General features: G+C 37.5%; 1 protein-coding gene across 4 annotated transcripts; it reads right to left on the bottom strand.

Moving 5' to 3' along the window:
* Positions 1-26606: 26606 nt before the first annotated feature.
* Positions 26607-96382, bottom strand: RB1CC1 (RB1 inducible coiled-coil 1). Of its 4 annotated transcripts, none has more exons than XM_065752900.1 (25): positions 96219-96382; positions 93204-93279; positions 84140-84252; positions 81919-82046; positions 80103-80229; positions 79675-79845; positions 69630-69832; positions 68182-68617; positions 64700-64870; positions 61981-62165; positions 59005-59191; positions 58845-58926; positions 58109-58170; positions 57170-57273; positions 55161-55287; positions 48383-50298; positions 45030-45189; positions 42870-42978; positions 42509-42749; positions 34717-34768; positions 33571-33618; positions 32405-32463; positions 30479-30615; positions 27812-27882; positions 26607-27277 (listed from the first exon to the last, which is right to left on the bottom strand). In XM_065752900.1, exons 4-25 carry the CDS (start codon positions 81987-81989, stop codon positions 27200-27202), a joined length of 4797 nt encoding a protein of 1598 aa, XP_065608972.1. In that variant the 5' UTR covers positions 81990-82046; positions 84140-84252; positions 93204-93279; positions 96219-96382; the 3' UTR covers positions 26607-27199. The 4 variants fall into 4 exon arrangements, with proteins under 4 accessions (XP_065608972.1, XP_065608974.1, XP_065608973.1 ...); XM_065752902.1 differs by having other exon boundaries at positions 30488-30615; XM_065752901.1 differs by lacking the exon at positions 93204-93279.
* Between the last annotated feature and the right edge of the window lie 47797 nt (positions 96383-144179).

Here is a 144179-nt window from a genome sequence, read left to right as displayed (position 1 = left end):
CAATAAATATTCAATTACATACCAGTTCACTGCATGATATTAAGTGGCTCAGCAGGAATATTCAAACCTCACTCCCATAGTTGCTGGTACATGCAAAGGTCCCCCATTACAGAGGTTCCCCAAGTGCCAGAAGACAGATGGTTTCCAAACTTATGACACAGAAAAGCACTTCTTAAATCACATGAGAGCTACCAGGCAACTTTGAAATCTACAAGTAGCATCAGCCATAGATTCCAGTAAGCTAGAAATTTAGAAATATAATTAACAGTATTAAATAATGAATAATTTAGCTCAGTAACAATTGAGTCGGGAGGGACCTTTAAAATCATCTAGTTCCAATCCCCCTACTATAGGAGGACACTTCCCACGAGACCACGACATTGGATGCTTCCATAGTGAGAGCATCCACAGCCTCTCGGGGTAATCTGTTCCAGTGTTTCATCACCCTCACAGTAAAGAGTTTCTTCCTAATATCTACACTAAATCCACCCTCTTCCAGTTTAAAGCCATTTTCCTTTGTCCTGAAACTACATGCCCTTATAGAAATCCTTCCCCAGACTAAGATATAGACCTGTCTTCATTCAAATTTTCAGAAACCAAATTCTCAGTGAAGATAAGTTTCAAATTTGCCATTAAATTGTAGCCAGTTAGTGCATCCTTTGACATGTGCCATGCCAAAGATGAACTGCTATCCACTTTTTTGGATTTTCTTTTCCCTACTTTAATTGTTGTATATTTCATACAGCCATCAGATCAGTATCGGTTAGCTGCTGTGAGTTCACTAGGAACACTGTTCAAATGGATTTCCTTTTCCTTCTTTGAATGGTTGCAATCATGGAGCAGCTGGAAAGTTGCATATAATTTAGGATGAGTCCACATGTTCCAGGAACCAAATGAACAAGTGCAAAGCATTTAATGACTGAACTTAAACCTCATTACTGCCAGCTACTCTTAGCAAACTATTTTGTGGTGCACCCATGGCTCTGGCTTCTTGATTAATTTTCCTCTACAGAATGCAACTATGCATTTTCTGTGCTTGTCTGCCCACTAAAATGCAGCAGATGACCAAAAGCATTTAAATATGTTTGCTGATATCTGACACCATACGATTTTCATAGGCTTGTCAAATATTAAAAAAAATCAAATATTTCTCATATGGAAGTCAAACTGTCCTACTGTGTTTTGGTTTATATTCTGTTGCTACATCAGGTTAATAATTGATTCTATTTTTTTATGTCTTTTGTGGGGGCCAGTACCACTGAATAAGGCTGAATAGTGCTCAACAAGAGTGCAGGTGATTTTTTTTCCATCTCTGGCATTACCCATTGATACTTGTTATTGGGCACTGCTACAGCTCAGGGCAAGGTTTTGTCTGAATGAAACCAATCCAGCTGTGTTTGACTTCAGAAGGGAGGTAATTGCTAGCTCACAAAAAAAATGAAGTAGAAGCTACTCAGGCATTCTCTGTAAATTTACAGCCAACCATTATGAGGCAGGAATTTATTCTGAGGAAAAGAAATCAACACAACTGTAATGAAAATAAAATAAAAAAAAATAATTACAAACCCTAAATTATTACTACTTCACCAGTCAAATGAAAGTCAAATGTATTTATGTGCATTAGTGAAGGTAAAATGTATGGGATTTCAAAGCACAAAATGTACTGAAAAGTTGCAGTCCTATTGCCTGCACTGAATGTACTGGTGACCTCTAGCAATCAACAAATTCTTCGGTTGAATGGAAAAAGACAAGAATTTAGATTTTAAGACTTCTTTGAGACAAAATTTAACTTAAAAAAATACAGCATTTTGTCATATTCCCCTTACATTTATCCTTATTCTAGCATTTAGGATAGGAGAGTTTTCAAAGAAACACAGCTTTAAGGATTTCATAATGATAAAAAATAAAAATCCTCCATATGGAAGGAACCATTTTTTAGATGTCAATTTAGTCAGTACAGCCATTAATTTGAAGTGTGTAATTGCTTCAGTTAACAGCCAGAGAACTCAGAAGTTTCTACCAACCAAAGCTTTGGCAGGAAATTACGTAGTTTATTATGACTTATAGGGGAGTTAAAGGAATTGAAACACTAAAAGAATGGCCTGGGAAAGGCTCTCTTTTCAAGCAAGTAAAGTGCACAGAGCTCAGTTGGAGTCACTTCTACTAAACTTCCTTTAATCATCCACATCCACACTTCATAACTTCATAAGTTCATGTTTGTTTGTTTGTTTTGCACTTGCACATAAAAACCAGCTACTATTTCTGAAGATTCACTCAAGCTGCCAGCATAGCCGTAACAATTCTGGGTCAGAGTACCATTAAATATTCTAATTTCCCTCAAAGAACAGCTTAATGTGGTTAGGAGGGGAGAAGAGCTTCCAACAGCAACAAAAAAATCCAATAAAACTGGCAAAGAGATTTTAATTCGATCAAGTATACACAGCTGAATTTTAACCTGATATATCCGCTACTACTAGAGCTGAAAAACATTGCAGTTCAAATTAATCAGGATTTAATACCAGCCTTAATATAGAAACAAGAAGTCTTAAATCACTGTCTATTCAAAGGTGAGCAACAAACCTTCAAGCTTCTGCTAAACTATATACAGTGCCCAGAAGGTAATAATTATGTTTGTTTCCTTGCTGTTCTGTTAGTCCATTTGTAAATCATAAGGCTTAAGCATCAGATCTGCACCACACGTACAGGAGAGCTTGAACTGTCCCAAAGAAAATGCTGTGTTCACAGCTAGGAAAGGATATTAAAAAGCAGTGTATACCTTGGGTCTCAAACAATTACACAATTAGTTTTCCACCTCTATCATTCACAGATGATTTCACTTTGAAAATGTAGTTAGACCTGGTGCTGTCAGATGAACAGTTTGTTTTTGTACCCTTTATATATATATATATGGATTCCAAATTGCTAGTTACTCCAGCCCCTTCATCACAGATAATTAAACTCCTGCAAACCTTCACCTCCTCAAAGTAACGAACTGAAAATGGCCTCATGGTCCATATAGAGAACATCATCTCAGTGCTTTGCCACACACGTCTAACCCACTAGTTTTTTGTAGCACTCTTTTCTTTTCATAAAAAATATAAATAATTAAGTTAAAAAAGAAGTTCGTTACTTACATATGCATTTTATATGCAACCCAAGGCAATTATTCTTCACTCAATATGGCCCAGGCAAGCTGGACAGTTGGACATCCTTTGCTCTGACTAGTTCTTTCAGTGGCCAGTAACAAAAGCACAGGGAAGGAGTTTAAGCATAAACAGTATCTATGAACATTTTCCAGCACTCCAGAGTTTAAAGATTTTCTGCTCCAGGTGTTATACTTGTTGCTTACTGTAATAACATCTGCCTTTATGTAAAGGTACAAATTATGACCGCCTTGAAGTCATAACAGGAAATATCAACAGGTGACCAAATATCACATCAGTTTGCCAGGTGTCATATCAGACTCAACCAGTTCTTACTTTTGCTGTACCTGAGCCCCTGGCTTTACACTGCAGTCTCATTTGAGAAAAGGTTTCATCCACTTCTCCAACTTTTTCATTCATTTCCCAGGTCTGCTTTATTCTTTTTCAGTCCAAAGCTGTGCTTGGCACCACAGATATTGTCCCCAAACCTCTCTCTCTCCCAGGCTAGGTTCTCCCATGGTGAGCACTGGAACTTTAGGAATAATTTCCTCATTAACTCATGGGAAAAAAATGATAAGAAAATCACAAATCAATATGTGGTTGCAGTAAGGCTGCAGGCCAGACCAGGAATCGGTAATCACTGTGGATTTTGCTCCAAAAAAATGTTCTTGGTTAATTTACTCAAATTAAAATAATCATCCTGTAATCAACTAGCAGCATGGCAAGCCTGTGGTGTGCAGTGACACAGAAATGGAACTGTCTGCATTGGAGTGAAGCAGAAATGAGTAGTTTACTGACCACCAAGTAACATCAAGTTCTTTGGTGAACAGTGAAGAAGGAGGGAGCAAGAACTGTCAACTTGCATGAGAGATCTCTCTAATCTCAAACTCCATGACACAATAAATTGGGCCCCAATATAAAAATAGTCAGATTTAGCACAACTAAGATGGATACCCTGCAATGTGTGCCGCTATTTTGCATGGACATTCAGTCTATCAGGGCTTCAGAGGAAATATACTTTTGTATGCCTATAGCATCAGCTGAAACAACACTAAAATCATTGTCAAACTGACTGTGCAAGCACACCATAGGATATCTAGAATGAAATATATAATTTTCTAATTTGCAGGGCTGTATCTCCAACCAGTAGTTCATAATCTCCCAGGAGCTGTAGCAGCCCAAGGCTTTGCCAGCTCACAAGTAAGAAAAGGTTGCTTCATTCAGTCTCCCAGTCATGATCTTTTCATTGTTTTATTCAACTGCTGCTTATGTTTTGAAGTGGATCATAAAAGCTTTTTGATAGAACTTAGTCAATACAGTTAAGCTCTGATGCAGAACAATATGTGAACTCCCCATCATTTTTCATAAAGACACTATTTAGCATTTCCTAAGTTGCAGGCCTTGAAATCAACAAAACTTCATTGCAACCTCTCAATATCACATTTAAGAACTATGGAAGGAAAGCTCATGCGATAGTTTTATAACAGGCTTTCCTGTTACTGGTGATCTATAATCATCTAACACTAGGTAAAAAAAAAATATAAAGCATTACACTGTTTATAGTGTTTATCAACTCCTGGGAAAATGGGAGTAAATTTTCCTTACAGAATTGAAAACAGGAGGAGAAATGTAAAAAATATTGTCATGGTTTTATGACTTTTGGCACTGGTATTCCACATCATAACATCATGTAGTGCATTTAGAGTTAAAGAGTTAATGCTCCAGCTCCGTGGATCATAGGTAGTTCCAGGTATACCTGTCTCAGAAGAGAAGAAGAACTCCATTCCCCAGAGGACTTTGCGATGCTTTGCGTTCTTACGAGTTTCCACTCAGAGGGAAAGATAAAAACTGTCTGCGGTCACGGGACTCTCTCTTTCCTTGGGGATCCACTGAGCAGTGGGTGCTCGCTGCCGTCCGCCTTCAGCGTTGGCATAAGGCCTTCGGTTTATCAGACACTCTCTCTTGCTCATTTTCTTTGATTTATTAGCTTCAATTCCAATTATATTGTATTATATTGTGTTATTTTGTTTTCTGATATCTTATTTAGTAAATCAGCTTCCCTCCTCAGATTATTGCCACTGTTTTGTTTCTAGGCCCACCACCCTTTTCTCTTTTCCCTTTCCCCCTTCCCCTTTCCTGGGGTGTGGGTCTGTGGGTCCCCTGCACTAATCGTCACAGAACCAGGCCGAACCTGCCCAGTAAACGGTTGACAAGTATGGAAATTTATTCATGCATCATCACTTTTTTGTTTGTTTGTTTTTTGTAAACAACATTTTAATATGGAATGGGGCCTGCAAACTCTCTTGCTTGCTCTGTCCCTCCTAGTGCCTGGCATGTCCTTTCTCCGAGGTCTTCTTGCTGCTTTTGTCAATGGTGAAATTAAAATTTCCATATAGTCTCCACTCTGATCAATACTTCATTTGCTGCTTATGATCCCAATCAAAGGCAACTCTGCTTTGGAAGTTTTCCAGATTTACAGCGTATTTCTTAACACGTTACTCCTGCCTTAGCTGGTCCTGAATGTCAGTGCCAAAGAGACATGGACAGATAGCTTCGGAGAAACACAGAATAATCTAACTTGAAAATAAAACTTGGTCATACTAAGTGAGATTGCAAAAAGTAACCTTAAAAAGAGTTAAAAAATTAATGTTGCAATGGAAGCATATAAGATGTTATGGAAATAACCAGTACTCCAGAAAACATAGAAAAGAAATTTCTGAGCTTCTTCCTTGTTAACACAGAAAACAAAGGAGACTTCAGAGCAGTTTTCAGTTCATGTGCAATTAAAGCATGGAGAAAGAATGTACTACCACAGAAAGCACTGAAGGTCAGAAAATTTGCAGTTCGTGGAAAAAATGGTCATTTCCATGGATGACAAGAACATCCACAGGATCGCAATTCGTTACAACTGATTCAGTGGGTGAGACATGTAGTCACAGTTCTCAGGATTTAAGCCAATTTCAAATGACTGCAACTCAGAATAAGCCTGCAAATATCTGTGGAGGAGCAAAGGCCATGTAATCCCATTTTCTTCTGAAGTAATCATTACTGAAGATGTGGTATGGGATTAGATGTGTTTGGAGCCTAATCCAGGATGGTATTTCCTATATGCCTGCTCAGTGCTACTTTTAGCTTTTCCATTAACCCCCTTAAGGTGCCCAGAAGAAAAGCAACTTCTGCACACTGCCTTCATCTGTCTGAGCTCGCAATTTTAGAGCAAAATTCTCACAAAGATCCCCTAGATCCAGTACATAGTATAAGGGTGAGGAAATAAATTCTTCTCTCTGAGATAGAGCATTCTATTAAAAAGCCTCCCAATTTCCCTAACTTTTAGCAATGCAATTGGAGAAGCTAACATTCAGGGAAAACACAGAACAGATGTGTCTGCTATGCTGGGTAAAATATATTTTCTCTTTAATCATTTCTCAGCTTCATCTTCTTCATGCTGGATTTGGAGGGAAAGGGCAAAGATCTCTAGACAATTTTAGAGAAGTTTAGATGCTCAGTCTGAAATACATCAGGATTTAAGAAACCTAGGGAAATCCACAACTGGGTATTTCAAGCATTAAAGTACTATGTATCAGATCACATGACAGCCTTAGAAAGATTTATGGTTTTGGTGTTGTTTTTTAAATAATTAACTTTCAAGCAATTTCTCTTCTGAATTCACAGCATTTAGTTGAGCTGCTTTTCCAAGTTCACACATACTTAAAGCTTTGAATTCCATGGTTCAAAGCTTAAAAAAAAAACAGCAAAACCAACATAAGATTAAAAAGACTGCAAGTTCTCATTTCTAGTGCCACTCTAAAACAACCAGCATACCAGTTGTATTTTCTTTTTTTCCTTTGACTCTGATCAAGCTGTGAAAAAAATGAAAATACCAGGCAAAGCCTTAATATCAAATAAAAAACTCCTATTTGATCTCCTGGAGCCAGACTTTCATCTTATGAATTGCTATAACACTGACAAAAATTATACCCAGCTACAGTCCAACTTATCCAACATCCCCTTGATAGCAAACCCGTGAGACCCAGTGTAAATCAGCGTACAGAGCTATGAAAGGAATCCTAGGAAACCCCTAAGTCATCAGCTCTGTTATAAAGTGATTAAGGAGAACAAAAGCATGAATACTATATTGTATTTTTGCTTGTGCCGTTTTTCTGTATTGTTCCAAATTAAACAATTCATATGATAACTTTTTATTTTCCTGTTTTGCACCCCGTTTGCAAGCACAAATTGCATCTTGCATCTCTTCCAATTTCCTTTCTGCCTCTGGAGCTGCTGAGGACTCATCTTTGTGCCTTTTGTATTCCTTGGCTGCTAGTATACTTCACACTTGATTTTCTACAATAACATATAACATTGCGCCAGGAAGACAACAGTCTGCCTGTTTAGGCTAAGAAGTGCAGAAACAGCAGCTAGAGACAGTTTCTGCTTTTTCTCAGTAGATGCTTCAACAACATTGATTCCCTAAATAAGATATATTTTCAGTGCATGTTTTCAGGGTTTACAAAGGACATAGAACTGCAGTGAACCTAGGCCGATTTTGCTACTCAACAAGACAGAAGGCAGCATCTCTCTCATATTAAAAAATAACTGAGAGTTTGCAAGTTATCAATTAATTTCCCTATATTAGTATTTTGTTCAAAATCAAATAATTATATAATACATCAATGTATATTAACTCCGTTAATGCAGTTTTGCTTTATTCCTTTATGCTGCAGTTTGAAGCCTTGCTGCTCACTAGTCCACTGCATTGTTAGCAACAAAATATTTCAGAACGGAGAGAGAAAAAGATTTCAGCAGACTTATAGCAACCCTATCAGAAGCACCATTCTGCTAAGAGTAACTACCCTTCATAACTATTAACTTCTCATGTATTAACAGATACTTCCCTTCTGAGATGTTAATATCATAGTAACCTAATCCACATTTTTTTCATCAGCGAAACCACAAGTTTGTCCCATGCATATTCCCAAGACCTTCTCAAGTGACATGGCCATGCTGGAAGCTGGAATAGGCTTTTGTTTTAGTCAGTGAGAAAGGGCCAGTATCCTCCCTCCAATGTTTGAAAATGAGTATCTGATACCTAACATGTCTGACCTTCTTGGAGGACTCAAAAGAGGGTATACTGCAGCAGCCTCAGCAATGCCAAGTAAATTAACCCAGAATGGGGCTTACTTAACCAGTGATGAGTGATCACTGCTGTCTCATATTTAGTTTGGTTTCTACTGTAACATCTATTTCTTTTGAGCGGAGCTGATCTTTCCTATTTTCTTCTTGTTCTCCCTTAAAAATCCTAAACATTCCTCTCATAGCTTTGGTCATTCTCAGAACATTATGTGGAACTGTCCTTGAATTCCATGGAAAAGTAAAATGAAATTCTCATTGTCCATATAGTTCCTTACTGCTATCTTTAATTAAAATTGATGGCAAAACACTGGGAAATCTATTGCTTGGAGAAAGAGAGGTGATATTTCTTATAGCAATCACCAAGTAGCATTTTCTGATATCCAGGCATTGTGGATCAGGGCTGCCCATGCAGCAGCATTCCACAATGCAGTGGTACCAAACCTGGTGCCAAGGATTCACTCTCTAACGGAGCAAAGTGTCTGCCTTCACATGGGCTCTAAGCTCAGAGCATCAAGACAGCATCAGATCTTTACTCTTCCCAGGTTGCTTTCAGCTGCTGGAAGGCATTTTTCACTCTCCTGCTCCAAATATGCCCCGGCTAATTCTTGGACTGCTAGCACATTAAACTGAAGATTTTATTACATGGCCACAAAGGCCAGTAGTCACTTAAGTAGAGGTGTTAAAATAATATAAACAATAGAAATGTAGTAAAATGTTTTTTAAGACTTCCTTAGAAGTAAAGGTCCTTTGGCTTAATTATCTTATTTTCTTAGAATTGTTTGCAACTAGAACTCTTGTACACTTGAAAAAATCTGTTTGTTCACTTGGGTTTGTTCCACAGTTATAATAAGAACTTCCTGAATGTCTGTTCTCCTTATGTGGAAAAGGTGTCACAGCACTCAACTGAAAAAATATATATTTTTTCAAATGTGGATTTTTTCCCTTTATAGAGACTTGATGATCACATTTTTTAGGTTGCAAGTCACTTCCCGTAATACATTTTGCAGGATACTCTCCTCACCCATGACTTCTCTAACTCATCCTACTGACTACATGTTTTTAAGACTATTGATTCAACTTTATTCTAACCTTGTTCTTCATTTACCATTAGCTTACTTTTTTCTGTATGTTAACTCCTACAGTTACTCCTTACAGTTAACTCCATCATCAGCTTTTTGTATTGTTTGATTGTTGTTTTTTCCCCTGTAGTTTTTACTGTTATTATTACCCATATTTGGGTAATATTTCTTCCAGTGTCATTCACCTGTCCCTTCCAACTTCAAAAAGGGATGAAACGTTTGGGAAAGAGACAAGAGAACAACTAAAATGATGCATAATTATTCTCTGTAGAAAGTAAGTTAGCTCCAAATAATCAATTCTGCTCTTTTAAATCTGTTTAGTTCATGAACTATTTACACAGTCCCTCAGAGTCAGATTATATCTATTTTGTATTCACTTATGGGGACTATCATTATTCTAGGAAATAATTTGATTTAAGGAAGGCCAAGCATTTTCACAATACAGACATTCAAAATATGTATTCCAAAAACATTTTTTTTGCCACATCCACATACTACTCACTAATTTTTAATTTAATCTATTACATTTTTTGAACAGTTCTGAATGTCACATGGCAAATGCATAAAAATTCATTATGCCATCCTCTGAAAATGCGTTCACATGCCTATAGCAGTGGAAAAGCTGCATCTTTCTCCTTAAGATGGTAACACAACAGAAAAAGAATACCACCCTCCATCTCTAACTCATACTTTTCTCAGCAGAGCCCAAGTTTTCACTCATAGTTACAGTACAGCACAGATTCCTAATGCAAAAAAGCGTTACATTATTCACTTATTTTTTGTGAATATAGGTCGTGTCTGCTCTATGATGACTTCACAGTTGTGATGCACTTGTCTCTAATGTGATAGAATTATCAAGGCTGAAAGTTTCTTGCATACAGTTTACATTTTGTGATGACATCCTCTGGAATCTTACATGCAGCAGTCTTTCTTGTCTGTGGGCTAAGAGCTCTCCTCTAGGAATGGAAACATTAGCTACTAATGAAAGTATTCATGAATTCTTTGTCATGCTATTTTTGTGGAAGGAAATTCCATCTATATCATGATCATGAACCGGCAAGTAAACTAATCTTTGCTGTTATGTATTAGTCATTTTTCCCTCGTGTCCTTTGTAGAACAAGTGGTACATTACTATTTATACAGAATTAAGTTAAATATATAAGGCCTTTATCATATCACCTTGACAGCTCCTTTGGGCTAGTTGCTATTTAGTCTAGTAGCCTGAAAAAGAATGCATATTTTTCAATTAATACAATGGTGTGTGACTCTAGTCAGCACTCAGCCTTGTAGTAGATCCTTATTTAAGAATTACTAATCCTAATTTTACACGACTTGGTAAGTAATCAACCAATGACAGAGTCTCCGTATTATCGTTCACTTTCAGTTATAGTTTTAATCAATTTCTCTACAGGTTCTTGCTTGCAAGAATTAGTCAAAGATTTCAAGACTTGATACACAGAAATATTGAGTCCTCCAGTTAGCGTGGCTGTTGGTTTTCTGTGCTCTGTTAAGCAGTTGATGGGGGAGACTGTGAACCATGGATGTGCAACTTTTAGGTTTGCCTGGGCCTCATTGAGTGAAGAGAACTTGTATCAGTGTATTGGTCATTGCTGAGTGATGGGAGCACACTCGGCCTGGGCAACCCAGTAGCAGGATCTGCCACCATGATGGTGTGGGGCAGGGGTGAGGCAGGGCCAGCACAGGTGCCTGAATGAGGCCAGGATCATTCCACACCACATGGCACCATGTAGAGGTGTATGAAGCTGCAGGGAGTTGGCTGGGGATGGCTGCTGCTCAGGGGTTGTCTGGATGTCAGTCAGAGGGTGATGAGATAGAATCCCAGAATTGTAGGGGTTGGAAGGGACCTCCAGAGATCATCGAGTCCAACCCCCCTGCCAAAGCAGCTCCCTAGCCCAGGTTGCACAGGTAGGCATTGCATTGCTCAGCAGAGCATCAATTGGCAGGCAGTTATATTGTTAGCTGGGCTTCAGGTTAAAAATAAATGTCTTGTGGATATGTATGTATATTTGTCATTGCATTTTGTTTTCATTTTCCTTTTCTACCTTAGTAAATAGTTTCTATTTCTTCTCCAGTTCTCTCCATGCTGTGGGGAGGAGTGAGTGAGTGGCTGTGGGGTGCTGGGCTGCTTAAACCACAACAGTGTAGTGCTGACACATTTAGTAGTTCCCAACACCTCAAAAAGCTGACAAAAAGCTTGAATTTGCAAAGTTTTTAATTAGTTTTGCAATATGTATTTGATTAGTGTTTCTGCTATTCTGAACTCTTGGGGGCAATTTGAGAAAAGTTTTAAAGATTTCAGAATAAGCCATCAATTTTTTTGTGTACTTGCAATACTATTTTCAGTTAACATAAATACACTACTTGTGAATTTTCGGATTAAATGTATACACCTGCAGCCAGATATTCAACTAAAAAAAAAAACAAAACAACCATGATCATGTCTCTACCAGATTTTTATAAGGCCCATCATACCAGAGAGACCAGATCTGTCACTTCACAGTCACATTTTATTCGCATCATCACTTTTTGGAAAACTCTTTTCAAGAATGTAGCACAGGAGGAGTAAAACTAAATGAATAAATCTCAAACACCTTGAGATCTCAATAAGCATTGCAACCACTGCCATCAAACCAGGCTGATGCATTAGTTTCATATAAAATGTCAAATATCCCATGAGTTTTATGGTTTCGTTGCTTACTTTTAACGTTTTAATTAAAAGAAGAAGAGAAGCTATATATGTAAGTTATATATTTTATATATCTCCTCTTCACTCAGTGAGGCCCAGGCAAACCAAAAGGCTGGACACTCACTCTTCAAAACAGGAATTTTTGCTGTACGTAGCTGCACAGCCTTCTGTAAAAGAGGAGAAGATTTTACCTAGCTTGTGTCTCCTTTACAGAACAGCCCAGCTAGTTCTATGGCCCCTCAAAAATGCAGGAGGCTGCCAGGGCTGGGAGGGGAAAAAGTCATGACCGTGCAGCTGCACTAATTACACGTTGGATGGGGCACAGAGAAGCAGCCTAGGACCTGTGCATGTGAAGCTGAAATTCCTGTCAGTTCCTGCTTACCACTGCCAATATTCATCACTCCGTAGGGACAGTCAACCCAGTTTTCAGACCACCATTAAACTGGAAGACAACTGGTTTTATCTTTCCTACCTGTAGTATTCAAAGTAGTATAATCAAAGTTTTAAAGGAAAAAGTATATAACGCCAATCTATTTCTGATCCAAGCATATATTGAAAAGCAGCCTACAATTGTGTACAGATAGATAGATAGTGGAGTGTAGGAAGGGAGGAAAAAGCTCTTACATAAGATTCAGAATCACACTGCAATATGAATTGAATTTGCCCTATGAAGCAGTGCCGGGGCGTTCAGTCATCAAAAGTGAGTTCAGCCATCTGAGGAATGCACCTGAGCAGCCGAAGTTCATGATTCTGCTCCCTGATGCCTTTCTTATGCGAGAAGATGCTCTAGCTGTTTAACTTCATCTTGTTGGAATGTGTTTTGCAAATGCTTTAATAAGTTATGACCCTACTTGTCTAAGTAATGCAGTTCCTCAGATACGTCAGCTGCACTCCTCTCAGCTGTTTAAGCTGCAAATTCCTCTACGCCTCAGATGTTTCGGAAAAGGAAGAGCTTATATGCTGCTAAATAGGGCTGTTGCTTCCTCAGTGATACATTTTCTGACTAGACTAATATCTAAGAAAATTATTAAAAAATAAAGTCTTTCTGTTTATTATCTCTCATGACTCCTTCAGGCTGTGCTGGGCATTTCCCATCTCCTACAGTGAGAGTGCCTCAGGAGAGGTAGCCTGTCTGCCAATCTCCCCATGCCAGGCAGAGGGAGCAGCTGCAGAGATGTACACTGACAAGTAACTCCTACCTCAGCTGCTCCTTCTTGGACCTGAATTTGTGTTCTGCTTAGACACAAATCCCAAGGTACAGGAAGCCCTGCTCTTTGTTTGCTTTCAAGGTGCCTCTGCCTTCTGCAGTAGGTGTCAGAAAGATGCAATTTGCACGTAAACTCTGATACTGCCAAAGTATCAAAGTACTTAGGTAACCATTTTGTTTCAATGAGCACAGAGAGATCACAGAATTGGCTTCAGACCAAACAGAGGAAAAACATATTAAAAAAAAAATAAAATAAAATTATATGTATATATAAATATATCAAACACACAAAACAGCAACCAAAAAAACCCCACCCTGTACTAACTACATCTCATTTCAAGATGAGACTATTAAATACGGATTTATAGGAGCCTGGAAAGAGAAAATCAAATCAAGTTTTGGTTTGCTGAACCAAGAAGTGCCTTTGAAGGCCTATTGCGTCTACTTGAACAGTTAAAATTAAGAAGTGATAGTTTTAATTCATTGTTACTGCCTTGTTTATCCTTCCTAAGGCCATGAGAACCTGCATGAACTGCTTTCTATATGATTTTTAAAATTAGATTGCTCTCTCTTTCAACAGGAGCGAGCTAGAACATTGTTCTCCCAAAGAAAGCCTACCTTTGGTCCTTGCAGCTTTTGAATAGCAGCAGTCAGTCCATCCAGTTAGTAGATCTTCACACTATAGGAAACAGAAGATAGATCTGTCAGAACTAGATTCTCAAGGTGATTTTGTTGCACACAAAACATCTGGCAACCTGAAAGATGCTAAGGATATACGGATAAGTTAAAATAAGTTCACAGAGGCTAACTCACGGAGTTGAATTCCCAAACACATCCAGAAGCAGAGGAAAAGCACGAAGGGTCTTGGGGAACCGGGTTTTCTTTAGGCAACACTACAGGCTGGGGAAACCTGGGATCCCTCTTAAGGACTCATCAACCAAATAGTCTTGTTTCAATGGGGCTCGGGATATCTAAAACAAACAATTGCTCACTTAAGAACTACGAGAGGAAGCACTACCTTCCCTCCATCATACAGAGGTTTTAATCAAAGACCTAGGTAACTGAAGGCACAAAGTCAACTCCTTTGGAGGGCTTAGAAGACTCCAAAACTAAAAGGGAAAGTTTAACTGTTGCTCCTGGTTGGCAGCAGTTGCATCCACTTCTACCACTATCTTTTAGAGCATGTTTTGCTGTCATGTCTATCAGGATGCCAAGGGAATTATTTCCTGGAAGCTTTGTTGAATCTCTTTGTGTACTGACACCTACAGCACTTCACTTGGATGTTAAATATTACCTTTCTCATGGAAATTACTACTGCATTTGGTGACAGATCTTGATGAAATCTTGTCCCTGGTACCAAGGTTATTTAAAAAATACAAAGCCTCCTTATTGCCTTTTATAAAGTACAGGTTTTCACATAGAAGAGGAAACAGATTAAATATCTATTCATGCTGAAACTCAAAGTCCTCAAGGGGAAATCTGTTCCACAGAGAAGTAACAAGGCTCAAATCTTGTTAGCTTGCAGTTAGCTGTTTCGCAGCTGTTTTCATAGCAGCATTTACAGTAACAAAGAACACTCAGCAGAGATCAGAAGTGCCTGATAAAAACATCAGCACTGGACTTTTTTTCCTTGTTTAACAGATTACAAATGTTGTTTCAGACCAAACAGTCATCATTAAGTAATTTCCTATATTACCCACATTACCTTATATTATCAAAACTGGGAAAAAATTATGTGCATAGGACAGGTATCATCACAGTCATCAGAGCTGTCCTTCAGTCTTCTGAAATGTGTCCCCAAGAATTAATCTCAAACAATTATTTTCTTTTTTTTTCCCAATCAGAGCAGCAACTCTGAGACACAGATACAATCACATAGGGTGAGAATATCACCCATCACTCGTATCAAATATTTTAGAAACATCCTAGCTGCAGTTATCAATATTTATGGGTACTTAATGTGCACGACAAACAGGTTTTAGTTGGTGCTTTTATGTGCATTAAGGGCTAATTTTCAACATTTTCTCCCCTTGCACTCAGCCAGTGCAAAGACATCCTACAGGCAATTTGCTAGCCATCCTCGGGTTGACAGTCTGCACTGGGATTTCTAGTCACAGAGCTGGAGGCTGTACCAACACTGAGTAGAACATGTACAGATACACACAGCAGATGAAGGAACAGGACCACATGATCTCTTGTTAGCACTGGGGAGCTTTGCCCTTGGTGGAGAACATGATTAGGGCAGTCAGCATCAGTTGGGTGGCGGGCATTCAGGAAGGTACCTCTGATCCTCCAGCTGTTCTCCAGACAGAAGAAGGACCTCACTTGATTGATCAAGAAACCTATCTATGAAGTCAATAAAAAGTAGTACTCGGCCGCACCTTGAGTACTGTGTTCAGTTTTGGGCCCCTCACTACAAGAAGGACATTGAGGCCCTGGAGCGTGTTCAGAGAAGGGCAACAAAACTGGTGAGGGGTCTGGAGCACAAGTCTTATGAGGAGCGGCTGAGGGAGCTGGGATTGTTTAGTCTGGAGAAGAGGAGGCTCAGAGGAGACCTTATTGCACTCTACCACTTCCTGAAGGGGGGTTGTGGTGAGGAGGGGGTGGGCCTCTTCTCCCTGATAAATAACGACAGGATGAGAGGGAATGGCCACAAGTTGCGCCGGGGAAGATTTAGATTAGACCTGAGGAAACATTTTTTCTCTGAAAGAGTGGTCAGGCACTGGAATGGCCTGCCTAGGGAGGTGGTTGAGGCACCATCCCTAGCGCTGTTCAAGAAGCGTTTAGATGAGGTGCTAAGGGATTTGATTTAGTAGTTGGGTAGGGATAGTGATAGGAGGATGGTTGGACTAGATGATCTTGTAGGTCCTTTCCAACCTTATGAACCTATGAACCTATGAAAAAAAGAATAAGATACAAGTAAATTCAGGAAGGGAGCATGCTTTTCTGCTTCCGACATAGCAAAGTAGACACAGAGTTATGGAAGAACTCGTACAAGATACAACTGCCACTGGACCCTGTCTAACATGCCCGGGTTGACAGACCACCAGAATGAGACCAAGGGCCAGATGCATTAGGTTTAGAAGTCAAACCCATTTTCTATTGCTTCTATTTTTAGAAAGCCATTTTAATCGCTGTAAGAAATTGCTATAGTCTGCTGAGAGTCTTGATGCTAAGATCCAGCATCACTGTGGAAAACAGGCTCGTGCCTGGTATTTCTATTTAGGCAGGTTATAGTTTTCACTTCAGTCCTAATAGAGAAATATATGACAATCCTTAGAAAGCCAAACTGACATCCAAGTGACCAAATTAGCTTTCTGACTTAAAAGTCTACAGAATTACAAAAACTATTTTAAAAAATTAAAAGAAGTGAAATATGAAAACACTCAAGAGGGCAATAGCACAAAATACCACCACCAGCATTCCAGTTAAATAGAAGAAGCAACTATACTGGTTGAATGTACAGTCATTTAAAAGCCATTTCTCAGTCTAAACAAAAAACAATTTTTTTTTTTAAATCACCTAAATTAATTATGTAAAATAAATCTACAATTATCCATAAATTAGATACTTTATCTCCATGTAAATGACTCTTAATGGAACTTCAAGATAATTAGTTTGGAATGGAGCTCTAATTCATGCATAGTTAAGGAACATACCTTTAAACTGATTTAGCTGAAGACAGCCTTTCACCTGAAATGCAATTTTATTGTAGAATACATTTTTCCTTGCAGACAGTTGTTAGCTTGTCTTACCATTTTAAAGAAATAAGCTGGTGAGAGGCTACAACAATATTTTTCTGCCACTACACTGTCATGAAACATCTCCCACTGTGCGTTTAATATTTAGAATTGATTTAATTCCTGCAGAAGACTCCATATCAGTTAACAGAATACCCTCTCCATAGCATTGCATATGTTAGAGGAGTCAAAGGTTCATCTCAGCAAGAAACTAATAAAAAACATTCTTACTAAAGATAAGACTTTGAATGAATAGTGGAAAAAAATAAATCAAAGGACATTTCATCAGTTGTCTTTTGGTTCATATTGGTCACAGATGACTTTTTGTTAATTGAGAAAAAAAATATTCAAAGCAACAGTAGGTTTTTTATTAGTTTGATAACTTCATAGGAATTTACCACAGTTACAGCTGTGATATTCAAGGATTCAAAGTTACCACTGCTTCCACTAGCAGAAGAAAAACATCTACTTCCTTTTCTCTCCAATGAAAAAACTCATCTAAAAATTCCATCATGGCCTTCTACTTACAGGAGGAAAAGAAACAAGCAAAAGCTTGCTTCCCAAAAACTGACAACACCAGTTCCAAATTACAAATCATTAAAGCTGGAGCACTAAATGAAGTTTAGTGAAATAAATGAAATAGGTGCCTTGCTGTTGCCTGGATTTGTGGGCATCTTCCCTTAAATAACAGTGCTCTGGTATTGGGAGGCACCACATTCCTTTCATCTGGTACCACAAGACTTCAGAAAGGAAAGTTACTTACCTCCACCAAGAGGTAATATCTGGCAATTTTAGTTCACTGCTCTGTGTGTCCTAAAGTCACACAGGCCTCTACTTGTCTATCCTTGAAGATAACTTCATTTTCTTAAAAGTTTATCTCATTCATAATCGACTTCTCAGAATGTACCATCTTTCTCTCTGCTCATACAGCATCATGCTTCTGACATTGTGTCAGCTGCTGGCATCTGAAACAACCACAGATTTTTTTAACCATTGTCTGTTTTGATACTTCTACCTGTCTGCAGTCCCTCTGATGTTTCTTTCCAATGCGGCTATTCTGGGTTTTCTGTTAAATGTGTCAGAAAATAGCACAGTTACTTGAGAGTACAGATCCCAGTTTCACTTTTAGTGATCACTCACTGACCTCAGACATGATCTTTCCCCCAGTGCTGTCAGAAGAGGGAAGTGAGCACATGGAATTACATCCCTAAAATCAAACTGGCACTGTATTCCTCTCTGAATCTGTGGCTCATTACAAACATCAATCAGATATTTTCAGCTGAAGCCACTGAGCCATTTCACTGTAGTACGTGTTTCAGCAAAACCTGAACAAGTAGAATATTGCAAGAATTTAAGGGTAAAGGTGAAAGGTGAGCACTTATGTTTCCCTGATGCAACTCAGCAAACCAGCCAGGCTAACTTTGGTCTGCCCTTAGCCACCACCTTGGGCTCTTTTTCTTGTCTTTGCAAATCACTGAACACTTCTTGACTGGAGTACATCTAGTCAAGGCAATATTGAAAAGGCCTTCTCAAAGGTTTGAACTGGTCAAAGACCCATACTAGAAAACTAGAGATATTGGGAAAATCAGAATCCACATGACTATTTGATTAAGCATACAGCAGCCATTATTTTCAGCAGAAGTCAAGCAGCTCAATGGAACATGAAACACAGGAGGCTGTCTCCAAACACCAGAAGCACTTCTGTGCTGTGCAGGTGATGGAGCACTGACACAGGTTGCCCAGATGCTGTAGGGTCTCCTCCTTCAGCAGCCACCTGGATATCTGTCTGCACACCCTGCTCTGTTGCCCCTGCTTGAATTGAAGTTGGGCCCAACAGACTCAGAGGAGCCCTTCCACCTCTGATGTCTATTCAATGAACTTACACCAAGCCATGGTATAGCTGTGTATGTGGTTGACAGTACTGGCACATAATTCTCATATGAGTCTCAAAGGCATATTAGCAGATACCCCTCTGATGATGTCACCCCAGCAGGACTTGTTCCCCAGGAATCCCTTGGATTTCCTGTGTCACAATCACTACTCCATTGCCACTCCTGTGGTATGCAGCCAGCAGTCTTCCACCTGCTCATCCTGTTGGCAATAGCTAGATTTTTCCTTCCCTCCTTCTAAGCTGACAGCTATTTCTATTATGAGACTGTGAACTTTCAGTATTATTCTAGAAATTGTCACATTGCTATTTTCCACCTCAGAATTGAATTACACCGTTTCCACTCAGATATTACTTACACGCACTGAAGCTTTTTCTGGTAGCTAATAACGAGTAATCAATTTCCATTCTTACTCTCTAGACAGCAAAATTTTTCTTGCCTCTTCACAGTTTTAATATCCTCCTGAAATGGAAGCAGCCATTTCCTCCTTAAAATTGCCATCAAAGAGGCACTGAGGAGGTGTGAAGCCTTCAGGTTAGGTGCAAACTATTGAAAGCTCAATTGAGAGTAGACAGATGAACTTAGCTATCTTGCATCACCCTACTCCCCTCTGTTCTTCCATAGTGTACTTTGAGAAGCAGATGATAACATCTTCTCAAGGAAAAAAAAAGAAAAAAAAAAAAACCACAAGAAAACAACAACAAAAAAATGTATATATTCTCCCACAGTAATCTGATTTCTCATTTTCGTTATCCACAAGGAAAGGAAGGAGGGGTAAGCACACAAAGAAAAATGGAAAATTCACAAATGGGAAGAAAACAAGATGTAGAACAACCATAGGTTGCAAGGCTCAGTCCATGTGAAATATGGACTTGGAGAAACATGCCGGCCAAGATCCTTCTTCCCATCTATCAAGATGTAATTCAGAGAAAGTACAGATAATCAATAATGCTAAAAATCAGTGTTACTACACCACAGTGAAATGCATTGCTTGTTCTTCAAAAAGTACCCCAAGTTATTTTCTAGCCCAATAGCCCCAACAAGGAGTTATTTAATCCATTAGCTGTAGTTCTTCTTTCCTTTATTAATTGTTCTAGAACTACATTCTCTTTTTCTAATTTTTTTTTCTTCAAAAACATAAATATGGTCTTTATTGTCCCATGCTTCCATTGTAAAATCAGGAGATATGTTCATTCACAAGTCAAAAGTAGAACTTAATGAAAAGATAGGAAATACAGGCTATTTAAAGTACATCCTTGCATGAAATCAGGTGTCTGTTTTTTTGTTTGTTTGTTTGTTTTTTCTTTTTTTTTTTTTATGTCTTACTTCATAATGTGCAACTTTTAAAAAGCCTGACTGGAGGATGCCCATCTAATGAAAAGTCTGATCTCAAATCAGACAGAAACAGGCAGCAGGAATTACCAGCTTCACATCACAGCCATTCAGAAACAGACCACGTGGAGCTACCCACACAGCAACATCATATTGCTGTTTCCATGCTATGTAACCTCTGTGGAAACACAGGTTAGAAGCAGGGCATGAACTCAACTTGGGCTTACTGCCTTAAGCACACACATTTTCTAAAGGATGAAACACAGCAGGAAGAAATCAATTAATCTCTTCCTATCTGTTAACATGTTGTTGCCTACTTCTATCATTCATCAAATAAACATCTTCAATAAGGGTTTAAGAGACAGAAAAGGAACAGTTAACTAAACTGCATACATAACAGCATCCAATTTTGTAAGAGATAACCCTTATATATTTTTTTCAACTCTGGTTTTAAAATAAAAAGGCATCTAATTCTCTTCTCATAAAAATAGATTTAAACATTACTTATGTCAAAAAAATGTATGAGACTAATACCTTGCTTTGTCTTTTTCCATTGAAATAACCCACGGATTTTACATTATAAAAAGACTCCTGGATTGCCAGGACACATTTGAAATAGTAACTTATTGAGAGTCATTCTAAGCTTTCGAAAACTTAATAATAGTCCTCTTTGCACTTGAATTTCAGTACATTATTATTTTCCATTTTCAATCCATTCTGGATGTGAACATACCTACCTAGCCAACTACTGTGGCTTTTATATTATAATCATTTGCTTGTTTTAAATGGAGCAACTATGCAGGCAGAAGTAAGTGCTACTACTGTTCTTTCATTTACTTAACAACCACGCTCCTAACAGAAATACTTCCTCAGAAAGAACCCAAAGAAGGTAATGCAACAGAGACAGACATTGTCCTATGGGAAATACTAATTCATTGAAAGAAGTTAAAAGTGAGAACACTGATTTCTGGAGGTGTATCAAAGATAGATGAATGCCACAACTGCAAGTGGTTGGGATTCTGGCAGTTGGAAGAAAAACAACATTTTTTTCTCCTCCAGGATCATGAGTCATTATTCTCTTGTATCACCACACTTTGTAGGAAAGGACGTAAGCTTCAAACGCTGTCCTGAACTTTTTTTTTGGAGAACAGGCATGTGCAACAACAACTTCATCGCATATTTACAGACTACCACCCTGAACCACTTGGTACACTCACTCAGTTACAGGATTAAACTTGAAGAACAAGTTTAAGAAACTATTACATTTGATACATCAGTCTGAGGCAGAACGGCATCATCCCAAAGGTCCCATCTGTTGATCTCATTTCAAGCATGGTCAGTGGCAGCAACAGAACTCTGCTCCCAGGACGGCCTGCTGTTCATAGCTGGTACTCAAATACTGCTCCCTCCTATGTTCCTTTAAACTGCCTCAGTCATTTCAAAGAACTGACAATGACAGGGTTGGGGTTGATAGTACAGAAACAAACCAAATTCCAGACAAAATGAAGCAGGATTCTGTAAGCTTGTCAGAGGTTTAAAGAATCACGTGGGATTTAATATTTTGATAGAAACAAATATTTAATTCAACGTAGTATTACTGGTAGCAGTAGGATAATTTCAGAATGAAGCAGGCAACTTCAGCATCAGACTAATAACCTGCTCTGAAGACCTATCGAGCAACGTATCTGTACATTTTCTTCTTATCCCTCAGTTAGATCAGCAGGTCATTGTTCAGCCATGGTGGATGGAGAGCTCTTATGCTTTAAGGTGTCCTTAAAGACCTCCCAGCTAGTCCCTAAGGACAGTTTTTCAGGGGATCTCATACAATAATTCCTGAGCTAGAAGCTCACTCTTCTGAAGTTCCAGGTCCTGACTCCACTCACTGTCGGACTGCTTCCAAACTCAACCTCTTTAATGATCTCCTCTACGCTGATGGGTACCAGGTACAACAGCAGTGCTTCATCTCTTGTTGGTTTCTTCCTGGAGCAGGAAGTTATTCGCAACACACTCCAGATGTCTCCTGAAGAACAGTTTCTGCTTAAATGTCCAGGATCTCTAACATCATCTATGTTCTTCCTTGATAGTTTTTTCTGCAGTGATTATTGAATGGATGAGCTTCTAAGTGCTAAACTCCAACAGAACAGAAATTTTCCAGTAATGGAAACACATAGATTCTACTACTGTACCCAATCATAATACAAAATATCTTGTACGGTCTTCGAAATTTTCCAGACTTCTAATACTTCCCATAAAGGTAAAGTGGACCAAAATCATAGAGTCACCAAGGCTGGAAAAGACCTACAAGATCATCCAGTCCAACCATCCATACTGCAGCTTTGGCAAGCATTTGTGAAACGTGTTTTGATTAGTTAGATCACGTGTAGAAATGTGGGGCCAGGAACAGAATTTCTTACTCTACGTGAATGTCCCGGCAAACCTCCTCCACTGACATTCCTTGGGAAACTTTACAAGTTCAGGTCAACACAGGAATTTTGTCTAAATGTTCATTTTAGTACAAGAGATAATTAAAGTGGTCCACTGGGAGAAGTCTCAAGACAAACACGTAAAAGACAAATTTAAATCCAACAAGAAAAAGACGAGAAAAGAAAAGCAAGGCTGCCACCCATGGTCAACTTCACAGAATTAAGATGAAAATACGGAGTAACTACTCAGCAGTGCAGCAATGAGCCATAAATTCAAGGTTTGAAGCATTCAATTACAACTGTGAAAAGGAATTAATATATAAAACCAAGGCACAGTGTATTTGCTCAGGGCTGCCATAGAAATAACCGTAATTCAGTTGCAATCTCCAATCTTTTAGTGAAAAAGTCCTCACAGTTCTTCCTGAGCAGGCACCTGGACAAGCTGACCTTGAGAGATTGCTTCCAACCTCCACTGTTCTGAGATTCTGAGACCACTTGAGCATGTTAACAGTGAACTGAATTCTTCACCAGTAGCTACTTGGAACACAGGACCAGACTTTCCAGTACTCCTCAGTATTATATATGGATGTTGTTAATAAAAGTGATTTAATTACAGTGAGTGCTAAAGGAAGTAACTGTTTAACATTTATAATTTATCATCATTGCTTTAGGACTGGAGAATGGCTTGTAAAGTGGTATTAAGACACAGTGACCTTAAAATGCAGCTCTGAGGCAGCTTACTGAAGTCTTAACAGTCAAATGCAGCTTGAAAAGGCAACCATCACTGAGCAATGATGCTCCATTTCTAACATTAATCATTTCACTCCAAGGAAGATGAATTTCCTGAACTACAACTTCTCAATGAAATATTGATAGGAGCAAGTAAGAATTATGAACTACTTTTCAGTTTTTACTGTTGACAGACAATGGGATTTGCAGCTAAAACTCCACCAAATAAGAAAGGGAGGAATACTGGGTCACATAGAAAATCTCATATTGCAAAACAGCACCGAATGGTTTTGCAGAGCAAAGGGTTGATTTCCCAGTCTTGCTATGCAACACATGTAATGGCAGCTATATTAAGGGAACACAAACACAAATACTTTAGCATATACTTAACCAGTCTTAACTCACAGACCATAACAAGATTTGAAGAACCACAACTGAATTCTTAACAGCACAAGCACCAGACTGAGACCTGCTGCAGCAGAGCTGTACAAAAGGCCACATACTTCTCAGAGTACTTTCAAGAGCAGTAAAAAGAGCCCTTTTAAATCATCACACCCTTTCATCCTTATTGTTTAGGTCTAAAGGATAAGGTTTGCTTTCAATCAACTCTCTCCACCACTCATGTTATTCTGCACTTCAAAATACTGTTGCTGCTGTCTGAAATAGGACTTACAGAATAAACATTGAAGCACAAAAAAAAGAAGCCTCCCTTCATTATTTTTTTTAAACAATACATTTCCAACAAAAAAGAATTAGAGAAATCTCTGATGATCTAACTTACTCCCAGCATTCCCCCAACCTTGTGAATACGCTGATCCTCCAAGTTATATAGCTATATACACAGTTTTATTATGGAGCAAGATGAAACACATAGGTGGTGCATAACAAGCATAGTTGCAAGAACCAGTAAGGCTGTGACATACAAAAAATATGTAAACTAAATTTTTTTCAATGACTGTTCAGAATCATTACTGAATATGTTAGGAGTTTGTTTGACAGAATTTCCATTTTGAATATACATAAAGATTATAAGATGAAACACATGACAAATATTCCTTAAAACCAAAGGCACAAGTACGATCTTGTGAAAGAATAACAGATATATCCTGGTATTATGTGGGATATATCAGCAGGGAAGGACTTTTTCTTCTCTTGTGGTTTGCATTATAGCACTTTATTTTAATCAAGGTGTTCAGCTGCCTCACAAGTTCATGTTCATGAACTGCTTGTGTGTTTCTGTTATATAAATGTCAGTCACATTTTTGTCTATGTTAAGACAAATCAGAAGGAAAATCAAGCCAAGTTTCAAAGCATCATACATCACTACTGCTACTGTCCATATAAAAGTTTAAATATGTACATATATTTGAATCCAGGCAACAAACAACTTTTTATTTCATATGAAAGCTTTTTTTTTTATTGCACTTCTGCACTCAGAGATGATCCCAAACCCGCAACGACCTTCTTCAAGACACAGAATAACTTCTTGAGATTAGAGTACCAGAAACACAATTGAACTTCTGTACGCCCTAAAAGGAGTTCTGCTTGTAGGTGCAAAGTTCTGTAGGGGCATAATCAAACCAGTGCTTTTCTCCAACCTAAAGCTTTACAGACACATCCTCTTCTCCATGAAGAACAAACCTGGGGAGTTAACTTTGAAGTATGATATTCAGTGATGGCAGCACGGGGTTTTAGGCTGCAGTGCAGGATTGCATACAGCTGTGCAGATCCATTGCTGCTATTCCATGAGCAACTGAAATGGAAGGACCCTGTGGTTGTTCTGGCTTATGGGTGCCTGGAAGACAAGTAATGCTCAAAGCAGAAGGGAGACTGCCTCAGGTGGAAGAAGCTTTGGCAGTGGAGCAACAGATACTTGTGCAAATGAACATGCAGCATATGAGGGAACAAAAAAGAAGAGTGCTGCATGTGACTTTCTTAAGCTCAACTGACCAAAGGAATGAGGCTACAGGCAAAATCCAAACAGAACTCAATTCTTATGAATTAGAAGGTAAAGCATTCAGTGAAAATAATGCATCACTGTTTGTTTTGTTTTGTTTTTTTGCTTTGTTTTATATATAGATGTTATTTACATAGCTGAAACTGAATCATATTCAATGGCGATATTATTCCTGAAGTACAAGATGCTTTCTGCTAAGTAACTCTATAAAGTCAATACAACAACAACTAGCAAATTTAAGAATCAGGTAAGAATATGACTTGACAAAATGACATCCTATTTTTGAGAGAACAGCTGTCTTAGTTTTATTTCAATCAGAGATGAAATACAATTCCAAGTCTATGCACTTCACAACTTAAAACATCAAAAAAATAAAAAAGCTGAAGTAAAGTATATACAGGAGTTTCTGGGTATTCAAGTTTAGTGGTTAATCTAGAGGAATATTATTTGCAACATAAGGGCAAAAGCATGAACATTTTTATTCTGATTATTTCTTTACCTTTCTGATCCTCCCCTCTATGTCTCCTGAAGAGAAATCATAGTGACATGATTCCATCCAATAAGTCCTAGACATAAGCTTACTATTTAATCTAGAATTTCACTTTTAAACTAGTTACACATTTGTAGTATATCTTTTCATAGTGTTATTAAAAACTAAAATGGAATAAATAACTATATTTTGAAAAGTGCCACCTATCAGTTTGATTTGCTGAGAAAATTAATTCGTACTTAAGTTCTTTTTGTTATTACAAGGTAATTCTTGAAATTACTGGATGCTACTGAACATGAACTCTTCCTGGAAAAAACAGTTATTTCTATATAACAAAACTTTGCTCAAGTAAGCAGAGAAAAGCTACAACAGATTAATATATAAAATAAACATCATAGAAAGTTAATATTTAAAAGGCACACAAATGCTTCAAACATACAGTTTCAAATCTTTATTGTTTTAAAATTCTACATGTCTTTTACAATTACAATAATTTGTTACTTAAATGACTCTTGTATGGTTAATGTACAATGAGTTTTTTCCTGAAACTCAACCATGAAATACAATTTCATCAATATGATTTTTCTAAATATATTAATACAAGATTTCTGGTTTGTCAGGAAGAACACGTGCTTCACTTTGAACAAACAGCACAGGTAACTTCCCTTCAGAATCTGTGTGATCAATCCACTGAAAGTGCTTTTGAAGATTGCAGATCTAACTGTAACTGATTTCCAAAATCAGTCCATCAAATTACAAGGGTTTTTTGTTGTTGGGTTTTTTTTTCTGTTTCTTTTTTTTTTAATAACATTAAAGAGCATTTTCATGTAATGAAACAAGTTGCAGTAGTTATTTTTATTCATCTACTGAGGCAAACTCATGTTGAAGAAAAATTATATGATTATCTGCATGCAATGAACACTCCTCTTTAAATAGTTGATGAATTTTACACATATAAAGAATCTGTTAAAGAGTGCAAGTACTTTGATAATGATTTCACAAAAGGACATATGCTGGTAATAATGGTAACTAACACTTAACACCTAAATACAAGCTAATGTATATTTAACAGGCGATTAACATGGCTGACAAACCATGTTGCATGTGGATGCCCTTTGAGAAAATGAACGCATTTGGTCCACACTCCTAAAGTTATCAGGGTAAAAAATTGGAACAGTTAGGGCCAGAGACTTTGATGCAACTCTTGTTTCTAAAATGTGACCTGTTAAAAAGTAAAAGCAGTACATCAGTGAAGTATCTTGTCACGTGAACTCAGTATAAAAACATGGCCTGGTATTTGGAGCGATGAATGAGCACTGAAGGACAAGTCAAAAAAGAATGGAGACAGAACGGACTGAAATTCTGTTGTATTATACTTTCTTGTTCCATGGTACTGCTTTCACTCTGTAGAATTTTGTACCCAACGGAACTTTAAATCTGTTTTGTGCCTATAAGAACAACAAAGCAAAAGAGAACAAAGCAGATTAGAAATGTAATTGGAAGACCATTCCTCTGATAAACATATTTTTAAGCAAAAATTGACCCCCGTCCCTCCCTTTCTCATACTAAATTATTTCTACATCTGAGCCTTCAGTGATGCCTCATTATTTCCCCGGATGCTTAAAGGTGCCAAATTTTTTCCAGGAATCAAAGGGAGCTTTACTAATTGCAGTCTACAAATCACTGAAATATGGTTCCAAAAGGTTATCAGAAACGTTCAGAAGGATCCAGAGAAAGGAAAGTTTTCTCACACAGACAGGTTTTCCAGAGGCAATTCTATCCAATACACTTTGTCATTTTCTCTTTTTTCTAGTTCCCCTGCTCTTGCTATAAAATGACCTGAAGAATAGAGCAGGATAGGCAGAACCTGGGACAATTTTCATTCTGAAGTACTCTCACTCATTACTCTAACATTTTTACATATAGAATCTGATTTTCTTCTCTGTTAATTTAATCAGATGTTTCTACTCCTATTTCCTTACCTTTTTCGCCTGGCAATATTCCTTTTCCATCACTTTTCCCAGCACCCAAGGTCTTCTAGATGCACCTGAAGCTAACAAGACAATATGTTTATTACTATGGATACTCAACTACAGGTTACAGAAAAGATGTAAAAACAGTTACAGGAATTTTCAAATTTAAAAAACTGCAATTTCAGTTTAGATTTCATTTGAAAAATTAAAATTTTAGAGAAAACAAAAGCAAATCAAAACTCTAACTTCACTTAAGGGCTGAAAATTACTCCAGTCAACCCAGTTTAATTTTGGGGTCTGATTGAAGATGATCATTTCTTGAAGTATTTCAAAGGATTGAAGTCTCCATACAAAACTTTCAGCTTGTATAAAGTAAGGAAATGCTTATTTCTCTTCTATTCTATAAAACGTTATCTATTTTACTTGTCTTGTTCTTTTAGAAGTATCAATGATCATGGCATGAACAAAATATCAAAAACAGACTGAAGGAACAGTTCAGATATGCTGTGCATAATCAGTTCCAAGCACGAAGAACTGCATCTAGTGAGAAGAACGTGAGTTGAGAACATGAACTTGAGTCACTCAAATCAGTATCTAAAATTTTATTCTTACTCTTAAAAACTTGGCTACTATTCATAATTGTCTTTGTTTCAGCAGGTACAGAACTGTTCTCTTCAGAGTGCCTGGTATGATGCTATGATTTGGTTCCAGGAGAAAAACAGTATTGAAAACACATTGATGTTTACAGTTATTGTTAAGCAGTGCTGTACAGTGCCAAGGCTGTTCAGTTTCTCAGCTCACACTAAGTGCTGGAAAGAGACAGAATCAGAACAGCTGACTTAAACTGGCCAAAGGGATATTCCCTACCATATGACATCACAAGGTAGGAGAATCTTGAAGTGGGTGAGTTCATCACACTTTTCAGCTACTCAGGGGACGCTGCTTGGGGGTGGTGAGCAATTGTTTGTGCATCACTTCTTAGATACATACACACACACATTTGTTGTACTTATCATCCTTTTTTTCCTATGTTAATAAATAGTTTTTACTCAACGAGTTCTACTTAATTTTTTTTCTGCTCAACTGGAAGCAGGGGGAAATGAGTGAACAGCTGTGTGGTGCTTAGCCACTTGCCAAGTATAACTATAATAATGGAGCAGATTCCATTCAGCTTCAGACTTCTACAGACCTGTGTAAACTGTATTAAGTACTTACACCTGACCTGAATGTGGGGATAGGAGTAAAACACTGTTTCCTTAAGTACTGAGCTAGAAATGTGCTCCAAAAGCAAATTTTAAGTCCTCATGGTTGTTTACTTGCAGTTTTCTCAAATTTGAACATTGCTTCTAGTTAACAAGTGGTGAAGAATGGAACAAACTAAGTCAAATAGAAGAATTCAGTGAATCAACAATACAGAAACTGACTCAGGGGTTACACTATGTATGAAAAACAATAAAATCAATATTTCACAGATATATGCAATGCCACTGTTAGGTTATATCTGTCTATAAGTATTACAGGAATTCTTCTGTGCATCACAGAAAACACAGCACAGATTCATCAGCAGTCCTGAAATCAGTTACAAGCTTGGTGGCTTTCAGTCACACTGAGACTGAAATCTACAATAAGATCTGTTGATTGAGAGTAAGTTGACAGCTTCTCACAAACACCACATAGAAATTTTCACTGAGAAGTCAGAATTAGTACGAAAGCTCTTTGCAACAAAAATATGGAGCATGGTGGCCTGGGAAGGTTTGTAAGACATACATTAGGTGTGATAGTTTAAAAACATTTATATGAATCTATTTCTTTTAGCGTGTAATTTAGTGCAATACACTAAACATTCTGCTACTTTTCCTCATTTCAAAGAGATTAATGCTTCTATTTTGCAAAGTTTACATAGCTGCCAAGAACAGCTGAAAATTAACATAAATATTAAAGGGGGGGGAAAGCAAATGCACCACCAACTTTGGTGACAACATAAGCAAAAGATACAGAAACTATTCTCTGAAGAATAATAAATCATAATAAACACAAGTGGATATGATGGAAAAATTTTATCAGTAATTGCAAATCCCCCTACACAAAAGTTAATATTTAATTTTAGACATGTATTTAAATTCCTGAATTCCATATACAGAGAGAACAAATTTTATCCAAAGACAATCTTAAAGAATATCATAAAGACAGGTTATTAAAATAAGAACTGAGCATGCATAGGTTGGGAAAAAAAGTGTTACGAGTTTGTGTTTGCTTTTGTCATCAAAGAAGTCATCAGAAATATAAATCCACATAAAAATAGGCCTAAGACATACACAATTGTACATCATTATTGCTGACTCTGAAAAGTCAAGCTCCCTATTCAGAATATGAAGGAAATCCCTATATAATAACCAAAGTTAAGAGAACCTGATCTACGAGGAAAAGGCTAAAGCAGATGTCTTTTTGTCTTAGAGAACAGATGGCTTGGAAGGGTCTCGTTACAGTATTTCAGTACTAAAGGGGCAGTTGCAAAGAGGACAGGGGATCTCTTCAAAAGCAGGTCCACAGAGAAGAAAATTACACGCTTTTTATATTTACCACAGATGTTTTTATAATGTCATTTACTATCAGAATATCATTTAAGAGTGCTCACTTGAAAGAAGATGTAATAATTAAAAGTAACGTGACACTTACCACACTCACCTGGTTTGAGGTCCAGTGCAGCAAGAGATTCTGAGTGCAAGAAATACAAGGTTGGACTAACAGTAAATAATACATAGTTGTCGTGTCTTTCGTCTAAGATTATGAGAACCAAATCTCCAACCTGAAAACTAAAGAAATTAAGGCATTTAGCTATAAAATTGAAAGTGTAAGACAACATAAATTACACAGAATGTATTTCCACACATTACCCAGGATGAGACTTCTCTGAAACAGCACAGAGATTTTCTACTTTTTATGCCAACTCATTCACATTTTGTATTTTGTGGAATCAACAACAAAAAAATGTAACTGAATACATTTTTGATATGTTTTTCTATATCCATGCCTTATTTTTTCCCCTCAAAAGAACTCACAACCTTGCCTTAAAATATAAACAGGAATATCTAATAGAATACTAAGGTCTCTTTATAATGACTTTTCTTCACCAGTACTAATGATGATGATCACTGCACCACAGTGTTATAACTGTAAATCTACATCTATAGCTGATTTGATCACAAAAATACAGCAAAGTATTTATGTAAATATTTAATCTTAAAATTTTAAGCAAAAGAGAGGGATGGAACATTTGTCACTTTGGTGAAAGGGTTAAAAACAAAGAAACACTCCAGTAACCGACTTAACGTGACAAGTTTTTGTTAAATCTGTTTCTTCTAACACCAGGATAACACAGGAAGCTATAAAATTCTTATGCCAAGTTTCAGTAACAGAATTCAGATACCTTTTTCTGCCTCCAATTTCTGTCTCACAGTGCAAATGTACTGGAAGTAATTTAATTATCCATGAATGAAGTGAAGTCTAAAATAGCTACAAATTAAGCATTAAACCACGAGAGTGATCCAATAAGTGATACTATTTCTTGGAGTGGGGGAGGAATTATCCAAGAAAGGGGAAATCTCTTATTCATTAACAGAGCTGAGATATATATCTATTCAGGGATAAATAGGTAAAACCATAGAGAAATCTACTGCATAATCTAGACTGTGCACTTTCAGATTACATTAGCAATGCTACAAGCTTTTCTCCCTGTACTGACCATGATGTCAGGCTATAAAGCCTGAGACAAAGACAAATCTCTTGGACTGTAGTACTCTTTCATATTATTTTTCTCCCAAGCTGCTACCAAGAGAGCTACTACAATGTTCACAAGCTCAAAGAAAAGGCTGATTCTGCACATACTACCATTACTATAATAAAAATGCAATTTTCTGCAAATCAGAAAACGTAAAAGGATTTATCACTGTTGTTTTTCTTTATTAAAATACTTAGGTTACTCACTGCAAAAATACTTAAACAGCTGTCTATGCCTCCTGTATTTTGCAACAATTAACAGTTCTCCTTTCTCACCTCAGTAAGGATGTTTAACTCTACGTTATTAATTCAATCATATCTAATGAAATATTTGATTTTATTTCATTACCTCAAGCCAAAAACTGTTAAGATTTTGGCAAAGTAGGATATCTACTGAAACACAAGGTAGCACTACACATTCAGGGTGAATGTACTCCCACTTTTTCTTCACATTATGACAGCTAAACAAGAAGGAATGTAAAAGAAAACACTGGGTGCATTCTAGGGGTCACATGAGGCATGAGACTTATGAAAAAAAATGTAAAGAAAGGCAGAGGAAAAGGAGATAAATAAATAAATAAAGCCAAGTTGACCAATTTGAAAAAGATTTTTTTTAAATAAAAATGTAAAAAAAATTAAAGTTTTATTTATGCTGAACTAGGATTATTCAATAGCAGTATGTGAGTATGTGAGCTATTGAGACGACCTATGTGCACTCTTTCATTGCAAAAAAAGAACTGAAGAACTGTGACATCCTTTTATTACATAGTTATAACTGAAAGCACAGTCACCTGTTCATAGGGAAATTGTTAAACAAGTACTTACTCTCTAATTGCTATTTTTTCAGAATGTCTTGAGGATACTGATGACATGCTCTGGGACATCTGTATAAAAAAAACAAAAAAGAAAAGTTATAAAAAGAATTCCACTGGCATTCTAAGGAAACAGACAGTAATACACTGGAAGTTACACAACTTCACTGCAGATAAACTCTGGATGTTGAACTCAATATGGAGTCTTAGTTTCACTGAGGACTATCACACTATCTGAAGTTTAATGTTCTAGATTAGAGCGAGCCTCCTTGGAAAAAAAATTGTAGAAACATGTACTAAGACAAAGCAAGCCCTTAATTCTGCAAGTTAATGCATACAATTCTCATCTCCTATATATGTAATAAGCCTGTCTCGATATCATCTTAAAGCACAGTCAGATAATTTTTTTCACTTCAAAATACCCGTTATAAAATTAGACACAGCCTAACGCAAAGAGCCCTTGACTTCTGATGACCTTTTCAGAAGTTTCCACTATGCAATCTGACTTCAGATTCCTTTTTTCTTCTTTAAACACAACATTCTACCCATTCATATTGTACTTTGTTGGTTGCTTTTTTTTTTACTAAGAAATGTTGCTGCTAACGTGGAATTTGTCAACTGCATATAACTTCCTCAGGTATTTCTCTAAAATGCTTTAGACTTCAAAGAACAGCTTGGGCTCTGGAATGGTTCTTACAGTCCATCCAGTTTCAACGCCCTACCACGGGCAGGGCTGCCCTCCACCAGAGTTCAGCTGCCCAGGGCCCCAGCCAGCCTGGCCCTGAGTGCCTCCAGGCATGGTGCACCCACAGCTTTTCTGGGCAGCCTGTGACAGGGCCTCACCACCCTCTAAGTAAAGCTTTTTTCCTAACATCTAACCTATGTTTCCCCTCTTTTATTATAGCCGTTCCTCCCTGTTCTACAGCTATGAGACTTCTAATAACACAACTTCTTACAAGTTGTTTTCTCTTCTGTTTGTAAAGTACTGGAAGGCCTCAATGAGGTCTCTCTGTAGCCTTCTCCAGTCTGACTGTTTACATAAGGAAACTGTTAAATTGAGCTAACTGAAAGATTCTCCAATCATCAAGTTGCCACTTGCATTAAAAACATGTAGATTAAGTAGTTTAACATTCAATTTTTTTTCCCTTTTTTAAGGCACTTAAAATGTGTTGCACTTACCAATCTTTGATTTAATCTCTTATTCTCCTCTTCCTTCAACTGCAAAGTCTGAGAGAAAATCTTACCTGATTAGTTAATTAATACAACTTATACAGTATAAACATCTTAAATAGTGTTAATATGACCAGACACAGAGTACTTGTACAATACACACACTTACTATAGTTTCAAAATAGAATCAAAATATAATTTGAACTAAGACTTGTAATAACTTTAAAGGACAGTAATTACCACTGCTACACCAAGTACTAAATTATGTTCACCTCCACACTTTTCCACATTAAGGAGAAAAACATTTCACTGATAAAACAGCAAAGAAAATCAATTACTATCTGTAGCTGCTAGATATAAACCACGACAAATCCTTTGCAAATAGATGACAGAATCAAACTTGCAAGTGCTAATAGTTAGAAACATCCAGTCACTTGCATTATATAGTTCAATATTCAATTTCCTCTACTTATCTTTCAATATTTAATTTTTCCTCCTAATCTCAGACCTCAGTCTAACTGAAGCTAGAAACCTGAAAGCTAAGGACTGAAAATCAAGTTTCAACTTTGAATAGGCATGAAGGAAGGCAACTAGAATGGAGTTAAAAATGACTGGACTGTTAAAATGACTAGAGTCTTGAAGATTTCATTGCAACTACTGAGAATTCATATAGCTTTTCACCAACAAGAAAAAACTTATTTTGTCAAATATGTTCCTTTACTCAATGTACACTGAAAGCAACGTATGAAATTGAAAGCAATACTGTCGAGGCTATAAGGGATCCCAGACCGAATTAAAATGATCCAAGTGTAAGATTTCTGTTTCCCAAAGAAACAAGTAAATCAGTCTTGATTCCTGACCAATTGGTTTGGATGCTCTGATTTAAATAAGTGCTTTTTTCTTTGAAGAATTCCCTAGATTAATGTCAGTTGTCACTTACAAAATGAAGTATTACAGCTGAGGCATTTATACTGAAGTTCACATGAATAAGGTGAATTAAGCTAGTCCTAGTACAAATATAGTGCACTAATATCCATTTTGAATGGCTTCATTTACAGTGAAATTAGCACAACCAAACCCGCTATATTATAACAGAGTACATAACTAACATATTTACAATAATTAGTGCAATATTTTATCTCACAATCTACTCACTCTTTCTAACAACATGATCCTCTGTTTTTCTTCAGACATGTGGATGTTTTCACTAAAATAGAAAGAAGAAAACAGGTATGTTAAAAGTAATTTCCCCAACACGTAGATGGTTTTTTTTTCCTTCCCCTTCTCACTCACTCACAGATGAATGCTATCATTCTGCTTGCATGATATGGAGCTTACCCTGGAATTCACAGAATACTTTTAGATCCTACCATTCTATCATATGTAAGCAAGGCATATATTCAAGAAAGGAAAGGATCAATAAAGTAGCAAATAAGAATATAAGAAAGGTAACTTAAGAATCAGCACCAACAGAATCTTATTTATTTTTTCCAAAATAGCTTTCTTTTCAACCCAGTGAATTTTCAGTCACTTATAACTTAAAAAGTTACACAGAGCCATTTCTGAATATTCTGCACCATTCTCAGAACGTTAGTATGAAAGCTACATAGCTAAAGCTTTTGGCAGCTAACCTTTGATACTGCAGTACAGCTTCACAGTGTTGTATTTTCCCTAATCTTAGCAGTTCAAATGCTCTGTGCTTTGGGACTTCCTAGTAGAGAAAGACCAATGTGAATATTGTGTTGCTAACTGTGAATATCTGTGCATCTGCAAGATAAAACGCAGTTGGACACAAGATAATACAAATAATCAAAAGTTTCCTAAGAACACAGAGTAATTCCTATTACATTTAAATTGTATTTTAAAACATAGGGTACTACGGAAGAGCCAAAATACTGTGTAGCCCAACTTGATTTGGTTGGGAAAAGAAAATGGACAATTTTGAACTTACGGTGCATTCATCTTGTCTTACAAGGCAAGCTACATGCCAAAGCAAAATACCAGGTAGAACTAAAAGATTATAATTAAGAGTATATTTTTTTATCATTATTATTTTGTATTGTGCTTTTAAATTGTTTATTTTCCTGTCTTCAGCTAACCACAGCTGTTTGAAATACTGTCTATTGACTAGCCTCTGCAAATTGTGAATAATGGTGAAACGCGAGCAATATTTACTAACAGCTATTTCCACCTGTTGCAATACCAGTGTACAATAGAAGCAGATACTAAAGAACTGATTTTATGTACCTTCTTGCAAGTTGCAAGTAAGGATTTAAAACAATGCAGAGTTGTTCGTTCCTAGTCCTATTACTACCACCTACTACCAAGTGTTCTAATACTGATGATTCAAAGGTTATGCAAGTAAAGAGATGCTGAATATCTGTCCTCCTCTCCAATAAACAAAACATCAATCCACCAAAGCTACTCTCAAGCTTTTTTTTTTTGTTTGTTTGTTTTAATTCAAAGGATTCGGGCTAATTTCTATCAAATGCTTCCCACACACTTAGAAACATCATCATGCTATCTACAGCAGTCATGTAAACAAACAACCACAAAGTTTTTTGTTTGTATTGTATATGAGAATCAGTCACCATTCAAAAGATATGCTAATAACACGCCTAGCTCACCCTGGGATCATATTAAAACCTCTCTTCTCCCACTTGACTTATTTTTCACATACCTAAGCCTATTTCTTCACCTCTCAATCAAGTTCCACCTTGAAGCTGCCTACTTCTAAATCATGAAAACCAAGCATTCCTGATAATTGTGATACCACATCTGTAGAGTAAATAACTCCTAATGACGATACTCCACCAGGGAATAGTATAGAAGATGGTATATTTTAAGTAGTTCTATACAAACAGTTATACAGGTAATACAAAAGAGAAGATGGCTCACCTTTAAGATGACAAGGCTCGCAGAGGACTCCACATGGGAGGGATCTCCAAGAAGAGATCCTTCCCTGGTGGTGGTCAGCCCTTAAATGGGGTTTGAGAGAGGAGGAACTAGGCTCCACCCCTTCCACCCACACAGGTATATCACCTTCACCTGTGCCCCCATGGCTGACTTGGTGCTCACCTCAGGTGACCAATCAGTGGTTCAGGCCGTGATTCAGCAGTTCCCATACACTCCACCCCTTCACGACATGAACCACTGATCAAGTAACCATAAGGTGAGTTCCCCTTGATACAGAGACCCAATACATCGCGACGCTTACATAATTGCCCGTCGCAACGCATGCTGATGTAATCTGATATGAGTGATGATCGGCGCATCCGTCGAACTCTTCTTTGGGCCAGTGCTCGGTGGTATCTACTGGAAGCATGTAATCATACAGTGCAGGTCCATCTTACGTGTCATCAGTCCCGGTTAGACCATCACCAGATGCTTCACATGGTCTTATAACAACTCTGGAACACTGCAGTATTGTTTTGATTCCTTCTGGTGATTCATAGACTTATGGGGAGTAATACAAGTGTTTTAGAGGTACCAAGAGGGGAAGATCCGCTTTCCAGGGCAAGATACAGGCCGTATTCCTGTCTTGGGTTAACACTTCAGCTTGTACAGGGGCACGCCCTGGTCGCCTGTACCAAACCCTTTGACCCGATGTCTGTGGCTGTACGACTATATCAGGCACCAAAGGGGGTGTCCTGATCTGCCACAGAGACATGATAGGGGTCCCCTTAGCAATGAAGACTGGAGTGTTAACCATTATTTCAGTAGGCCATGTACCTATAACCGGAGGAGCTACCGAACCCCCCACCTCCAATAATCTCCCCCAAGGTGCAAGTAGGCCGCACCATCGTGGTCCTACCTGCACCTTCCAGGGCCATTTTATTCTATTGGTACCTGGTTCTAGGTCCTCAGGGGCAGGGAGCAGAAGGTTGTTCTCATTGCCAATCTGAGGTTTCACTTCATTATCGGTGCCCGTAATTTGGATCCTAAGTGGGGAGGCCCATATTGTTTGTAACATTTTCAAGGCACTGGGTCTGCCATCTCTAGGTCTTTCATTCAGGTCCCGCAGGGTCTCATGGAGTCTCTTTGTCCACCCCTGCAGGGACTGAGAGTCTGTCTTCAGGGCAGCCTTGAGAATACCATTGTAACGTTCGATAAGGCCTGCCCCCGTTGGATTATATGGCAGGTGGAATCGCCACTCAATATTATTTTCTTCTGCCCAGCGTTGTATCACTGCACCCGTGAAATGACTTCCTTGGTCACTCTCGATGACTTGCGGTGTCCCGTAGGCAGCCATCAACCTTGTGAGTGCCTTTATAGTGTATGCCTGGTTGGCTTTTGGTACTGGATAGGCCTGCATTAGCCCACTCGCGGTGTCGACACAGGTTAGGGCATATCTCGCCCCCTCAGACCGAGGGAGAGGCCCAATATAATCAACCTGCCACCTCTGTAGAGGATTGTGTCCTCTAGCAAGATGGGCTGTAGTTTCAGGCAACGACCTCGGTCTTATCTTAGAGCAGGCGTCACAGTCTCGGCATGCTTGAGCGATGTCCGATAGTTGTACGGGCAGTCCCCACGCTTTAGCGGCTGCCCACATGGTCTTCTGCCCAGCATGCCGCAGCTTTTGATGTAGCCAGTAAGCGATATTCTCAGATGGAGAGTTCTCAACCCATCTAACTCGGGCCAGTGTGTCGGCTTCATCATTTCCTGGTGACTGTAGGGGTTGATGACCAGAAACATGGTAGACACACACAGTTCTGTGTTTGACTGTATTCCATATGTCTAACCACATATCTTTGCCCCAGATCGGTCGGGAGTGGATAGTCCAATCCTGGGTGGCCCACTGTGCGATCCAAAGAGTGAGCCCCCGATACACAGCCCAACTATCTGTGCAAATATTCAGGATACCATCACCAGGTTCTTTGGTTATAACCATCCACACCGCCCGCAGCTCTGCCCACTGGCTGCTTTGACCATCCCCCTCTTCGAACCAGATTGTGTCTGTGGCAGGATGGTACGCTACTGCTCTCCACTTACTTGGGTTGCCCTTGCTGGACCCATCCGTGTACCAGGCATCTTCAGGAATAGGATATTTTCCTTCCTGGACGGGACTCTTCTGTGGTGGAGCAACCGAAGTTTGTTTTGGTGCATCACTATGATACGTTACTGGGCCAAGAATCTTCTGAAGCTCTTCTTTCAACGGTGAGGAAGATAGACTACTCCTCTGACTGAGATAGGCAACCCATCGTGCCACCGTCTGCGCCTGGGCCACCCCCGTCTTAGGAAGGTGGGTCAGATCTCTTACCCACCCCTGGATTGGCAATGTAGTCTTGACTATAACTTCGGCCGTTTGGGTTATTGGCTCTACCGCTTGTAATGCAGAATAGGCAGCCAATAACTGTTTTTCAATCATACTATATCTTTCCTCTGCTCCATGCCACACCTGAGACCAAAATCCAATGGGGGTCCGAACAGAACTCTGACATTGCCACAGGCCCCAGCCAAAGCCATCTTGAGTTACGTGAACATCTAGCTCAGCTGGAAGGGTAGGATCAAATATACCCAGTGCCTGGGCTTGTTTAACCGCCTGTTTCGCCTGTTGAAAAGCATCCTGTTCTGTTCTCCCCCAGTCCCATAATTGGCCCTTTTTGGTAAGTCTATATAAAGGTCTCAGCAGCTGCGCCAAATGAGGTATAAAGGAACGCCAATATCCCAATATACCCAGGAATTCCTGCAGCTGCTTTGGTGTTGTAGGGACTGGAAATGCCTGAACCTTATCTATGACGGCATCAGGTAATACTTTGGTCTTTCCTGACCAGACTACCCCTAGAAATTTTACGGACAGTCCTGGACCTTGCACTTTTTGAGGATTGATAGCCCATCCTCTTTCACTTAGGTAGGCAGTTAATGAATCTGCTGCCTCCCCTACTGCTTCCAGTGAGTCGGATGTTAACAGGAGGTCATCAATATAGTGGTATAGGTTCACACTGTTTGGTTTCCTCCAATCAGCCAGGTCACGTGCCACCAAATTATGACAGTATGTTGGTGAGTGCACGTACCCCTGTGGCAAGACCTGAAAGGTCCACTGCCTGCCTCCCCACGTAAATGCAAATTGATCTTGTGATTCTTTAGCAATAGGTATGCTAAAAAACGCATTCGCTAAATCCAGGACACAATGGTAGGTTTTAATTTCCCTACTAAGAGTGTCCATTAAGGAGGCAATATTGGGTACGGCCGCATGGATGGGCGGCGTGACCTTATTCAGTTCCCTATAATCCACCGTCATTCTCCATGTTCCATCCGACTTCCGTACTGGCCATATGGGGGAATTATATGGGCTGTGTGCAGGCCTTATAATACCTACTTTCTCTAATTCCTGCACTGTTTTTGATATTTCTTCTTGTCCACCCGGGAGTCTGTACTGTCTTACATTAGTAATCCGGCGTGGTTTTGGCAAACAAATGGGCTCATGTTTCGCATGGCCCCTCAATATTGTCCGTATTGCCCGGATACTAATGTACCTCTGCCGTAGTCTGAACTCTCCCACAGTTGTCTGGAGAGCCAGACCCCATAGAATGTCTATGCCCAAGATATATTCTGGAATTGGGGCAATCGACACCTTATACTCCCGGGGCGGGAGACGCCCAACCCCCAGTTTCAACCACGTCTGGGTGACTGGAATAGTCTGTCCCCCAAACCCACCAATCATCACTCTATTACCCTTAAATTTCGTTGGGTCTCCATATATAATCGATGTTTCTGCGCCAGTATCCACTAGAGCCATCACCTTCTGTACATTTGTCCTGGACCAGAATATTGTTAGTTCTACATAGGGCCTCCGGTCACAGCTAGAGGCCCTATGGGGACCAGAATTTTCCGTTAATCCATGAATTTTGCCAGATCTAAATCTTTTGCCACAGGTGGCTCAGGCACTGTAGCCTGTGACACCTGTGGATATTTTTTCCTTCTGTTCGGTATTATAAAGTCAGCCAAATTCCAGGTTGTTGTTGGTGTTTTTTCTATAATTCGTACTCCCGATTTTCTGGGAGCACTCTGAAATTTCTGATCATTTCTAAGCTGTTTCCACAGCTGTAACAAAACATGGTTGGGTTGCCCATCAATTTTGGTAAATGCAACCCCAGCCCGTATGAGATCATTAAACATAGTCCTCCGGGATACCCGTACGGGGCCTGATCGGGGCATCCGTGGAGCAGGCTTTTTAGTTCTAATAGGGAAGGCCTCAGCATCTTCCACTATACGAACATTACGCCTGGTTCTTACGCGCTCCGTCTCCCCTAAGTCTGCTACTAACTGGGCTGCCTGCTGTACGATGGCTTCTGATGCCACCAATGGATTTAATATGGAAACCAACATCCCATATAGGTGGGAGGGGGCCTGCTGTAGTATTAGATCTCTCATGCCCGCTGTAAACTTTTCCGTATCGGGGCTTTCAAAAGTGTCCGCATACAGAGCCTCCCTCATACCCAGTTCTCTGATATAGGTCTGGAGGTCCTCCATAGAGGACCACAAACCAGTATTAAGAGGGATATCGGTTTTATTGGGCCATGTTAAGCGGCATGCAGCCATCAACCAATCTATAATAGAATGGTTTTCCTCATTATAATGGACAGCTGCATATAATCTTTGTCTTAATGCCGGGTTTATCGTTATAGATGCTAATTTTGACATTTCTGTTCCATTTACTAAAACACTTTCAGCTCCTGCATCCCATAACCTTAGGAGCCATGATGGTATGCTTTCTCTTGGTTTCTGATGGAACCGTTGTACTAGGTCCATCAACTCATTAGCTGTATATGGACGAGCGGTCACGTGGAGGCAGGTTTCTGCAGGGGGCCATTGGTCAGGAGGCACCCCTGCTGGTCTATCCTGTACCTTCTTTGTTTTTTGAGTTATAATAGGCCGAATCTCGAATGGGTCCATCATAGATGGAGTTTCGAGATCTGCCTTAGAGATCTTTTCCCCTGTCATATCAGAGTCTTCTTCCTCTGATTTTGGGGTGTCTTCTACCAATATATTCCTTATTTGTCTTGTGGGGACATTTAGGCCAGGCTTTTTGGTTGTTAACGTACCCAGCTGTTGTTCCAGTTTCTCAATACGGTCTCGTAATAACTGATTTTCAGTCTCCATATTAACATTTGCGACATCTAACTTGAGTATGGCCATTACTAATGGCCAGGCTACTGCAGAGGCAGCTAACCGCCGCTCCTTGGTAATAAGTATGTCTTTATCTAATCCTACAAAGTAGTCAGTCAAATAAGATGGAGAAGGAGCGGCAGTCCCTGGAACCCGCATGGGTCCCCATTTTTCAATAACGGATGCCAATCCATAGTAGGGTGACCCCATGAATCCTGGAATTAGACCAGGGATTGTCTGTTCTAGGGGGGTAACGTTCTCCCCCTTGGCCCATTTAAATATACTCCAAATAAACGACATTATGGATTTAGTTAGAGCTGCCTGGCTCGCCAAATGTAGAGTAAATAACTCCTAATGACGATACTCCACCAGGGAATAGTATAGAAGATGGTATATTTTAAGTAGTTCTATACAAACAGTTATACAGGTAATACAAAAGAGAAGATGGCTCACCTTTAAGATGACAAGGCTCGCAGAGGACTCCACATGGGAGGGATCTCCAAGAAGAGATCCTTCCCTGGTGGTGGTCAGCCCTTAAATGGGGTTTGAGAGAGGAGGAACTAGGCTCCACCCCTTCCACCCACACAGGTATATCACCTTCACCTGTGCCCCCATGGCTGACTTGGTGCTCACCTCAGGTGACCAATCAGTGGTTCAGGCCGTGATTCAGCAGTTCCCATACACACATCTGCATGTGTACTACTGAAAGAACGATGTTAGCAAGAATGTCAAAGGTAGAGGGAGTGTTAAATAAGCTCATCTGTACTTCAGAACATCAAACAGCACACATCTAAAAGAGCATGTTTCACTCATTTCTACTGCAACGCCCCATACTTACTGCACAGCCATCATACTGGTTTCCATGGTGGAGTCCATCCTCCCCTCAGGTGCAATGTCAGAAGCCAGTCTCTCTGTGTCAGTGGGAATATCAGCTGCGCAGGCTCCACAAGCTTCTGAAGTTGCTGCTAAGTAGGTTGATGGAGAAAGATTACTACTTCTCAGCTTACTGACTTCTTCTTCAAGCTTTTTCTTTTCTTCAAGTAAACGAGCTCTATCTTCAGAAAGTGTTTCAATCAAATCTATGATACAAGTGAATAAAAATTCCTGTAATAATAGCATTACTAAGGAGTAAAACCAAACAAGCAAATGGAATTATCTCCTATTAGAAAAGTCACACACTTCTCCAGAAGTTAGCTTACCCTTATCTTTTTCTTGCTGTTGTGTTAGCATTTTTAATTTGTCACTAAGATCATTAATTATATTTTCTTTCTTCATTTTTTCTCTTGCTAGAACAGTGTTAAAGTTCGTCTGGAAACAGAAAGAAGTACTACTGAAATACAAAATGTACATTATAAACACAGTGCAAATGACATCACTGAAACAAGGGAAGTACAAAAGATATTACACAATGTAGTTTTCTAGATTCTGATTAAATAAGGAAGTAAGCTTGTTCACAAACTCTTCTGGACATACTGCTAGATATTTTGTTATGAGGATTCTCTGAAACAGCCTCTCTTTTTCCTCTCATATTTTCTCTCTTGTATCCTATCACTCCCAAGTCCAATGTAGTACAGTTCTAAACAAGCCATCATTAAAAGAACACTGACTCTTGAATATATTTTTATTCTAATTCATACACTACAGTTGCATGCTTTTAATTAAAAAAGCTATTTCTGGGGATTAGAAGGGCTACTAAGACAAAGCTACACTGCATTAAGATTCATAATACAAAAGAAAAATATAATTATCAGTATACTAGAACAATCTAGTAGTATCTTCATTAGAATAGATTTCAAGTCATGCAGTAATTCCTCACTGAAGAATGTTGTACAAAAATCATGGTGAATTACCGTGAATTACTTAATATAAAGAAGATCAGTCTATCAGCTTCTGTATCAAGACTGACAGATCTTTCTACTTCATGAATTCTTCTACTATCCATTACATACTCACCATTGCAAATTTTACAGCTACAGTGATGAGAAAGGCAAAATCTATGAACACCCACCTATTAAGAAGTTGTTTTAAGCTACATTTTCACTTCTTCAATGAATTAAAGAGCCAGGCATGATTTTGACTAGCTTTAGATTCTCTGTGCCTATAAATCTGCCCATTCATCTCTGTCTTAAACAACACATAAATTATAACATATATACGTGGCCAATATACACTTGACATAATGCACAGCAGACTTTGGTAAATGTCTGCATAAGAAAGCCAACAATACTCCAAAAAGTATGTAACATCTCGAAGATAACATTACTGAGACAAAAATGACAAAAGTGTGAAGTTAATCATTCAGATTATTCAGTGATCAGCAGCAACAGTTTTGTAAATTTTATGCATGAATTAGTGAGTGCTAGTTCATTTTTCAGTAGATTCTGTACTCCATCAGAATCTGCTGTCTGAACCTCTCCTAGCGCACTCTGCTGCATGAATGAAGATTATTGGATGAGGAAAAATCGCATACCAAGAGCAAATCTGACAGAGGAAGAAATATTACAATCGTATATGTAACCTGTAAAATAGCCATAATAGATTAACTACAGAAGGCTTACTATATTAATGTCTGTAATCCAAAACTTTCAGAACTAGTTCTGTCTTTATAACTGCCCACAATATTCTGCTCTCTGCACCAAGTGATTTGTAGCATTCATTTCACCAAGTCAGTTAATTACTACACTGTCTCTCTGTCCTTATTTGATCCCACTACAGCTAAAGTAAGCAGATGTGCTTAGAAGAGAAAATCCTTTCCTAGTATTTAAACGCAACAAAGCTGGAGATAATATCTGTTACTTAGAGATTTAACTTTAGAAGTGAACATTCACCTACAAAATCTGAGAGGTTCAGTATTTTAAGAAAACACGAGTCAGGAAAGATACTGCAGTAAGTAATTCAATGCAGTAATAATTAATCCAGTGTAGTGTGAGTTCGTATTGAGGTGAAGAATACACAGAGATGTTTAAATTAGAAAACCATCACGTTCGTATTGAACCTAAAAAATTATATGCCCAGGCTAATAAATCTAAGAGACACTAAGAAGCATACCAAATCAATTAGTATTTCTTTGCATTAAATTTGAGCAGTCCAAAAATAATACCATTAAGTTAAACTATACTTAAACAACATTTTTCTGGAGCTCAGAGGATTACTGAGTAAAACAGAGCACTAGCATAACAACACAAGTGAAACTGTCAAAAAATGAATCTGCCCCGGTCACTTCACGAACAGTTAAACAAAAACGAAAGTCATAAGCATGCTGAATTCCATTGGCATACCATATTCTGACTCTAGACAGCATAATGCAAAGTCAGAATGCACAAGTGTTACATAGCAAAAGCAAAAAGAATCAGCTTTACCTGCTGTTCTGCAGTTAGAGATGTTCTAATGTTCTGCATTTCTTCATTCTTTCTTCTTTCTTGTTCTTCAAGCTGCTCCAAGAATTTCATTTTTTCTTCCTGAAGCTTTTCTTGAAGTTCAGCAACCAAGTTTGATTCAGCAGATGATTCGGTGGGAGGACTTAAAAGAAAATGTTCAGGCTTTAAACTCATAGCATAAATAAGTTCCAAATATATGAAATAAGTAAACCAACAAGTCAGCAGTTAGTTTTGAGACATTTTTCAGAAATATTTAGTGCATACCATACTCAAATTTGAGTCATTCTTACTCTTTAACTTTGTTTTTAAACACACGCATCTCACCAAATTATTATCCTTGGGCATTCTGTTTTCTAGTGTCCATGAGCATCTCTACTGTTAAAATCTGCTGAGGGGAAAGATGTGTCTTTACTATTTGAATACACAGTATGCAAAGTAGTAAAACAAGAAACCATGACAGATCAACTCCCTAAAGATTTTCACTGTGTCAAAACACAATCCCTCCAGAACTCCTGCAAAAGTAAGGAATCCAGATGTAAAAGAATACTGTGGGTTGCAGAATCTAGAGAACAGCAGTAATGACCAGAAAGAAAAGCATTAATTGTCACTCAAACAGGAAGAATAAGAACCTTAAATGGCTCCTGAAGCAGATAATCTTAAATGGATATTTTCTAATGACTGATTTCAAAGCACTAACTACCCTCTTCTGTGGCATGGCTTCGAGTTATCATGAAGCCTCACTGTATAAAGTACTGGGACAGCCAAATCCCTTCATTGAGTGACTTTTGTAAAAACCTACACTATTTTAACTTTTCATTCTTCTCTTTTGCTCCGGATTGAACTTCTATTTATTTATAAGTAAGTTCTAGCCGTGAGAGTGTGAGTGTGAGTGTGTGTGTGTGTCTGTGAGCTGCATTGTGACCTAATGTCAATGTTTCTCTTCACAGAGAAGCTTCACCACTAACTGCAGTCTTACGGAAATGGTTGGAAAATACCAAGACTGGAAGATACCAACATCTTATTTAGTTTTCAAAGCAGTATGGAGTCCTATCATACTTTTAACCTTTTTTTCAAATAGTATAAATGGAGTTAACCAAACTGCTTAATGACAATCATTACAAAAATTGCACTGTTAAATTAATTTCCAGTTAATCCCAGCTGAGCACAGTACACACTGTGTACAAAAAGTTAAATAAGAGAGTTACAAATGGCTTGTAGTTCCATTACTTCTAATCATGATGACTTTCAGGCACTTTATAACCAAAACACATGAATTTTCATAGATTGGTAATGCACAAGTCACAAATGTTTCTTTCTATCTTCTAAATATTTTTGTTAGCTTTCATGTAAGTTCAAAAATTAAACTCCTGATAGCAGTGAGACATTCAGGTCAAATTTAACAACTTAAGTCACCACCAGTGCCTTCTGGAACATTAGTGTAACAGTGATCTTGCAGAAAAAAAACATTTATCTGACAAAAGTTTCTGCCTAACACTACAAATAAAGTTCTAAACAACAATTGAGTGAGGATAACAAGTCAACTCGAATTACTGGCATAGCTTAGGGTTTTAGGAACTCAAAAAACAAAAAGACAACATAACATATTTGCCCTCCAGAGACAAAACACTTCCTAGAAGAAAAAAATGTAACAGCAGATAAAAGCATAAAGTGAAGCCTTAGAAGGCAGCATGCATAATAACATCACACTTTGAAAATAAAAACTATTTGACAGAATTAATTACTACTAATGCTTCATCAGACTGAAGCAGATAACATTTCTTTGAAATACATTGGTATCACTTTTAACCAGTTTGCATAGAAATATATGCAGCTCTGCTCAGTTGATCAAAATTAAATGTAGACGGTGGTTTAGTTGTTGTTCTTGTTCCATTTTTTTTTCCTGTTTTTAAGTCTGATGACAAAGCTACATCTTTTTCTTACTGAGTCACTTCTACATCCACTACTACAAATAAACGGTTTGAATACAGCATTTGACGTCTTCCCCGTCAACATTCCACCATATTTTATTAAGTTTAGGAAATATTTTGAGAAAGACATAGGTCTTAACTGTAACCCAGTTACTGAATCTTAATTCAAGAAGTGTATCATTATTTTAATCTTCTTTTTCTGTACACACAAAATGCCAACACTAATAACACATCAATGACAGATGTGTTAGCATATCAAAATCCTGAGGTAACGGGGATGAAGTGGATATTTCAAATGAAGTGGATGTTTATATTTTTCTTTGCACCACAGAAGTGAATTGTGTGTACACTGGATCACAGCCTTCTCTTTCTAACTCTTCCCTCCATTAAAAAAAAAAAAAACAACAAATATTACATTGACATTTAAGAGTTAAATGCTAACTTAAATTTGTGTTCATGTTCTGCATTGTTCCTTTCATATCCATTCTATAATTCTATTTCACATACTTGATATATCATAATACTTAGAACAAAATATTTAACTTCGATATTGTACTAACAAGATCTAACCTTGGAGTTCTGTGACAATTCAAGGACATTAATGACAAATTCTAGCATTAAAAACTAGAATACTGTTTGTAAGCCACAGTCACAGAGCAATATCTCGTATTTCCATTAAACAATACCACAATCTACTCTGACAGCATTTGGAACTTCTACGTAGAATGGAAACAGGACGTCAGGAGGCAACAACTTGTGTTTTATGGCAAAGAACTATTTCCCCAATTGGAAAATATTGCAGAAATTAACAAGGAAGAACAGTCATAGTACGATGCTCCTTAAAATGATGCCCAAGTGAGTTTCATTATAAAGCTCAAACTGAAGACCCTGAAGAATGTAAATACGGCAGTTAATGGCAGCTGAAGTCAAGGTGGCTGTGGGACTGCTCACAACTGTTCATATATTCTCATGCAGTTTTTCATGGTAACATCAACACCTCCAAAAGCGTATAGTTAATTAGTACAAGAAAATTATCAATCCAAAAGTTAGTTACCATATGGTCTCACAGTACTAGAGCCAGAGGAAAGGATGGAATAGGAGAGAAAGGCTAAGACCATCAAAAATTGAATTTTAGGCAATTATAACATGCATATTATATGCTTCAGCATAGCATCACAAAACTGAAATACAAAACCTTTGTTGTTGTCTATAATAATACTGTACAAGACATCTGACGATCTTTGCAACTTACTGCAGAGACAGAAATATCACTATCTATAAAATAAAAGCAACTTCAATTAAAAACCCAACAAATACATAGAAGTTTTACTTAATCTGGTATATTAATGTTCCAATACGCAGCAATTAGAGTACTAAGATAATACAGCAACATAATCCTTACAGTACCTCTGATTTACTTGCATCTCAAGTTGTTGTATTTTTTCCAAAAGCCCTTTTTCAGCAGCTTCCTTTTGTAATTCAAATTCTTTACAAGCAGTTTGCACTGCATCTTCTTTTTCAGAATTGAGCTTCTGAATGAGCAACTGCCTGTCTTGTTCTTGGTTAGATACTAACAGATCTTTCTCTTCCTTAAGCCTATGGATAATAGCTTCATATTTTTCCTGCTGCTCACAGAGTGCCATTTTTTCTGTTTTCTCCTTTTCTAGGGCACTCTTTTCCAACTCTAGCTTACACTGCAGTTCTGTTATTTGATCTGAAAGTCTTTTTTCTGCTTCAGAAGTTTTTTGATGCAGAATCGTTACTTTGCTTAGTTCAGTTCTAAGCAAATTTGATTCTTCTTCATATCTGTCTACTAGCTCAGAAATACACTGATCTTTCTCAATTGTCATTAAAGTTCTTAGTTCTGATAAGCCCACTTGATATTCATCACTGCTAACTTGTATCTTACTGTTTAGTTTATCTATCTCTTTCTTTAAGCTTTCTGTTTCCTTATCAATCTGAGATTTTAAGGTCTCCTGTTGGTGGCTTCGGCTTTCTTCCAAGAGAAGTTTCATTTCATCAGTTTCTGCTTCTTTCAGGGCAAGTTCAACTTCTAATTTGCACCTCAAATCAGACAGATCTGAAACCTTCAGTTTGAGCTCTTCTACCTGCTGTTGTTTCTCTTGCACAACTGCTGCATGAGATTCCTGCATTTGTTCCAGTCTATGCTGGTTCTCTTTTTTTAATTTCTCTAAGCTGTCCTTGTGCTCAGCTAGCACTTTCTCAAATTCCTGTAAATGCCTGGCCTGAAGGTTGTTTTCCAGTTCTTTTAAATGGCTTTGTTCTAAACTCTGGAGTTCTGCCCTCAGGAGTTGTAGTTTTTCATCATTTTCAACATGAAGTTTTTTCAAGTCTTCAAGTACTATCTCACGTGACTGCCTCAGTTTCTTAATTTCAGAACTTTGTGTCTCCATTTGGCATTCCAATTCATGTAGTTTCTGATCTTTTTCATTCTGAAGGGAAACTACAGCTTCCTTTTCATTTTTCACCATTGCAAATTCATTGTTCTTATTCTGAAGTACTTCCTCAAGGCCTAACAAGTCACCTTTTAACTTTGTAATCTTTTTTTTGCTTTCCTCATCATCCTCGAGTAATTTATTAATTTTGGTTTCATATTCACTTCTCAAAGACTGCAGTTCTTTTTGATGTTTATCTTTTAGTGTTTCTTCAAGTGAAAGTTTTACCTTTTCAATAGTATTTACTATTTCTAATGAAGTGCATTTTAAAGAATTAGAAAAGTCACACTGTTCTCTTTGTACAAGTGTTCTAAAGTGGCAAAGATCTTCTTTTATACCTCTTAAATGTACTTTTGAATCTTGAGCAATAACCTTACACTTCTCCACGGAAACACTGCGAGAAGCATTTTCTACTGAAATGTCCTTAACACAAGAATTTGTGTCTTGCATACGTCTACTGTCTATTGCATTGATAACCGATGAATAAAGAGATTCCACCATCATTTCAGGACTTTGTGGATCACTTATAACGTTAGGAGATACCGGATTTTCTTCTATTACGAATTCATTTACTGCTGACATAAAGTCAGATTCTGGACTTTCTGCTAATGAATCCAAGTCCAGTGATCCTTGCTTGAGAGCTTGCTCCAGGTTTGGATGGGCAATAGTTTCGAAATCAAATGTATGAGCATCAATGCTGTCTGGTGACAATTCCTCTAATGGAGCAGGAGGACACACAGGAGGACATAGGGGACCCTGAAGACTGAGTGATGGAGGAGTTCTTGAAGAGGTAGCAATTGTAGTTCCTGTTGCACTTTCCATCCTTGGTGTAGTAGCAGATTGTGGTGATGCTTGACTATTGGAGGCCTGCAAGTTAAAAAATACAAATATTTAAGGTAATAGGTAAAAGTGTTGACAAATGTTTGAAATTGATTAAAAATCACCAGTCCAAAGTAAAATGAAGAAGTCTTACCTGTAAGATTGAAAAAAAAAAAAATCAACTAAACATAGCAGAAATTGCAAATGGTACATTTTTTAAAATTACTGGAAAATTGCTCACATACCTACAATAATCACATACAATTAAGCTTGAAAGGACTCAAATGTAAGTTTGAATGGTACCAAAAAACTGAAGTACCCTGTCAGAAATAGACATTCTTTGTTTACTGACAACCTACTGAATTTGTTCTTCCTAGTAATTTTGTTAGTTAAAATATTTTTTTTGCTAATACAGCTTTATAAATCACTGTAACTCAGTCACTGATAATGAATATTAAAGTTTATCCAAAATTTTAGTATAAGAAAATTGTTGCCTTCTTACACAGTTAACAAAAAACATTTAATGAGAGTATCTGTGCTTCTGAGATCAGTAGTGAGAAGAAGTCAAAAGAAAGTTAATACAATAAAGGACACGCTCTAATTAAAAGCCACATTCTCACTTTTTGGAACTAGGTAAAGCACACTTTGAGTGGATTTATTTTTCAGCGTTGCCTTCAACACTAGCAATTTCTGGTTTAGAATAACTATCCATAATCATCCCTGAGCAGCAGATTGTTATCTAGCAAAAAGGTTATATGTTTTTGTTTGTTGATTTTTTTACCTTCATGAAGCTGTTTCCCAAGTAAATCTGATCAATCTCAGTGGTTTTGGTATTTAAAAGGCTAAAAACCTATTTTCCAATTCACCGATGTTAGATAACATGCTTAGAACATCATCTTTAACTCTTGTTCAATACTGTAAGAACTACAAAGCAAGATTTCAAGCTCTGCATGCACTACTGAGAAGTATAAGTTCATGTACAGTGTTTTGAAAACAAATCCTAGCAATTTAAAAGGACATATTAAGAGCATTTCGGAACATTTCAGAAGTCTAAATGCTTTTCTGTACTGTTATGGAAGTGAATTTAGTTGAATTTTGATTTATAGCTAAAATAGCTGTAGGCTATGCAATCACCACGGAAGCCAAAAAGCAAGAGCTGTAGGCAATTACTGTACTAACTGCAGGCTAACTTCACATACTCCTATTCACATGCATCTGAAATTCAGTAAAGAATCAGATTGAAGTGATTTTAAAAATCAACCTCAATAAGGTCGTGCAAACTTCATAAGCAGCCTGTGCTTTGTAATTTTCAAGCTTTTTCCATGTGACAAACTCGGTTTAACTTACAGCATGAAGTAACCACAGGATTTCACTTCAGTTACAAATTTTCATATTTTTTGCTATCTATTTCATAGATTGAACATAATACATTACTGTTTTCAGCTTTATGTCACAGATGTTAGTAAACAAAACAAAACAAAACATACTACAACACTTTAGGGAATAGATATTATGAGGTCCTACATGCAAAGCAAGGATGGTATCAATTCTTGATACTCTGCAGGACAATAATAGAAGGTAGAGAGTAAGCATACAGCATGAAGAATAAAACAAACCACAACTCTTCACTGTGTGGTTTCACCATGCTCTACAATGGCTGCTGTGAGCTGAGTCTCTAGATGAATTACTAGATTACAGCCTCAAGAAGAGTAAAACTTCACATTTTTCGGAACTGAAACAAGATGGAAGACTGGCTGACTCTTGCCTATTTCCCTAAGAACCTGGTGTCTGCCACATGGCCTACTTATAGCCAATAGGTGGCAACCAATGTCTGTGTCATATGCTGTTATTCCTACGATGACAAAAGGAAAAGGAGTTTACAGCAAGTAACAAAAACTAGAAAGTAGAGAGGTAGAGCTGATTTTTAATTTCTGCAGTGTTGCTGGATTACACACACTGCCTGAGTTACGATACTAGGTAAACTAATGGACAAGGAATAGGGACAGTTCTTGAAGGACTACAAACAGTGATGAATTTTGAACTCAACTACAACAAGCTGTAGATTCATAATCTCATTTGAAAGGCCAGCTTCTCTTACAAGAGCATCTTTTAATACCACAGGATTGCATATGTTAATTACCTGCTAACCATGAAGAAGACACCTTAATCATCTTACCTCACTCCTACAGGCACCTCAACTATCTCCTAGATTTCTTTAACCTAATCCCTGATCCAATTAAACTGTATCACAAAAATGAAAGGGCACAGCAATCTCTTTGATGCGTGGCCGTTAAACAGAACAAACAGAAAGCACTAAAAACTCATTTCACAACAGTAACATATTATTTAAAGAACAATGTTGTTCATTTTGGTTTACTCTGATTTAATACTAAAAGAAACTCATCAGACAAAGATGCATTTTGTTATTAATGTTCCACGAACATGGAAGCTGTCGTAAGATACAAGGGAACGAAAACATACGTTAACAGCATTCCCAAAAACGTATTGGAATTCCTCTCTGACCTGTTCTTTGTTCACCTGGCTACATTCACAGCTCTTCTCTCATGTCTGAAGCAGATGCATAAAGACCATCCTCCTGCATCAGCAAGAAGAGCTAAACTCCTGCCTGAATCAGAGCTCAACTGCTGCATTATCAACAAGCACGGGGAACTTTTGTAGTCCAACTTGATGAACCAGTTTTCTACAGCCACATGTTTTGCACAGAAGGATGGGATCATAGAATGACTTGAGTTGGAAGTCACCTTAATAATCAACTAGTTCCTATCGCCAGTGGACTAACGGGCCTCCCTGGGCAAATACCATGGGCTACGCATGGCAAAAATTCAGTGTCCACAGAGTCATCGACAAGCTGGGAAGATCTTACAATTCACAAACAACCTGTAGGTGTATGAAGATGAAGTCACTACTGTCAGGACTATTATTAAATGTTTATTCACCTTGCTAGTTATGTAGGGTTAATTCCCAGCAACACTAAAGAAAAGGATACTTCATATTCTTACAGTAATTCTAAGCAAAAGCACAACGATATGCAAAAGTAGCATGTATATAAGATTTAAAAAAAGAAAGACACCAAAACAACACAGAAGAGACCTAACATCTTCCATCAGATTGTAACAACACACACACACACACAAAAATCTTTCCAACACATCTGTTTGCAAAACAAAGTGTTCAAATGAATCACTGAAATGACAGACAGAGACAGGCATTTTCAAGATGACATCATGAGTGTCCCAGCTCTGATTGTGCAATATAATTTACTCTAAAGAAAGACAATTACCCAAATCTGTCCAGGCATTTGACAGTTCTGAGTTAGCCAAGAATCCAAAGTGGTTGAAGCACAGCAAAAGAAAAGTGTGGAAGAATAGATTCTCCTGATTTAGTAAATATATTTTGTGCAGCCATGTACTGATAAAAATGTCTCAGATAAGTAATGAACCAATTTCTAGATGGATTTTCAGAATATTAGAATTAATCACGGTTGAACAAGCAAGGCAACTGCCCAGTTTCTCGTTCCAATGTCATGTACATTTGGAATTAAAGTTACTGTTTTGATAATTTCATGTTTCCTTTACACTGTAAGCTTTAGTGAAAAACAAATTCCCTAGAAAACGTGTCACTGATAAAATTCAGGATGCTTTCAGGGAGCAAACACTTACGTATCAGAGTGTGATCTGTTGGATGAATACATTCAGAAAACTCACAACTTCCACCATTCTTAGCTATTTCACTGTCTAATACAGTGAAAAGGCCCAAAAACACTGCTCATAAAGAAATCAATCTTCGTTAAGAAAGAAGAGCTGACATAAATGACACACCTTCTTAAATTACAAGGCAAAAAGAAGCCCAAGTCTCATATTCTACATGAACCAAAGACTTCCAGTAAATCTCATGTTCAAGTTTCAGAGGAGTAAAAAGATAGAGAACTTCACATATCTGGTTTAAGCAGGAATTTTCTCAATAAAAATTTAAGATGTGGATGACTTTGAGAACAAAATAAAAACAGTAAGAGCCCATTCAAAGTATATACATTAAATTTCACTAGGACCATGGCACTGCAAAGAAAGTTGTATAAGGTTAGTTTTAGACAGCATCAAAATGAATCTGAACATTTATATTGTAGATTGTAACACAGAATCCTGCAAAAAATTCAACTGCTAGAGAAGCCAAATCAGTAAACCTCACATAGAATTTTAAACACTTAGGTCCCCATGATAGGTTACCAGCAGAAGTTAAAAGGATCCCATTGGGCATATATTGAAAGTTAGTGGCAGAATATGAAGAAGTAACCAAAAATGACTGACAGGATACTCTTTCCAGGGGAAAGAATCTGCTTGACAGGCAAGAGTAAAATGGGAATGTAACACTTCCCCTTCCCCAAAAAGCAGAAGTGCTGACACAGGAGTAGATGACACACTGATTTTCAGATTAATGGGGACAACCAGATATGGGGTCCCTGAATTCTCCCTTATCTTCTAGGGCCAGAAAGACTTAAGAAGGAATGAAAACATCTGAAGAAGTAGTGAGCTTATTTAAAAATAAACAACATAGGCAAAATACATACATTCAGCAAAGAGGGTCATAAAAATGTCAGAAAAATATGAACAGAATAATTCCACTAAAATATAGTTTATTATATACATTTTACAAATTCTGTGGAACACAAGCACCTGAGGTGTTGAAGGCATTTAATAACTTTAGACTATTTTCTAAATAGCCTTACTTTACTCGTTAGAAAGAAAATTACTTCAAAGTTGTGTGATCAACTAACTTTCATATCTGGAAAAACTAAGTATTTTTTTGAAGCAGTTAAAACAGTATTATGAAAACATCCAGCTCTTCTTCAATAGAATATTCTATTTTCTTGCTTAAGAAAAATAAAAAAATACCTTTTGTTCGTTCAGCAGATCTGTAATAGTTTGTGACATTTCATCCAAACTCTGTGCTGCTTTTACCAGGTTATGTAGAGCACGTACATGCTGGTGAAGAGGTTCAAAGTCACAAAGTATTGGAACCCTTAAAAACAATGCAGAATTAAATCTTTTTTCACATTGTTACATCTAATATTCAACTAGATTACGTTTTTACATAGACATTCCAATGAGACAAAGCTTTCCTCTGTATAAAGTTCATATTTTATTCATTTCAACTATTTAGTGTGGAGAACACACAAAAATACCTTTTATTTGTCATTTAAATTAAGAACTTGAGAGCTCTTAAGGACCACGTAATGATAAAAACAATAAAAACAATAATGGGGAAGTATTGCATCAAGGTCTTTTCTTTCAAGCCATAACAGAAGAGAACTGATGGTAACTGAAGCACTTACGCTTGCAAATGACTCAGTTATTCTCTCTTCAGTTGGATTCTCTCCAGCTCTTACTTCGAAGTAGAACCTAATTCTATATTATTCTATTTAATTTATATTACCTATCACTGAAAAGACCGAATAACACGATCACACTGCAAGTGTTGAAAGGTAAGACTTCATTTACAAGTTTCCTAAACCTCTGAAAAAGTAAAATTTATTTCATTTTTCTTGAGAGCTTGTACTCCTAGAATATTTGTCTGGAATTGCTCCACTGAAGTCATGAATGAGTAGCTCAGTTAGACTAACAATACAACAAAAGCAGATAATGTTTCACTGCATTTTGCAGTCTATTCAAAATATATGGCATGCAGTACACAGTGTTATTTTTATGGAATTAACATTTTGGTAACTACTTAAACTTTGAAGCTGAGAAGACTTAAGTACTGTAAGAAAATAGAGGCATAATTTTAATCATGGGATCAGTGGTGATAGAGAAGAATCCCACTGCTCAGCCTCAGCTTGCTAGCTAGTTTGCCAATTGTTTTCTTCGGAATTTTCAATTAAAGCTCTGAATTTATCACTGCTCTAAAGTTTGTTCTGAAGCTCAGGGTCTATAAAGGCATGTGAAAGCTAGGCCCACTCAAGTTACAAGTGCTCCACAGCCACTAATGTTGCCATCAAATGCAAGTCTGAACCGAGAAGCCACGGTGAACACAACATAATCCCACCTCTATTGCCATCAAGTGGAAAGCTATGTCACTACATCAGCCATGAACAACACCTTTGCTACTGAGTACTTTCTAAGAGCAAGACAAAATTCTTACTGAACTCAGTCAGAAAGCCTCCTAAGAAAGTTATAAAATTCCCACAAACCCCAAAATCATGCCAACATAAGCAATACATAAAATGATAGCTTAGATTTTATCTTTAGAATCCCTGAGAAGCAAGTCTAACAGTGTAACGAGAAATTAAAAGGGTTTTTCAGCACCATCACGATCTATGGCAAATTCATTGTCAAGCAAGCTAAGATCACTATACTTATTGTTAGCACCAGCAGACAGAGCACCAGGAGGATCAACTGGACTTCTGAATCAAAAAGAATACCAGTACAGCATAAATATGAAAAATGGAGTGAACTTCAACACGGTGTGTCAATAACAGGTTTCAAGCTGATACTGTTGGTGAACCTAACAAATGAGAACAGACCACCTCCTTTGGGATTTACCTTATTATCCTTTGTGGAATTTTAGCCTTAAAGCTGGAAAATAGAATTACAGCTCTGTCCTAACAGAAGAATACATACAGCATCTCACTGTGGTGATACGGAGAAAGATCTCCTACAAGGTAAGACCTTACACCAGACTTGTTCTTGCCTATTTCTTGCTTGCTAACTTGCTTAATGTTTCTCTATCCTATTTCTACAGGTTTAAAATGCAAGAAATTGAAAGTTTATTAACCATCATAGAAATACACAACATTCACTACATCTCAATACAGAACATATAAGACATAAATGTCCAAGACATTTGAACTGTACAGAAAGGGAAGCAACTTGCATATCACAGAGAGGTTAAAAACGTGACTTACCTGAGTAATGGCTGTACTTCTGAAGGACAAAAAGACTGCAAAAACTGCAAGTCACTTAATGAGATATCTGGAAGCTCACTGTCAAATCTGCGAGGTTTTCTTGTCTATATTAGGAAGAAATTAATTTATACATTGTTAAAGATGATAACAACTGAAGAAGGTTTCAAAAAGAGTCTCATTCATAACAGATAAGCTAAACTATGATCTCTCTTATCAAAGATTTAATGCTCTTTTAAACAAGCAGCATCTGACCATACACTCACAACCCTAAAGAATACATATATAAATTCAAATGTTTTGTTATTATCAATAGTGCCTCTGGCAGCAGCACCTTCTCTCAATCACCACTAAAATCACTCTCAATCACTTACTAAACTTAATAAACAACTAATATTAAGGGATAAGAGATGACTGAAACTTAATACACAGTTAAATATTAACACAGTCCACTAATTAAAATACTAAAGAAAAATAAAAGCCAGCAATATTAGAATCAGAATATCTTACTTAAATTAACCACTCTTTGAGAAATTAAATAGGTAATGTTGAATAAAGAAAAAAATTCTGTTCCCCTCATCCAGCAATTACAGGAAAACACTTGCTTTTACCACATGATTAATTTTATGTCTGTATTATTCAGAATATTGGATCAAATAAACCATTATTCCTTCTGGACTCTGTTTTCTGAGCATTAATAAAAATTAATTTTTTTAAATCAGTTCCACAAATGAATCTTTAAAAAGGAATACCAAGCTGATATATACTTTCCCACCACAATACAAGCTAGTAAACAGTGTTAATACAGGTCTTTACAAATATCAAGAAGTACACTATCTAGCCATCTCATCCATTAGAGCAATGGATAGGTATAGATGAATTAAGCCTCATTTAAAATACTGTTCACAAAAATGAAACAAGAAAAAGGTATTATGTACATACACAAAAGGATGGAGGCCAGGAATCAAGTCCTCTGAACAAGCGATTCCTTAGGAAAGACTTCCCTGGGCAAAGAAAAAATGATTATTTCAAAGGAATAAATGCAACATGCAAACAATGCTTCAATAAGATACAGTTGAGCTATTGTAGTTAAACAGCTGAAATAAATTTGAAATTATTTCCAAACGTCACTTCTCAACAAAAAGTAGTGAAAGAACCCCATGCAAAAGCCACAATCAGAAACAGAGGCTTGAATGTTGTGAAAAGTTCTATTTGCTTACTGTTCACCTTTTCAAAAGCCTCAGCTCATTTTTCAAAGTTAATTCTTCATAATCTTGTTAAATCTCCTCTCCAACATTTTGATAACCTTTTCCTCAATTTTCTTATTTAATGAAAAAAACTGGTCAAGTGCTTTGGGTACACAACTTCAGCTTTTGCTTTTATGAATTACAGAGGATGCTGTACTGCATTGTGCCCAAATACTCAGTAATGATATCAAAGGAGTTTAAAGAAATCGTAAAGCTTGTAGAATGTGTTCAAGCAGAAACTGCATTCAAGTGTAGTAACTTCTTTTTCCTTCAAAAGCATTAAACTCATGAGAACATTCACAGCATTTTTTATAAAACTACACAGAAAAACATAATCATACGCATCAACTAAAACATAATGCAAGTATTTTAAGCGCTTCTGAAGAAAAATGCCATGCTTAGCCACAGATCACAGAACAGAAAGTACTTACTGAACAGTTTACCAAAAGATTCTCTTTTTGCCCTTTCAGCTTCATATAGGTGTTTTCCATCGTTTATTAAAGCACCCGCCCACTGTGGAAGGGGAAAGATGCAGTTAGTTGTTAATTTATACACTGACAACGGTTTGGACCTGACATGTTGTTTACTTACCTCCCTGTAGTGTTTTATGAACATTTTTCTCCTCACAACCTCAACGACAGCTAGACAGTACATCTGAGGAACAGTACTGAGAGCCTCTACAACCTTGACCCTTTCGAGGAGTTCTGTCACAAGACGAAGCAACGCTTGCAGTTTCTCTCCATCTTGGTCAGCATGAAGCATTACAAAACAACACCACCTACAAAAGTAGGTAATACTTTAGGAAATAATTTAGTCATCTCTTCAGCATTTTAATTTCATTTTAACTGCTGCTGAAATCAGCAGCATCTGTGGATCAACTGAACAACTGTCATTTTACATGGGAGAACAACAGGCTATCTGGAAGCACCAAGTAATTCAGAATTCACCAATTGCCTTCACCATTAATTTCTCAAATAAGAAAGCCCCCAAATTGCTCAGTAATTAATCTTAGTAGCATTTGAATGTACTGTTTTTGATAACTACGCATAAGCATATATAACTTTAAAATAAATGATAATGAAGTTCTCTCCTGAAGAATGAAAAAGAAGCTGCTATGGCCAGAACAAGGAAGAGACTAGTCCTTGTTTGTAAGTCTTAAAAATTATTTACAGAAAAGCATTAGTGAGAAATACTGAATCTGTGGATTGTCCAAGTTAACACTGAAAGACTGCCATCTACTCACTCATTACAAATAACAGCCACTCTAACATACAATTTCCTATTTTGTGCAACCACACATCCTATGATAAAATATGAACATTTATTCCTTGGTCAACATGCAATTTTCAAATAGTCACCAAAATAATTAAATTACAGTTTAACAACCAAAATGGTGATAAAATGGTGCACCTGAAGGGAAACATCACAGTAACTTTTCCAAAGAAGTCACTTTCAACTGTTAATTTTCTCACAGCAATGAGTAGCAAGCAAGAAAGAAAAGGTATTAAACAAAGCCAACAAGCATCCAGTTCAAGCACAAAAAGGAAGTACTTTTTTCCATACACGTTATGACACAGATCTTGCAAAAGCCAGGAGCTTATAGATTCATAGATACATTAGGCTGGAAAGGACCTACAAGATCATCTAGTCCAACCATCCTCCTATCACCATCCCTACCCACTAAACTACTAAATCAAATCCCTTAGCACCTCATCTAAATGCTTCTTGAACAGCGCTAGGGATGGTGCCTCAACCACCTCCCTAGGCAGGCCATTCCAGTGCCTGACCACTCCTTCAGAGAAAAAAATTTCCCTCAAATCTAATCTAAATCTTCCCCGGTGCAACTTGTGGCCATTCCCTCTTATGATTACAAAAACGAATTAGTGGAAAAAATCTCCACCAGCAGTTAAATACAAAATAACTACTTTTGTAAGTAAATGTTCTTAGACAAAAAGATTCCCGCTCAGTAGATTCCCATTATAGTCATTCGCTACCTACTGCTACTGAAGACAATCAAGAAGATTTAGGTTGATCCAGAATACAATATTCTGCTTTTCTTCTTGAAAAATCTTATTATTCTCTTTAAATCTATTTTTCCTGTATTCACTCTCCTTGCCTCATTAGCTTTTTCCTTCCAAGGGGATGCTAGCCTTTTCCTCTAATTACTCATAAGTTTGGTGCATAGCTATATAAATACTTGAACATATAGGAAATTAAAAATATACTTATGGCAAGTTAGCTTTTAGGTACTAACCCTCATTACTTGCTTGTGAAAAATGGTGCTAAAAAAAAAAGCCATATTTTCAGTATGTTAATGGTTGACGAATAGACAAACTTCTATTATGATTTACCAATAAGTAATTCTTAGACATAACAGGATCTTTGGCACTAGTATCCTGCTAATTCTTCTTTACTGTCTCCTGTATCTTGAAGCTACATCTTCTATACAAACTGTAATCTTGTCAAGAAGAAAAATTTCTCCTTGATGGGTACCTAATCCAGCACGCACATCTATGGTTCTATGAATACTGCTCTCCTGTTAGAACATTCTGCGTTGGAAGCAATCCACAAGGATGACAGAGCCCAACTCCTGTCTCCTCACAGGACCATGCAAAAACCAAACTATGTGTGAGAGCACTGTCCAAACAACCCTTGAATGCTGTCAGCTTGGGGCCATGACCAAGTGCCCTGAAGAGCCCGTGCTGCATCCATCATACTCTGGTGCAGACCCTTTCCCTGCTCCCCAGCTGCCTCTCCCCTGACACAACTCCAGGCCTCAGGCCCTGCCGCTGTCACAGAGAGCAGAGCTCAGCACTGCCCCTCCTCTTCCTGAGAGAGATGTAGCCACCATCAGGCCTCCTCTCAGCTCCTCTACTCTGAACACTCTAATGGATCTCAGCCTCTTCTCATGTGTTTTGCCCTCCAGATCTTTCACTAATATTGTGTTAGCATTTAATAATTAAGCAAAACTATTTCTTCAAACAAAATTATTAAACTCCATATATTTTCCCAATATATCTGACAGATTAAAATTTGAGTTGTTTAGGTTTAGTAGCGTGAAAAACTTTAATACTGAGCAATATATAATTCTTACTGACTCTCGTACATTGATGCTCATGAAAAAATGCTATTTTTTGTTTTAGTTAATATTTTTCATCAACTGCTAGTAAATCACAAAACAATAGCATACTTTCTTGCTTTGATATGATCACAAGCTACCGAAGAGTGTTTTTGATTTAGATGCCTTTTGAAAACATCAATATAATTATCAGTCAAATTTTAAAGATGACACATGGATTCTGATGTTGATGACTTTGTTTTTCTGCAGGAGATTGCAGGTTTGAGGGTACTGTTTTATTGGTACGAAGGTCATACAAACTCTTAAGAAAATTTTACAATGCTATTTTATTTCACACTTAGAAGTGTTTTGATATGCAAATGCAAGTACTCCAACTTCTATTTTCTCTTCCATTTAGAAAAATCTCTATGCATTACCATTATAAAATACTTCTAAAAGCCTCAATGCAAGTGGAATTTGCAATATCAAGTTGAAAAGTTGTAACTTACTTTAGTCTAACTTGTAGGTTATTAGCAAGCTCCTGTTTGGCAGTGGTACATTTCTGTTTAATATCTAATAGCTTTCTGTGATTAGTTAACATAATCATCAGCTGATTTGCATGACTCAAACACAAATCAGGCAGCACAGAAGGATCTTTCAAGTTCTCAGCTCTCTTCTGATTAGCCAAAAATCCCTGGAGAAGAAAAGACATTTGTTACATAAGCTTTGTGACAACAAAAAAGGCACAGAAGTCATCATCTTCTCTGTAAGAACACAAGAGTTTTATTAAAACCTCCTGTAAATCCTCAGGAGCTAACAGGATCACCCATTACAAAGTTGCCATCCAACTTGCATTCCTTTCATTCTATAATCCAATCCAAATAAATTCACTTGGAGATTTTCTTCTCTAAATGTTACCATCACAACCTTGTGGGAACTTAACTCAACAAACCAGTATCAGTGAAAGAATAATGCAGCACAAAGAAATAGATACTAGTACTGAGGCAATCAACTATTAGTCAGATTTCAAAAGCCAGCTTGGTAAATTCTAGCATACTGAAGACTTAGCGTTATAGCACGTTCAGTACTACTGCGGGCTAAATAATCTACTTGCCGAATACCAAAATTCTTACATGAAGCCTTTTTTCCTCCCTCCTCCCTATAAGCATACATATAAACTCCAACATTATCTTCAGTTATTACCTGCTGGATTATCAGTACATCATAACTGTCACTACATTTTCAGCCACACAAGTCCCACTTAAGAGAAATTATTGAACTTCTTTATGCATCATGGAATGTATAACCATTAAGACAGCAAAATAAATATATGCAAGGACCATTAAGGATGGCCAATACTGAAACATTAGAAAAAAACAATTTGAACTTGCTCTTAAACTTTTTGAAAGGTAATTGTCTGGCATTAACTCCCCCATATTCTACAAGACATATATTTCAGAGAAAATTTGAGTATAATAATTACTGAAACATTTAAAAAAAAAATCAGCCTCAGAAACATTAAGTGCTTTTTCAAGATGTTAAATTTCTCATAATTTGTTTTACTCAGAATTATGAACTTTTATGTTATGCTATGTGAATGAGATATTAACCCTGGGTATCTAAGAATATAAGAAAAGGCAAAAGACCATTGTGAATATCTTTTTCTTTGGAAACTAGGCAGTAGTACAGATTGTCTGAAACAGTCATCCAGTTTACTGAACTGCTGAGTAGAATCAGACAAAGATTAAAGGGGCTCCAAATTTTCTGGAAGAGTACTCTTACCAAGTAATGCCACCTACTAACCATACTTAAACAAGCTTATGATAAAAATACCAGATTCCATAGAAAGTAAGATTTGAATTGAACAAAACAGATTTCTCAGATCTCAAAACAGAAACGTGAAGGGCTAACATTTAAGCAACAAGTAATTGAAAGGTGTTTAATGGTCAGTTCATTGAAAAATCAGAAACAAAAAAATAAAAATAAAACCACAAACAAACCCTTAAGGCAGGTTCAGGGTTAGGCAAATTTTCTAAGCAGTGAGGCCTTTTTGCAGCCTGTTTCTGTTCTGCAAGCTAAGTTTGCTTTGAACTTGAGTAATAAACTTGGAGTAGAAAGTCAACTCAATTTCCAGATGAAATACCAGCTTTTTTCAGCATGGAAAAGCAAGCCTGTAGCTTCCAATATACATACTGCCAACAGTAGGATTACCATTTAGATGTTTCGTATTCTTGTTCCATAAAGTATATCAACTTGCCGTTTCTTTATCAACATAAATGATTCACTGTTGAAAGGTATGATGTAAAGGAAAATGTTTTTTTCCAGTAACACAAATATTAACAACTATTACAAAAATTGCTAACATTAGTTTCAAGAATACTCAAGTCTTCATCTGTATTTTTGAAGAAAAGTAAACCCTTGCACTTAGCCATTCTTTTTAGACTTCTATGCAAACTATCAACTGAATGAGTAACACAATACTAGCTCTGGTATCTTAAATGTGCCCAACATTTTTTTCCAAACAGTTTCTAAACAACTGAATTAAATATGGTAGATCAAATTATAAGTCCTAAATGACTGCCAACCATATTTAATGAAGTAGCTTTAGTAGGGCACTATACAAGTATATGATTACTGGATTTATTTTCTTAACATTTAGAAAGACTTAAATTAAATTTTCTATAACTTCAAATGGCATTGTATATGTAGTACACACACATAACACTATCTCTTCACTATAAAGCTGGTGATTAAGCACGTAAACTCTTAGGCCCTATCATAGAGGGATCAGTTATCAAGGCCTTAGTTTTTCATTCAAAAGGGAAAGGGAATCTGCCCATCTCGAGTTCTGATTTTCTCGTCATTTTTCTAGATCTAGGCCACAAGAATAACAATCAATCCCTCCACAAATGAAAACTAAAGGTCAACAGTTCTTCACTATTGGCGTATAGAAGTGGTGTCTTGACTCCTCTTTTCGGTTCAAGAAAGAAAAAGAGAATCATACTTTAAAGTATTTAAAAGAATATGAGAATCATTTCTATTGAAAACATGACAAGATTAAAAATTACCTATATCTAGATCTCTAATTATCATGAATAACACATTGAAAATTATCCCACATTAATATATGTAATTCTTTCATTATAATTTTTAACAGCATGCACATATCACAAGTCTCACATCTTCAAATGTCTCACACACACACACAGCTATATATATATACATTACCTGAGCAAGTTCTTTTTGTTCATTGACGAGTCTGCTGCAACTTGCTATCATCTGGTCCAATGCATAGAGCCTGTCCTCAAGACCTTTAATAGCCTTCATGTTCTGATTATCTAGTTTGGCAATAGTTTGTCGACATTCTGCCAAAAAGGGCTGGATGATCCTTGGATCAAGCTGGGAAAATAAACAAATAAATAAATGCTCTTGTTGAAAGATAACACTAAATAACTACATTAACTTTTATAACTTCATTGTTTCACTATTAACTAGTTTTTAATACTATTTTCACTAGGATTTTTGCTTGAATCAAACATGTGATTACATCTTTCATTTGTTTCAGAATCGGTATCACAGACTATCCTGAGTCACTACACTGATCTATTTGAAGTATTTCAACTAGACAAGAACTCCCTTTCAAGGGGAAGGGGCAAAGAGTAGGCAGGGAGGATTAAAACCATTGAACAGCTTACAGTGGAACAGAATCCATACAGCCACAATTAGAAAAAAGACAAACACGACTCAGCAGAAAGTCTAAAAGGAAGGGCAGTACAAAAGAGCTGCAAGACCCACTGGTATTTTCCCACTGAACAAATATTTTTAATTGACAGCTTCAAAGGTAAGCAGAACAGTACTAGTAGCTGGAACAAAAACTACATATTTTTCATTGACATTGACATTTTTGTTAATAAAAACATTTTTTTAATTATTTCATCAAATTCCTGTGTGGTCCATTAACCATGGGAAAAAAAAATTGACATAAGAAGCTACATAGACAGTAGTAGGGGTAATTCTTCAGGTTTCACTTCAGAAGTAGCAGAGCCTGCTATTATTATTATTATATTATTGTATAATATTATATATTAATTTTACATTATTATGTAAGAATCTAATGAAAAGGATACAATCTTCTGAGCCCATCCATACTGTCTTAATGCTACTTTATTGCATCAACATGCAGTTTCTGCATCCACGTATCAATATTAACATGAATAAATATACTATTTTTCCTTAATCTAGTATTCAGCTGTTTAAAAGCTTTCCTACTCAACACATTATCATTAGAAACACTCCTCCAAGGTATAGAAAGAGGAACCTGAAGAGGAAAAAATTCACATTACAGATTAAGAAGCAGCTACCAAGTTCTTTCATTCTTTTCAACTGATGGGGGGGAAGGGAGGGAAGAGTAGTGGAACTGAATGACCACTAAGGAAAATACTAAAATCTGAAAAATTCTGGAATTACCAGAAAAAATAATTTTAATTGACAAAGCATTCAGAGATTTCTCAAAACTTCTGAAGTTTATCATATTATCAGTCTTATCCTTTCCCAAGTATTCACTGCAGACACTTGAAGTTTTTACTAAAGAAAAAAAATACTGAAGAGGATGTAGCTTTTCTTTTTTCCTTCCCTTAAAATCACCATAAACCGTGGTTTATCCCATTTTTTTCCCCTTTACGAAGGAAATCTATTCCTTTTATTTCACCTTGTAATTTATTTTTCCCACCCATTATTTTTATTCAGTCTTTGACCTAATTGCATCTTATAGCATTCTGCTTTACATTCACTACTAGATAGATTAACATTGCTGTCCTCACCTTTAAGTCTTTTCTCTTTCTACCGTAAATAGTTATGACGGCACTTAACAGAAACATCTGGTTAGCTCCTACTCACCGTCTGCTTTTATTGCAGCCTCTGTTTCTGCAATTAGAAGCATCACTGTAGAAATGCCTAGAGTCTAGAAGAATCACATGCCTGATAGTGCTCTGCAACACACCAATTCTATCAAGACTACCACTGCCAAAGATGTAAGTTTCACACTCTGAAACCTTACACTTTAATAGAAATATTACTTGAAACTGAATTCAGGTTATCAACTGTAATCATATGCCATTTCTACAGTTCATTTTTCAAAGAAGGAAAGGGCAGGGAGAGAATAAGGGAAAAGAATAACAGAAAACTACAGGCCTTATAATCTCATTTCCTGTATTAATGTGTCATTTCAAATATATGCTAAGAGAACACTTGTGCAGTAGATATTCATTATGTAAATTTTTCTTTTCTTTTTCAGCTAAATAGACCAATTCTATTTTCAAACTAATTCTAAATCAATGGCAGATAAAGACTGAATCCTTTGTACTGCCATCCAAAAAGGATATTAATGTTTTCATAAGGAAAACTAGCAATTATCATACAACTTTTGGTTGTTGTGAACCAAAACAGTTTAAACTGATCAATCGCCATTAGTTGTTCCACTGGTAGTCTGAATAACCTGAACATCATTTCTACCTTCTAATTCTGATTACGACAAGAAAACAAAGGAGAAGGAGCAATTCCCTTCTCCCCTCACTCAGAAAAAGCAACTTATAGAAACATTGTAGTAATTGAAACAAAGGGTTTCTACCTAGTCCTGGATAAGAAAAGCAAGGACAGAAAAGCACAAAGTTGCAAGATAATCTCTTCTAAACATGTAACACCAATAATGATATGATTTTTTATTCATTTTTGTTGCTTTAGTATCACTACAGTTTATTTTGAAGGACTGTTTAATGCCTCTCTCTTAAAACACTGATTTTTAAGAGATAAGCCACTACTTTTAAAGTAGAACTTATAAAAAACAATGTGTAAAACCACGAACATGATAATGCTCCTTATAACAGATAGGGCTTAGACATAACTGAGACAGTCTTCCAGACTTACCTTAAAAGCAAAATAAAGTGTCCAAGACAATAAAATTTATTTTCTGTGTTATAGGTATACTGAGTTGCAATAATATGATACATATGCAAAGAAAGTTAAATTTTAAAATTAAGGAATATAAGCCACAGTGAAAGGAATGAGTACGGAATAAAGGAGGGAATCTAAAAGTAAAAGGTTACAGTGGTTTAAAGACATTTGAAAAGAAAAAGAGTAATTTTTTCTTTTTTCTAATCAACAGAAATACAGAAACATATATTGTGCTCTTGTGAGTACACATGTATTGACTGATGAATAATACATTTGCATATATATGGTATTCAAACAAAATCATGATTGAGTCATTAATTTGATCTATATTTTAACAAATACTTCAGTATTTATAAGTGCAGAATAATACTGAATTTGGACCATGAGTATTTCACTATAAGCATAAAGACACGATCAACTAAGATCTGAAGCTGATTTGTTCAAAAGCTCCAAGAAGCCACTGACTTACCATAAGGAATGGCTACTTTTGGCCAAAAGCAATCAAAAATCACACTAAGTTAATGAGAACTCATCGTAAAATTACCAATTCTCTTAAAAGCTGAATTTCTAAAACTGAAGAACTCACTCACAGTACTTCCCCCACCCTCACTCTTTTTTGGTGTCCACCAGAAAGTTATTTGAGAAACAACAAGCTACAGAAGCTTAATCACTTCAGAAGAACTGGCATCTGGAAAATAAACAAAAACATCCCACAGTGAATTTCCAATATAATTTGAATGTAAGGAAAATTATTAACTTACCCTGCTCATAGAATCAAAACATTTTCTGACCAGTGATTCAACATCATTAGGTCTATCTTGAACATTTATCCAATCTAATAAAGACACATTGAAGGAAGGCTGATCATCATCTTTCAGTTCTACTGATGTTTCATTGTCCTGGACAGCAGCATTTTGACCAGACTCCTTATCACCTTTTACATTTTCAGGATTTGTGCCTTCTAAAGCTGAATGTTCAACCGACTTGCAAAATGATGCTAACATTGATTTATTGTTCACTTTAGATACATCAGAATAAAGCACCAGTTCAGAAGATTTCCCATTCTCAGTTTCTTCACTTTCCGCCCCTCCATGCTCTGCTGATGAATCGAGTCTTCCTAAACACTCCCTGTAACTATGTCTTGTTAGGCACTCCAGCAGTGGTATCTTGGCCATGACAGAGACAGCAGAACCCAAGCTTTTTTAAAAAAGGTGAAAACAAAAAGTTGTCAGTATCCAATTACAAAAACTGACACAAACCACCCATAATTGAAGTGTTATTTATATTCAAAATGAATTTGCTGACTACCTCTCGAAGTACCAAGTATAGTATCAACTTATTAAGAAATCATAATTTTTTGCTTTCTTCCACTGCAGAATATGAACTTCAGAGTAAACTTACAATGCAGTGACAAAAAAAAAAAAAAGGAAAAAACACAAATTTTTATATACTGAGGCATGCCCACATTTTAAATAACACCTGGGACATATGTTTGCATTCTGGATGGGTACACACACCAATGCATGCCAGTAAAGACTGAGTGCCCTCTGGCTGAATATATCTGCAGAGTTTGAATAGTTTCTATGTGTTTGCTAAAAGCTATAAAGTTCAACTTTTTTTTTAAAAAAAAGGTAAAGAAATAAAACATAAATACAGCTTAAGTATTTGACATAACACACAGAAATACCATAATACAAAAAGGTAAAGAAAGATGGCAAGTATTGCTTTTTTTTTTAAGTAACATCCAGATTTGCAGAATTTAAGTATACAGATAAACACACTCAAAATGTATACATCAAAATTTTGCATTAAAAATAGCTTCAAACCTGCAACATAGATCAACATTTTTAATATGTTAAGTGTATTCAGAACTAATTCAGAAGTAGAAATATGTAGTTAAAATATTATTTAATGTCTAAATTTATTATCTAGACATTTCTAGTGCACATTTGGAAGAACTCCAGCTCTTAAACAGCTGTTCATTAATGAGCATCATCTTTCCAGTAACTCAGTAGAGGTTTCTGACTACTGATGAAAGCAATGAAAAAGCATTCATTCAAAAATGACTTGCATACAACAGAAATAATATTTTCAGAGACATATAATCAAATATATGCCTGGTTAATTAGAGCCAGCAAGAGATACACAACACACACACAAAAATACAGTAGCTTTGGAAACACAGACTGAAGTTTAACAGCAAACCTACTGTGTAAGTTTCAACTTAATATCTTCTATGGACTGCAAATAGCTTGAATATACATTTTCGAACTTGAAAAGCAGCTTTTGATAAGAGTATGTACAATCCTCCAAGTTGGCCATTATGGCAGCCCAGCCTTGATGCTGAAGATGTTCATCATGTACAAGACCTTCACAAAATGAGCAAAGCTTCTTGGCAACTTCATACATTTCCTGCCAAAAAAATAAACCCAACAAAAAAAAAATACATGTAATTCTAGATAAACTTGTGAATGTTTTATATTGCTACCATTGAAAAGTAAGAGACTGAGAAAATATTAAGATAAGAAGTGTTAAACTGTGACCTGTAAACTTCAGCCAAGAACAACAAAACTTCCTTTAAAGAAAAAAATAGAAATAGAAATTAAAAAAGAAAATAAAAAATTAGAAGATAGAAAAATCATTGATCATTTATGGCGAAGTATTTTTCCTATGAATGGGCAGATTAAATGTTGCAGTTCCAAAAAGAAGAGAACCCAGCACTTTATCAAACCTTGTGGAATTAAACACTACCAATATAAATTACTCAGTGCACGCATACTTACATTTGTAGTAATCCAACAGAGTCAGTAAACAAGGTCGATTAAAGAGAAAACTACTCTACTGATAAGCCAAACAGAAACTCAGAACGTGACAAAGAATTGCAGCATCAGCCAGCAGAAGCACAGTGCATCAGATGCAGGGAGAGATGCATAAGGAAAAGGGGAGGACGTTTCCCTTCTCCTTGAGTGATACCTTACTCAAATATTTCCAGTGATTAATAAACCAACACAATAAGAAGCAACGCAGAGTGCCCACAAAACTCTTAATTACTGTCTGAAACTTGGTGCATGCAAAACAACATGGAAGCTTCTCTGTTAAACAACTGGATGACACAGAAGCATTTAAAATTCTCACCTTCTTACAGTGTTTAACTCTCATAAGTTAGGTAGTAATTAAACAGAGACCTAGACATGGAAAATACTATATCCTCTTAGAAGTGCACTAATAGCAATGCCTTATTGTGTTCAACTCTAAACAGATTTTCTAACAGAACTTTAGAGTTTATTAATAAAACAGACTGCCACCCTCATCTCCTAGTGAAACTTCGCAAACACCAAATGAGAAAACAAAACAGATGTCACAATAAAACTTTCAGCTCAACACTTTATCAACAACATGCACTGGAAATATTCTCCTCGCCCTACCTCACAAGGAAGAAAACCCTACAACTTTTTGCAGCTTGTTCATGTTGTTAAACTAAACTGAATGCACATTTTTCCTTTGTCATAGTACATCTGAGAAACTACACATGGAGAAACAAGTAAAGTATGGTCAAAAAAACAGTACTAAACCCCAAACCTATGACTCTATTACAGAATATGCTTGCTACTGAACACATGATTAATAGCCCATATGCTTAACACACAATAGTTCCAAGCCCAACACTAATAGCTGTTTTCCCAAAACAAATCACAAAACAGTGGAGTTCTTTACCTGAATATTTCAGAATATGGAGAATACCTAAGTTATGAAGCCTCTAAAAAAAAAAATTGAAAATCCAAGCCTTTTCTCCAGTGGCATCACAAGATTCCATTGTCCTTCAAATTACTGCTATCAGTAATAAGGTGAACCACACATAGACAACCACACATACATGAAACCCCACAGAAATCAAAAGCTAACACAAATTTTTACTACTTCAACAAGACACTACATCTTATCTTCTGAACTCTGTTCACCTTCTGTGCATGTGACAGGAAGGATTTCAAGCTTGAGAAGAACAACTATTTTATTCGCAGCATAGCTCTTAGTTCTCAAGTCATAAAAGTAGCAACACAACTTGAACAGCATCCAGATAGTCTCCAGGATAATGACTTGCAGATGTCAGTGCTGCATTCAGTCCCTCTACACAATTTAAACACACACATGCAAACTAATCTGACACTGACAACTTGAAGAATTTAAAAAAAATTCTTGAACACAAACTTCTCAAATTCAATTTCTGCAACAGATGAAAAAAATAATATCTTCTTTCTTAATTATCATATTGAAAGCCAGAACAGATTACTTTGCCATAAGGTATACTTAAAGATATACCAAAAATAAGAAGCTGAAAAGACAGCTGAATTTATCCACTATATTATAATGCGTGCCTTGTGAATGTAAGTGAGCTTCTACTTTCAGAGAATTCTACTTTCAGCCCACAAATACAATTTCCTTCCCAAATTCAACCAAACTATTGGCAAGAATCCTAAAGGCAAGAGCACATGCAGAACCACACATTAGTTTGAAGATTAAAACAATCTATGAAATCTACACTGACTCCAAGTCTTCTTATGCAACAGTACCTTCAAGAGAGTATCACAGTGTGATGGGGAAAACAAAGACTGGATCTGTCTCATCATCAAACAAAAATATTTCTTTAGCAGCCATGGGCAGAAACCTTTGTTGGTTCTATTTTCCCCTGTACAAATAGACTTCGCATTGCACAAATCAACTGCGTGATGGGGAGATGTATACACCAGGCTTAAAGATCAGACACTCTGCCTCAATTCAGGCTTTATTTATTTATTTATTTTTAATCTAGGTATAATTATATTATTCAAAATAGGAGTAAGAAGTTGTAAAGTTAGCTTGGTCCTATTAAGTTTTGTCTGTCATTCTTGATGCTCCCTGGAGAACTGTAGTGTTGTCAATTTAAGATTAGTTTTAGCAACATTGTTTTCAAAGCACAATACTTTAAAAATCAAAACAGATGTTGCAAGTTACAACATTTTTGTAGGAAAAAAAAAAGCCTGTCTGTTTGCTACAGACAACCAGAGACAATCAGCACTGATAATCTTTATCTAGCTGTCTTACTTGTGATTATTTACCTATGTTTATCCAAGCCAAAGAGCTGAGTCCCAGAAGTTGGACTCCTAGAAAAGTGACAGTCTAAACAACAGTATTTCCCCCAGAGACAAATTTTTAGAAACCACATAACACGAGGGCATTTTATTAACTGTCAAGATCTGTCACATAACAGACAGGCCTAGAAACTTCTATAAAAATAAAAAGCCTCAAATACCATCTAATAATTTAACCAGGATCATTTTGAGTATGAGGTGAGCTGCAGCTCTTTTTTCAACATATAAGACACGAATACTAAAACAAAAAATTCCATTACGAAAGCAATCATGATTCTGAAACAATATTTCCACAGAAGCTCATAAGTAGTTAATAAAAATGAAATTTGCATAGATGTATTTTCATTATCATTTCATCACTACTGAATACAGCTACAAGTGATACGGCTTATTTTCCCTGCCTTTTCCACGCACTATTTTTAAGGGGAGACCTCCTCAAGGTACATTAGGAGCAGAATAATCTATTTCACAATCAGTATACCTGCATGCAGAAAAGAATTAAATAGTTTCCTGCTAAATTAATAATGTCTAAAAGCTGAACTATGTCATATATATAAACTAATGTCTAAAAAATCAATTACATCAGGCATATAAACATAGGCCTGCAAGTCACCATGCTTTAACATTTCTCAGTAAAATTGCTAGCTTCAGCATAGAAAAGTGAAGCCTGCCTAACAACTGGCATGCTTTTGTCACTGATCTTACACAGATTAACTCAGGAGTAATTTAGAGACAGCCAGTGGTTCACAGATGATAAAAAAAAATAAGAACCAGTTGGCTTGCACAGCAATGTTCGTCTTACTCAGATACACCTGCACAACTACTATACTGACCATACAGCTGGAATGTAGACCTTGAGAAGCACCACTACTGAGACAAGACTAGACAAACCCAACCACTAACGCTGAATAATAAATAAAGGGATCTTCACTTTTCGTGTTTGTCAAGAAATTCACAAGCCCACTAGAAAGATTTTTTAAACTTTGGATCAGAATTTTTACTTTATTATTTCTTCCTATGACTTAAGCTATAACAATAATTAACTTGTGAAGTTAATTTCTCATTAATTTCAAGTCTTTGTCCTTGCATCCTGTCATCCTAATCTTTCTCAAGTGAATGAAAAAAATAAATCTTGGGAAGGTCCAGTTGTCTTAAGTGCTCTTTGGACTTACCTCTACAGAACAAAATTTCTCAGGAAATGCAGGGTTCTTTCCATTCTCTACAACCCTGTGGTAAAAGGAAACAAGTCATCAAAGTCCTCTATTGCCATGTGTATGGAATTCTGTAAAAAGGACTCCTTAGAGGTTTACGCCATCAGCAACAAGAAAAAAGAAACAACAATCAACCTCAGGCAACCACAAAGGATCCCTGAAAATGAAGTTACACACATTCACACAATAGAGGATAAGTGCCACCAGAAGAGGTAACCAAAAATAACCAATATCTTGATTGCCAATATCTCTCTTCACGCGCCTCATCTGAAAACAATAATGCTACTAACATAACCATTTCTCAGTTTTAGAACTTGCAACTACAACTGCTAATTTGTGAGGAAGACTTGAGATTTCGTGGTGATTTCTTTCATTAAGACAGCTGATATTCCGTTCCCTTTTAAAACGTGATGATTTTAGGAACTATGAACTGTATGGACAAATGTCCAAAGGACACGACTTATTACACACTCATAAGGTATTTTTTCATCAGCACAATACAGAGCTAAGCTATTCATTGCTTAGTGACTTCTTAGTCTTTGGCTTTCACTAGCTCTTGGCAGTGATCCTAAAAGCAGGCTGCAGGTAGTCAAGTGACAATTTAGCACTGAGAAGCTGTGTATGAGAAGCTGATGTAAAACACACAGCCAGTGAATTAAAGCAGGGTACAAGACAAACAGTAACTTCCACTAGTTTGATTCTAAGTCACTCAAGTCTTTTTTTTCCCTCCCTACTGGTTGTCAAACAGCTTGGTCACAAAAGCCAACCAAAATACATTATAAAAGCTATTCTATTTTAACCCCATCCAGCTCAATAATATTAAAAGATGATCAGATTGATCACTAATCTAAGTTACTAATCTAAGTCTGGACTTCTACAGACGAGTTAGAAGTGTTTGTGGCTATTTAACTTTTTATCCAAAAAGAATGAATGCGAACAATTTCGTTGCATGGTTATAATCATTACAACACTTTAAAGAACAAAATTCTAAAGTAATTCTTTTCCAGTGGATGTCACAGTAGCTTCCTCGTCAAGGCAAGAGAGTATTTAAATCACAGCTATGCAGCTCTCAAGAAGCATGCTCATATTTCTTCTCTAAGAGTTACAAAGCATTTGGAACTGAACCAAGAATGATGTAGGTGCTATGACTACAGTCATGGTTTTAGGTAACCAAATGAAACAACCACACAGCTTCTCACTCTCATGCCTAAGATATAAAAACTGACTGGAATTGACAGTTTGATTATGACAGCAACAGTGTCTAATGAGATGTGAAAGGTATCTCCTAACAAAAAGTCCAAGTTTCCAATAACCTTTCTCTTGGACAAATAATGTGGAAATTTCAGTTATATTACATAAGAACTAAACTAGACAATGTTCTAAAAGCTGAGCTACAAGAAGGTTACAGCAATGGTGTTAAAGGACTCAAAGATTAGAAAAAAATCATAGACCACAGTTAATTGCACAGAGCATTGCCTAGAGAACAGCTTATCATCTCTTATGCTTGTGAGTTTGTAACTTTTGAAAGCACTCTGAGCGTCACCGTCCATATACCACAGAGCTCAAGGTCAAAACTGCTGAACTGGAAGTGAGAAAACTAGACTAGCTCCAAAAAGGCATGCTGTCCAGCAAATTTTTAGCCAAAGAGAAAGCCAGATGCCTGGACAAGAGATGGAAATATCTGCTCTGACTGCGATTTCAAAGTCAGACAGTAAATGTAAAAAACACTGAATAAAGACTATCTGACAAAAAAACTTAAGAAGGTTAATAAGCCAATGCACTGCCAAATCTGACAAAAAGAATGGCAGTTTAATCAGCAAAGGAACAAATCATGGCAACTGATGTAGCTTCTTTAAAGCTATGAAATCTTTATACTGTGAATTCTACTTAGCGAGATCACCATGAAAAAGAACACCACAAGAACTTACGGACATCTGTATAAATATCAAATGAAATAATTTATCTCAATTTAATAATCATAGAAAACAGTGGGAAAAGAAACTTAATAAACTTCACATAAGCATGATGCAAGGCTGGGAGGTATTGGCTAGGAGATATTAAGATCTAAAATAGGCTACATTATTAAATAAAGAAAATAAATTAATAGCTCCTTTAATGTATCTCTATACGATAAGGGAAAAAAGTTATGAGAATGCAAACACTCCACAAAGACATTTTAGGTTCCTTGTTCATGGAAAAGACTTACAAGTGGAATTAATTTGGTTTGTTCAAACCATAAAAGCAATCAAACTATTTAGGTGAAATGGCTTGCTCATGACAAAGAAAGAAAAATGCAGACAAAGAAAAAGCAAATAAAAACCTTCCATGGCTATTACTGAAAAATTGTTCAATTCTGCTGATTTATTTTTACTCCCCATGCTTCTAAATTAATAAACTGGAAGAAAAAACGAGCCATGAGGTAGCAAAATTTATACAGGTATCATATCTTAGAAGACACTTTCTTTCAACAATAATTCCAGTTATGACTATGCTGCTGTACCTATATCCCTAAAGTAATCCACAGAGCATGACTAATTACTCAACTCAAAAGATTTAACTATCCGTACGGCAGGTAAACAACTATGCTTGCCTTCATTGTGAGCTGGAAACAACTTTGGTTTGAACTGAAACATTAACTAAAGATAGCAGAAACTTATAACAAAAAACACACAGAATCACACTAAATCAATGGTGGTCAGTTACAACTGCCCGTCGAACAAAGGACATTTACTATTTCTTATCAAGTTCGATATGAACATTTGACTGCTTTTCTTCCAGACAGAACAGATTACAAATAAAAATAAAACACTCTTGACAAAATAATATTTTTTATTACAAGGAACTATTTAGATTGGAACTTCTATTTTTGTACTGCAAAACATCTTTCAGCGTAATTAATACCTACTATTAATAAATTATAATTTATAAATTAATTAGTTACATTCCCTGAATAATTACAACAGGCAAAAACACTATTTCCTACTTCAACTCGGCTTTTCTACTAACATCAGATATCTCTCTCTACAACAAGGCAAGTCTTGGATCTTTATAGTGCAGATTTTTATTTTACTTTAAGTCCAGTATCCAAAATAACACTAAATATACTGTATGTATTGTTCTCACAACTATAAGGTTCAGAGTCTCTCTTCCCCCCATATCTTAATAAAGGATTCCTATGTTTCCTTCCAAATCACACACTTACAAATAACTTAAAGGAAAACAATTTTCTCATCAAATTCATAGCCTTCCCTCAGTTTCTTCTGAATTACTGCTCAATATAGTTCAAGCTGGCAACATGACAGACAATTTCAGTATATGCAATACTCCTTTATGGCGTTTTCTTAAGTTAGAATACACTATTTCCTCATCTTCTGTCATGCAGAATGGTATTCTTATTCCCCTGAACTCCCAGGAAAGTACCACATGCGTTTTCACAGCCAAATAGAGCCCAGGATTTTGAAATATTTAAAATACTGGATAAAAACTGACTGTCAGTATAAAGGCTTAACATATTTAAGAATATAACTACCTATCCAGTCTCCATAAAATACTTTTTTCCTCAAAAGAATAGGAGAGAGGACAGTGTTTTAAAAAATTCATATGTATGCTAGGATAACTCAACTCTACAACAGTACAATTAAAGATCTTCAAAATATTATGACTATTCCCCCCATCAAAAATAATAGATGCCACCAAGAATGGAAATATTTCCTTTACTTCACAGAAACTTGCTCAAGATCAATCTCCAGGTAATATTTATAGTCTTAAGCTAAATGGTGTAGCTCCAGTTGGCCAATAAAATCTGTACTTCACACACAGACTTGGAAATTATTTCTGAAATACATGCTTCCCTTACAGAAGAGGTGCCACTAGAACAAGATATGAAGTACTAATTTAAACACTGCAATAAACTTGCTTGTTCTGCATATTAATATATCCTTCATAACTGAAGGGGGAGAGAAAACCCTAAAAATTCTTTTCAAATTTAAGTAGAACACTTACTAAAAACAAACAAAACAAAAAAAAACACCTAACAATTAACTCCGGAATACAAAAAACTTAATCCAGAACAATTAAATCAATTTGTTAACTAGTTTACACTGACTTCAATGGACCAAAATTAAAATTAGAAACCTTCAAGATGCCAATTTAATTTTTCCCCTTCAGATATGGGGTAAAAGAAAGAGAAAACAACAATGAGAAACCAGAGATAGTAACACCACCTTTCACTTCCATTATGCCAGGTAAAGCAAACACATGAAGAATGTAACACTTTTTCTATAAAATCCATCAAATGTTAAACATTTAACAGATACTTGTCTTAATGACTTCTAAGTAATCCTAACACCTCACAGAAAAACAGTTTCAGGCTCAGCTGCTGGGAAAAAAAGACAATTCTCACACTCCTCAAGTAAGTAGTACAGACAAAAACCTCCTACTCCTAGATGAATTCACATAACTGCTCGTCTCAGTATAAGAGTCATATGATTCACAAATTCATTACTCAAGGTCACATTTATTAAGTCAGCAATAACTGTCAATAGGTGATGGAGAGAAGAGCTTTATACGACTCGATCCTTGCCTTAAATCAGACCAATAAGTCAATGTCAGATTATTCAGGCTAACTTTACCACTCCTCCACTCCTGATAGGTCAAGGAGAAAAAAAAAGAAATCCCACACCACAAAACTTTTGTACTCTGTGCATGACTCGATACTCTCTTCTGAATTTGGTTGAATGGTATCAGGGAAAAAAAAAAAAACAAAAAAAAACCAAGAGTCACTTCCAATGTGAAATATTCTTCTGGACTACACTGAATTTGTTAGTGAAACTCAGAAACTATTACCAAGACAACATGCTAAAAACATACACCACTATTCAGTCTGTGCTAAACATACCCATTCCCCAAATGCCAGCAGTTGGAAGCTTAAATAATCCTCAGAGTTCACAAAAAGAGTTAATAACTTCTCAAATTTGATATTCCAAATTTAATTGAGGATACTACTTGCAAAAAATCAATCAGTTCAGCTACTGAATACATTGCACCACGTTCTTGAACGTGCAGCTGTTCATAGTGCATACACACAGTATCTTTCTACCCTTGTAGCAAGACACTAGCCCCTCCTTATCACAGTAATATGGAAATAATCCAACTGAAATTCTGAGTTTACTTTCTATGCAGGTAGAAGTGAGTACTCAGCAAGAAAAGACATGAACGCATTTTGGGAAAAGGAAGTTTACTTTTCTGGATGCCAGGGGGAAGTGGAGAGGTGCTGAAACGGGCTGCCTGGAGAGGCTGTGGATGCTCCAACCCTTGAGGTGTTCAAGGGCAGACTAGATGGGGCCCTGGACAGCCTGGCCTAGTATTAAATGGGGTGGTTGGTAGCCCTGCCTGTGGCATGGGGGTAGGAGATTCACGATCCTTGAGGTCCCTTCCAACCCAGGCCATTCTGTGATTTTATAAATTCCTCACCAGTTGTTTAGATAGATAAAAAGAAGCTTAGAAAAGCAGTTTGAAAAATTACACAGGAAATTTTCTACCTGAGTTAATAGCATTTCCAAACTAACTTTTCTTTTTTCAGGTAGAGGCAGAATAAAGACATTGAAAATAAGGCAAAGCATTAGGGCAGGAGTCCAGAGAAACTAGACTGCTTTTATTTTTGCAAACACGGAAAGCATATGCATCCACTAAGCTACATTTGCTTTTGAAAGAAGCTTTGAAGATCCTCAAGAAGCAAGCACATTTTAGTACCTACCTTGAATCTTAGAGACAAAGGCTTTGAAGAATACAGCATCACCAACGTGCTATTTTCGATGACTTCTGAACAAACTATTTCAAAGTTTGTATCAAGCTACCAATCTGATATACAAAACGGTTAGTGTACTTGAACAACAAAGAACAATAAGAATTAACTTACCACAGCAAGCTGTGTTCGTGATGCCACTGTATGAAAAACTGCAGGCATCATGAGAGATTCTTCTACTTTCAATTCCATCTCATTCTCTGCTGAAAATGTGGTTTTGGGGATGGCTGGTGGACGCTCACACAAGATCATTTCTTTGTTGAATAAGAAAATTGGGTTGGTGTCCTACACTCAGAATGAAAATGAAACCAAATATTAAGTAAAGGCAATACAATGATCAATCACCAATTATTCCATCATATGAGAAACGTGTCTTCAGAACATTCTACATTTATAAACTGAACACATTAAAAAAAAAAATCTCAAAGAAATCTAGCAAACTCACTGCACTGAAGAAAAAATATTTAAAAAACCCTTAGTAAAATACATTTTCTTCCTCTATAAAGGACAGTTTAGATTATGAATGCACAGCATGCACTTACTGTTCCAGCACTGTAACTACACACTCTTCTGTCTGGGGCCATACACTCTCCTCCATTGACAACCAATACCTGGTGCTGAATGGCAATCTTATACTTTGCTTGTATTGCATGTTTCAGATCAGCCACACTAGAAAAAACAGGGGCGAGAAGATAGCATCAACATGTGTCACTTAATTTCACAGATTCCTTTAATACAGAGAAGGCAACTTCTCTGTTTCAAGGCAGGACTTATCAAAAAGTTACATTTTTATTCTGTATAATGAAATATCTTTACATTTTATTAGGGCTGTAATGTGTCACATTCAAGATGTCCATCTAATAAGCAGTTAGATGAAGCAATAGAGTCTGTACAATACTGGTATATCGTCAGCAATCTTATTTCAATAAGATGTGATAACATGCTGAAATTCTGAATTAAGCCAAGCATTTAGAACAGTATCTGTAAAAATCATTTTACATTCTCTGAATGTTTGTTTACCTAACGAACACACAGCTGACTTTCTGAAACTCTGGAAGATTACAACAGGAGTACTTAATACTTTGTTATGCACTGCATAAGCAAAATTTCATCTGATCAACTCTGATTTACTGTGCATGAAGCATAGTATAATGGTCAACAGACAGGGAGTTCAACAATCTTTATGTAAGCAAACAACACATATAAACATTAAAGATATTTTTAATGTGCAAACAGTATATCAGTAAACCATCATCCCTGCTTTCATTCACTCCCCTAGCAGCTTTAATTCCAGGTAATGACATCCTCGTGATACTGCTACTTTAGGCAACTCTAGATTTTGTCTTTACACAGGTAAACAGCAAAATAACAAAGAACTCAGTAATATAATACAGTAACTGATCACAACTGTAACACACTGTGGTCACTGCTGTGTAAAGGTATTGAAACACTTAAGAGTATCAAGTGAATAACCAATATAAGCATCAGGGATTTTGATATAAGTGGCAGGTAGCATAAAAATGTTACTGGTTACACTGTATTTGAAAAATTAAGATCAGTTATCCAAAATTACTATGATTTGATATGGCAAAATTAATTCACTACAACCACATCATGAGCACAAGCTTGTACTCACTAGCTCTGTTAAAACAAGCACTCACATATCATTACAACGCTCCTCAGGAAAATGGCTTAACTTATCCATGTGCAGAGACAGCCAAAGAAGCCAAGAAAAAGGTAGCCTCGCTAGAAAGAGTAATTCTCTATAGACACTGAGAACAAGTAAACTGCTCAATTGAACAGCCTTGTCTTTTGTCTTGTCCATCAGTTTTTCCTCAAAAATCTATTAGACTGAGTGAAAAGTCAGTTCATGTCAGGCCATAAGACACCATGTCTGGAAGTTCAGGCACTGTACCTCAACGTAAGTTAGGACGGAATGTCCACACAAACAGGTACTGACATATCTGCAAGTCACAGAATCAACTGGAAAAAATCACACCTCTCTTAAATATCTCCAGGGATGGCAACTCTACCCCTGGGTGGCCCATTCCAAAGCCTATCCACTTTCTGGGTTTCCAATTTAAAACTCCCCGTGTACAACCTGAGGTAATTTCCTTGTGTCCTATCAAGTGTGACATGAGAAAATAGACTGACACCCTCCTTGTTGTAATCTCCTTCAAGGTAGTCACAGAGAGCATCTCCCATCACATTCCTTATCTGCAGGGTAAGCAACCCCAGTTCCCTCAGTCACCCATCACGTGTTTTTTATTCTAGACCCTTCACAAGCTTCACGATCGAACAGACTGAAAATGGCTAGGTGACGAGCTTCCCAAAAAAGTAATCACTTCACTTTCTTACTTTTGTACAGCAAGCTCTGTGTCGAAGGTAAGAGTAGTTCCAGTGTTGACCAGAAATACATATAGCTTCATGATGATTTCTTTAGGTTTCTGAAGTTTATCACTTCCACTGCTAAAATCATTTAGAAACTGTAAAAAACAAACAAGCAAAAACAAAGACGTCAGTTTCACGTAAGAGTTACAAGAAGCACATACTATACCGCTTTTAGCTATACAGAGGGTGAATACATTGTCTTTCATATTCCAGTTCTTTGTTACTAAACACACATACACTTCTTCGACAAGAACCATGGGCTCAGGAAGCCTTCTGATCTGTGAATGGGCTAGAGGAACACATGAAAAGATACTCTGGGGATGGACAAGGAAAGAAGAGGAAGACAGCTTTCAGTTGAAGAGGAGCACCATCCCAGTACATTACCTGGCTTTTTTTAGTTATAAAATGCATTTTTAAATCCCCTGATACAGCAATTTCCAGTTATATTTTCTGCTCATTACAAACAGCAGAATGGTCTATGCTCTCAGTATTAATTCCCCAACCTACAGCACCAACATCTCCCTACTGCTTACTGCCCATAAGCATTACTTTCCCACTCATATAATGAGGAAACTACAGATTTTTCTGTTTTCAATACTAGCAAACTCTACAGTCTTTGTTACTACGAGTCACTATGCAGTGATCAAAAGAGACAGTGCATTTCAAAATATTTTCAGTCCTGTAACATACAAAGTTCTAGATGAGCGACTATAAGAAAGAAAATGTTGTGTTTTTTTTCCTCCAGTGTACAGAGAGGAAAGTATTTAATTATTTTGTAGTACATTCCTAGATTTGTTATTTTATCTTTGAAAGGCTCCATGCTTCTGCACCTTTTTCTCTCCTGCTCCACAGAAGCTCTTAAATTTGTGAATAATTTCTTCTGTGCTAATGGAGTGGCTGCAGAAGTACAGTATCACTGCAATCACTAATGCACCTCAATTTTTTTTTCTTTTACGCTAGTTATAAAAAGTTAAGATTCAGAAGTTTTAGCCTCAGCTATATTTCTATACTAATGCAGAAATGGCTTTCTGTATTAAATTATTTCATAGGAAGAATAAGATGCCCCTCTTTTCCTGAAATAAGAAAAGAACACAGACAAGATCCACGCTGCTAACTGTATTATTCTAAAATGAGCTTGAGTTGTCATTTGTCTTTGTCTACAGACAAAAAAGCCTCATAAACCATAAAGCAAAAAAAACCCACACAAAATAGCATGCAGGGCTAGGAATGTAGTTGTACCAGATGAACAATTCCAGAAAGTCATTAGTTTCCTTCCATGAACACACACAGTTTTGGCACACTTTTCAAGCACACGATCTAATAGACATGCATATTATGAAGAAAGAATATCATGAAAAAAACAACCATGCCAAACGTTTTACACAGGTTGATAGTGATTGGACAAGGGGGAATGGTTTTAAACTAACATGGGACCTTTAGGTTAGATGATAAGAGGAAGCTTTTCTTCTCAGAGGGTGGTGACGCACTGGAACAGGTTGCCCAGAGAGGCTGTGGATGCCCCATCCCTGGAGGCATTCAAGGCAAGGCTGGATGTGGCTCTGGGCAGCCTGCTCTAGTGGTTGGTGACCCTGCCCACAGGAGAAGGGGGGTTGAAACTAAATGACCTTTGAGGTCCTTTTCAACTCAGGCCATTCTATGATTCTGTGAAATAAATAAAGGGCCTCAGTAGAGAATACACTCCATAAAGAAAATTACTAAACAGACAAAAACTCCCAGACCACAAGAACAAAGTAGCAGTTACTTATTATTAAATTTTCTGCCCTGAGCTATATAGTAAATGAGACTCAAGTACAGAGAAATTTATTTTCATAAAAGGCATTATTTATGACTATGGTCCCTGTAAAATTAGAAACATGCAATTAAATATAATGTTAAAACAAGCAGCAAGGAGCACCTCTTTCCCACTTAGAGTAAAATAACTGCAGTGTATCTAGTTTCCATGTAAAAATTACCTTACAAAATCCAATGGTATTTAATAGATAATCTGACTGGAAACCTCATTCTGGTCATGAACAGAAATTTAAATCAATCCTCCCCATTCTTAACACTACAGCTAACCATTTACAGCACTGGAAGAAAAAATAAGATCAAAAATATTTACAGCAGCATCTGTGACACATGTATCAGCAGTCTCGGACTTTCCAACATTAATCAAAGGAAGAATTACCTTCAGGTGCTACATAAAGCTATCACCTTCTTCAAATACAAGAGAATCAATGTGCATTTGTTTTACTTGATTTTGGCAATGAAGTAGCATGGCTGTTCAAAACCAGAAAAGACCTGCAAAGAAAGCATACAGAATGTAATTAGAGATATCATTAAAAAAAAATCAGGATTTTATGGCTACCACTGCAATTAACACTGAAATCAATGTATGATAATGCTTTCAAGAAAAATTATGTGGCATTCTCTTTTCTCATTCTTATATGTTGTTAACAATGCCCTCCAGTAGCAAGTCCACTCAAAACTGCTACAAACCTGAGGTTTTTTTCCCCACATAAATTGTATTTAAAATAGCTGTCTATAACACTTTTCAGCGTACACAAGAAAGTAGGTTCACTAAAGAAGAACTGCCTGAATTTCCATTAGCTGAAGTTATTTTTTTCAAGAACGAGTGCAGAATTCTGACATGATGCTAACAGCAAAACAGAAAGTCACAACGCTATTGATCTAAGGGAAATCAGAGTAAAATAGCATATATGCTACTGCTGTGTAATCAACAGTTCTATCTTGCAGATGTATCCAACAAACTCCCTCAGGAATAAACACTCCTTTTCTTTAGGTAACCTTGTTATGCCTGTTACCTATTTGCAAAACATTCATTATATTTTCTTTTTGCTATCGCTTTCATAAACTGAAGATGTTACCAGACACAGTTGCTTGTCAGTGGCATCCTCGCCAGAGGCTTCCTCTTCCAGAACTGCTGTTATAACTACAACCAAAGTGAGACAGATCAGCAGTCTTTTAAAGCTTATTTAGCTCATTTTAACTGTTATCAGTCAAATAACAGTGCTGAAGGAGAAGAAGCCCTTGGCAGGGAAGGCAGTGACAAGCAATTGGGCTCAGTAACCCACTGAGTGCAACTGCCACAACAGCAGTCAGCAAACTGCATGCTCAAACTCTGAATTGCAACAAATACTATTTCTACCCTGTTAATGCCCTAGCAAGCTTTCTGAGAAGATGATCAGGCACTATAAAGGGCGATAATCCATCACTAAAAATAGGATTGCTGAAGCCCAAAAACCATTAGAACATGTAACTCATTTTACACAACTCGTGACTAACAGTAAATCAAAAACAAACTCTTCATCCCAAATTTGCAAACATTACGATCAAGGAGAAAATTACACAACTGTATTTTACATGCATGGAACAGATGGCACTTTGTCAGCAGCTAGTTATCTGAGCTTTTAGGTTCTATGCCCCCCTCCCGTGCCTCCTTCTTTCCACCTATTCAAAAGGCACATATATCACCTACTCAGAAGCTAAGGTCCAATGAAAAAAGCAGCATGTTTAAGTATCACCACTGGAAAATTACTAAAGTGTCCCTCTTTTGGCCACTGGCATCAATCGTATCTGGACAAAGTATATCTAGCAATATCTGCTATATATCAGCCTGTCCCTGAACACCTCTGGGGATGGAGGCAGCTTGTGCCAGTGCCTCAACACCCTTCAAGTAAAGAATTTCCACCTAGCATCTAACCTAAATCTCCCCCCATGTTGTCACTGTTATTCTATAGAAAGAAAAAAAAAAAGAAAAGAAAAACCCACTCTGAAGGTTGCCACAAATTTCACTAAGCACTTCCCACAAACAGAAGATTCAAGTGAAGCAAGGCTTCAGAGAACACGTGCTTTGAGTGCTGAGTTCCTGAGCACGTTCCCTGTTGCTTTCTGAGGCCAGGCTATAGCACTACCTCCAGCAGGAACCATCCTGCTGAGGACACTAATCAGCTCAGCTGCCTGTTTCCACAGTTCTTTACTAACTTCGAGGGAAAGTCAGCAACCATCAAGTTTCAACAGAATATAGCCACATTTTATCACTCTATTTGCATTATTTCAATAGGCTGTTAAGAGAATTTCACAATCTTTTCTGGAACGCTATGAACAAATATAACAAGTTTCTAGCTTTTAAGTGCTACATTGCTGAAATTGCTTACATCACTTTTAATTGAAGTTGAAAAATTTCAACATTTGACAATTAACAAAGAGGCTAACTATATAATTGGAAACTGTCCTGCAGCATTCTGTCCACAGTACACATGATCTTACAAATTACAGAACATTACATGATCAACAGCCAGGAATTATTAGCAACATCATTATAAAGAAAAGCTGATAATTTAGAAATGGGAATTGCTAAGCAACTCCCAGAACAGACAGAAGATAGTAGAAATGAATATAAGAAAAAGCATGAGGTGACACAAACGAAGGTAAGAATAGCATGGAGTAGAAAAACGTTGAAGAACCAATTCAAATATGCATTGTTGCATTACCTAACATGAAAAACAGCCATGAATATATTACCCTGTCAATGTAACACTTATTTATTTCATTGCTCTATACTGTGTTTACATTGCAATAGAATTGCATCTGCTTCACCTCACAAAACTGTCCCATTCAATATAAACTCTAAAACAACTGAGTACTTTTGAAGACTGTGTTCATCAATACTTCCAATGTATGTTGCTTAGAAATTTTTTAAATGTAGCTCATCTAGTTCAGGACACATGCATCTGTAGAAGGAAATTGATGTCTGTTTACAGACCTTTCGTTTCTATAAAAACAACCACACACCATGGATTTCACAGCACTCCACAAATAATCCTATAGCTACATTAGCCATCCATTTCTGCCATTAAGTGCAGAATCCCTTCTCCGTTATCCAATTCTGACTTTTCCATTGCTTCACAGTACAATTCTTCCCAGTTTCACAAACCCAAAACACTAAAATACAGCATTCAGGGCAGGACAAAGACAAAACTCAATGTTTATATACACTGCTAGTGCTTAAAGGGGCATTACAAACCAGATTCTAACAATCTGAGTTACAAAAACATTTTTATTTGGCTACCAAAAATGTAAGCTAAACTATGCCAAAGTCATTGCTTCTCTTTAATTCCAGGAGTTTTACATTCCTTTTACAGAAACACATCAGCAGTAAAGGGTACCTTGCTTTTAGTGCCTGGGGAAGCATTACTTCATATCTGCAAAGTGCTGTACTTATTCAGCACTTCATCTCTCAGATCAGAGAGGACCAAGGAGTCCAAACTCCCTCCCTCACATCACACCCCCTGGCATATCTCCAGGTTGGAAGAAATGCAATTCTAAATACAGACAGAACTAAAGTTCTCAAGCAAGGCAGCACCCCACTATTCATTCGGAAGCTTGCAATTCCATATTGCTAATTATCAGGCATTCACATAGCTGTCTATGAACATCACCTGCTCAATTCTAATAAAGGGAAGTTCTCTTATTGAGGATCCGCTGAGGCTACGTTGCAGGTGATAATAGATTTTGACTCAAATGTGAACCATAAATGTTACCTGTGATTACACAGGTCCAATTTCTCACAGCAGATCAATGTAGATAGAATTCCTATCTGCCAAAAGGGTAATTAATCCAAGGCAAAGTCTGATGAGTCCACCACACGCTAAAAACAAAAAAAATCTAGTGTGCTATTCCTCACTCAGTGAGTTATCCTATTTGGAATGGGTCTTCCCTCAAGAACAGGCCTTTATCACTTCTGGGGATGGAGAATCAACTTTGGTACATGCTATTATTTTATTAAGCTGCCTCTCATTTCCATGCAGCAAAACTAGTTTTGCCTTTGAGGCACTGCAATTTCTGTGACTTCACTTTCCCCTAAGCAGGATTTCCTATTTCACTTCAACTTTGCAGGTCTACATTAAACTAAAGAACTTGACTAGCACATAATGTTCTTTTCAGTTGAATCTTTCTTCTTCAAATCTGTATTCTACCTCTACTTCCTCTGCTTTTTCAGGTGCACTTCTAAAAACAATCTCTTCATCTAATTTCCACATCTCACTTCACTAGCAAAGGATTTTACAGCACATTTCCTAATATCAAAGGAAAAGGAACATAGAGACTATGACTGAATTTAAGGAAATACCTTTCTTCATGTAAAGTGATGTTCAAAAGCAGATTTCAAGTAGCTTTATTCAATACTGCTACCAATGCTTCTAATCAGAAGCATCTTCCTTTTGCAAAAGACCACTACAACCACCTAGAACAGACAAAATGTCCTCATTCTTTACCAATGCTTTTAGTAACACAAGCAGCTTACTTTAAAAATAAAAAATCCTACAATGAAAATGCATACCTTTATCTGGACAACTGACTCTTCAAAGGAAACACTCCTTAAAATGCACTTAAATAAATATATCATATTTGGGTTTGGGTTGGAAGTGACTTAAAAAACCATTCAGTTACAACTCCTCTATCATGAGTAAGGTTTCTGCCCACTTTTCGCCCCTCCCCCCCCCCCCCCCCCATCCAACCTGGCCTTTAACACTTTCAGATATGGAGCATCCACAACTTCTCCAGACAACCTCTGCCAGTGCCTCAACACCCTCACAGTGAAGAATTTACTTTTAAGATTTAATCAAAATCTACCCTATTTCAGTTTAAAGCCATTATCCTGTAACGTCTCTACATTCCCTGACAAAGAGTCCCTTTCCAGTATTCTTCCAGGCCCCTCCTGGGTACTGAAAGGCCACCGTGAGGTGTCTCCAAAGCCTAGTCCTCTCCAGGATGAAGAAGCCCAGCTCCATCCTTTCTTTAAAAACGTGCTATACATCTCTGATCACCCTTGTCACCTCCTCTGGACCTGATCTAACATCCTCATGTGCCTTCTGTGCTGGGGTACCCAGAGTTGAGCACAGTACTGCAGGTGGGGCCTTAACAAGAGCTGAGTAGAAGATGACAACACACCCCTCAACCTGCTAATTGCACTGTTTTGATATAGCCGAGGTTACAGTTGGCTGTGTTACATGGTGAACCACACAACAGAGCCTGTTCTGAACCAGATGTAGAAAAAAACTTCATCACTTATCCCTCCAAAAACATTTAACCAGGCCATATCTAATGGACAAGATACACTTTACTCTAGCTGGAGATACTACCTCCCATTACAGCCTTACAAGTACTAAAACCCTGTTCAGTGTCATCTTCATGTAAGGTTGTCAAACCCCAATATCTACAAGGTGCCATCTGTAGCTTTATTTATACAGCACTGAGATACAGGCACAGAAGCAGTTAATTAAAGCATCTCCAGCAGTCACTGCATTTTTAGCAGTTCTCAGACTCATCGACTGGTCAGTCAAGCAAGTCCCTTCCATTCTTAAAACAGGGAAGACACCGCAGTTCTGCAAAGCAATCAGGAAATGTGCTCAAGTCACTACTTCCCAATTCACTGACAAGGAATTTCAAAACTCAGAAGTATGATAGTTTTACTTCTTTGCCATTTTGGTTTTTGAGGGCTTTTTTGTTTGCTTGCTTTTTCCTTCAATCAGGCATTTTGCAAAGCATCAACACCATCCTCGACTTTTCAGGAAATCTAATTTATACCACACGAATGCAGGGGCAACTCTGAACTACATGGAAGCTAACTCTATTCTCCCTGTTCAGCAGTTTAGGTGGAGCAATACCTTTCATACTCAGCATCAGCCGCGGAAGGGCAAGAGATAAAAAGCAACTACATCTGGGCAGGTAAGAAAACGTGGCATTAAGTAGCTTTAAAATTGGTGTGGCCCAAACCAGTGCAACTTCTTGCAAGTTCAGACATAACTTATATCATGAATTCTAGGAAATAAATAGTTTCAAACACATTTATGAAGCAACAAGCTTATTATTAGACATTACATCATGACTCCATACATATATAATTATAAAACTTCAGTTTTGAGGGTTAGCATCTACTTATACTATTCTTTTCACAGGATTTGAGGAACTGCCAGAACACAATCCATGTATGAATCAGACATTTTTTTCTCCTTCAACAGTTGAAAAAAAAAGAAAAAGAAAAAAGTTTACTAACTTTTGCAAACCCCAAACCTCACATTTCTTATCTGTCAGAAAGTGGGGTTTCTGTGACTTGGTTAACAAGTCAGAAAACAAGCCAAGGTTTCCTGACATTCTTACTGCTACAGAACAGTTCACAGTATGTATCAGTACTCTTCTTTTGTAGTAGTTTCTTAATTGGTGGAAACAGTCTTTCCACAGCTGTTTCCAACTGTGTCTTTGACAAAAATTAACTGAAGGTCCAGTCATTTTTATTTTTAATGTATAATCCTGCCATTTCAAAAGCAAACACAGACTATACATCTCCCTCACATTACAGTGATTAATACTTTACAAAAAAATGGTGCTCTTCAGTATGTAGAGCTTCAGGTGGTTTTATTCAAGTTACTGACTGACTCCATAGTGGTAAGGTTTCCCCTGTAGAAATGAGCTCTTTAAAAATAATTAGCCCGTAAAATCTTACCGTGTTTGCAAACAATTCTATCTACAAGAAACAGCCAAGAAGCATTCCTTTCTTGCTTAGATCAAGATCAGACAAGTCAACACCAACACTTCTCCTTCACTAACCCTCTCTCTGGCTAACCAACACCACACCTTAAAACAGATTAAAGCCCAAACACCAGCCTTGTGAATCCCTTTCCTCAGCCAGTTGTCCAGATCCTCTTCCTGCACCAACTTTCAGCTGCGCAACTTTCCTCAGTCATATGCTGTAAACTGGATTACTTCTCTGGAACAAGTTTGAAACAGCACTCTTTCCAGGACTGCCGTCTGCCAGGCAGCCCTTCAAACTATTACTCCACAGCTAAGGGCAGGAAAAAGGCTGACAGATACATAGAGGTAACCAAGCCAGCTCTGTCAGCCAAGTAGAGAAGTGAGAATTTTCAAAAAGCATCACTCAAATTCCTAACTACACATGCCATCATCAGATATTAATAAAGTTCTTGTAAATGGTAAATATTTAGAATAACATCAAAGTTTTCTAGCAGTAAAGGAACCCACCAGACTTGGTAAACTGTTCAAATAAGTTACAGCTTCCAAACTTGTTTCAGATTTCTTTCCTCATAGCATTCACCTACGAACCTCCTCCTATTTATCAAATTGTTTTTAAAAGTACTACATGAAACAGACAAGCAGAGAACCAGTAACATGCAGAACTGACATAAACCCCATCTTCCCTACAAACATGTTAAAAAAAAGCGTAACTAGATTCCTGACACAAAAGCTTAATGCTCTATTTGCATCTTACACAATTAAAAATAACTTTCAGGTCTTTATCGACATAAATCTGAAAGAGCAATGTACTGAGAAATGAGAAAAAGTACACAATGAGCATGAAGAACATAAAATTTAACCTTATCTCAAAAAAGCGTTTAATGGCCTTCAAATAGCCTTTGCTTTTCCTTGATAAATCTTTGGCAGTTTAAAGCAACTAACAAAGCACAATAATAAATCCCTCTGTGGAATATTACCAACTTAAGGAATAGACAACCTCAGAGGTTAAAAACAAAAAACACCATCACCACCACAAAAAAGAAAAAAAAAACAACCCCACACCCACAACGGTTTATACACTGCAATTGCACCTCTACCTTATTCAACCCCAATTGTGGTGTTTGCAGTCAGAACATTCATATGAAATTGCTCTGTTGTATTACACATGCTTTGTTCAGCTTATTGGTATTTTGCCTTCGAGTCTTTCACATGACATAAGAAAAGGCAAATTTACACACACCACCCCCTCTCTTTGCTCTGATTGGGATGTGAGAATTTTTAAATGATATTTTCATTTTTTGTTTAAAGAAATGTTCACTTAAAGGAACTTCATGCAAACCCAATCAGTAGTCAGTACAAGCATCTGTACAGAGTATTTTAAATTAGAACAGACAAATAAGTCATCTTGAGTTTACTAGCAGAACGCCTGCAATCCAACATAAGCATAATATATCTGAAAAGAACTGCTAGTCCAGTTACACAATATATTCTTACATAAGAACCTCCATTTCATCTGAATTTAATAGAAATATACACTCTGGAGGATGGAACAAAAACTATCACTAAAAGCACCATTTTATCAGTATAAACTGCCTAGCCTAGACACAACTACACCAAATAAGGATCAAATACCTACACTTTTGACATATCAGCACTAACAGTAGGCATAAATGTACTCGAAACAGTATTTGAGATAAAACACTGACATTTATAATCCCTGAAGTATCAGAGGATGTTAAAAGAATGGAAATAGCTGCAGCCATATCTACACCATACAGAACAGACAAAAGAGCTTATTTGATGGTACATAGCACAAACATACTCATACAAAAAAAGTAGCAGACAAGTTCCATCACTTACAGAAGAGAACATTAACACAATCAACATTTGAGCAGCTACCTTAATTGTTCACAGACATCGGATCCCAGAAGTGCCATTCAGAACTGACTATTTTGCTGAGAGGTATGATTTTTGAATTTGCAATAGAAAGAAAAGTTGTCCTTCATTTACTTCTCCAGTGCCACTTTCTACCTCAAAAATATACATTGCCTTCAATCTGTTCAAACTGAAAGTACAGTGCTGACCTTTCAAGCACATCACCAAGCGTAGTAATGAAGATTGCTGTACTGTGACTCAATCATACACTCCGTCCAAGTAAAAAAAACAGGCAATTCTAATCCTGAACACACTACTCCCCACACGCTATCAAAACTTTCCTAATCTCCTGAAAATGTAAAAATAGTATTGAAAAAATAACCCCTGGGAGGTAAGAAAATAAGAGCTATTTCATAGCTAGGGAAAAAAAAGAGCACTGTAGGCAGAACATGGCATAACAGCAAAACAGATCAGGGACATGTAAAACCCAAATCAACAAAGTAGACTGGTATTCATTTTCAATCAACAGGTAGCCAATGCAGACCAGAAAGAAATGCCTATCACAGAGCAGCAAGTCATTTTATGCAGAAAGCAGGCTACCACTTTCTTCAACAGCAGATTTTATAGATACGACAACTACTAGAGATTATATATAGCACATGGTAATCACTTCACCTTGATGTGACAAAGGAGGCAGGCCAAGCTGCAAAAACAGTTCCCAGAAGAAAACGTCAACATCTTGGACGTACATAAAAAGCTGCACTAGCAACTGGCACTGCCAGAGCACACAGCCTGAGCTCAGAACCCTACTGGAAAATACGCACCTGTAGATAGAAGGCAAACAAGAATTTTCCTGATAGCCAGTGGTTCTCCTGGTCAGTCAACAGCAATTGGCTCCATCTGAATTTGAGTGAAAATTTTATATCAATAAATCTGTTTTGATATTTCTATCAACAGCTGCTAACAATTCAGACTTCGATATTATTTATTATTGATGACTTAGATACATTAAAATATCACAGGCTTCAGAAAGCATCACTGAAGTGCATCCACTTCCAATTCTTCTCATGGAGGGAAACGTGATATCTTTCAACTTTTCTCCCAACTGAAAACTACTAAAAGTGTATCTGAAACACAAGTCAACTCACAGACAAGTGACTTCCACAATAGCCACAGAATCCTTAACTAGTTCATAAAAGGAGTTACTGTCAGTGATTTCTCAACCATCAATCATTTTTATGACTAAGAGACCACATGAGAGTCTTCCAACATGATCACCCAGACCATTGCTCTGTGAAATCAGCTACAAAATGCACATTATGTCTAACAGGTAGGTTAGTAATTTCCATATGAGGGTTGGTTTTTTTTTTGTTTGTTTGTTTTTGCCTGCTTGGTATCAGCGCATTCAATCAGGTGGTATAACAGAATATTGTTATTCGTACACTTCTTACAGCCAAGTGTTTGCTACCTCATTGATCCCTGCTGTTGACAATATCAACAGTTTATGGTCTGATGCAAAGTTGGTAATTCATTTAAGAATTTCACCTTTCTACCATTTCACTTTCCTCTTCAGAAATTCCTCATGTAATATCACGTAGCTGTGAACCCAACATCGGGAGCACAACTGCTCTTGGGCAATACACATGTAGAAGGAGAAGCATGACAGCTGGGACAGTGTCCAAACGACTCTGGAGTAGCTCAGATGACAGCCGGGTATGCGTGCTATGGCTCAGAGAGCACCCACCTTAGACAACAGTTTTTCATTTTGACTTGTTTCATTTGACTGTAATATGTGAGCAATCTGCATAATAAAAATCTCTAGATCCTCACACCACTCGAAGCCAGTCTTCTAACTAAACTAGCTGCCAGATTAAAAACAGAGACTAAGGAACACACTGACAGCCACCAACTCTCCAGTTTAAGATAGTGAAAACTTCTTCCCAGCGATCCCACTCAAACTGTCACCATCTATCAAAAGCAGCAGCAGGACGCACACTATTCCTCTCCTTCTACATATGCTTGCCTCTGTTTAATCACAATAACCTAAATCCCAAGTTTAGGCACGGTTTAGAAACTGAATTTTTCACCTCAACTCTCCCAGAACTATACATAACATTAGTAGCGTTCAAATCTTACGCAGGGACAAGCAGTGTCTTAACTAGACACGACAAAAGACCTTAAAATAACCAATGTTCTCTCCCCCAGTAAATGCAAATCTGCTTCGTATGCTTCTAATTATAAATATGGTAACATGACATGGGGGAGAGAGCCAGCCCCTTGAGTAGGATCCCAGAGACTACTAACCCAAATCTGCATCAGGCAGAAGGCTGGGTCAACAAACTACAGCTCAACATAGTTTGGGTGCCTTTTCTTTTCGGACAAAAAAAGAAGAAAAACAAAAACAAACAAAACCACACTATACAAAGTGCCTAATAGTAATAAACTTCCAAAGTGCAGTTAGGTCTACCTTACACTAATGCATTATCCCATAAGTTCCTGCTTGTATTTCTGGATCTATAACTGGCACAGACTTACTACACATTCGTTGTTTTTTTTTTCCACTATTCCCAGTAAAACAAAATAAAACCATTTTGAGCTTTTGATGTCACTTAAAATATGTACCAAGAGATCTCTGCAGGGTTACATTTAAACTAAACCTTGTGAGTTACAGTCTCACTTCTTCCTCACATGTTCTCTTTGCCACTAAGGCTTATGTGAAAATAGATAAAAGTTCTTTGTTCACGTGCTTTATCTTCTAAAAACTGAGGTACCTGATTGTTTTAGGTCGTTTTTTGTTTTTCTTTTTTTTTTTTTGCTGTTTTTTAAGTTCAAAATTTACATATATAAGATTAAATGTTTCCTTTACTAAAGTAGCAGAGATACCTAGTATCATCCAAATACTGCCCGAGGACACTAAGGACCAAATGGGAGTTGTGCCCGCGTTATTTTTCCAACAGAGGTGAGATATCTTCCACTGTGCAACAAACCAACCAATTACAGAAGCGTAGCTCTTCCATAAAGGCTGACATGCCAACTACTTCACACATTTACGTAGGGGCAGAAAAGGCATGTGAGCTCCTCCTTCCCTCTTGAAAGGGCACAAAAGTGTCGGTGTAATCTCAACAAATTGGTAGGACATCCCTCTCTGCTATTTCAGACAAAATGAATTTTTCCTAAAAGGTTGAGACAATTATGGGTAAGGAGGAGAAAACTAACATTCTGAGATCGTTCTAGGCGTCTTGGTTCTAGGCACAGTTTATTTTTTTAATCTCTAGATAAAGTTGAGGCGTCACAAGGACCTGTCCCCGCAGGACTCCCACTCGCCCTTTTACCCTCAGGCAGCATTCACTTACAACTCCGGGTGCACTGAGGACGAGCAGCAGCGCAGAGCCGCCTGACAGCACGCTCACAAGCAGCAACGACAACGGCAAAGCTCGGCACACGCTTCCTCGGGAGCAGCGATAAGTAAACACCGGAGCCGGTGGCAGCGCACCGGCCAACACGGCGCTGCTGCACGCCGCGCCCGGCCGAAGGCGCGGGCTGAGTCATTCCCCGGACTAACTTCGCACAGCCCTCCCCCGGCAGCGGACCGCGGGCAGGGAGCGCCCAGCCCGCCCGGCACCGCCGCCCCGCGGGTTCCCCCGCCGCCTCGGGGCCGCAGCCGATGCCGGGCCGCGCTCCGCCCCCTCCCAGGCCCCCAGCGCTCCACCGCCCACCCCGCGGCCGACCGCTGAACCACCGCCCCTCGCGACAGCCCCGGCATAAGGAGCCCCGCCGCAGCCTCACGCCCGACTCCCTGCGGCCGCGGAGGGGCCCTCGCCTCCCCCACCGCCACTCACCCTAGGGTCCGGCGGCGGCCCCGCGCATCCTGCGGCGGCAGAGCCCCCCACCCGGCGCGGCCGGGCCGCCTCGGCGGGCGCTGCGCTCGAGCGGACGGCGAGGGCGGAGAGAGGCGGCGTAGGGCCGGCCGGGGGCAGCGGGAGCGGGGAGCCCAGGCGCAGCCGCCGCCGATGTTTGTTATTGTCGTCAGCCGCTTCCGGCGCCGGCGCATGCCGGGAGAGGGCGGCCCGGAGGAGGAACCGTGGGGCGGAAGCGGCCGTGGCTGCGTAACCGGCCGAAGCCGCTTCCCGGGCGGTGTGAAACCGAGGCCCGTACGGACTGGGTGGCTGTGTTCCACCGGACTCAACTCTTCCCCGTTTGGAGGGTGCACTCAGCTCTGCTGCCCTGGCGCTGCCTCCCCGCGGGGGCCGTAGGGAAGGGCTGAGGCCCCGGGGGCTCGGAGAGACTCTGGTACGCGGTCTGCTCTGTACGCCGGCCTCTTGCTCCTGTGCTGAGAAAGCGAAATTGAACTTGGCACGCGTTGCTTTCAGGTTTCTTTTTTACTCTAGGCAGAGTTCTAACCACGTAAGAGCACGCTAAAGAGGTGTGAAGAAGATTCGCTCTGAATTACGGTTGTCCTTATGGGTCCTCTGCGCAGTATTCCCCTAAGCTCAGCACGTCGGTGCGCTAATGACTCCAGCTGAGCCGGGGCACGGGGTCAGCACAGTGCAGTGTCAGCTCAACTTATAGATAACAGTTTGGTGCGTTCACTGGCTAAACGAAACCCTGTGAGCAGCAAACACTGTGCAACCTTGCTTTCCGTTTTCCTGTTCTCTGAGAACAGGTTTCAAAAATGCAAAAAAAAAAAAAAACCTTTTTTTTTTTAATTTGAATTGCCATTGAACCAGACCAGTGCAGTAGATTTATAAAAGTAGGGTCACATATCACAATCTGAATATTTGTGGTGACCAAACGGTGGTGTGTTACAGCAGGGGTGACAGCAACAGTGGATCATCTCCACTGGCGCAGATATTTATGAGCGCAGCATGCAGGCTCTTGTCCATCACTAGTGAAAATGCATAGCCAATGGTGGTTACTGTGTTGAAAAATAGTGTTTTGTAGCTGAGAATTTGCTCTATCAAACAGTGCTGTCATGCTCTCTGAATCAGTTGCAGTTCCACAGAAACACAGGTATTACTTCTGGATCAACCTTAGTGTTTGTGTCTTAAGAAAATTTCTGTTCACTCAATGCAGCCCAAGCAAGCCAAAGGTTGGACATCTGTGCCGCGCACCATGGGCAGCAGGTCATGGCACAGCAGAATTCAAAGTGCAATCCCATGGCCAGACTGAGGCAAGCACGTAAATAAGAGAAATGCAGAGAGCGCAGGGCAACTCCTTTTCAGCTTTCAGGACAAGTGCATTTAGTACAATAACTAGATTGGCTATACACAGAGTTCAATTTAAGGATTTTCTCTTAGGCCTGGTCAAATCTCACACACACAGCCCTTCACCTATTTATTTACTTTGATTCTAGTTCATCAGCTTGTATATTATCCCTTCTCACAAGCTGCCCTAATTCATACAGCTCTGAGCACCCACAGCCCATGCAGACAGGTGTCTGTACTTGGAAAACCTTGTTGCTGTGGGATGCAGAAAGTAACAAGGCCTCACTATCACCTGGTGATGCCTTGTGGCATCAGATAGATGAGTGGTCTGGCTCTTGCATCCTAGCATGGCCTATTGGCAGCTCTGAGTACAGCAGTGAGTGGAGCTGAGGAGCACTGGTACCGAGAGGAGCAGACAGAGTTTAATAGAAAATACCAATACAAGTTTCTAACAGCAATTCAAGGCAGGTTTAATTTTAGTCACAATGGTCAACCTCCAGTTCTACAGACATTAACTTCTGCTTTCTGCGTCTTCTAAAATATTCTTCCCCTTCATAAATTCTTTGAGCGTGATGAAGGAGTGATCTGTAGCACAAAGAGCTTTACAAAAAAAGCACTGTTCATGCTTTAAGTGGAGGTGAACCAAAGTTAAAAAAAAAACAAAACAAAACCTGTGAAACCTATAGAATCATTAAAGCTGAAAAGACCTCTAAGGTTTTCTAGTCTAGCCATCAACCCACCCGCACCATGCTCAGTAACCATGGCCCTCAGTGCCACATCTCCATGTTTGGTGAACACCTCCAGGGACAGTGACTCCACCAGCTCCCTGGGCAGCCTGTTCCAGTGCTTCAACACTCTTTCAGAGGAGAAATTTTTCCTAATATCCAACCTGAACCTCCCCTGGTGCAACTTAAACCTGTTCCCTCTCATTCTGCCACTGTTACCTTGGAGAAGAATCCAACCCCCACCTCAACACAACCTCCCTTCAGGAAGTTGAAGCACCAGGGAGCTTCATTAAAGTTATTTGGCCAAGGAGATACAACTGAGATGACGTTGCACATCAGCAAGAGAAGCTGATAGCAAGTATTCCAACACAGGTCACAGTGCCGCTAGTCCTGGCAGTTTTCTGACAACACCTCTGCCATTCAGGCTTTCAGCAATTGAATGAAGAGAGGCTCTGGGCACTGAGGCACTGTTTGGTCTTTGGCAGCACGTGCAGGACAGCTTGCTTCAATGCAACTTGGGAAGGACTGTAGCAGGAACAGAAGTGAGCAAAGCACTGCCAGCAGAGCAGGTTGGTCTGGCTTGCTCTTATAACATTTCATTATGTTGCTTCCTCTCAAAGTAATCCAGAGAGACTTTGTGCCAAGCAGCTAATTACAGGGCTTTTTCATGAGCCTGTCTGAACAAAAACAAACAAAAGTTTAACATTATATCTAGTACATCTGCCCTGAAAAGAAATAATTTTATGAATAATATTTTGCTCCAGGATATACGAAAAGAAAGTGGATGATTCTTCACATTTCAAAGTGCTGTGCCCTGTTTAGGTTACTGTACAGTCACTTATGCAGTTTTTCACATTCTGTAAAATAGACCAGAAGTTTGAAGGAGGTTTCCACTATGTGCTTTTAATTTTGGGTGTTACATTTGGTGTATCGAGGAATGCATTTCCTCAACCTTGCGTTTGTGTAGCTGTAGTTGGAGAACAAAATGAATGGGCTGCTCTACAAAGGCAAGTGGTCTGGGAGCTGTCATTGTGGACAAGGGGCACAGTCCTACAGCAACGGATCGTGGTCTGGTGGCCAAATCCAGATTGGTCATCAGCGTTTTTCCAGAGCACTGACTGGTCCATAAGCTCTCAGTAATTTGTTTTTGTACGGTCAATGACTCAGGAGCAGCTGATGCCATTTTTGAAAGCATGCCACTCCCTCTGGCCCTTTTATGGATCATTCCTAACCAGTGATTTGAACGTCACGCGACTCTTCCCAATATGTTCCTGTAATTCCTTCTACACACGTTTTGAATTCATAAGTGAGTAACTTGATTTTTTGAGTTTAATGCCCAAGCTTTGTGTAGGAAGGGGATAGCTAGCTTCAATTTAACATCTAGGTCACGAGATCAGGATTTGGTCCTGAGCAGAAATGCGCAAATGACGTTTAAACCTCAGATAAAATAGTCAGAATGGACATACCTTCAGAAGTGGCCAAGAAGCAGAGCTCTGAAAGGGACACAGGCTGCCTAAATAATCACATAAAAATCCTCTGTCGCTCATCTTGTGTGTAATATAACAACTGAACCTTCCCACCACAGAGGATGCTGAGTGCAGCAAGGCCAAGCAAGGAATGCAATAAAAGAGCAGTAACACTATTTGCAAATATATAAAGACACTGTTGTAGTAGCATTACTAAGTATTTCATGTTATTGTGAATAGAACTGACTTTTTTAACATGTAGAGGCTTTATATGCATATATGTAGAACCGGTTAAGTCATGTTTACTTATACATTTATAGGTTTGGTTTTTTTTTACTAACAAATAGTTTATATACATATATATAGTAAGTATAATTTCTTTAGTATATTATTTTTTTTTTAAACCTGAAGTCTTAGACACCTCATATTACAGCTATAGGACAGCATGTGCTGTCTGCATTTGAAGAACAGTGTTCTAAATACCTAATAGTCTTTCCGTTCACATTTTCACATGATTTGTATCAGTCACTGTCCTGGATCAGTAACCATAAAGAAATAATTTGTAAGCAAGGGGGTGCAGGCTTATCTGTGAGGCTACAGCTCATCACAGCCCTTGCAGTGAGCTTTGCCTCTCAGTGTATTTCCTGGAAGAGCACAGGAAGGGAGGTTCAAGAGGCAGAATTGCCCTGGAACAGGATTTTGGAGTTTGTACACATCTAGAAATGAGGGATTTGGACACATCTAGAAACCCAGGCCACAAGTCAGGCATAATCTCAGTACTCTACCTGCAGCAAGATTCCTCATCAGGGACTGCCCTGAGACAGCCTTGTACACTTCTGGACTATGTTTACTCCTTCTGTATTTAGATTTTAATGGGTAGTCTATCTTCTTAAAAGCTAGAAAAAGTGTAATTGCATATAATCTAAGGCAGAAATTTAGGTTCTTTTTCTTTTGTTACAAAAAACCAGATCTGTTTTATATTGGCTTATAACCTCCCTCCACCCACAAGCTTTCAGTAGAACAAACTGGAAATTAAAGATGCAGAAACTCTTCTTTTAATACATTATATTAATTATATTTAAATTAATAAGGGCCTTAAAGCTAAATATATAAAACTCACTTTGTCCCTATATGAAGATAGATAGTATTTTCTTTTCACAATCTATTAACACATCGAATTAATTTTTTCTCCTTTGCTCTGGCAAGTTACAGCATTCAGTGCTTTTTGTTTCCTTTTTATTCCTGAACAAAGTGGAAACAAAACTATCATTTAGTTCTGTCATCTAGCTCTCAGAGTCTCAGTTCAGTGAATTAGTCATTGACCTCACTTAGTAGAATAAACTGAAAAGATTATTATTAGCATCTCTGAAAGAGGCTGTACCTATCAAACATTCTTAATTACCTATTTAAATTATTTTAAAATATTCTGTAGGAGTACTCTAAGTTTTAAATCATTTAAAAATCTGACTATTCTGAGTGTACTTGCATTCATTACTCAGGAGGTTTTTATATTCATTGATGAGATCAGGCGTGGGTGCTTTCAGAATCCTCTTTCAGCATTGGAATTTGCTCTGTAGGAGAATAAGAAAATTATGTTATAAGTGCAATCCAATTGTGAATAGGATTATTTTCTTGAAGGCTGTTTTGAGGTTTTGCTTTTTTTGTTTGTACATGCAAAATCAGATTTGTTCATAGTGTTTTGCATGTTTGTGATTTAACTGTGAAGGTACAAGCCTCTGCAAGTAGCCTGTCTGTTTTTTCATCAAATACATAACCTGAGTCAATGAAGTCTTACTGGTTTGACTCCATTTTCAAGGAACCATTCAGAGAAGCATCAGTAATGTTTTTTGATTCAGATGTCTTAACTGAATTGAGCTGTTGGCGCTGTGATGGAAACTGTGGTGTAGGTGTCACATCAAACTGTAGATTAACTAGTTTTATACATTTGCCATTTTCAAAATTGCCTTAACGTTAAAACTCTACATTTTAGTCTTCTGAAATTTCCCTGCTTTTCACATAGTGTACAACTCCAAGTTACCTGGATTTCCTCACTCAAATTATTAATCCAGCAAGGGTCTAGTAACATCTGTAATTATCAGTAGAGAACTTCTATGTCATTAGCATATTCAGCAGCTTGTCTTAGACTCCGTGTCAGCTGTAGGATTTGGGGAAGAAAAGGACAATTAATATCTGCCTTGACTGGCTATGCACTTCAGCTTTCCAGTTTTTCATGTTTTGTGAATTCCAGGTCACTTTGCTATTACCTATTTCCCTTTCCTTTTAATCTGACACATGATGCTGGTTATCTTTGCTGTTGAAGATGTTTAATTCCTAACTCTTTTCTTTTATATAAGTAGTGAATCTGAATAGACTCTTACTGCTAGCTTTTTCTAGATTACAGTGTTGGGGATTTTGTTCTGCTTTTTAAATCCATTGAAAGAACTATCTGTTTCATCCACATTTATCTTTGAACCTACCTTTTCAGGGCAGATCTGCTCATTACTTTTGGAAGTTTAGGTGAAAGGAAGCACTAGGTTTACATACATGCTCTTATCTGACCAAAGTACACCCATTCTGAATGTGAGACAAACATTGCTGGCAGTCATGAAGCAGGTATGGATTCAACTTCATGAATTAGTTAATACAGATATGTCTCCAGGAGAAAATGTTTTTTCAAGTTTACTTATAAGAGATTATTTTTGAAAAACAGAGGTGGAGAACTTATAACCATAAGCTTTGTGGGCACTTTTTTTCTAATGATAGGATTACAATTAAAATAATCTCAAATTGCAGGTGACTTGAGTATTGCTAGTCATCCTCTGGAAAACAAAAAAAAGCACATCCACCTTGACACAGGAAATAGCATTTAAATGGAGGCAATTAAAGGATATCACAGAAAACTCTTACAAATGTAAGGAGTAAGCTCAGCAGTGTGCTTAACATTATCATTAGAAAGAAAGCAAGAAGAAGAGGAAAAGTGAGGAACAAGTACGAGCCAGCCAGATCTGAAAGTGGAATTACTGTGAGAAATGCTGCACTCCTCAGTACCTGGTGACCACACCAAACCCTGAAAGAACCTGGTGAGATCATTTCGTGATTTCTCTTTAGCTGTTTTTATCAAATCCTCTGGAGTCCTCCTGCTGTAAGAGGTGCTGGGGTGTCAGAATTTTTTTCTTATTTTTAGCCGTCCTGCTGTGGCATCTTGTCCATACAGACTTTTCTTTCTTATTTCTCTGAAGCAATATGTGTTTTAAAAATTTAGTAGAAATTAATTAATTCCACTGTTCAGATAGGCACACAGGAGATCTGAAAGCAAGATCTGAAGCATGATTCTATGATCTGTGTTACAAGGCTTAGGCCAAAGATTCTTGGCTTACCTGTGGTGTTACCGTGGAAAAGTGTTGTTTTCTTTCCAGGCCCAAATAACCAATTGATTTACTCTTTTTTTTTTTAATAAAAAAAAAAAACTATGTCTGTGTAATCTAAGTTTGTTCTGTTCAGACTTATGGTTGCTGAAGCCAATACACAGCAGGGGTGTTTGTGTAGGCTCTGTTACAGCCTTATCCTTGCACGAAGCTCGTCGTAGAAGCCATTTCTACTCAGTTCTTTCCCCACAGAAGATTTCAGGATGCATAGCCAGCAATACTATGAAGTACATCAGCCTCTCACTTGAATAATACAGTCTAGAATTACCTGTTTCATGGATGCTGTGGTTTATTGGTGGCAACACTATACTGTAGTTCTGAAAAGGCAACACTAGGAGACACCATTAGTCTTCATACTTTTATTCTATCTGAAAGCAAGTTTTCAACCTCTGATAGCTGGACAGCTTTAAACATAAAAAGTGTAGAGCATATTTGGGACCCAAATCCTCTCTCTATGCATGGTTTCATAAGGTTTCACACTTCAGAGTTTTTCATTTTATATATATTTCTAGGAAATAAGAGTAGGACAGCTATCTCAGAACAGGCAAAGGAATGTATATACATTAAAACTAAGAGCAGTCAAGCAACCAGCATGTTAGTCCTACATTCCTTATTTCTCTTTGGTAGGTTCTTAATAATTATTTCAATATCTAATTTAGCAAGGATTAATTTTCTGTTTTAATATTTTTCATTAAAGATAGATTTAGAAATTGCTACTGAATTGTATCTAGCATGTAGAATGCTTGCTGTTCAGACAGTGTTTCAGGAAAAAAATCATCTTCTGTTTCTTTTACACTCCAGTAAGTACAAAGTTTTCTGAAAGTCATTTACTACGTGCAGAAGGGTATATCCTTGATTTCTAATATTCTAACATAAAATAAGTAGAAATCTGGAGGTCTAGCATGACATCAGATGTTTTAGTATGTAGATAATTTACCATCTAGACACGCAGAGACTTAATTTCACAAGGGACTGAAGTTGTATTACACTGTTTCAAGGTTATATTCCACTTGAGGTTTACTGTATTCAAAGATCAAAAATAATTTTATAATCAAAAAAGACTTCTTGGAACAACTTTTTAAAAAACAGTACTTTAGATGGGACAGGCATCTCTGGCATAGTATTTAAAAAAAAAAGAAATTGTCATCCAGGTTTACAGAATAACTTATTTTCTTTATAGAAAATGCATTAAAACACTTTCAGAACCCCAAGCTATTTGACTCTCATTAGTTGCTCAGTAAGGCAATAGACAGGATAATAAATAATGCACAAACTGATTTTGCTGGGTTCCAAATGTTGTTTACATTTGCAATAAGGAACTCTCTGCAGGGCACACTGGGACATAAACATAGTCTTTTATATTCACCTTATTCATTAGTCAGGAATCTATAATTGAGATATTATCATTCATTACTGTAAGCCACACATCAAAAGTGGTTGACAGTAAGATATTTCTTTTGCTGACTGAAAACTGAAAAATGCTGCTGGTTATTTACATCTTAGTAAATTCAGGAAGAGTACTTACAGATTGAGAGAAATGCTATTAAGCAGGTTGAAGCTTTTATTTCCATTACCTACTGCAAATCTGTATCTACCTCATCTAAGAACAGCAAGTTTATTTTTGCTTGCACTAACTTCCAAATAAATACTTTAAAATAAGTTCTTAAGAAGTTTATTTATTTTTTATATAAGTTCTTAAGAAGTTTAATTTTTATATATACCAAGATTGCTTCAGCTGAGAGCACTGCTGCCACATTGTGAGGTTAAGGAGCTGAACATGGATCTGCCCATCTTAAACATTTAAGTCACTGCAACATTTATTCACTCTTTAGTCACTGTAATTCAAATAATTGTAAGATGCTGATTAACTTTTTCTTGCAGTCTAAAGTGACTGGAATCTGATTCTTAAAGATTGAACATTTATTTTAAAAACTCTATCTTTACAAAGTTGTAAAATGGCATAATTAAGGTTGATTCTATATTTTAATTACTTATTCACATACATTTTTTTTTTTACAAAGGCAAATTTTTAATTTTTTAATTTACTTTTTATTAATATGTTTTATGTTAAAGTAATTACCCTTACATGACAAGGTGCTATTGATCTTCACTATACTATACTATATTTGTGAAGTAAATAGGCAATATAAGTTCGGCAGCATCCTTATGGTGCATCTGTTCCTTCATGCCTTCAGTTGAGTTTTCATTTTACAGTCTGGGGCCCTGACTGGAGCCTAATTCCAAAAGGCTTAAATATATTAATGACATCTCAGGATTAAAATAAGCTTTTATACTATTTCCTCTTGGATATATGATCACAGCCCCTACTTTTCTCAGAATATCTTGCATGCTATGCAATTGTTGTGAAATGAAACCTGAATTTGATCACGTAGCTGTGGGAAGTACACATCTGAATAAAACTCTTGTTAACAAGTATTTCTGTAAAATAGTGGTCAAGTACTCATAGTGCAGTATTCTTACAAGTCCTATTGAAGAACTAATCAAAATGATAAACAAGAGTGCTTATGAAAAGTAAGGCTTAGACATAAATGCTTTGAATATGGCTCAGTTTTTCACAATACAGGCAGTGTGCTCACTGAAATACCACGCAAGAGCACTGAAGACCTTGACTGAAATCTACTGAAAGTAGATTTTCTTCATGTTTTCTTCATGTTCTACTTACTTCATGTTGGAGAGATTTCATGTGAGGGCACAAAATGGATTTAATGCATGTTCTTGCCTTGCCAGAGTTTCAGCTGTTGTTAAATTATCATTTGATTTTCAGCAATGTCTTAGTATTTTTCACCACTATAGATTTACTTTTTTCCTGCTTGATTGTACTGAGATATTTTGATGGTGCCTTTTTCTAGCCTATATTGTTCCATTTCCCATCAAGCTCAGACACAAATGGGACCTACAGTATCTTTTCCTTCAACCATTGTTTTGCAATACTGTGGTATTTCAAAGCTATGCGTTTCTTCTCCATATTGCTTCACTGTCCATACATGCTTAGCTAAATGGATTATTTCATGACTGATTAACTACAGAGACAGAAGAGAGTGCTCAAATTTTAGATATAATTGTTAATCTGGGGGGTTATTGGTGTGTTTTTTGTTGTTGTTGTTTGTTGCTCATGTTTGGGAAAAATTAAGTTGGGAAATGTTAGCATTTCATTCTTCTGTGCGAACACTGAAGACTTGCAGAAAGTTCCTTTGGACACTAGATGACAGCAAAAGATTGCAACAGGACTTTTTTTAAAAGAACATCACTAGAAATATATTCAGTAAGACTGTGCTGTCACTATTGATAAGCTACCGATAATACTTGTGGAATTAGATATTTTGTGCTATAGAAGTTTCTCCTACAGAACTTACAGAAGCTTAGGCTTCAGCTGTCAAATAGGGTGAAATGTTAATCTTGAGTCTGAACTCCACGCTGAGACAGGAGAGTTTTTGTTTAAGCTCTGTGTATTTATGAAAATCATACCTTTTGAGCAGAGTGAGCCTTTTCAAATAGTTTCCTTTAAACCTTTCATACTGAGGGAAAATTCTGAAAACATTAACATCACTATCACAATATAAATAAATTAAGTAAAAATAATTTTAAACTGAAGTTAAACTGATGTTAATCCTCAAACTAAAGATTCATCCCTAAATCCCAGAATCATCAACAGCCAATAATTCAGATCACCGAAGACAGGAGTATTCTGGCTTCTGCATAGTTTTTGGAAAAGAAACCTATGTAACTCTGAAAGTTACCATTAATAATGATCAAATTTATCCAGAAGAGGAGGCAAGGGGATGTGAGGAGCACCAACCTCACATCTACTACTAGGCTCTGCTTGGTGTAACACCCAGGCTCACAGCCCCCACTTTTATTGTTTGGTGTCAGGCACCATCGTGAACAAGGCTTTGGGCATCCTATAAGAGACACACACCAGAAATCACACAACAAAATATGATAGCTGCTTCATCTGCCAGCATAGCTTTTCTGAAGGGTTACTTCACTTTCTGTATTACACTTTCATAATAGCAGGGGTAATCTTCAAGACTCTATAGAAAATAAAGGGCTCTCACGAAGCAGTTAAAACTTTCACTTTAACACCAAAGGCTTCAAAGATGCCAGTCTACATACTTCAGGGATTTCTACTAACCCTTCACTGTAAATGGAGAAGGAAAAAAAACCTCTTATCATTGTCATTTTCTGCTGCTTGTTCTCAAACTCCTCCCACTGTCATTAAAGGTTTTTTTTTTTTTTTTTTTTTCTGACAGGCAGCCCAGCCACAATCCAGCAAACTGAATATCATCAGCATCTCTGTGGTGGTCCTTACTTCAACCAGCTAATGACCAAAGACTACAAAGCACAAGTTTCTTGCTGCTTGGATTCAACACTGAACTTTTGGCAAATAAACACAATTGAAATGTCTTGGTTATTTTTTTTTTTTTTCAAAAAAATATTGTCTTTAAGAAATAAGTGAAGGACATATCTTCACTGATGACTTGGACACGGACAATGAGTGTACCCTCAGTAAGTCTGCAGATAACACCAAGTTGGCTGGAAGTGTCAACCTGCCTGGAGGTAGCGGGGCCCTACAGAGGGATCTGGACAGGCTGGGTAGTTGGTCTGAAGCCAATGGGATAAGATTCAACAAGACCAAGTGCCAGGTCATACACTTTAGTCACAACAACCCCAGGCAACACTACAAACTTGAGGCAGAAGGGTTCATAGGTTCATAAGGTTGTAAAGGACCTACAAGATCATCTAGTCCAACCATCCTACTATCACCATCCCTACCCAACTACTAAATCAAATCCCTTAGCACCTCATCTAAACGCTTCTTGAACAGCGCTAGGGATGGTGCCTCAACCACCTCCCTAGGCAGGCCATTCCAGTGCCTGACCACTCTTTCAGAGAAAAAATGTTTCCTCAGGTCTAATCTAAATCTTCCCCGGAGCAACTTGTGGCCATTCCCTCTCGTCCTGTCATTATTTATCAGGGAGAAGAGGTCCACCCCCTCCTCACCACAACCCCCCTTCAGGAAGTGGTAGAGTGCAATAAGGTCTCCTCTGAGCCTCCTCTTCTCCAGACTAAACAATCCCAGCTCCCTCAGCCGCTCCTCATAAGACTTGTGCTCCAGACCCCTCACCAGTTTTGTTGCCCTTCTCTGAACACGCTCCAGGGCCTCAATGTCCTTCTTGTAGTGAGGGGCCCAAAACTGAACACAGTACTCGAGGTGCGGCCGTACCAGAGCTGAGTACAGGGGGATGATCACCTCCCTGCTCCTGCTGGCTACACTATTTCTAATACAGGCCAGGATGCCGTTGGCCTTCTTGTCCACTTGGGCACACTGCCAGCTGGAAGATCATGTAGAAGAAACAGACCTGGGGGCATTGGTCAGTGCTTGGCCAAACATGAGCCAGCAGTGTGCCAGGTGACCAAAAAGGCCAATAGCATCCTGGCTTGTATCAGAAGTAGCATTGCCAGCAGGAGCAAGGAAGTACTCAGCACTGGTGAGGCTGCACCCCTAGTACTGCGTTCAGTTTTGGGGTCCTTCACTGCAAGAAAGACATTGAGACCCTGGAGCATGTCCAGAGAAGGACAATGTAGCTAGTGAGGGATCTGGAGCACAGGCCTTAAGAGGAACGGCTAAGGGAGCTGAGATTGTTCAGTCTGGAAAAAGAGGTTCAGTGGAAACCTTATTGCTCTCTACCTGAAAGGAGATTGTAGAGAGCTGGGGTTAGCTTCTTCTCTTGTGCAACTAAGTGACAGGACTAGAGAGAATGGCTTTAAGTTGCACCAGAGGAGATTCAGACTGGATGTTAAGAAATACTACTCCAAAAGAGTGGTCAGGCACTGGAATGGGTTGTCTAGGGAAGCGGTGAAGTCACCGAGCCTGGTTCAAGGAATTTAAGGAATATTTAGATGTTATATCGAGGAACATGGTTTAATGAGAACAATAGACAGTTGGACTGGTTGGTCTTGTAGCTCTTTTCCAACCTTGGTGATTCTAGGATTCTATGACACTCAAAGGAGCAATTCACACGTCCAAGTGCAGAAGGAATGTGGTGTGTGAATTTGATCTGAAGAATCGAGGTGAATGTTTAGGTCAATAATAACATGAGATTTCTCCTTGGCATAATTTTTTTTTTTTTTCCTTGTTTAGCCATCCCTTCAGCTCACTATGTTAACCTATGGGGACTTCCTTGATTACTAGCATCTTCCCAGTACCCTGCCTGGAGAATTTAGATTCTTTTAGGCAAATTCTCCTGTAGATTTTTACCTCCACAACTTAGGGCATTCCTAAAGAAAGATACTGATTTTTCAGGGAAGATTCCACAACTGGAGGAGGAAAAAGGAAATTTCTTAACTACACTTTTGCCTCAATTAACAATTGCTCTGCTGCTGATAACAGCAGAATTAATGTAAATTTTCTTATTAATGCAATGCTCAGTCTGCATTCAGTATCAATTCATGTAGTGGCAAGGGATAGAATGTGTTGAAAGCACCCTTAGTATGCTTGTTCTTCACAACAGTGAAGAACTACTTTTTTCCTCAGCATGCCTTATGGTTTTCATGAGCACAGAAGTGATGAAGTCTGCTTTGCCAGAAATTCTGTTGCGCTCACATTTTGCTCTATACAAGATGCCCACTCAGAGTATAAAATTAATTCAACTTAGTTTCATATGTTTTAAATTGTTTAGACTAACCCTATCTGCCACGATTGGGGTTTTATTTTCTCTACAATATGTGATGGGCAAGTCTTAGTAAGGTCAATAAGAAGAGTATCAGCAGATACTTGATTTCTGTCCTTGACCCAGGATATTAGTCACTACCCAATTAGCAGTAACTTTATGCTATTCTGATATAGCATAATGAAATTTAAAAACCAATAATTTCTAGAAATCCAGTTGTGGTTATCTGGATATTCACTGCTCAGAGATTTTCTTCATGACAGGCAAAAACATTGTTCTATACTGTAAAGGCAAAGGAACAAGTGCAATCAAGATGTTACAAAAGGAAAAAAAAATGAATGCTCACCTGTCTCCAAGGATCCAGGTATAAAACACCAAAAGAAGGAATCTCCAACAAGAGATCTTCCCTCAGTGGCAGACAGCCCTTAAATGAGGTCTAAGAGGGGTGCAGCCAGGCCACTGGTGAATTGCCTTCTGGTCACACAGGTGAATTGCCTTCCCTGTGCTCCCAGAGTTGACAACTTCAGGTGTTCAATTCAGGCTGTGAGTTGCAGTCCCAATACATATAACATGCTTAAAGATGCACTCATTCTATTTGAAACATGGACTACAGCCAATGCAAATCAATATACCTTAAATTTCTTCAATGTTTCTAAATAAAGAGCATATGAATGAGTGGAGTAATATACTGAGTACAAAAGAGCAGTATCAGCTGTCTTGCAGTACAAAGAGCTGTTTGTATCCAACAACATATTCCTGCCACAGTACAACAAATAACAAAAGCTGATTTCTTTCAGTTAGAGGAACTGAGGATCGATTCTGAGATACCATTTCTGCTCTCCTCCCTCTTCTGTCTTACTAAAATTTGCAGAAGATGGAGGAGTCACAAGATATGAAAATATACAAGCAGCCCATACTGAACATTTTGTGCATGCAACCCATGCACAAAATTTTTTAAGTCTGATATAGACTAATTATATGCATACAATATGGGTTAGCATTAAGGCATGCCTGAAGGGATGATACAGATGCTCAGGCAAATGTCACTCAAACCGAACAAGTATCATTTCTGTGACTGATATATTAATCTGATAAATCACCATTGCCAAAACATGTTGCCAGTCATTGACAAGAGACAAGTAGTCAAGCTTTGCCTTAGCTGAAGGCAGCGTTGAATCAATTTTCAGCTGTTCTAAGAAGGTATTTATTGCTTTCATTGACTTTATCAGTTTGACTGTACATAACCATTTATTACTCTCTGGGATAAAACAGAAATCCTCTCTACTTAACTTGATCATAGAATTACAGAATAACTTAGGTTAGAAGGGACTTCAGGAGACCAAACCATTCCCACTTCGCTAGCCTAGCTCTTACAGAATCCATTTTACTGTTATTCAAGGTTGCTTAAGGCCTTGTCCAGTCAACTTTTGATGCCTTCAAGGACAGATTTCAAAACATCTTTGGTCTGTGCACCTCAGAGCTTAACCACCATAGTTTTGATATTTTAAACAGCCAAAATTCCTCTTGCTGCAGCTTGTTGCTATTGCCTCTCATTATATAGACCTTGCAGAGAAGCATGAGTAAGAGTCTTCTATAGCCTATTTTTACATAAGAGAGAGGATTGCAGAGTTTTTTCTTAATCATTAGTCTCCTCTTCTCCAAGCTGAACTAAGCCATCTTCTTTAGCCTCTCCTCGTATTTTATACTACAGCCCCCTAACCTCCTCATATTGGAGGATGTTCTCCAGTTTTTTGATCTCCTTTCACACAGGAATGGAAGAGGTCCCAGAAGGGGATGTGACAGGTCAAGCTCAGAAATGCCTTCTAGAAGGGAATTATCAACTCTCTTGACCTTTCAATAGGCTGTTGCTGATGTGCTATGTAATTAACACAGGGCTACTGTAACCACACCTAACTGCAATACCTAAAATGATGGGGAATTAACGGCACTAGTTTTGGTGCTGGAGTAACTAGCTCATTCAATCCCTCCTGTAAAAGTGATATTGGGCAAATGAGCCCACTAAAATCCGCAAGTAACTTTTCCTCAGATTACTGCCTGTGTGCACAAAAGTGTCTAAATCTAACCCACAAGTTCAAAAGCAGCCACGTCACAAGAAATGAAAACATTGAACTGTAATTGTGAGAAGTAACCATCTTCATTTTTCATACCCTGTACAAAATCCTTTTAGAAGCACATTTTATCTCCACTCCAGATATTCATTCTGCCATAGCTAAATGTAAATGAGACTCAGATCAGTGGAGAATAACTTCTTAGTGCTGAAAGCCATGCTCAAATTGGTTTAGAGATGTCAAAAGAGGGAACGGTGAAAAACAGTTGCCTAAAAAGATTTTAATTAGATACAGATGAAAAAAAAATCTAAATAGGAAGACTATTTAAAATAAAATGTTTCTATCTCTGTAGCTTTTAAATTAGAGTTAAAATAATTTGGATAGCTTCTTGTTCCAACATCTTGAATGGATCTTTTGAAAGTCAAATATTAAACAATTCTTTCAAATTCCAACATTAAAGAAATGCTCGGGAAAAGCATTTTCAAATCTTTAAAAAGAAAATACATGGGAGAGAATTTTTGGGAGTAAGGAAATATAATATAGTAACATAGAGAATGCAGAAAAAAACATGGGCAAAAGAAGGTGAGTTTGGGTGAAGCACAGGCGTATTATTCTGTACAGATTTGAGTGGAGTGTAAATTGAATATGCAATATTTTTGCAAAAGGTCACTACATACAGTTTTATAGTTACCTCCATTTTGCATGAGCCATGAGCAAAGCAGACTGCCTTCCTTTGAAACTATTAGCTCAATCAAGAACAATTTAAAAATGGCTCCTACTCCTGCATGCACATGATTTAATAGTTATAAAACTGACCATTTAGCTTAACATTCTAAATTTAAATTTTATAGCAGAAAGACAGTTGAAAAGCTGTTTGGATTTGAGTAAGATTGCTGAAGAGAAGACTGTAAGACCATCTACATTTTTTTAATAAGAAGTATGTTGTCATAGCAGTGAGCTAACTAGTGTGGCATTCATGTTTTCTGGGTGTCTTTTGAAAATGTCTGGTGAGTGTTTTATGTGGGCTTGAGATGATTGTACAGCTGCAAGTTAGTAGAGGCAGAAAGAAACTAGCTTAGCTTCTTTTTCTGTCTTTTACTTGGTGTGAGGATCTTGCTGGTAGTTTGAAATATGCAGTCTTCAAGGCATTTCAGTAATTGTAGGAAATAATTGTAACAGTAGGAAAAACAAAACTTTCAGACAAGCTACCAAAACTGAACAAACAAAAAATATTGTATTAAGCCACAGAAAATCAAGGCATTAAAAACTACTCATGGGGTTATTATTTATTTCTGTAAATTCAGAGTAGAGCAATGTCTATTCAACCATTATATTTGCCCAAAAACATTTAAAAGAGAAGCCATCATGAACCAGTGTTATGCTTAGTAGAGAAACCAATGTCAACCAATATTAAGATCTGCTTTACTAAGGATCTGGTAAGGAAACTATTGAGATGTCTTTTATTAAGTAGCTCACAGCCCTCAAGGATTGTTCCAAAAAGGTTAAGCAGACTCACAAGCACTTGTACCCAGCTGATCATGACAGAGGAAAAAATAAATCATATCTTTAGATTTACATTGCTTTGAAAATCAGCTACTGCTCCAGTGTCACTCCTTCAGCTTCACTACTACAATGGATTGTGGAATGATGTGTTGAATGAGGAAAAGAGACAGGTTAAAAATAGCCTTTTTTCATGAGTGGTTTAATTTTCAGCCATTGATTTCCTCGTCCAGTTCATCATATCTAGATAAGAGAGTAGGACAGGAGTAAAGTTCATGTTGAGAAGCAGCTTACTCTAGTCTTGTCATTGAAAGAAGCGAGCATATAGCTGTACTTAGAAGTCAGAGCACAGTTTGGCATCTGAAGTGTGCAAGGCATGGGAAATGCTGGATGAAAGAACAGACTCACTTCTGGTACCTGATTTGTCAATCTGCTGATTTTTGCCTCTTGCTTTTTCATCAGAGAGAGATCCAGCTACGTAACTTGATCAACTTATTCACTCTCAGAATGTGACCAGAGGGACAATGGGTGGCTGAAAAACTGGAAGTTCAATTTCACAGAAAATTCCAATATTATTTACCTTTATTTTCATTCTTCATTACATCACATTCTTCTGTAGCTCAACCAGAGGGAAACACTATGGCACTGAGGAGCCAGCAGTGTTGGATACTTGGCTAGTTGAATCAAACTGACCTTGTGGGAGAGAGAAAGTGTGAGTGAATAGAATCTGACTTAGTCATATTGATTAATATTGATACGTTAATTTGAAAGGCATTTTGAATCAATACATTGCAACATCTATGTATTTATTTTTTTTTCAGAGAAATTCCACTGAAATGGCTCTTTTCCCATGAATCTGTTTACAATTAAACTCAGCTTCTGTATTTTAAGAAGATAACCTATCAGAGATCTTTGGGCAGAGAGGAGAAATTGTCTTTTATCATTAGAAAAACAGAATTGGGCAATATGCTAGATTTTTTGTCAATGCCACTCCATATGTGTTTTAAAAATCTTTATGTATAGTTTCTTCCACCTGCTTTACACATCTGAAGTATCACTAAGGTATTGTATTTAAAGTGTGTAGCTTACAAGTTCTAGAAGTAAGAAACATAGCGTTGTATTAGATCCAAAATCATTGAGTATTTTCATATTTTTCCCTCTTGGCAACTGACAAAGAGCAAAGCAAAGACACAAGATCACTGGGAACAAAACATACTCTCTACTTTGGCATCTAATAATCCCATCAAAGCCAAGTGGGCTCCCAGACAGGGTAACAGCTGTTATTATTTCCTTGGGAAGCCAAAACTGGTGCTTGGAGAATGATGTCAGAAAAGGAAAAATTAACCAGCATCCACTGAATTTCTGTTTCTGAGATCTGTTACTGGAGACTGTGTGAAATCATATCACAAACACCTACACCACATATCTTGTTTTGCATACATTCTCTTAAGTAACATTTCTAGTAAACACTGATTTAATTCTCAGCTGTTATCACAGAAGAGTGGTAAAAAAGGAAAGGACTAAACTATTAGGCACATTTCCCTCCCTAACTCCTATGCATTAGCCAGTAGAATATTTAAAATCTAATTTCTATAGACCCGAGTGCAAGTAATGTAACTGTGCCTCAGTACAAAGGCAGAGGCAAGTGTTTATCTCACAGAGAATACCTCACAGTACTTAAGGTAGATGCCTCAAAATCACACTGTGGTGAGCATATACCTTTTACTGTTTGTGGGATCACTTTGTCTTTTGGGATTATGTCTATATCGGGAACAAAGTATTTCTTATTTTGTAAGAAAAACTAGAATTTTCTCATTTAAATTATAGAAAGAAAGAAAACATATACAATATGCTATTTGTTATATTAGAAAACGAGATCAAATAAACTCACCTTTTAGTGGAAAAGTGATTGGTTAGATCTGTGATAGTAATGAGCTTTGACTAATTTTATCTCAGAATATTTCTTAAATATTAATCAAAATGTAACCTAAATTTGCCATGGTTAGCAGCTACTTCCCCTCACCCCACAGAGGGACTGAGGAGAATGGGGGGAACAAGTACCAGAACTCGTGTCAAGATGAAGACTATTTAATAAGTGAAGAGAGGGCAAAAAAACAAATGATGCAAAAATGTCAATTCAGCAGCTCCCTCACACAGATCAGTGCCCAGCCATTAAGTAGATCACCTTAGAAACCCCAAGTCAACATCCTCTTTTTTCTTCTAGCCCTATTTTTATTGCTGAGCATCATGCTATTTGGCATGGAAACTGACCAATGGGTCTGTTTTGTTTATCTGGCTGTGTCTGCTGCTCTAGCCCAATTAGACCCAGCACAGACACTTTTCAGTGTGTGTGTGTGTGCAATGACAACAGTCTTTGACAACTCCATTTTGACAGTGTTGATGAAGACAAGAAGCAGCTATTCCAAGCAGCAAAACACAGAGGAATCCTATACTCTTGAAGCTAAGGACTGCACACCATGTTTACCTACATCATGAAGTGCAAAAAGTAAGGTTTTAAGGATAAATAATAATAATTAAAAAAATCAGATGTTCTCAATTGGGAAAGAGTTGCAATAGGAAAGATTCTCAAAGAATCTTTCTCAAGGAAGATATGAGACAATCCAAAGGACTTCCACAAATTTTATGCATCCTGATTTTATATTTAAAGCCAATTGTATAGATTCATATTCCATTAAAGCAGAGCTGAAGAGAACATGCATTATCAAACACATAAGTGATTGACAAAGTCATCATGGGAGAAGAAGTTTTCCTTACATCCAATTGGCACCTCTCCTCTTTCAAGTCATGCCTATGGTCTCTTACACTGCCCTGTGCTCTTATGTGAAGAGCCTGACTCTTTCCTCTTTGTAATGGTATTTGAGGTATTATGCATGAGCATCAAAACATGTTTTGTGTTTGGGGATTGTGTAAAAATATGCCTATTTCATACTGTTAATGTAATCAGTTTTCCAGTTGCCTGCAATGTTTATGAAGTTGACAAAAATAGCAAAAAAATAATTCTGACGTTTCCAGAGGACCAGAACATCATAGTGCTAGATATTTAGTGCTATTTGGTTAATTAATTAGAACCTTAACCAACGCCAATTTTAATTTCAGTAAGGAGTGCTACTGTATCTTTTCTACCTCGTCAGTGAAAAGCAATACTGGAAAATATAATAGATCTCACTGAAAAAAAAAACAACAACAACGTACTGAGTGAGCATCAAAATGATATTTTTTTGCTGAGGGAACCTATTCCTATCCTTTACTATAAAGTAAAGTTTCATAATATACAAGCAGTCCAACACATTTAGACCTAAGTTATGTTTCTCTGGTTGAGGAACTGCAGTGAGGCAACAAGCTGCCATGATTTCAAGCTTTGTTGTACCTTTGCTCACTCTGTAATTCTCCAAATGTCAGTTATCTGAATGGTTTTGTGAGTACTCAAATTGTAATTCCATTCTGCAAGCTGCACAAAACCAATAAAGTTAACTCTGAGATACTGATTTAAGCTTGTTACAGCTATGATCAAATAATATGGTTCAACCAGTCTGACTACGTTCATGAGATGAGCTGACCATTATGTCTGCACATAGACGTGTTTAAGCAAACACACCATCTGTGTGCACCAGGCTGTAATACCCCCGTACTGGCAGGGGATGATCCACTGCAAGCTTTGATTAAAATATTCCCACTAATTTAGCATAGCAGGAATAGCTTTGCAAAATAAATAAATAAATAAAAACCCCATTCACTTCAATGATGGGTGTCTGTATTTTGGAACAAGTAAATTAGAAAAGCCTCAAAGTATGCTGTTTAATTGTGTGTGAGTAGAAAGATAAATTATATGACTAAACCAAATTTGGACTGTTGTAGGCTTTGCCTCATTGTAATTTTTTTTTCTGTCACTGAAAATGATGGGGATGAAAAAGACTTTCAACCAACCCTAGATTTTGTTTTCTGAATCGGCATCAGGTTGGCAATTTTATTAACATTTGTGGACAAGTGGATTGTACATTTAATTCTCTCCCTGTATTTTGCATTTTTAACAAATTATTCCTACTGCATTTTCCCACATATGTTTGTGACAAAAAGTAACTCTCACTTGTTAATTATGTCCTCATATGTTTACAAATTGAATCTAGGGACTGAAAACCAGCTTTGAATACAGTAGAAAATAAAGAATACAGTTGGTCTTAAGTTTAGAAAAATGAGAAACAACTCAAAGTGATTAAAGAAAAATACAGGAGAAAAACCTTTACCATGAAAGAGTACATTAAAAGGCTAAAGTGGAAAATCATATAATGATTTGAATTGAAAGGCACCTTAAAATCTTCTAGCCCCAAAAACATAGTTATATAAATGTGAATGATAAAGGGGAATTATCTGAATACATTTTAATTATGCAAGGGAAAGAATACCATTTTAAGTTCACAGTGAATGTAAGTAAACACTGTAAGAAAGCAAATCCTTTTTACCAGTACATAACAAATGGGAAATACAGTAAATTGACAGCAATGAAATGCAAATGAAGGTGAGAGTGATAAAGAATATATGAAACACATGGGATTTATGAAAATTATTTCCAGAAGGTTAGAAATAAGACATTTTGAAGTATTAGAAGTGCTACAGTCAAACTGTAACATAGTAGTGCTCAGCTTTGTAACTACAATGCAAGAAGGGGCTTTACCAGCTGGAGAGGATTCAGAGGCAAGTTGCAAGGTCAGAAAAATATCCCTTAAGGTTGGTTCATAAAAGACTGATTTATTAATTTATTCCCAAGAAGGTTAAAAAAATTTCATAACAGCCAAACAGTACATAGGAGACCAGCTTCTGATACTTGAGTACCAAATCTGCTGTAAAAACAAGCAAACAAACATAAAGAACAACAACAACAAATCTGAGTCATTAATTTAAATACCCTTTTAAAGGAAGGTCTCAGTGAGGCCACAGAATTGAAGTCATTCAGTGTAGATAAGGAGATGGATTCCAGTTTTCAGTAAAATGCAGTTTTTGTTAGGTGTACTTTTCTAAAGTGTTCATTTATATGTAAACTCATATAAAGTCATCTGTAGTATCCACCTTTCAAATCCTCTCATTAACTGTTCTGAATTTCTCCAAATGAAGAAAAAATAAAATAAATAAATAAACAGAAAACTAAACAAAAAGAAGCAATTCTTTTACCTTTTTATTATTATTGTCAAAAAAAACAAACAAACAAAAAACTCCACTTTTTTTCTCCAAACAGAGAAAGGACTGAGAAAGATCTGTTTTGTTTCAAGCCCCTCTTGAAGGCTTGAAAGGACCCAAAAGGTCCCTTCCCCAAACCCTTTGTTGTCACCTGTCATGGTGTATTTCTGGCTACACTTCCTTCATTTTCTTTTGCAGAACTTTGCTAAAACAAACAAACGACAATGACAAAAACAGCTCATATGCACCTATCTTTATCCTCTACTAAAATCTTTTGCTTTGTTGTTTCCTTAAGCAGATCTGAGATTGGCTCATCCCAGCCCAGTTATCTCGCTTTGCACTGAGCTGCTTTTCCTCTCAGAGCCCGTTGAAGAGGCAGCCTCCATCAGTGTGGCAATGCCCAGCTTCCTGCTGCTTCATCCCTGGCTTCCCCATATGAAACTCTTCAACTGGCTGGAGTAGAAAAAAGTCAGTCAAATCTGTTTCTGCTTGGAATATGATGCTTCCAGTGAAAAACAGCAGCTGAGATATTTGAAAAGGTACCTTACATGCATGGCTTTTCACTAGTGCCTCAAGTGCCTTGGACTAAGAAGCTGTTGGTTTTACTTCTTCTCTCCATGGAGTAGAACAAGCAACTCAGGAGCTTTCCAGAGGCACGTGCCTAAAATTACACGCAACAGAATTATGAGGTTTTACACAGCTTTATACAACCAACCTTGTTAACAGTATTGTTAAGTGGAAGAAATATTAATGTCAAGTTTTGAAATGTGCTGGCAATATTAAAAGTTGAAATAGTGTTTATTAAAAAATATTTGTTTTACATTTCAGTTGTTTTCTATTATTCAGTGGAAAAAAAACATCCTGTATTGACTTATGAATTTTCCAAGTCAACTTCTATTTCAAATCTTCAGAACCTTAATTTTTCAGTAGCAAATTACTAATTACTGGTAAATAATTACTTTATGAAATGATTTGATTTTTTTTTTTCACCATATGGAAGTACAAGCAGTTCACTATGTGAAAGAAATATATCCTTATTTACAGACTAAGAGGGGGGGAAAGAAAGAGAGAAAACGTGTCCATTTGCTTTAATCCATCTGATAGAGTACCTGTGAACAAGTGTGATGGCAGCACTGTGTGTATGGGGAGAAAGCTAACATTAAGAAAATGGGAACAGAAAAATGAGTTTTCAAATCTACAAAAGAGAAGAAGGAAAATGAATGGAGTTTCATTTGAATTTTCATGAATTGAAATGAAAATGTAATTTCAAAATGATATTTCTGTGTAATTGAAATTGTTACAGAATTACCTTTATGCAGCCATAGAAATGCAACAAAAAAAGCATTGTGAAAATTACCTTCGTATGGTTATGGTCAGACTATTGGCATGTTTAATGAGCTTTACTCTCCATTAGCATTGTCTGAGCCAGTGTATGCTCATTATTTTATTTAGCCATAGACCCAGTGCACTTTATCACTTGCTGTGTTTCAGTACTTGACTCTTTCTTGCAAAGGCCATATAAAACTAAACCCTTCTGGAGGAAGCAGATTAAGGATGTACATCTCATCCTTTGTCAAAAACAGTGCACATAAACAACTGAAATATTGGGATAATTATAGCAGCACTTCACAGAGTGTTACACAGAGTGTTACAATATACCCAAGGAAAGCTGGATTAGCCTTAAAAACCAGATGAGAGTCTGTTGTGGAAATGAAAACATCAAGTTTACATGGTACAACTGAAGTAGTAGTTCTCAAAGAGTGAGCATATGCCCAGCATGTTGGACTTCACTGTCACAGTGATGTGACAGCTGACCTAAGCCGCAGCAGAAACGTGTCTGCATCCAGCAGCCCTTATGCAAGAAGTGTCATCTCTCAAGGTAGCGAGCTCCTGGCTTAGCACAGCACCATGTCCATGGTCCACGTTATTCATGCCACAAGCTGCTGGTGATCATGCACTCATTTTACATTGGATTAAATGCAATCAATACTATAATTTCTTCCTCTGTATAATATCTGACTACAGGAATTCTCCAGCAGTACACAGGCATAGGTGGCCACTTCTGTAGACTTCATCTCCAAAGGGAAAAAGCATGTTTTCTTGCAAAAGTACTGTAGTATTTAAGAGGCTGTGATTATAACCTCCCCAGTAGGCTGGCAATTATAGTTAATTTCTTTCTAGTTTTCAGAAGTTTAATGCTTCCTGGTGAGGTTTTTGATGCTTTGTTTACATGATTTCGTCCTCTCTCAAGAAAGCCTGCTGTTTCATTCCGGTGTTTCTGTAAGAGACAACAGCACATAATGCATAACCCAATTAATTTCATTTTCACTAATGATAGCCTTCAATATTAGCCTGTACTCAGCCCTTGTATTTTATGCAGCCCTGCTGTGCTCAGAAATGTGGCATGTTCATTTGAAAGGATAAGCCCAATAAAACAGACAGTGGACTTTCCATATGCGTCCAGCATACTTAGGATTTCAAATAAAGCATATGCTACATTTTAATGACACTTATTTGACAAATGAATACATGAAGACTTAAAAAAAATAACATTTCTAAGAAGACTTACTGTGGAAGTCTACCATTAAAATAATAGCAGTGAAAGTGGAAATTTTCCAAAGTATAGAATGCAAGATTTGAGAGCAAGAGAGGCTAGGGATTTGAACTTGCAGACAAAAGCCAATTATTTGGATATTTTTGAATAGTGTTTTTTGTAGCTCTTTTTCCATTTTGAAAATTCGTTTTCATTTTAATGGAACTCTAGAAGAAGACTGAGTCAGAATGTCACCTTTTTGTTCATTCAACCGGAATTTGTGTTTTCTGTATTGGCTACTCAAAACTATTTGGGGAAATTCTTGCTCAAATTGGAAACTTTTTCAAAGTTTTTATGAAGTTATCAAGTTAAATCATAGAAAGTTCAAATAAATATACCTCAACCCAAATAGAAAACTTAATTTTGTGTAAACTAAAATATATCCAAAAATAATGTTTTTCTTTTCCCTCCTTCCTCTTCCAAACTCATTTAAATTTTACTTTATGTTCAGCCTGCACCAAAATATTTCACTATTTTCCATTTGATTAGTGTTCATTAATTTCTATTCCCATCACCCTATAACAAAGGCAAAATGGAAAAAAATATTCAATTTCAATTACATATTCAAACAAAAATATATGATAAGAGAAATTTCTTATGTATTTCTTGATATGAAAACTAAGATTTCCATACAATCACATCAGTCAGCTCTTAATCCTACCTCACTTTCAGGCCATTGTCTAACTCAATGCTACAATGAAATAAGGCATCACTCATTCTCAGTGAGTTTTCACAGAATCAAAGAATCATTTGAGTCATAAGGAGCCCATAAAGGTCATCTAATCCAATTCCCTTGCAATGAACAGGGGCACCTATGGCTACATCAGGTTGCTCAGAGACCCCTCAGACCAACTTGGAATGTCTAGAAGAACAGAGCATTCACCACATCTTTGGTCAATTTGTTACAGTGCATCATCACCCTCACTGTAAAAAAGAAAAAATAAATTCTATCCAGTTTAGATCTCCCTTCTTTCCATTTAAAACCACTTCCCCTTTTCCTATCACAACACAACCTGCTGAAGTGTCTGTCTCCTTCTTTCTTATATCCCCCCATTGGGTGTTCCTCTCAGGTATCATTGGAGCCTTCTCCTCTCCGGACTGAACAACCCCAGCTCTCAGCCTGTCCTTGCAGGAGAGGGGTTCCACCCCTTGCATCATTTTTGTGGCCCTCCACCAGCAGTGAACCTACTGGGTGGTTAAATGGTGCTATGAGACATGGGCTCACAGGGCACTCAGACCACATTCAACTGGCACAGTGCAGTGGGGAGGCCAGCTGGGTGCTCATCTGCTGTCGTCAGTTGTGTCATACAACTCCTGGGGCCCTTAGAACTGTCAGCAGATTATTGCTGATACTGTCTGCACATCCACTGGAGTGGCAACCTGTGCTGAGGCAATTAAGAATCCATTGTAATTACTTACAAACGAAATTGGTTTGCTATTTTCAGTTTAATTTAAAAGGGCAAAAGGAACAATTACAGTTGATTATATTGCCATCTACATAACCTCATTCAAGCAGACAGCTCAAGTAAAAACTGCACTTGAAGTGAGATTGAATGACTTAACTTTCCCCCTCAGTACAAAGTCAACCCAGAAACCTCCTTCCAGCTGCTATCTCACTCCAGGGATCTCTGCTTCCTTAGAAATTAGCCTTAAGAATTTTCTGACTCTGAAGTTCCCCACTTATCTGAAATACATGCAGAATTACCCAGCCGTAACACCACTGGACAAATATCTGACATTTAAACAAGTTGGAGATTCAAGGAGTGTGTTCCTAGAAGGGATCAGCCTTTTAGGCTCTCACAGCACAGAAATTCTTCCTTATATCTAATCTAAATCTACCTTCTTTTCATGTAAAACCTTGCCATGTCACTGCATGTTCTGGTAAAAGGTTTCCTCTATCTTGTAGGTCCCTTTAGGGGGACATTGGCCACATGGGGTCTCCCTGGAGCCTTCTCTCCTTCAGGATGAACAACTCCATCTCCCTTATCTGAGGTTCTTTAGCATTACAAGAGTTTCACTTTTATGGATTCTGAACTGTGACTGGAATGGAAATAAAAACAGAAAGGGAAATGCCTGAAAAAAGTCCTAATCTAAAATATCAGGGTAAAAATGCAACAGCAACAAGATTTTTCAGTCCAAATATAATGTATACAAGAGCAAAAAAATTAGCCACAACACTTAATATTCATAACAAAAAAATATTTCCCTGCTAAGAAAATCATAAATAATGATTTGGATAGAATGAACAGAATTTTAAGAACTGTAATGAATGTCTTTGTAAATAAAAGTAAAACGCTGACTTATCTTTTAGAAAAATAGACTTTAAGTGGTGATAGGAAATCATTGGTGGGTTTCTTCATAAATATAAGCACTCACAAATAAAGTTGGCATTTTGATTTGTTTTTTTTTTAAGATCACCACTAAAGTGAATCAAAAGTTGTCTTCTGTTTCATAGCAATCTATCACACCTATCTTTAACTGTTGTCACTCTGGTTGCATGAAAATGAGTACCTTTCATCTAACCATTTATCTTTAACTGTCTAAATTTGCTGTTATTTAATCTGTAATTGATTTATAATACAAATTTTATTTTAGGCACATATGCTTTTTTAAGATTAAGACTGAATAGTTCAAGATAAATTTGCAACGCTAAATGGATGCTAAATTATCATTTCTTAGGACACACTGAGCTGTATATTGTCACTCACCATCCACCAAGTCTGGGTTCCAGTGTGAATGGAAGACTTGCACCTGCTGAGCCCTATAAAAGCACACAGTTCTGGTCAAAGCACACAGTCACCTACACAGAGTTCTTTCTTATGTTCAGATAAAACTTCCTGTGTTCCAGATGTGCCCATTCCCCTTGTCCTGTCACACTACACAACAGAAAAGAGCCTGACCTCATTCACTTGACTCCTGCCCTTCAGCTTTTTATCAGGATTGATAAGATCCCTTCTCAAACTTCTGTCAGCCATTCCTCCCAGATTTGTATCATTGGCAAACATCAGCTTGCTACAAACCTTCAACAAGACTCCATGCCACTGATGTTAACCCTCTGTGTTCTGCCAGTCAGCCAGTTCTCAAGCCACCTCAGTGTCCACTCATCTAACTACAAGTTCAGCTGTGCATCTACTCTTATATAAGCCCACCCTTTGACACACAAGGACTTCTTATCCTTGGTTTGAAGTCTACTGTGACAGCACCTCACATTTTCCTGCAGTTATCTGTTTTGCTTGACTATACTGGCTGTGGTCAGAGCAGCAACACTTATATTATTGTCAGACAGTCAGCTGCTGCATAAGGAACTTTTATCTAACCATCATCCTTACTAGTTCAGGGTTGGCATGTCTATTAATTCCTGCATTTTTCTGATCATTTCCAGGCCCCCAAAACCTCTGTGTGTTTAGAAATCTGCATATTTTTTTTTCTGGTGCCAAGTGCAAGTAATTCATAAGCAGTTTAAGATGAAAATATTTCTTAGCATTTGCTCAAAGAATTAGACATTAAATATTTCTAATGCCAAGAAAACTTGCCAACGAGGGATGAGTGAAACAATTTATATGTAAAATAACTGGTAGCAGCAACTCATCACAACAGGATAATTATGTGATACTTCAGCTGTCATGCCAAATGGAAACTTTCTTTATTATTATCCATCTATTCTCCTTGTTTTTCTATTTTCCTCTAATGAGAATAGTGTATGTAACATAACAACCAAAGTCAGGAACAAGCAATTAACACTTACCTTTACACCATTCTAAAAGTTTCCTCTTAATTGCCAGTTTAATCTGTGTATGAACTGATGGCATGGCATAACTGGCCTTTCAAATAAGACACAGGCTTGTTAGAATTAGAATCATGGTATCATTTCAGTCATAAGCGACCCTTAAAGATCATCTAGTTAAACTTTCCTGCAATGAACAGGAACACCTACAGCTATATCATATTGGCCAGAATCCCCTCAGCCCAACCTGAAATGTCCCCAAGAATGGAGCACCAGCCACATCTTTGGTCAACTTGTTCCAGTGCCTCACCACCCTTATCATAAAAAAGTTATTCTTCTATCTAGTCTAAATCTTCACTCTTTCCATTTGAAACCATTTCCCCTTTTCCTATCACAACAGATTCTGCTGAAGAGTCTGTCCCCTTCTTTTTACAGCCCTCCTTTAGATACTGACATTTTACCCTTGCACATCACCAGAGCCTTCTCTTTTCCAGACTGAACAGATCCAGTTCTCTCAGCCTGTCCTCACAGAGGAGGTGCTCCATCCCTTGGATCATTTTTGTGGCCCTCCTCAGGTCTGTGTCTCTCCTGTACTGAGGACACTACATTTGCAGTACTCCAGATGAGGCTTCATCAGCACAAGTGAATCCTTCTGATGCTGCCCAGGACACAGTTGGCTTTCTGGACTGCAAGGGCAAATTGCTGGCTCATGTATCTCTTGCCATCCACTAGTAACCGCTGTTTCTTTATGGCATGGCTGTACTCTATCCTCTCATCCACCAGCTTGTATGGCTAGTGAGGGTTGCCATGACACAGGTGCAAGTTAATCACTGTGAAATCCTTAAGGCTTTGAAGGTCATTGGAAAGGCATCCAGCAAGCTACTCAGCAAATTAAATATTTGAACAACATATTGGCTACAAGGGGTCAAAGTCATGTTGTAGTATTTTGTATCACCACAAGCTAAAGATAATCTGACACAGATTAAAAAAAAATACTTTTCTAAGTCTGTATTTTACTCATTGTCAAGTGTTATCATTTATTATAGATGATAAATCATAAGTGTATGAAACTTTATGCGTATTTTTAGAGCATTTATAAATAAGCTAAGCACAGACCAATGCATTTTATATAAAACTATTACAACTAAATTATTGATTGTTGAACTCCTCAAGATATTTCTCTGATAGATTATCTTCAGCAAAGGGAAAGAAATATAATGAATTTCACTGTCTCTCAGACATGCAGACAACAAAATAGAGCCTTTTTCCTATAAGATAATACAAATACCTCTGTTTCCAGACTTCTATTTATCTTTATTTAATTTTCTTCTTTGAATAGAGAAAATGAAGTTGGTGCCCTGAACAGCAAAAGATTTCTATGATTTTCCAAAGTACAGCTAGGACATGCACAGAATTTCCCCAAAACATTCCATCCAACTTCAGCAAAGTCACTTGATTATTACTGCACTGTAGTCATGGACATTTTTTCAAAGCCTTTTTCTAACCTCCTCATTCCAAGCTCAGAGCAGCTTGTCCAGAGACAGGCAGATTATCGAAGTGCTCTTGCTGCAGGTTGCATGGCAACAGCACGCCACCACATCCTTCTCAACAGGTGCCTCTATTTGATTCTTCTCCATTGTTCAAACATTGTTAAGAGATTTGTATAAAAGCAAAAGAACATATCCTGAATTAAAAAGCCTTGAGAAAGTGAAGTGAGTCCACCTCATTCAGCTTCCAGCCAATAAAAAAGCGTTCCTGTCTTTCCCATGTTTTCTTCTGACCCCACAGAGAACTTTGTATTCATTTACCACAGAATAGGCTCAGAAAAGAGGCTCAGTGTGTTTGTAGCACCTCAGCTACATGAGGAGTGGATGTCAGTCACATTGTGTACACTTTCAATAAATTCAAGGGCTTATAGTTCACATATAAAGATTAATCTCATATAGAAAACTTTACTTACCATAAGAGAGAATAGAACATGAATTGATATTGTTTTAGACACTGGAATTAAGTCACGATATGTTTATCTCTCAGTTAAAAATGTCCTCCTAATGTCTAATCTAAATCTCCCTTCCTTTAGTTCAAGCCATTCTTCCTTGTTCTATCACTATCTACCTTCGTTATTAGTTGATTTCCCTGCTCATGATCTCCCCTTAAATATTGGAGGTCATAGTGAGGAAAGCCTGCAGCCTTCTCTTCTCCAGACGGAACAAGCTGAGCCCCTTCAGCCTGACTTCATGGAAAAGGTGCTCCAGTCCCTTGATTTTCCCTAATAAACGTAATATACATTAATTGCAGTATGTGATTATTTAAATGAACATCTCTTCTCTTTTATCCATCATACTAATCTTTTTGTTGATGCTGTCATTCTTAAAACTCATTTTACAAGTTTGGAGCTCTCCAGATTATAAACCTTAATGAACACATTGTTGCGCTATGTTTATGTAGTCAAAATCACATTCAGAGTCAATGTTTCAAATATAACCTCCGCATATTTCAAGACTCTACAGCTTTTGCAAAGCATCTCTTTCCTGCTCTGTGCACACCCACGAGCCATTCCATTCTTCACTGACCTGCAATGTGGTGTCATGGTCCTATCCTGGATTACCTGTATGTGCCAGGAGGTTGCCAGGTGTGATCTTGTCCATCTATGGTCAAATTGCATCTGACCTAAGCGGTTGTCCAGTGTTGCAGCAGTTTCAGTTTAGAATTCTGTAATTTTTGAGGTCTTTTTTTTTTGTTTGTTTTTGTTTTTTTAACTTTTGAAAGAAAACAGTTTTTCCTCTTTAATGGCACATGCAGGCATTTAATAACTGTGTACTAATTCTCATTCATTTACATACTACTCAACAACACTTTTTCTCCACACAATTTCCAGCAACTTCAACAAACTGGGTAAAGGTTGCAAAAGCAAAGAGACCAGCACAAACAAGGAGGTGCTACAAAAGAAGGAAGGCGAGTGCTCTCCCATCTCTGAAGATTCAGGTTCACAGGGAAGGAACTCCACAAAGGAGAGATCTCCAACAAGAGATTGTTCCTCAGCAGCAGCCAGCCCTTAAATGAGGTCAAGAAGGGGTGCAGCCTGGCTTCACCCCTTCTGGTCACACAGGTGAATCGCCTTCAGCTGTGCTCCCAGGGCTGACCAGATCTTTCCCTCAGGTGCTCATTCAGTGGTTCAGGCTGTGATGCAGCAGTTCTCATACAGATTGTAATTACTGAACCAAATCTTCCTTTATGAAATTCACTTTTCATGCAGAAAAGTTAAGGGAATGCATTTAAATAATGAGAACTTAGAATGTCTCATTTAGAGAACAAGTCTGCATGCGTTTTACCTTACTGTATTTGGATGCAGCTTTACCAAACAGATATGAAGTTTAAAAGAGGGTCAAGAACTGAGTAAGAAAGAGCTGCAATGCCCTTCTAGCAAATCCTAAGTAAACAGCCTAAGATTCAGAAGTACTTGTCAAACAGCTACTGCACACAAGGAGGACCCAGCTGCTCACGTGTAGGTCTGACCTACTGTAACATGCACTGTATTGCCATATTTTTTATTAAGGAGTGTTTTGCATTCTTTAGATGGAGATTTCCAAGCTTGTCTCAGTTTAGCTCAGTGCTACCCTCCTTGTAGATACAGTGTATAGACATTCTCTGGAAGCCGTCAGAAGCTTTTAGACACCTGCAGCGTTTTTGGTCTCTCAGGCAATTACAGAAGAGTCCACATGGCCCTAATTTACTTGTCACAGCTTATGGTCTTCCATATCTGAATAGACATTAGAAAAACACATTCCTGTTTCCTGATGAAAGCTTTACACAGTAATACATTTAATCTATCTGGAATTATGGTATTTGAATCAGGAAAGCAATAAGCCCATAGGCTGAAATTACATACAAGTGTGGTGCTTTCTGCAGCACAGAAATTACACTTACATCTAATAAAACAGCTATTGAAATATTCTCAAAACCAAAGCTTGATCATTACTAACCTTAAATATTACTATTTTGTTGTTGTTTGTTTTTCTATGCTGTAGGCCAAATTCCAACTGAATTTCCAGACAAATCGTTTCTAGTTAGTATCTAAGGAACAATCACACTCCCAAGGCAGTAGAACACAACAGAGGTAGATAACCTTCACAAGCAGATATCCCAGTAACTCTACTTCTATTACTCAAGGAAGTAAACAATTAGATATGATCTAATATGACCATACTCGTGTCACATTTTCCAATTGAACTATCCATCTTGCAGAATACTTCTTCAAGTAATAGATTTCAGGCTTGAGGGCTTTTCAGGCTTGAGGCTCAGTGGTTGACCATGAAAAAAAATGTCCCCTGTATTTATAAATGCCGTTAGGTAGCACTTCTTCCCCCTTCAGGCTTCTCAGCTACTGTCATCTAACCTTCATTCAAAAATCTTTACCAAAACGGATCCTCAGCAGAGGCATTCATCTGAACTACATTCTGCAAGGAAGGATTGATTTTTTAAGTTCAAGACTGATCTAGACCCACTCTAGTATGTCAGTAGGATCTTCATAGCTTTCAAACAGATCTGGATGACGAGAAACATTATGTATGCAACTGAGAGACTTAGATTGTCAGAATAGAGATGATTTCAACATAATAATGTAGCTTTAATAGTTAAATAATTACAGCTGAACTAAGACATTACTCCATTTGAATTTTCAGCAACTCAAAACTTTACAAAAGTTTATTAATCAGAAAAAAAAAAAAGAAAAAAGCTATTAGGAAAGTGTCTAGAGAGTTTTGTTATTACATAATTAGAGAGAACCTGACACAAATTTTCAATTTAAAACTTAAAAATTTTTATTCTAGTATGTGTTTATTTTCATATCTCCTATGAATTTTTGTAGCCAACCATAGAGTGTAGTCTTTATTGAAACTTAATTCCTCAGGAAACAAATTTGCATTTCAAAGCAGACACATGGAAAAAATGTTAAATCTTCCTTCTGGAACTTTTTTCAATAAACATTAAATAGCATCACAGATTTTTTCATGTATTTTCAGCTTGCTCAGTAAAAACAAAAGATGTTATAGGTTGTCATATTATAGATAGTACTTTTAAAAGTGACATACAGTAGGAAGCATAAAAATGAAAATAGGATAAAATACTTGGATGTATTCTTTCATCTGAGGATGAAAGACTGCAATATCTCTCTTCTCTGTCTCATGTAGCAGCATCCATATCTCTCACACAGTTGTGCTTGAAAATTATTTTCTTCACGTTTACTGTAATTAACATATCCTTTAACTTCAAAATTTTAATGTTGATTTGGTGAAGTAGAAAACTAATTTTGCCTCAGATATTGAGGGCAGCTTTTCAGTGAACAGATGAATCTTCCCACTGTAACAGTTGAATGTTTTGTGTCACATTTAGCAAATTGCTTAACCAGCTCTAGTTTTTAACTAATTAGTATTCTATTGAATGCACTGTTCTTCAAATCATTATTATTATTGTTATTTTGCTCTGTTAGAAATTACAAGTATCATCATTAAATAAGATCTTAGCATTTCAGGGGTCAAATAGAACATTTACCAACTCAAAATTTTCAGGAAGGATTATCAATGAAAATAAATACGTAGAAAAATTAAACAAACATTTCTCATTGTGATGAGTTGAAGGATTTCTCTGATTTAAGCTTTTTCAAAGGATCATTTGCATTTTTGGTGTTCCAGCAAGACACAGCAACTCAGTAGAAAACCAGGAGCCAATTCGAAAACTATTTTTCTTTTCAATGTGAAATGTTTTTTTATTTGTTTTCTGAAGGAAAATCCTTACTTTACATGAAGAATAGCTTTCAAAAAGAGAAAAGAAGATTATATGTGAAAGAAATGTAAAATAGGGAAGCAACCTGAAAAGGTATGATTTGACTGGTGAAGAAAAGGGAATTATTTTGTAGGGTGGAAGATATAACTGAAAGAAGAGGTATTTGCTTGAAGAGAATTCTCTACCAGAATTTTTGAGGGATGAGAGTTAGATGGGATCTTAGTACTTTCATCAGAATCTTTGCACAAAAAGTTCATTAAGTGATTAAAGGTCAGTGATATCTGCCAATTACACTAGACAAGGAGCACTGCCAACATAGAAAAGAACTGAAAAATCCTGTAGGAATATGGAAGGTAGTTGATACATAATTATATCTTTGTTGGTGCTATAAATGCCAACCAGTTTGAAAAACTGAAATAGACATGGACTTAGGTGTGGAAGGTAATTTCTAACCCAAGGCTTGATCACAATTAACTTACGAAGAAAGGGAGAAACTATCTCAAGTTGCCTCTGCAGATTCAGAGGGATATTAAGATCAAAATATAATGTGTATTTGAATTACCAAATGCAATACAAAAGGGTTAAATGATAATAAGAGAGATTAAGAAGTACGGTGGTCCATATCAAAAGCTTCAGGAACACCTGACTTGCTTGGCCTATTGATAACAACTAAGAACTAACATTTCCATAGTACCACTCCTCGTGGTTACTTGGCCTGTGACACAGTTCTTGTTGACTTCCACTGTAACTACCACTGTTCATCATTCCTGCCAAATAAGTATCAGGTTTTCCAATGGGTCTCTATAAAATGCAGAACAATCTGTAAGATACCATTGCTCATTCGATTTTATTACACTATTTTATTACACATTCGATTTTATTACACTACACTAAGAAAATTATTGAATCCTTTTAGGAAAGTTTTCTCCCTCATCTCAGCAGTTCCTACAAAAGCATTTTTAATAAAAGTTGTGTAATGTAAAAATTGTAGGCAACAGCAAAAAGCGTAGTGAGTTGTTTTGATTTTTATTTTTCAGTTAAGATTCAGGCCTCAAAAGATTCAACAACTGATCAGTAAAGACAGTAGGCAACAAAAAAAAAGTACAGTGTTGGAAAAAAATCCATTTGGAATTTTACATTTCCTTTAACTCATGACCGTCATCCATATTTTTTTTCTTCAATTCTTTTATTATTTTCTTTCATATAAGAAGAACAACAAACTGTGCTCTTACAACGTCAATGTTAAGAGACTTCTTTATTTTTTAAATTCCACACCTTCAGGTTTTTTTGTGCCACCATACACCTAAACTGTTTTTGTTTTAATGAAATTACCCCAGAAAAAGAGAAAAAAAAGTCTGATGAAAGGAATGTTGAAGCAGGCATTACAGAAAGATTATAAGTGAGTCATAAGTCATTAACTAAGGAGAATGCAATAGATTTCAGTGCTACAGTTGATGATACTTTTCACCAGAAGCTTTAATTCCAGCTTGTGAACTACTTTGTCTTCTATTTTAGAGATTTTTTTTCTCAAACCATGTAGTACAACCTCTTCCTGAAAGTCAGAATGAAAAAAAAAAACCTGTTTATCCTAACAGCTCCACACCAAAGCCGTTGCCTGAGTAAATATGTGAAAGTTCCAGTCACACTGACTGGAGTGTGTTTATCTCAATGGAAGTCCCTTCACACATCATCTTTGATACAAAGGAATAGTGAAATTATAAAGGTTGTCAACCAAAGAAAAAATGGAATAGAAAAACACATAAATAGATCAATGTGGATCATTATAGAGCATAATGATTCAAGCCACAACTAAATAGAGCTGCTAATAAACTGTGTAAAGCTTAATTGCAGTAAAGCAGGTGTTCCCTGGAGAACAGCACTCATTCTAATGAAAGATGCCACTCAGAGACAAGTTGGCTGCAAGCCTTAACTCCCACTGCATTTCCCAAGCCAACCAGACTTACTGGTCTGTTTGCAGTCACATTATTCATAGACAACCTCGATCCTTCTACTCCCACACTGAGTACAGAGGTGTTATAGCCTAACTATCAACATGATGCTCCTTAGATAAAACACGTAGGTGATTAATATATTGAAGCTGAAGGAAAAGCTCTCCTCATTGCTCCGCTAGCACACACCTGCTAACAGCTTTCCCACAGGGCTCAGAGCAATTCTTAACTATCAACTTCAGCTCCTTGACGAAATAAAGAGAGGTATTTCCACATTGATAAAACTCTAGTATTTAGTACAATAAACTAATGGTCCTGTCTGTCAAGTGTTTTTCATTTTTCGGACTTAATTGGATAAAAACAGTATGTTATTTCAACAATTGGAAGATTATATGTGACAAACTGTTATTCTAAGAATGAGTCATTGTCTTAGTTTTCTGACTCCTAAGTCTGAGGACAAAAATATTCTACTCATTCACTTCAGGTATGCCAATATTCCCCCCTTCACTCTAAGTAATAAGTTTTGTGTTTTTTCCATTGTTAACATGTTTTCAGGAAAAGCCAGCATGTGAATTTGTTGTTCATACATGCATCAGGCTTTTGATTTATCTCTGCAGATCCTGAGGAAGAAAATGAAGGGCTATTAAAGTGTCAACCAAACCAACCTGGAGCCATCTTCATCATCTCTCAAACACCAAACCAATGCATCAGTGTATGTCACTGGAGGAATCTCCTGTTTCACCTCACCACTGGGTGCTGCCACTCAGATTCTGGACATATTGACTCTGGGGAAAAAAACAAGCTGAAGTATGGACACCTCATGAAAAGGTCTCTCATCTTTAAATCCACATCACAGCACAATCATTTTTTACTCACAGACCAGTTTGCGCACTGGACTTTTCAACTCCTGTTTCCCAGTGTTTCATGTTCAGTATTTACTACTCATTGTTGCTAAGAAGCTGTTCTCTGAAAACATAAAGAACTGTTTCCCATCCAACTCCATGATGATATTGATCACTTTCAGCCCACAAAACAGCAGAACATTGCTTAGCAAAGCATCTCTTTCCTTGCTTTTCACCTACTGTGAGTAAATCCAACTAAACACACTGAGAACACAGTTATGATAAATGGCTTCCTGTAAAATAATATATAATACTAGAGTATCTGACAGGAGGGCACGATGAGTCTGAAGAACCATTGTCACCAGCCTCAAAATTCTCCATGAAAAGTTAAGAAGTAGGAGAAAATGAGAATATCTGCAAATAACTTTAATGCAGAGCTAATTTAAAAATTAAGACCACACTTCATTTTCTGTGCAGCTGAAATATGCAGGGGATCAAATTACTTACAGTAAAAATCAGATTGTAGTGTCCCATAACAAGTGGCTTTTGAAAACAAGAAGGTAAGCATAGAGAGGGAAATCCTATGCTAGAAGATGGGTGCATGGATTTTAACAGACCTGCAGTCCAAATTTTTTGTCTATCTTCTGTAGATTTGAAAATCATTCATTTTACATGAAAAGCAATGTTAGCTTTTTTAGCTTTTTAGGTTTTATTTAGCAATACATCTTGCTAGAAAAATAATTCTAATATCCTTATTCATGTAAAAGCAGGCACTGACTTTAGAGTCACTAGGCAGATAGCACAGTCTTCACAGTGTTTGCCAGTCATCTACCTTTTACAGTTTAAAGATTGACTGAACTGGTCATACTGGAAGACTAATAATACTTCAATACACAGTCCTATTTCTAGGCTCTGCCAAGGACAGCAGTATTTGCTCCTCATTTACATTTTCTGTTTACAAAAAAGTTTATTTAAGTTCTGGGAGATTAATAATTCAAATAAATAAACATTATTGCTATTGAAAGCCATTCTAATGGCCACTAAGCCACTGTAATGCCTTCTGTAACATTGAAACATTAAGATCATAGAACCATAGAATCACCAAGGTTGGAAAAGACCTCTAAGATCATCCAAGTCCAACTCTCCACCTATCACCAATATTTCCTTCTGAACCATGTCCCTCAGCACAACATCTAAACATGTCTTGAACGCTTCCAGGGATAGTGACTACACCACATCCCAGGGAGAATTTTCTGAATTTGATTCAATTTAACCATGACAGAAGGCTTTGATGTTTGTGCAAAACCTTAAGCAGAAAACTCTTTCAACTCCTTGCAATTTGCTCCTGGATTCACTTGTCTTCAGTTAAAAACAGTCTAGTTTATTTCTTCTTGTATTTAATTGCTGTTGCCTAAAGAGTTCTCTGTACATGTTAGTGGTGCAGCGCAGAGGAAAGACATCCAACTCCCATCTGCTTTAAAAGTGTGTATGAGAGTTAAAAACATTAACAGAGACTGCAGTGAGAAAATGAGAACCTGTGGTTCTCACAGAAAAAACTAGAATGGTAAAAAATGGTAAAATAATATTCACAAGAATATAACTTCAATAGGATTAAAATTTTAATATGAACTTGATATTTTATGCTACTGTTCCAAGCACGGGTTTGGAGTTACCAGTAGTCAGAAGGGATGAAGGCAGAATTCAGATCTGCTGTCACTACATTTTGTAGCAATCTCTGCAGCAAAAGTGAGAAAACTTCAGATGTTCATGTGGATATTTTTTTATCTTGTGGTGACCCTGGAATCCAGTCTTGTCTGATTTCAAATAGAAATGAAGGGAACTTGCCTTTTTCTATACAATGCCTTATAATATCTTTTTATTTATAGTGAAATAATGACATCAATAAGATTGAAGATAGTGATTTGCCAGAGTTTAGCTAATACTTTTGCCAACTGAATTATAAACTCAGTTCTGACATTTTGCAGTTTATCTTGTCTTGTTAAAAAAACAAACAACACAGCAATTACACAAAACAGTGAGTCATAATTTTAGTTCCTCTGAAGTGAGAGCTGGGAACAAAGAATTGGAAATTGCTGGTCACCATGGATATCTGCTAAACACACAAGGTATTTGGGCTTGTTTACCTTGGAGGAGGCTCTGGAAATAGCTCATCATGGCCTTTCAATACTTGAAAGTAGCTTATAAGCAGAAGGGGCTCCAACATTTTACATAGACTAATTGTGACTGGACAAGGGTGAATGGCTTTAATCCAAAAAAGGGGAAAATTTAGGAGATATTTCAGGAAAAAAAATTCTACTTAGAGGGCGATGAGTTGCTGGCACAGGCTGCTCAGAGACGCTGTGGATGCTCCATCCCAGAGGCTAGGCTGGATGGAGCCCCAGGCAGCATGATCTGGTGGGTGCGAGTATGGGACTGGATGGGCTTTAAAGTTTCCTCCAACCTAAGACATTCTCTGATTCCATAGTTTAAGAGCCTTAGTTTTATGCATTTGCCTAAGTTATCAGGCAAATTTCTGTTCCTTGGAAAGAAAGCAAAATTCTTACCTTATCCTTAGCCTAAAGAAATCAAGAATATATTATTTTTTTTACAGTAGTCACTGGCAAAGCACTCAGGTATACAAGTGGTTGAATTTCAAGTTCTTTCTATCATTTGACAGTGATCTTTAAGATTAACGAATCTTGTCATTACTGTTAGTTTGCAGTTACTTAGAGATAAACATTGGTGCAGTGGAATTTCTGAAATCTTGTCATAAATCAAGTTGTTTACTAATACTATTCTAATGTAATTCTGTGACATTAACCGGGAATCCAACAAAATCCTTGATATACCTGGTCTGCTCCAAAGGACACCACAGCTTTGTGTTTCAAGCTGTTGAACTGACAAGTTTCCATCCCAAGCTGCCCATAAAAGACAGATAAATTAAACAAAGCTTTATGTTTGTCAGAAATAAAATGATAAAATCAAGAATATGAATATGACTGTACTTGCCCTTTTAAACTGAATTCCAAACATGTTTCTCCAGGACTATCTCATGAGCACATGTGCCTATGGATCTTAAAAGTTAGATACAGTGTGTATGACTATGCAGCAGATGCACCCAGAGCTACTCTATACAGTGACAGGATTTTCAGCTACCAAGTTACTGTATGCAGGCTGACAAAAGGGAGGTATTCAGCAAAGACTAAAAAGCAAAGTGAGAGGTCTACTGTAGAATAGTAGATCTACACACTGAGCAGAACTCTAAACCTTACTGCACTGAATCCAGAATCAAATTTACCCCACTAAATTATATTTGAGAGCAGCACGTAGTTATAGAAATTTGCTTCCAGTTAAAAAATAATGCAGTTTTTAACAGCTGACAATTTTCCTGTCAGTATTTTCAGTGAAAGTGGATTATTTATTGCTTGTACATATTAGCCAACTGAAAAAGTAGAACCTGTAGGCAATGAGTAAACAACATTGTTTTTGGGCATGAGTCAGTGTTGTGACTCCTTCGTTATTTTATTCACAAAAGGGCAAAAATCAGATGTGTGAAAAATTAGAACAAAAACTGTAAAGTGAACTTTTGAAGGGCAAGTCTCATGCTGCTCTGTGCCAAGGATGTATTTTATCTGCACCCTGCACAAACTCACCTACCCAAATCTAGGACTCTGCTACTTTTGCTACACTGGAAATACCAGTCGCAGCACACAGCCCGTGGACAGCTGATTCACACAATGGATTTGCATGGACAACCTTATCTGCTTTACAAGCTACATATGTTTTGCATCACAGTGCGTATGAAGACGAGCAAACTTCATTTCTATTGCATTAGTTATAGAAAACACTTGGGCAGCATCCGTGCATAGTGAATGGAGAATAAACGAAGAAAGTTTGAGAGCCCTGAGTGCCTTTGATTTTCTACATCTGAGACTAACCCCACTCAAAACTCCATGAAGCCATTGAAGCCTGTGTTACCATTCATTTTCTTCAGCAGAAAAAACACATCAAGGAGAGTAAATAAAAGTATTAGTTAATAAAAAAAAAAAAGAGCAGAGAACACTTGAGGAAAAAAAAACTACAGAAAATCAAATATCAGAATATTAAAAAGTCCTCAGTAACATAGAGAACAAATGCCGCTATAAATCACTAGACACAATGGAATTACATCTGACTGCTCTCCTGGATTAATAGTATACTGGGAAGCAACTCCAGAAACACTCTATCAGTCCACATGCAAAGCGATGAGAATGGACACAACAGCACACAGCCCAGGGAAAATCGGTGGCAGAAAGCTGGCAAAAGAATGGATTCCATAATCTCTTATTATGAATAAAACAAACTCAGGTTCTATAGTCATATGAAAATTAAGACACTCTCTAGAGATTTTAACAGGTGTGTAGAGCTGCTGTTTCCAAAATAGAGATCTTGACCTTTGCTTGTTAAGTGTTCTCTTTATGTTGAACAGAACGGAATGTTTTAAAAGTTTTGATTTGTTTTTTGTTCCAAATTACGGTTCAGATTTCAAACAATCTAACTATTTTAAACAGATTTTAAACAATCTAAAATCAAGACCCTCATAGCTACAAACCTTCTAATTAGTCAATGTAATACCTATCTTCTGAAGATGTGTAGATGTACTAAGGACACTAAGAAGGTCTGATGGTCCCCTTCACAACCTTATCGGCTCTGGCCAGCATGGTGCACCGAGTGAGTGTCCTGATACAGAAATGACTGCATAATGGTACTGCTCTGCAGAATGCTCCCCCAAATCTGATGGGACTTCTGCCCCTTAATAGCATGTGCTCACCAGTCAGTGTCTATCTTAACAGAATAATCAAAGTTGAATACTAGAAACAGACATTGTCTGAAATAAACAAGAAAATTTCCACAATTGGAGAGAGATCACCATCACTCAAGAATAATTCTTTATTGCTTATGATTCATTTTCAAGCAAAATGAAATTTGAACACCTACACGTGCAACTTATTGTAGGGTACCTGCTTTAGCAGGGTGGTGGGAGTCAGTGATCTCTTGATGTCCCTTCCAGACTCTGCAATTCTGTTTTTTAGGTTTAGGCTGAAGGTTCCTTTTTTTTTTTTTTTTTTTTTTAAACAGTTCTTCTGTGAGGGATAGCTGGAAAAATACTTCCCTGCATGCCTTGTGTGGAGTAGAAAAACTGTTCTGTGAAGGAACAGCTAAAACTTACTGTGATTTGCTGCTCTCTCCCATAAAGACCTTGCTTTTTGAATTAATCTAGCCAGTGACATTTTATGGACTGGAGTATAAGATTCTGTATACAGCATGTTCTCATTTTGAGGCTCCCATTTTTCATTTTCACTTCAACTGTCTCACCAGCTTCAAATGCTTTAATGTTACTGGTGCAGAGCACTACACAAGAAAGATCCTGATAACTTCATAGTGACAGTTTCTTTCACAACCACATTCTTTTCCTTCAGTACAATATAATAACTTTTATGAAGCAGGTAAGGGCATTCCAGCCATAATGGTTTGCTATAATTTCCTGAGTTTTCATAACTTTGTGAAGCATGCATAGAGTACAAGAAAGCTGTAATTTTAGAGCCCTAGAGACCATTGTATAATGCTATAATGCAACAGAAAGCATAACAATGATATCAGAGTAGCAAAGCCCTAGGCTACAGCAAGTGAGGATATGCTCAAAAGTAGCAGCTGTGGACACAGAAACAAAGGAAAGACTCTGCTTACCATCACAAGACCTCAGGTATTGAGGAACCTCTAGCAAAACCCCCTCATCTCCACTGACAACCCTTAAATGAGGTCTGAGAAGGGGTGGCTCCTGGCTCCACCCTTTCCAGTCACTCAGGTGCATTGCATACACCTGAGCCCCCTTGGGTTAACCCTGCCTTCCCACCAGGTGCTTGATCACTGTTTCAAGCTGTGACTTGGCATTTCCTCTACAGATAGCTAGTCCATATCACACATGGTAAGCCTGCAATACTGAAGTAGGATCTGGCTTACTCTGCTGGGGAAAAAGACATGAGAAAACCAACAGTGCAGGAAAAGAGAGAATTCGAATGATTTCCCTGTGGAAATTCACTACAGAATCAGAAACTGAATGTTGTTAACAAGGAGGGAAGATAACTCTAACTAGGAATCTTTCAGTTTTGAGCCAGTTCCTCATTTTTGAAGAGATGGAATGAAGTAGCTGATACTTCTTATTTGGTTGTGTTTTTTAATTTTTGTTTTGTTTTGTTTGTTCAATTGAGGTTTGTTTTTAATTCCTTTTTTTCTTTCTTTCCCTTCAGGAATGATCACCATCACAAAATTATGAAAGAAAAGGTTAGTAAAGAGCCATTCTATTTCTTTTGTATGAAATAACTGAACTTTAAGAACGTTTACTTCCATCTGTCTTGTGCTGTTTGGCAAAGCCTCATGTGCACAAGAAGTGCTAACCAAATATATGCTGTATAAACTTAAAAGCATTTTTATAGCCCATTTATCAAGTTGTCTTGGTCCTTAGTTCCTTCGGTAATGTAGTCTCTTTCCTACCAAATGAAAAGAATGGAGCCAAGTCATTAATCTCCAGGGAAATCACAGCATTAATAGTTCCACTTCAAATGACATGTAACTATACTTTAAGTAAAGATGAATCCATCATTGTGGTTTTACTTCTCAGACCCTGGCTTGCTGTACTTTATGGCATTATTCCATCAAAACCACAAGGCAGGAAAACCTTTAACAACTAGCCAGCAGTCCTGCAAGTATTAAAGCCCACTTCCTTATTTCCCTTGCCTGACGATTGTATAAATTCATCCTGGCATTTATTTTTAAAGCCTGGCAAGAGTAAGAAGATAAACCCAAGAAGAAAGAATAGATTGAGATTAAGCTTGTCAAGGAGCTTTGAATTATTGCAGTTTGTTAGGACTAAGCTCCAAAAGCTCTACGTTTTGAACGTTTTCTTTATAAGGTTATTGTTGTACAATGCTCATTAATATTTTTTTCAGCTACCAATGGCTTTATGCTGCTCAAGTAATATGCTATTTAGTTATCAGATTCCACTAGAAGAGTCTATGTTGGCTTTACTATTTCTACCAGCTTATGTTGGGGTCTCTGCTTTGGTTGATAGTTGAAAAAATTGTGAACTTACCCAGCTGCTGTTACACAGGGAGACTGTTTTCATCTTGTAATCTGTGCCCCCACGGAAGACACAGAAAATAGTCTGTTTTGTTTTGTTGTTTTTTTTTTCATTAAAATAAACTAAAGCACAGGCTTTTATCTCTTTACCTTCTTACTTTCCCATAGGAGCTGTAATTTACTGATGGACTGGGGAAATCAGACAACAAAATGATTATTCACTGGTGTTCTCACCCTGCATCCTGTAGCAAATTCGAACATAGAAAATGTGTCATAGCTGATAGTTCTTCTGGAATATACTTTTTTTCACACTGAATCTGACCAAAAAAAAAAGTAAAAAATAAAAAATAAATGAAGGTTTATTCATGTACTTCTGTGTGATACTATTGATATCCCAGTGAATACATTAAGTAACCATTTTCCTTGAAGACTTCTTGAGAACTGGGCATCCTCATTGGGGAATAAAGGTACAACCTTGAAATAGAGAAAATGCTTGGCATCTACTGCCTTAGCTAATTTTCCTCTTACAAGAGTTAATTTATTATAGAAGTAATTCTCCAGCTTCACACAAAGGGGACATTTTCCTTTTTTTTTTTTTCTTTCCAGACCTCAACCTTTCTGCCTTCCTTCACTTAGGAAAATGTTAGTTCATCAGCTGTCATGTAACCTGTAGTTCTGTAGGACAGGGTCTTGAGAATATCAACGTCTATGCAAAACTAAAAGTACAACATGCAAAAAATTAAGTGTACAAGACCATATTTTGTAGCATCAGAACACAAGGCACTGATGCTCACTATGCATGCAACCAACCAACGCAATGTAAAAACACTTCCATGCAATGCATTGTTTTCACTCGTTTAGAGGTACAGTGAAGAAGGTCTTCTCTACGAAACTTCAATTCAGACCCCATCAGGATAAAAAGCTAAGTTAAGGTTCTTTGAAAACTTTGCTATAAAGCAACAGAAATGAACAACTTAAATATTTATGTCAATATTCTTTCACCAACGATCGGATGGATCTCAAAGGCTTTCTATAAGGTAGCTGTTACGACACAGACTGAACTGATGATTGAGCACCTGGTGAAGGGGTCTGGCTGGCCCAGAAAGCACCTGTGCAAACAATTTACCAGTGCTTCCCATGTGATTGGAAGGGGTGGACCCTGGGCTCATTTAAGGTATAGGCTCTGAAGGGAGAATATCTCCTGGACAAATATGGCGTCATTAGAAAATTCTCAGCTAGAGACCTTCATTGCCAGCTGTCTTTCTCCTACATACGGCTATTGATATTCCCAACAATGCTTTGCCTGGTGTTGTGAAGAACTTGTCAGAAGCAGTTTCACTGTGTGGTGCAGCAAACACCTGCCTGGCCTCTAGGTTATTTTCTGAGAATAGACTGGAGCAAAGTTTTAGAACTTATATAAAAATGTGATACTTGTGAACAGAAAGCCTCCTTCCATAAAGAAAAATAGTGCTAAAATAGAAATTGGGAAAGGGAGATGAGCAGATGCCCAGAACTGAGAGTGAAGACCTTAGTTAGGCCTTGAGCCCCTTTACCAGCTGCACTGTCTTCTGATCAACAGCTCCCTTCACATTTTGGGAAAAAATTGTGTAAACACATACTTTAAGCATAAAAAGGCATAGTTCAACTCTTCTACAGCACCTTTAGCTTCCTGCACTGTGCCAGCCTGGCTCTTCAGTGCTCAGGCTGCTGTCATTCACTGCCTGCTCTACAATTTTCAGCTTGCTCACCCAGGCATCTTTATCAAGGAAGGAAGCTTAACAAATATTTTCATATTGCCATTATATAAACAATGTAACATTAAGTGCCTCATGATTAGAATAATTATGACATTGTCTTTTGTGGAAAAGTTAATGTTGCATGTTTCTCAGTGGCATGAATTTGACAGATACAGGCACAACGTCTCTGCACACATGCATGCATCTAAGCTAAATGATGCCCAGGAACGCCGTTGTTCCACCCTTCTGGGAGGCCAAATTGCTCCATCAGTGACATCTTTATTCTTACTGTGTTTCCCAGTGTAATATCCACTTGGGCCAACCATATAAATAGTAGCTTCCTGTCATAGATGAGGTGGGCAGATCTCCTCAAGCCACCACGATCTGGGGTCATGATTTAACACTGGGATGTAGACTGTTCACACCTTCTAGCCACAGTCTGAAAAATAATAAAATTTTAACTGCTACCTGGATATTTTAATTTATACTGATATAGGCATTACTTCTTATATCAGTTTTGTTTGCACATTTTGCTGCTCTTAAGCGGGGGGGGGGGAGGGGAAGTGAGATAAGTAGGAATAACAAACCTGGTTATATATCCTCACGTTCTTTTGGATTATTTTGTACTTGGGGACAAGGACTAAGGGATTAAAATGCTCCAGTCTGAAGTTCTAACTGGTGGAAAGTGTGTCTGATGCAGGAGCCAAGATCCTTTCACAAGCTTCATTTTCCTCTACAGTATTGCTCCAGCTGTCCAGGTCCTCACCAGAAACAAAATTTTCCATACAGGATGTAGTTCTAACATCAGGGTAAAATTTTCTTGAGCGATGAGAAATTTGTGGGTGAAACAGGCAAAGCACAGATAAGAACAGGAAAACATACTGTGATTACTCTTCCTTGTCAGAATCTGAAGCATAGTCCTTTTTTCCTTTTTCTGTGAGGCGAGATGCTGAAGAGGAACAGTCCAATAAACAAAGGGTTAAGAGCAAGCAGGCAAAGGCTGTAAGTGAAAGACACCGGAATATATGAAGAAAAGAGGAAACAAAAGAAAATTAAAAGAAAAATAAAAAGAGTTACTGTATACCACAACATTCGCAGTAAGGCAGAGAAGGCTAAATGCTTAGTTCTCCTGCAAATCAGAAGTTAATTATGCAACCATTTTTATAAGCCTTGGCTTTTTTCCCTCTTTATACTGCCTGGCACTATCACAGGTCCTGAGAACAGATTTAAATTCATTCTATGCTTGTTAGAAGTGAGCTATTCATTCCAGAATTTCTGGCTGCCTGGTGTTATCCAAACTGAGTTGAAGACGTTACAAGTTTCTCAAGGAAAAAAAAAAAGCTTTTTCCAAAAGCTGTTTTGGAAAGCTCCCTCTGTGTTACTGCTGCCATGATTAGAGCAGAAAGTGCTTGAACAGTCTCTTCCCTCAAACTGTAAAAAGTGGTCTCAGTAGAAAGAGCAACACACAGGTTTATCAGAATCTTGATGTTGTGGTGACAAGTCAACTGATTTATTTCCTGGGACACTGAGGCAGGCTCTCTAAGAAAGGAGCAATACTTCAAATCTACTATGCTGGCTACTTAATATTATTTCTGCTTTCATAATTAATACCAAACTTCACTCCTCTGTCTCAAAGGTTGTCTATTTTCATTTATTTAAATGTTTTACAGCCAACTTGTGTAGGTAGTCTTTTTTTTTTTCTTCAAATAAGCAACAAAAGAGGAAACAAGAAAAAGTTAGATAAGTTGTCATAGAACTCTGAAGCCAGAAGTACTGCTAGGCTGTATT

The sequence above is a fragment of the Cyrtonyx montezumae genome, unplaced genomic scaffold (assembly GCF_038088225.1).
Source record: "Cyrtonyx montezumae isolate F1298 unplaced genomic scaffold, pur_monq_1.0 scaffold_8, whole genome shotgun sequence".
Taxonomy (NCBI): Eukaryota; Metazoa; Chordata; class Aves; order Galliformes; family Odontophoridae; genus Cyrtonyx; species Cyrtonyx montezumae.
Note: the sequence above shows the minus strand (reverse complement) of the source record. Positions and strands in the feature narration are given on the sequence as shown.

What these genes read in the sequence shown, in the direction of transcription:
- RB1CC1 (XM_065752900.1), bottom strand. Translation starts at nt 81,989, where the DNA reads ATGAAGCTATATGTATTTCTGGTCAACACTGGAACTACTCTTACCTTC. An exon ending in GAAGTACAGCCATTACTCAG is followed by an intron (nt 55,288 to 57,169) that starts GTAAGTCACGTT and finishes ATTGTTTTTAAG; the next exon opens with GGTTCCAATACTTTGTGACT. An exon ending in GAGATGCAAGTAAATCAGAG is followed by an intron (nt 45,190 to 48,382) that starts GTACTGTAAGGA and finishes TTTTCTTTTAAG; the next exon opens with TCCTCCCACCGAATCATCTG.